Below are 134,417 nucleotides of genomic sequence, written 5' to 3'. Positions count from 1 at the left end.
TTACCAGTTATAACGGAAGTTGACGTCAGGTTGGCTCATCGGTTACCAGAGAAACGAGCAGAGGAGCACGCCTCTCAATGACCTTTTGACAAACTATCATATTGGAGAGAGTTCTGACCTAAAGATTAGAACAACCACTAGCTGGTGCCGGGGGCAAGTATGTAGGCATTTACTGATTAGGCTCTATGATTAAAAGGGAAGGTCAGTCAGATGAATAGGGTGTAGGTAAGGCAGGGACTGCTCCAGCAGGGGATGTAAGGAAAGCAAGAGAACAGCCATCTTGGGTCGCCTGACCATACAGCCCTACAATTGTCCCAGCTTACTTAATTAACATTTCTAGAACACTCTACCCAAAAACAGAAGAAGACATGATCTTTTTAAGCACACATGAAATATTTAGCATAATTGCAGTGACATGGATGGACCTAGAGACTGTCACACTGAGTGAAGTTAAGACAGAGAAAGACAAATATAATATGATGTCACTTATACGTGGAATCTAAAAGAAACGGTACAAATGATCTTATTTACAAAACAGAAGTAGAGTCACAGATGTAGAAAACAAACTTATGGCTACCAAGGGGGAAAGGTGGGGAGGGGGAGGGATAAATTGGGAGATTGGGATTGACATAGACACACTACTATATATAAAATAGATAACTAATAAGAACTTACTATATAGCACAGGGAACTCTACTCAATTCTCTGTAATGGCCTGTATGGGAAAAGAATCTAAGAAAGAGTGGATATATGTATGTGTGTAACTGATTCACTGTGCTGTACAGCAGAAACTATACTCCAATAAAAATTAATTTTAAAAAATAATTACAGATGCTTACAACAGGTATGATATAAATAAACAAGGTACTATAATTTTCACACAAAAAAATATTTAGCGTAATAGACCATACTCCTCCAGGCCATAAAACGAATCTCAATAAATTTAAAAGGACTTAAGTCATAAAGTGTCTTCTTCAACCAAGGAATTTCATTAGTAATTAATAGCAAAAAGATATCTGGACAATCCTCAAATATTTGGAAAGTAAATAACACACTTCTAAGTAACCCATGGTCAAAGAAGAACTCAAAATGAAAGTTAGAAAGGTTTTGAACTGAATGAAAGTACAATATACCAGAATACATAACATGCCACCAAAGCAGTAATTAGAGGGAATTTATAGCAATAAATGCTTATATTAGAAAACAAGAAAGGTCTCAAATCAATGACCTCAGGCTTCTACTTTAAGAAACTGAAAAAGAAGAAAAAAATAAAGCACAAGTAAGCAGAAGAAAGGAAATAATAAAGATCAAACTGAAAACCAGTGAAATAGAAAACAGGAAAACAATAGAGGAAATCAATACACCAAAAGCTTCTTTAAGGTAAATAAAATTGGTAAATCTTTAGCCAGATTGATGAGGGAAAGAGAGAGAACACAAGTTACCAATATCAGGAATGAGACTGGTGACATCACTATAGATTCTACAGATATTAAATGAATAAATAAGGGACTATTATGAACAACTTTATGCCTATAAATTTGAAAGCTTATATAAAATGGAAAAATTCCTTGAAAGACAAGAACTACCAAAGTTTGTTCAAGAAAAAAATATAGGTAACCCGAATTGCCTTATATCTGCAGAAGAAATTGAAATTATAATAAAAACCTTCTCACAAAGAAAACATCAGGCCCAGATAGCATCACAGATGAATGCTACCAAATGCTTAAGGAAGAAAAAATACCTACCAATTCTACCCAAACTCTTCCAGAAAGTTGAAGAGAAGGGAATACTTCCCAAAGCATTCTTTGAGGCCAGCATTAATCTGATACCAAAGCCAGATAAAACATTACAAGAAAAGAGAACTAAAGACGAATATCCTTCATGAACATAGATGGAAAAAATTCTAAACAAAATGTTAGCAAATTGAATCTCACAATATTTAAAATTAAATGGGCTTATTCACATGTAAACAAATGAAACTCACAGTAACAAATATTAACTCAAAATGGACGAGAGATCTAAAAGTAAAGTCTTAAAATATAAAGCATTTAGAAGAAAGCACAGAACATCATCATGACCTTGGATTAGGCAAAGATAACTAGATTTCAAAAGCATGATCCATAATAGAATAAATTGATAAAGTGAACTTTATCAGAATCTAAAATTTCTGTGCTTCAGGAGACAAGATTAAGAGAATGAACAAATAAGCTACAGTCTGGGAAAAATATTTGCAAATTATATATCTGATGAAGAACTCATATCCACAACATATTAAAAACTCTCAAACCTCAGTAATAAGAAAACAATCAAATAAAAAATGAGCAAAATATTTGAGCAGATACTCCACCAAAGAAGGTATATGATTATCAAATAAGTACATGAAAAGATTTCCAACATCATTAGTCATTAGAGAAATGCAAATTTATTTATTTTTAATTGAGGTATAATTGACAAATAAAACTGTATCCATTTAAATTATACAATATATGTATACATTGTGAAATGATTGCCATGATAAAGTTAATTATCATATCCATCACCTCACATAGTTACCTCTTTTTTTTTTTTTTTTTGGTGCAGACACTTAAGATCTACTCTTAGCAAATTTCAATACATAACAATACATAAACTTATTAACTACATACAGTACCATGCTGTATGAGAAATGCAAATTTAAGCCACAATGAAATATCACTCTACTCCTATCAGAATGGATAAAATTTAAAAGACTGACCATACCAAGTGTTGACAAGAATATTGAATTCCAAGGGCTCCCATAACAAAGTACTACAAATTAGGTGGCTTAAACGACAAGATTTATTGTCTCACAGTTCTGGAGGCTAGAAGTCCAAAGTCAAAGTGTCAGAAGGTTGGTCCCTTCTGAGGGCTGTGAAGGAAAGATCTGTTCCATGCCCCTTTCCTAGCTTCTGGTGGTTTTCTGGCATTCTTTGGCATTCCTTAGCTTGTAGATGTATCACCGTAATCTCTGCCTTCATCTTCACATGGTATTTTCCCTGTATGCATGCCTGTCTCTGTGTCCAAATGTCACGATGACCTCATCTTAACTTGATCACCTGTAAAAACCTCATTTCCAAATAAGGTCACAAGTACTGAGGATTAGCACTTTAACATCTTTTGGAAGGACAGAATTCAACCCATAACAGTGAGGAGGATATGGAGGAACTGGAACTCACATACTACTGGTGGGAAGGTAAAATGGTACAAGCACTTTGGAAAACAATTTGGTAGTTTCTTAAAAAGTTAAATACATAACTACTCTGTTATCCAGTTATTCTTCTTGTAGGTATTTACTCAAGAAAAATGAAAGGATGTGTCCACGTGAGGATTTATACATGAATGTTCTTCGCAACTTTATTTATAATAGCACAATACTAGAAACCACCCAAATATCTATCAATAGGTAAATGGATAAACAGATTGTGGTATATCCATACAATGGAATATGACTCAGCAATAAAAAATAATTGAAATTTTAATGCATGCAACAATATGGCTATATTTGCAAATAATTATATTGAGTGAAGAAACCAGACCCCCAAAAAAGCATATACTATATGATTTCATTTATATGAAATTCCGGAAATTTCAAGCTAATCTATATTGACAGAAAGCAGATCTATAGTTGACTGGGGTCTGGGATGGGGAGGAATAGAAGAGAGGGCTTACCAAGCAACACAGTGGAATTAGTAAGGATGATGGATATGTTCACTCTCTTGATTATGGTAACGACTTCATGGGTGTAAAGATATGTCAAAAATTCTTAAATTGTACATTTTACATTTATGTAGTTTATTGTTTGTCAATTTCATCTCACTAAAGGTCTCCTATAATTTTCTAATTCACTGGATTCACTAGGAGTATATTAAAAATGTTATTTAGCCCATCAATCTTAGTTTAAAAGGCTGAGGTTTCTGGCCTTATATTAATAAATTACTTTTTTTCTAGTAATAAAGCCACTATGCAGGAACAAAACTATATGTTGATTTAATACAGGAAAAATTAAGTTATATTCACAAATTCCTGGTCATTTAGCCAATCATATCTTCCCCTTTTACAAAATCCATACATTCGACAACACTATGACTCCTGTTTTAACTTAGAAAAATTGTTAAGGTATGGAAAAGCTAAGCAGCATGCCTTGGAAGATTCTAGAAGCCGAGCAATATAAAACAGGTTTGCCACCTTCTCAGTGCTCTATTCACTTAGCTTTGCAGACCTTCTTCTCAGAAAGCTACACTGGACTTTAATACTTAACTGGTTTAACCTAAGAAGGGCAGGTGAAGACTTTGTCTAGTTCCTTTTCATAGCCCCATGACTAGCTCATGTCTATTTTTTCTTCCACACTGAGCTTTAACATTTTGAATTGTCTTAGAAATAAAACTTGACAAGTCTCCAACCCTCCAAGCACACATGATAAGACAAGTAGGAACACACCATAGACTCTCTGCCCCTGATCCACTGGGATCATTTTCCCTCCTGCAGAATGGCTGTGGGTCCCAGAGTATCTGGGTGGCCCTGCTGGTGCGTGGCATTCGACTCACGTTATTTCTCATTTTACAGCAACCCTGAATGGTAGGTTTTTATTGTAGGTTTTCTTTTTTTTTTCAAAATTGTGATTAGGTATTACCAAATAAAGTAATAAACAACTTTTAACTTAGAGTGCAAAATAAAAGCACATTATTTTAAAGGTGCAAAAGCAAGAAAATACGACATAAACTTACCCATTTTTAAATAGTCGTCTGTGTGATGGGTAAATGCCATTTCAAAACATTTTCAATAGAAAAATGATTCATAAATCAGTTCTCAGAAGATCAAAAAAAATCAATGTTTAATACCAACTTTAACTATAAATAAAAAGAATATTGTCATCTCTCCTGTTTTTGCTTCAACAGTTATATCTTCTGCTCTTTGCCTTTTGGAGAAAATATTGCATTGTAAGGCTGCCGTCTTTTTGGACGAGGACAAGGATCAAGACCTTCTTTAATGTAACCTCTTTCCATACAAGTCTGAGTGGAAGGAAAACCAACTTCCCAGAAATTCTCTGGTGTGTTGGGTGCAATGTAGCGAAATCGGTGTCTTGAGCCGGAAGCCAACTTCTTTTCTCTTTCGTCTGCTGGAAATTTTTATGGTAGGTTTTTTTTATTTATACAGTGAGGAAACTCAGCAAGATTACGTAATTTGACCAGAGGAACACAGCTGAGAAATAATGGAAGAAGAATTTTTAACCCATCACCTCTACCCTGCTCTCTCTTTCTCCTCCTCCTCCCTTTACCTAATCCTTCAACATGTGAACACACCCACAGACTCTGCTTCGATTTCTCAGGGAATCCTTTAGATGAAATCAAAAGGTGCAGCCACCCCTCTATTTTGTTATTGTTTTTATTTAAAAGGCGCATTGGTGATTACAAAAACTACCTTACACACTTTTCTGAATATTAAATGGAATAGGATATCTATATCCTATATCCTAGGATATCTATATCTATATCTATATCTGAATATTAAATGGAATAGAAAATGATTAATAAATGGTAAAATAAATATTGATCCATCACCAGGCTTTCCCATTAAGTTCTGGAAAGTTCTAGCCTGCAGGGTGACAACCAGAGATGCACGGCTGGAGAAGGCTCTTTGGTAGCACAAGTTTCCAAATGGGGCCCCTAGAGTCAGGCAGTCCCATACCCCATGGCAGCCAGGCCAGGTCTCCCGGTCTGCTGTGGGTGCCCACACCTTGCTTCTCCCTCCCTGTGTGATTACAACACAGCCAAGCGGAAACTTTACATCTAAAACTCACCCCTCTCCCTGAACTGAGAGGTTTCTTGTCAGTTTCACTTTTTTTTCAAGTGCCAGACATTATCTCCTGCCCTCATCTATTCAGAATCCAATGCCCTTTCATGGGAGAAAGGAGACGTTCCCCACCCCAGCTGCACCGTTACAATCACTTTGGGAGCTTAAAAAAAAAAGTACTGCTGCCTGGGTCCCACCCCCGACCCCTTGAATCGGAATCACTGGGGGTAGGGGCCTCCGTATTGGTGCTTTTCACAAGTTCTCCGGGGGACTCTGACCACAGTGAGGGCTGAGCACCACTGGGCCGGCTGGGTTTCAGAAAACGTGTGTTGCTGGTGACATGCTCTCCGGAAGGGTCTCCTCTTTCCTCTACAGACGGTGCCCCTTTGCCTGCTACCTCTGCACATCCGCTACGAGGTTACGTGTGAGAGGCAGAAGGAGAGCATGAGTATGCAGAAATTAGGCTGTGTGCTGACAGGGGAGACTTAAGATACCCTATGAAGACCCAGTCAAGACAGAGGCTCAGCTAAAACTTCCAAGTGAGTGGAACTTTCGGGCTAAATACCACACACTGGGAAAGCCGTTAATTGAATTAAATTGATATAAATTGCTGCCTAGACTAAGGTGAAAAACTAGTTCATTAACTCATTATGGAAATTGGCCCTTAGCCCAATGAATTTTTACTTGTTTTTACCCCTTAGTACTCCAGTCACTGTGGGTGTTATTAGTTAAAATACCACAGTACTGCTAAATCACAACGTAAAACAATATTTTGAACACATCCAGAAGTGTTTAATAAATGGCTGGGGGAGAGCTGTTGAAAATACATATTAAATAGGTTGGAAAACTCATGTCTTATGTAAACCAATGTTCTCTTTTATCTACAGTACAGTTTCCTCTTCATGGGATAGCTTATTATGTGAAGTTAATGAGTAGTTCAGGGTAGGGCTTTAACAATAAGTCATTTAAGCTCTCCGTGTCCTCATCAGTATATAATGACTGTAATAATACCTACTTCACAGTGTAACCGTTGTGGGTATTATCTAATAATCGTAGTTACATCTCAGGAGCACTCACTACTTGCCAGGTTTTGGGTGTTTTGCATGTATTATGTTATGGGGTGGGCACTCGTAGTGCTCCCTTTTTACAGAGAGGAAAGAGAGGCTGGGCGAGGCACAGTGATTTGGTGTAGGTCACAGAGCAGACTCCCACCCAGGCAGACTTCCCTCTTCACCACCACGCTGTGGATACAGCAAGCACTCCAGAAATGGCAGCTCCTCGGAAGAAACAAGGTCTATCATACGGCTTTTCTCTCTACCCAGCAAGAGACCAAATCAATCCTCATTCTTTGTTTGCCCTCCAGATATTTTTTTTATGTAAGTAATAACAATAATAAAAACTACCCTTTGCTGAGTGTTTACTCTGCCAGTCACTGTTCTAAGCAGCTTCCAGTTATTTACTCTTTTAATCTCCGTAACAGACCAATGAAATGGCACTATTATTGTTCCAAGTTTGCACATGGGGCAACTAAGGCACCTGGAGGTAAAACCTGCCCTAGTCACACAACTAGCAGATGACAATCCCAGGGTCTGAGACTGGCGGTATGGCCCCAGAGCCCCCTCTGTCTGCCTCTGCTTGCCCACCTGTGATCATGGAGCCACATCCTGTGAGATCCCATCATCATCATCAACTTCTCTCCTGCCAACATCTTCAACTCCCTGTAGGTAATATCCTGATGGGGTGACATCGATCTGGATGAAGCCCAGTGTCCACCTTCTCCCTGCAGGTACCTGGGTTACTGAGCATCATTAAGAAAAAAACATCCACTCTAAAATCGTAGTCCCTGACCACATCTGGGCCCCTGGTTATGCCCAGATTTCTGGCCACATTTCCCCAGCAGCTCTCTCTGAGGACGTCAGAGCCAATCTCACCTCCTCTCCCCAACTCCAGCTCTCCACTCATCCTCGGCAGATGAACGCCCCTGCTACTTCACAGGGAAACTAGAACTTAGCAGAGGAGAGAACTCTCAACTCTACCTTCAGTTTACAGATTTGCCTGTGTCTACAACCATTATTTCCTATATTCCTGCTGTAACGGGAGGCATCACCTTCCTTTCTAAAGTGAATCCTTTCACTTTTTGCTCTGGAAACTTCTTACTTCTCAGGGACCTCACTCTGAATTTTCCAACAGTAAGTATCTTTGAATTCCCCCTGTCTGCTGGATCCTTCCCATCAGCATTTAGATGTGCTCAAGTCTCTCATCTAAAAAATAACCAAGTAACAAAAATAACAGCAACAGGTTCACCTTCATCCCCAACCATATACGCACAGCCTGTACAGCTACATCTCCTGTTCCCTACAGCCACCAGCTACTGGGAAGAGTCATCTACCGTTGCTGTCTTGGCTCCTAGTCATCCCCAAACCACTGATGTGCCTTCTCCTCCAACCATTAGGAGCACTCTCCCCAAGGTCATAATTTCCCTCCTTGTCCCCAAATCCAGTGCACATTTCTGCCCTTAAATCCACTGTTCTCTCCAGAGAATACGGAGCTGTCAATGATTCTCTCCTTGAAACACTCTTCCCCAGCTTCCAGACACCTAACTCCTTCTCAGTCTGTTTCTCTAGCTATCCCCAAATGTTGTTCCCTATGATTCTTTTCAGGCCTCTCCTCTCTTCTCTTGACGTACAACAATCACATCTACTCCCATGGTTTCAATTATCAACAACAGATAACTTCCAAATCTATGCTTTCTGACTTTAATACCCATATATGGAACTGCCCCCTAGACATCTTCACCAGCCTCTCAACATATCCCAGACTGAAACCCTACTCCTTCCCCAAACTTGTTTCTCAGAGGATGAAGCCACTAGGTTGCCATGCCAGAAACGGGACATCATTCTTGATAACTCTCTCTTTCTCCCCAATACACCCGCTCAAACCCTAAGTCTTGTTGATCCTTCCTCTTATACATCTCGCAAGGTGTGTTCACTTTCCCCAGTCTTCTACTGTCTCCTTTCTAGTCCAGACAAGAGCCATCTCTTTATCCAGGATCCTGCCACAGCCTCTTAACCCTTACGAATTGCTCACCCCCCAGTCCATTCTCCATACTATGGCAGGAATGTTTTTTCTAAAATGTAACACATAAATCTGGTCACAATGAAACCCCCTAATGGCTCCCTGCTGGCTCTAGCATAAAGGTTTTTTAACATGATTTAAGACCTAATCTCAGCTTTCCTATTTAGCCCTAATGTTCCTAGAACCTCCCACCTCAATACCCAATCTCCCTGCTGAAAGAACTTCTCAAACACCTCATGTCCACTCTTGCCTCTATTCCCTCTATTCTGGAACATTTTTCTGCTCAGCTAAGTCTCTCCTCTCCCATCAGCCCCCCATTTCCATTCCCAGGCAACCACTCACCTGCTTTTTGTCACATTTTAGTTAACAATTTCCAGAGTTTTATGGAAATTGAATCATAAAGTATGTACTCCTTTTTGCCTAGCTCTTTCACTCAGCATAATTATTTCAAGATGCAGCCATGTTTTTACATGCATCAGCTGTTCATTCCTTTTTATTGCTGAGTAGGATTCCATTGCATGGATATACCTAAATCTATTTATCTAATCATCCGTTGATGGGTATCTGAGTTGTGTCCACTTTTGGGCTATTACAAATAAAGCTGCTATGAACACTCATGTACAAACTTTATATGGACATGTGTTTTCATTTTTCTTGAGTAAACACTTAAGGGTGGAACAGCTGAATCCTATGGTTGTCGTACCGGATTGAATCGTGTCCCCCCAAAACCATGTCCACATGGAACCTCAGAATGTGACTTTATTTGGAAACAGGGTATAGTCAGATGTAATTAGTTACAATCAGGTCATACTGGATCAGAGTGGTCCCTAAATGCAATACTGATGTTTTCATAAGAGAGATATAAAGGGAAGAAATCCATATGATGATGTACTACAAGCCAAGTGATGCTAAAGATTGCCAGCAACCACCAGAAGCTGGTTGAGAGGCATGGAACAGACTGTCCCTCAGACCCTCAAGATGGAACCGATCCTGCCGACACTTTGATTTTGGACTTCTGGCCTACAAAACTGTGAGAGAACTAATTCCTGTTGTTTTAAGCCACCCAGTTTATGGTGTTTTGTCACAGTTGTTCTAGGAAACGAAGTAGTTATATGTGTTTTTTTTAACTTTTGAAAAGACTGTCAAACAATTTTCCAAAGTGTTTGCACCATTTTACATTCCTATCAGCAGTGGGTAAGAGTTCCAATTTCTCCACATCCTTGCTGGCACTTAGTGTGGTCAGTCTTTCTAATTTTAACCATTCTAATAGATGTGTAGAAGTATATCACTGTGGTTTAAATTTGTATTTCCCTAATGTCTAATGGTCTTGGAAATCATTTCATGTATTTATTTGCCATCTGTACATCTTCTTTGGTAAAGTATCTACTCAAATCTTTTGCCCATTTGATATTTGGGGTTTTTTTTTCTTATTATTGAGTTGGAGAGTTCCTTATATATTCCAGATACACGTTCTTTATCAGGTATATGATTTGCAAATATTTTGTCCCAGTTGGTGGCTTTTCCTTTCATTCTCTTGATTCCTTTCATATCTTTTGAAGTTAGCTAGCTATTCAAGGTGCCAATTTGGATGCCACTTTTTCTTGGCATCACTTTCTCTGAGCCTCAAGCTTTGATGAGTGGCCCTTCTAAGTACTTGTCAAGTTTCAGACACATTCTCATATCATGACATGCATTGTAATTGTTATTACATTAGTTTGTTATTGTAATTGCTTGTTTACCTATTTGTTTCTCCCCCAGACTCAGAACTCTGTGAGCACGGTCAAGGACTCATCACACCCTGCTCTCTGTTGCATCCTCCACACCAGTACTGAGATGGGCAGAAGATGCTCACGTTCATAGTCACTGTCTGTCTCTCCAGACTCACCGTCCATAGTTCTCCACCCTGCACTGTGTTCTGGAAAGCTGACTTCTGGGGACTCCTGGACCACTGACTCCCGGCTGGGTCAGCCAATTGGAAGAGATCAGAGGGCAGGAGAAGAAGGGACAGGCTCTTCATTTTCTCAACTTCCTCCCTGACAGGCTCCAGTTTGGTAACAATTGCTCTTCTCCTGTCCTGCCAGATGGCCCCTGTCGCAGAGGTGCAGCTCTCACGAGGCCCCTATAACTGTTCCCTGCCAGGTTCCTTCAGGCCCTGATACAGTCATGACAGCTTCCAGCACTGGCTAGAACCTAGGTCTTTTCCCTTCCTGTTTTGGTTCCCTTCACTCTGCCCATAACTTTGTAAATAGTGTTTCACTATAAATCACTATAAATCAGGGTCTCACCCTTTCTTGCGGAGACTCTGATTCCTACAGTGATCTAAATACATTTGTTAATCTTGACCCTCACCATAACCCACACATTAAGTAAGTTTTAAATCCCTGAATCTTCTTCACCGTTTTCATTCAACATCATTCAGGTTTCTAATATTTTTCTCGAGTTACAAATGACTCCATACACTACATTCCTGTCCACCTCCTTCCTTCCTTCCCTCCTTCATTCACTCACTCAGCAGAGACTTTTGGAGAATTTACTAAGTGCCAGGAACTGTGCTGCCCTGGAGAATCAAAGAGAAGGAAAATGTAGTGGGTTCCTCAAGGAACCTACATTCAGGTGAGAGCTATAAATAAAGAATCCTAATTCAAAATGATGGAAGATGTACAAGGCTTGCAGGTGCAGGTGTTGCAGGCCGCAAAGGGCAGGAGACATCGTTTCAGCAGGACAGAGCCCTGCAGAGCTCGCTCCTGAGCTCCCCTTTGCTCCTTGCTGCCCCGCTTCCTCCCCCTACTCTCACAGCTCCCATGGAAGGACATTGAAAATATGCCAGACTCTGTCCCAAGCACCGCGCAACATTATCTCATTAAATACAGCAGCAAATCGTTCCATCTGCATCTTACACAGAAGGAAACTGAGGCTAAGGAGACTAAGTAACTGGCTGGTAAGTAGCAAAGCACCTACTTTCACCATCACACTACCCTACCTCCCGAATCTGAAACAGACGCAAGACCCGGGTATGGGGAAGGATCATTTTCTTGAAGGTGTAAAATTTTTTGCCACAGATTTCCACCTCAAAGCCACAATACTTCAGGAAGAGATGAAAACGAGCCCTTATTGGAATCTTCTAATCATTGAATAGGAAATTTGGTGTCAGTAGGCCAGGAAGCTGTCATCACCATTCTTCATTACGCTAATTGCTTTGAAGATGAAATATGGCTGGTCTCTCCTCTTTATCCTGCTCATATTCATAGCTCTGCTACTTTGGAATATTATCTGCTCTGGGTCAGAGAAGGCTTTTTCCCCCCATTAGAGAGAGGATACAACTGAAGCCCGTAGCAGGTGGATGTCTCACCAGGATCCCACAGCCAGTGGGAGGTAGTCCAGTGTCCCAGTGACCGACCTCGCTTTCCAGGCTGCCCAGTAGCCAGCCTTTGCTTCAGCCAGGCCCGCCTACTCACTCCCTCCCGTGCAAGTGTTTCCCACTCCAGACTTTGTATTTTCTCTCACGACTTCTTCCCATCCTAGAACAGCCTCTTGCTCCTAAATACCCTTCACCCCATCTGAACACATCTAGCCCTGCGCAATCACTCTAGCCCCTCCTGGCCTCTCCCAGTTTTACGTTCACTGCACTGCACCTCACCAAAGATTAACATCAAGGCTGCACTCTCCTACTTAATTATGCCACTTTGATAGCACTCAGCTGCCTCAATAGATGCCAGCCCACTCAGACAGGGCTGAACCATCTATACTTTGGGGTAATTCCCATAACACATGATGTAGTGCTGAGTCACAGGAGAGATTTATAAATACTTCATGACTGTGGTCTATATAGTCTCATATGCTGAAAGCATCCTTTTTCTGCATGTTTCAGGCAGGGATGCTGACTTCTATATGTAATAATATGCTATTGACTCAGGGCACACTTTGGAACTTTTCACATTCTCTCAGCCACACCTCTTACTCCAGCCACCTCTGCAGCGGCCAGCTCTGCACAGGTTCCCTCTGGGGCAACGTGACAGCACCTCACCTCTGGCCACGCCATGCACCTGTTGCTGCCTGCCGCAGGGCTTTCCAGTGGCCAAGGCATGGGACCAAGCTTGGAGCTTACCACTGCTATGGAAGTGCGCAGAGGAGTTAATAACCCTAGGACCACCTTCACCAGCAGAGACGGTCAGCCTAAGGATAAATGTTTCCCCCTTTCCTCTTCTCCCCAGGACAGACAGTTCTGAGACCTTCCGAGGTTCCTGCAGGACTGAGTGCATGTTGCTACGACAGTGGCTAAGGCAGTAGCTGTCCTTGCTTCCTTATTTCACTCTGATCTTCAATCCCACTCTCTGCCAGAGATCTCAACCCAGGCTCTGCTTTCTGGAGAACCAGGCTAAGACAATTTTATTAGTCTGTTTGGGCCGACTCAACAAAATATCAGAGACAGGGTGGTTTAAACAACAGAAATGTATTTCTCACAGTTTTGGAGGCTGGAAAGTCCAAGATCAAGTTCCTGAAGGTTTTGGTTTTTGATGAGGTCACTCTACCTGCCTTGCAGACGGCTACCTTCTTTCTGCGTCCTCACATGGCCTTTCCCTAGTGCCTGGATGGAGAGATCTCTCTCTTCCTCTTCTTATAAAGCCGAACTTATCTAGGACCCCACATTTAAGACCACATTTAAACTTGATTAACTCCTAAAATTCCTATATCCAAATACAACTACATTTGGGGGGTTAGGACTTCCACATATGACTGGGGAGCTGGTGGGACACAATTCAGTCTAAAGCTGACAGTATTACTCAAAAATATCGGTTTGGTCTTGGCCAACAGGCAGCTGAGAAAGGCAAGGTTCTCCAAGACCCCATCGCCTTCCTTTTATTTTTTTAAAGCTCCCTTTTGCTTTCTTCCCTCCTCTTACGTTTTCATGACTAGCGTCATAAGCAATGTTTTGTTTAATGACTATTTAGGAAAGATCTTACATTAGCCTGTTCTCATAAATATTGAATGTTTCTAGTGTTCCGCTAGTTATTTGAAAGACTACCCTTAGAAAGACTACATTCTAGTCAGGGTTTTCCTAGTTTAGGGAGGAACTTTTGCCAAGTTAGGGAGTAACCTCTTCTTAGAGCAAATCACTTTGCCTTTCTGGACCGGTTTTCTAGGTATAAAGCGGGACAAGGCAGTAACAGCTGTAACACGGGATAACCCAGCTATTTTGCTGGGTTAGGAGGATCCAAGGAGATGGAAGGGGGAGGTAGTTTTTAAATGGGAAAGGAGCTCAACAATGGAAGAACCTTCAGCGTCCTCTGGAGTGAGGAGGGTAGAGACCCCGGTGCACCCCCAGGGATCTCCGGGCTCCACATTCGAGGGGAGAGGAGGTCCAGAGCGCTCCCAGCGCGCCTGGGTCCACGGAGCAGCTCGGTTTACTCTAAGCTGCCTGCTGCCAAACCCGCAGTGTTTACCATAATCCGGGTGGCTTGCAAACCCAGATGTCAGACTTCCCGTCCCAGAAATTCTCAACTCGCTCACCCCCACCTCCTATTTGGCCTCCGCAAGAAGGAGAGAGAAGGCTGGAAGCAGGAGGAGCGTGCACGGGGCAGCCTCACCCCTCCTCTCTCCCCACCCCAAAGGCAGGAATTTCTGGGATGGGCAGATGGTCCACCCCCTCTTCCTCCTCCTGCTCCAAGCCGGAGTGGGTAGGGCGGGGAAAATCTCCTAGACTTTTCCGCCTTCCAGCCCATAACCCCGAGTGCCCGCACACTGTGGCGACAGGGGTGACGGTGACGGAGTGGATCTCCGGGACGCAGGGGTGGCGAGGCCTGGGGGAGGGGTGGAGCGCGGAGGAGGCTGCGGTCCCGCCTCCCCCACCGCAGGGCCGGGCGCAGTGTCCGGCGAGCCCAGTGGTTAGCGATGTCGCTGCTGTCGCTGCTGCCACCGCTGCTGCCGCTGCTGCTGGCGGTGCCGGCGGGCTCCGCCGAGGGCGCGGCGGTGGCACTCACCCCCGAGCGGCTTCTCGAGTGGCAGGGTGAGTGTCCCCCGGCCCAGAGGGACCAGATGGGCACGTCGGGGGCGGGGGTGGGCAAGAGGAGGAAGGGGCGAAGCTGGGGCGGGCGAGGGCGGCCGGGATTATACGGTGGCCCGCGTCTCTGCCGTCCGGAGAAAGCCCTGCGGATGGGCTAGTCCTGCACGGGGACAGGCCCTGCACCCCCTCCCTGCCCCGCTTCCTCCAGGCTTCAGTCGGGGGCGCGGCGTGGGGCGGGGCCTCGGCTCGCAGGCGGTTTGACTCGGCTGCGGTCGGGGACAAGCTGCGCGTCGGAGGGTAGGAGATGTCTCACATGTAAACTTCCTAGAGCAGTGTATTTGGGAGGACCATCTGTGGGATAAATGATGGCAAAAAGATGTCCCATTTTGTCCCCTCCCAAAGCAAGCGCTCTGGTTGTACGCTGCGACCTGCGGAGCGGCCCCACGCCCTGCCCCTTCGGGAGAGAAAACACTCTTCTCGGTTAACGCCTCTCAGACCAGATGGGGAAGAGGAGCCCCTGTGGCCCCAATGAACTTGTGAGCTGGAGCAAGTTACCCTCTTTGCTCTTCAGTTTCTCCCCTTTGAAAAATGGGGCCTGTGACAGACATAGGACCCCTGAGGGTAAAATGTGATCCTTTGCAAGGCACACGGCAGGCCAGTGAGTGGAGCGTTCCTGCGGAGTTACCACTGCCATATACACGTGTACACGGGATCAACTGATCAAACATGTATTGAGCACCTACTGTACATAAGATTCATAAAGGGCTATGGACAGAGGCAGAAAGAGAGATCGCCCGCTTTCGTAAATGACTGTATGGGCTGGCTCTGAGGCAAAGGAGCCAGCGTGCAAAAGTGCAAAGCCCATGTGTGAAGGGAGGAAAGAGGTAGAGAGACGCTAAATAAACCAGGAGAAGCCTCCAGGCAGCCTCCAGACTCTCAGCCTTTGGGGATAAGCTTGGACAGAAGGAGTAGAACATGTCACCAATGTCTGTGTTTATTTTTTTCCCCTCTCAACATATTATGCATACATTTTGGAGGTAATCTTCTCTGGACTGTATTCTCTAGCATTCCTAGGAGGCTTTACCAGGGGCAGGTTGAGCAATTCTTATTCTAAAGTGGCCGAAGGTCAGAGGCCTCTTACCTCCTTCCTCAGTTCAATAAAAATGCTCCTGCAGATGCACCTGCGACCCCATGGGGTGATCCGTCTCCACTGACAGTCGCTGTGCCACGCTTATTTCTTTACATTTTAAAATGTGGGTCTTGCCTGAGCACTAAATGTCTCTCTGGAACAGGGCAGCAGCTGGGAGGACAGAAGCTGGCACCTAACCACACAGAGAGAATGCGCTGGTGATCCTCTGAGCCAGGATTAGCACTGATGGGCTAATCCCTTCTATATGTAGCAGATCCAAATCCCTGCTGAGACAGTTGCTAATCAGTGCCTTCTTTTTAATAGTCAAGGACACTATGAGGTTAGAATCATCCACTACCTCCTGTCCCCTCCAGGTGACAGTTTGCAAATCTGAAGGCATTTGACATAGTTGGCATAGAGATTCTTCAGATGTGAAAATGCTGCTCTTAATTTCTAAAGAGCACAGAGACTGTGTGACGTTGATTGCTCCAATCCTCACACAGGCTCCCCTCCTTGACTACAAGCACTCACATCAGTGGAATTTCAAGTATAATCCAGATGGGTTTAAAATCAGGTTTTTCCTGTTTGTCCAAAGATGGAAACACAAAATCTTAGCGTTAGAAGGGACCTGAGACATTGCCTACTCCAGCCATCCATTTTTCAGATGTAGAAGCTGAAATACAGCAGTGTTTTTTAGCTGTGTTTGGGTGCCTACGTTTGCCACTGTGTTCACTGGACTACATTGACTTACTCTTAGCCATGATTGGCATCCCCAGAGCAACCAGGAGAAGATATGCACCTATGTCAGTTTCATATCCACTAATAAGGGATAGGTAGTAATACAAGGCAGATTATACATATAGTGTTTTTCATCTGAAAATTTCTTTGATATGTGTTACTGATTGATCTCTTATTTATTATAAGCATCCCAGCCTTGAGAGGCAGATGATGGACAGTATGGTGCTGACTTTTCAGTCATTTACCAATAAATTTGTATTTAAAAATCAGTAGATGCAGTGTCATATAGTAGTTAAGTTCATGGGCCCTGGAACCAGGTTGTTGGGTTCAAATCCTGGCTCTACCATTTACCAGCTGTGTGACCTTGGGCAAGTTACTTAAGCTCTCTGTGCCTCAGTCTCCTCATATGTAAAAATGGAACTAATAATAGTACTTACCCAAGTATTGTCCTTTTGTTTCAGTATCACCACGGTGCCCTCTTCCTCTGGCCAGTCCAGACCATTTTGACGTGTTGACAGCCCTGTAACAATTACTTCCCTGTGCACAGCACTGTACTTGGCATGTCTGCAGTCTGTCTCCTACCTCTAGTTGCTATAGCAAGGGACCTCATTGCGGTTCTGAAATCTGAGCCCTTCATTCTAGCAAGTGCTAAAACTTGATAATTTCATTCAAGTACCCCAGATACTGGGAGGGTAGAGGGCAGATCAAAGAAGGGGACAGGGCATCGTGGGGAAAAGTGGGCATAGTCTCTGTGGAGGTTGCTAAAGGAAATGAACGGGGGGCAAGTAAAAGAAGCTTGAAGCGACGTTGAGGGCTGAAAATTATAAATGTGAAATGGCCCCAACCAACATAGTAAGAGAGCTTCCCCTACAGCACTCAGCTTCCCAGCAGCAGGGGGGAGGGAGCCCACGGCTGTGTCAGTGCTCAGAGACGGTCAGGGTAGGCTCTTTTGAATGGCCAGTGACCAAGGGAAGTGAGGGTGAAAGTAAGGAGATGAGAGAGATGGCAGAACAGGAAGGGTAGTGATTATACGATGGAAATAATGAATTTTGGAGATGGGTGCATTCTCAGTAGTGACCAGGTCCAAGGTATGGTTGCAGAAGTGATCACTAAAGCGAGAACAAGTGAAAGAAGGTCCTCGGAGCAGAGTGGGTCAAGGAACCGAGCGTCCAGAGCAGTACAGACATATCCGTCTGAAACAAAAGTTTCATTAAAAAACACCCTTACCTAATATGATGTGCTGCTACTTTTCTACTCTGTTCTACTCTATTTTGCTTTGTAATGTTCCACTCTATTTTGATTTCATGATGCATTAATGGGCCACAGCCTGCACTGAAGAAAACACTGGGCCAGAGTGTTGGGAGTTAAAGGCCTTGGGGTGGGGAGGCCAATGGGGTGTTTGCTGGAGTGACATAGTGAATGTGAGGAAGAGGTCCAGGGCGGTGCGCTCGGTATGGAGCAATGAAGAGAGGGTGCCACGAAGGAGAGGTTTCTGAAAGAGGGTGGTGAGAGCCACCCCCTGGAGGCAGCAGTGGGGAGGAGTCGTGAACCTGAGATTTTCCCCTTAGCTCCCATTTCTAATACAAAGGTCAAAATGCCCCTCACCACAGCCAGCTGGGTGCTATTAATGCATACCCTTCCTTCACAGGTGAAGACAGGTTGAGTAACTTGCACCTACAGGAACTTGTAGAGTAGGGATGTGAACCGGATCCACAAGCACTAATGCGGAGGACCCCTGTACAGCCTTGTGACCTGATAAGAGCTCATTCTTATCCCGCTGTTTGCTGGGAGCATGTGACTTGATTATGTGACATGAGGAACAGGAGGCCAGCCTCTTGCTCTCTTCAACTCCTCCTTTTCTAAACCTGTACTTCCACATGTAGGAGTAAATATTTTCACAGAGCCGAAATGTGCAAAGCCATTGATTTTTTTCTAGGCAATTTTTATATCCCTGGGCAATGAGCCATTCTCCTAATCTGGGGATTTGGAATTTAAGTAAAAGCATGATCAGCTCCTGGTTTAGCTGCCCTGCCTGGCCATCAATCACTCCAACCCTCAGACTCTGTTCCTTCCATCTCTGTTCATCATCTTTCAGAAACTCTTCCACTTTATACTTTTCTCATCCCAGTTTCTCTGACCGGCTTCTTTCCTCATGAGTCTTTGAGAGTCAGCATAGACTTCCAATTTTTCTGGTCCTTTTTACTCTTTCTCATTAGCTCCTAACCTCTTTTCCTATTATGGGTTGTCACAGTAACTGATACTACACCATGTGGGTTCCACACCAATTACCAGAAAGGTTGAGCCATACAGAGTTTCGTTGTCCCCTCAGCTTCCCTTCCTTGAGCTAAGAATTTGCTTATTTATATCAGGATTTCTGAAGAAACAATTCTTTGTTCTGCCTCTTCTGAACTCATCCCTATGTGATGAATCTTCATATGATCTATCAAAGTAATGTATTTGAGACATTTATAGACCCTTGTCTCCATCTTCTTTTAGAAATTATCCTTGAAAGCCTTTTAGGAGATGTTCCAAACCAAAGCTTGGAACATAAATTATATTTTTTCATTGATCAGAGTGAAAAGAAATATTACAGTTCATAAAAGAAACAAACACAAGAACACCTTATAAACACTACAGTAAGTCACTTAGGGTAGAATATTTTATAAAGTCATTCAAGAAAAATGGAGGAATTTTATGAGAATTCCTATAAACTGGGTTCTGTGTTACAGAGCTGAACAAAATAGACAAGAGTTTTCTGCTTTCATGCGGGCCACATGACTTTCTAATTTACTATACTTTCCAGACTACTACAGTTCCAAAGAAATATGCTAATGAAAAAATTTCATTACTTCTGGCTTTTTGCATCATGCTCTTGAGAACTTTCCTTTTCGGTTATGAAAATATAAACAGAAAATTCAAAGTAATCATTTAACTATAAACATTGTTGTCTTATTTTGCTGCTATTTTTCACTACCCATGTCCAAAGTTAAGATTTGTTTTTCTTTTACTAACATTTATAAAGGTGTCGTAGTGACTGAGGTAGTCCTTATCAGGATCCTATGAGGACAGCACTATAATTAATTAAGCCCATTGTGCAGATGGAGAAACTAAGGCAGATACTCTCAACCTCAAGCAGTTCTGCCCTAAAAGAAGTGCTCTGTGGTTTGCCAAGGTCTTTTTTCCACAGTGTTAGCCTTGGTCAGTTAACAGGGCAGTCTTTATGGGCGTGTGACCAGAACTGTCTCGTAGGGCTCCATGCTCAGCAGGGCCTTGCCCTTGGGGTTGAGTGCTCTGTGGTTTGGGGTCTTGGAATTCTTGGTAATTTTTATTTCTGAATTTGTGCTCTGGGTGTGAAATCCTGTGGGACAATGGCGCACAGACCAAGAGATTAAATCTCAGGCCCTCCTCACGTCACCTCCCCACTTTCCTTGGGTGGGTTTTCAGCCTCCCCCTCCATACTCCTGTGCTCCGCCCACCATGGCAACAGGTTGCCTTGGGGCTGGGAAACTGAAGGCCCAGGGCCTGGGGTGGACAGCCAGTGGTATCTGGGGGCAGGACAAGGCTGCTGTCCCCACCTGGTTGGCAGCACCATTGCATGTTCCGTGGGGACTGAGTGGGGACCTATCACCTGTCCCCAGTCCAGGTACTGAGCGTGTTCCCAGAGCTTTCTGCCACGGAGGTTGCAACCCCTCACAGGCCCACGGGAAGTGAAGATTGACTGGACTTCCCTGTCCCCTCCAGGGCCCTACATTTTCGTTTTACTCTGGGCTCTGTGAATTACGTAGCTGAATAAGAAGCATGGGACTGTTATGAGTTGAACTGTGTCCCCCTCAAAATTAAGATGTTGAATTCATAACCCCCCAAATACCTCAGAATGAGGCCTCATTTGGAGATAGGGTCTTTTCAGATGTAATCAAGTTACAATGAGGTGGTTAGGGTGGGCCCTAATTTAATATGACTGATGTCCACCTAAGAAGGGAAAATTTGGACACAGAAATATGCATAGACAGTAGATGATATGAAGAGACACAAGGAGAAGACAGCCATCTACAAGCCAAGGAAAGAGGCCTGGAACAGATCCTTCCCTCACAGGCCTCCAAGGAGCCAACCCAGCCGACACCTTGATTTTTGACGTGTAACCTCCGGATCTGTGAGACAACAAATTTCTGTTTAAGCCACTCAGTTTGTGGTACTTTCTGATGGCAGCCTTAGCAAACAAGTACAAGGACTAACAATATATCTACCATTAAGAGTTGGATTTGGTTGTGTTTTCTTTTTCTTTCTTTCTTTTTTTAAAATATTTATTTATTTATTTGGCTGCACCCGGTCTTAGTTGCGGCATGCTGGATCTTCGTTGCCATGTGCAGGAGTTTCAGTTGCGGCATGCAGGCTCTTAGTTGCGGCATGCAGGCTCTTAGTTGCGGCATGCAGGCTCTTAGTTGCGGCATACGGGATCTAGTTCCCTGATCAGGGATAGAGCCTGGGCGCCCTGCATTGGGAGTGCAGAGTCTTAACCACTGGACCACCAGGGAAGTCCCTTGGTTGTGTTTTCACTTCTGTCTCCCACTTAATACATATTTTTCTTGAGTATATTCTCAAAGCAGACAAGATGGATAGCTCAGTGTGAACACTTCTGCTTTCAATAACGTCACATCATTTCCAGGGTTGTTTGGTTGTTGGCTGAGTTGTTTTCTGCTTTTGTTTGTTTTGGTGACCCAGTCTTTGAATCATATCCCCCAGGGCTTCCACACGAAGACATGTTGAGGGAAGTTTAACAATGTTCTGTCTTATTGTTTCTTGCCATAACATGGTCTTCTGTAGCAAGACTCCCTGGTGACTGAGATGGTATATTTTCAGCACAGTCTATAAGATGTTAACAGAGCCACTGTGAATAATGAGTTTCACACCAGCAATGTCTGAATGTCTGTTAGATACTTTCCAGTTAAATAAAGACAAAAATGATGGAGGAATAGACTAAAAACTAAAAGGAAGAAAAATGTTTTCAACTCAGTTTAAAAATTCACTGGTAAGATACAGAGACACAGCGAAGAACTTTGAAAGAGAGAAGATTTTCTGCAGAGGTCAGAAGATTTACTGCTAAATGTGATGGACGAAGAGGGGGGGCGGGGAGGGAATGAGAGTGGCAGAGTGGCAAGGACAGTCTGGAAGGGTTAATCTACTTCACACAGGGGTTGGTGACAGGCAATTTGAATCCTGACAAAACTGGAGCCCGGTGGAGCAGATTAAGCCAGGTTTCATTTTTCCTGCGTGCGAGAAAGAGTATTGTATGCCTCGTGGAACTTGGAGTGACGATTTGGGGAGATTAGGAAGAAAAGGGAAGAGGACATGTAAAAAGATTTAGCAAGAGGGGTCCCACAGGCCTGTGGAGGTGGTGATTATCCAGGTTCAGAAGGTGCAGGAGAATAAAGAAGGCTCAAAGTCAAGGACAATGCTAGGGCAGGGAAAGAGAAGAAGTTCTGAGACAGGACAAGGGGATATTTTAAAACATACTTAACTTTTTAGTTGATTATAGAAATCAATTGTTAGGAAGCCACGGGCTTTGTTAAGTGCTGTCAGATTGTCAAGAGATAAACACCAAATCTCAGATGATCTGGGATAAAAATGCAAGTATTCATGCAGAGATGGCCAAGGAGGACAGAACACACTTTTCACTTTGTTCTGTCCTTTCAAGTACAATGCACATGCTGCATGCTGCAAACGTCAGAAATTCCTTGCTTATTGGTTTGGAAAGTCATATTAAGAATCCAGCTTCTCTGCATCGTTCAGCCATGAACGGGACTTGATTCAGCCCCACACAGCATCCCTTCCTGCTACAGAGTAATCTAAGTAAGGAAAACAATCAAATCTGAATCTGAGTCACTGGACAGGACAAACCTGAATTTGTGTAGCTGGAAAATGTCAATACATCTCAAGAGAGAAGCTGCTCAACTTTAGATTGGTTTCAGGGCAGAGATGCCCTCCCCATACTTCCTGGACCCTTTCCATGCCGAAACTGAGATACTGTCAGAAGAGCAAGGAACTGGACAGATTCAAGAGATGATCCGGGGAAGGAAATGCTTGAGCCCAGCACCAGCTGTGTGGGTAGATGGAGTAGAAGAGGTTTAAACCCAGGGGAATGGAGTAGGAGATTGAAATTGGAGTGCAGTGGGCAAGCTGTGGGCTTCCTATTAGGAAGCTTGTCTTAAATATTGCACTTGACGTGAACCGTGCATTTGAGCTTTTCCTTCCAGTTCCCATAACATGGAAGGGCCCAGAGGCCGGTTTATACGTCGGTTGGATTAGGTGCCACCGTCATGGTGTTATTTATTAAACACCAGAAAACCCTTTGCTTGCCTAAAGTCCACCATAAAAAGAGGATTTCTTTAGGAATTGTTTCGTTGTTTGTTTCAAGTGTTTTGGTTTTTTTTCAATCAAAAGAACATACATCTCACGGAGGCTTAACATTTCAAATCGTATCTGATTTACGTAACACTTCATACCTCAGCCAGTTCTAAGAGTAGCTGTTTAAAGGATAAGGGGACACTGAAAGGCGGGTGGAAGCAATCAGAAGGGGTGCTGAGCATGAAGTGGAAGGGCCTCAAGAGGAACTTCCTGCAGGGACCCCCAGTTGGCACTCTTCCAACTCTAATCGCAGCCCCAGGCTTTATTCTCCAACTTCATGGTATCATAGGGATTGGCCAGCATCTGACAGTGTATCGGATTCCTGAAGCCAGAAAACAAGTGATTGCAACTACCTTTTCCAGAATCCTCCCATTCTGTCGATCACCAAATCCTGTCATTTCTTCCCTCTTTGAATTCTCTCTCTAGTGACTAGAGTCTAACCATTCCCTTCCTTTCTCATCACCACCAGTTGAACTGACACCTCTGTCTCTCTTACCGGATCAAAGCAATAGTCTTCAGACTGTTCTCCATTCTGCACGTGGGCTGTCTCATCCCAGCTGAGAACTCCTCCAGGACAGGAACTTGGACATTTTTCTCACACCTCTGCTCTCCTAAAACCGTGCTGGGCACACAAAAATGCTCAATAAATGTTTTTATCGAATGATTTACCACCCTGGTTCATCTTCCACACCACAGCCTCAGTCATGCCTTCTCTTGTTCCAAAAATTCCCTTTATCTGAATAACATACAAATTTTTGAATAAAATTTAAGCTCTTCATAAAATGGTCCCAAACCACCTCTTTCCAACTTTGTATTCTACAACCACCAAACACTTTTAGATATTGAGGCTCTTGTCACCCTAGAGCTGATTATTTTCATCACCTCTGAGCTTTGATGATTTTTGCTCTGTCCACAGTGCCCCCGGCCCAACCCTTCACCTCTCCGTCTATACCTCCTGCACTACCTGAACCCTCCCTCTGTAATGTGGACAGGCACCCATGCTGGGCTAGTTCACCCATGTACCTCCATGTGCAACAAATATTAGGTCCCTATCAAATGTCTGTTGAATGAAAGTGTGTGTGTGTGTTCTTGTGAGAGAGTGATTGACTGATTGATTGATTTCTCTGATCTTCTAGGCCAAAGTGACCCCTTCTAACTCCTGCCTTCCACCTTATTGTGCTTATACCTCTTATGTCAATATGTATTTTGGCATTAAGTTATAGTTCTTCCTGTACACTTCATGATGTACCCCCAGGGAGAACATCAGTTCCTCGAGGGCAAACACTATGGCACATATATCCTTCTATCTGCAGGGCTCCTAACACACCACCATATTAGGCACTCAGTTAATGTTTGTTTGAAATTTCAAGTCTCCCACTTCAAATAATTTGGCAACAATCTACAGCAGCTCATTTTCTGCTTTCTAGGTTATAAATGAATGGATGTAAATAGAGTTAGACCTATATGGTTTTCACTAAGTATATCAATATAAAACTTCTAAGAAAAAAATGGATTTGGAAAAAAAAATGTGTAAGAATGATTCAGTTAAATGAGCTTTACAGTCCCATCCGGCGCTGAAGTTCATGGTTCTGGGAGTATGGGTAGGTAGTCTCCTCTGCTATGTCCATGTTCCTTCCGCTGCTGTTCTGCTGTCCCCTCCCCAGAAAATGGGCCAGTACGTGCACACACACACACCCACCCACACACACACACACACACTCTCCACCCAGAAAGGTCTGATGCCACTGAGGTGCCATGTCCACCTCACACATGACATCACTTGAAGATCCAGTCAAGTGTTTTAAATTCTGGTCTATTTTCTTTTTCTTACCTTTCATCACTTGTTTTTAAGGGCTTATTTGAAGTGCAGTTACAATGTTTTCTTTGGAACTGATGGAACTCCCTTCTTTTCCTTAACTAGGAGAATTCCCATGATTCCAGAATGAATAGATATAGTTTTAAAGAACAGATATTTAGATAAATGATTCCTCTATCTCTGGTACCCTACACAGTGCCTTCCACATAGTCAGCACCCAGTGAATGCTTGTTCAATGAATGAATGAATAAATAAATAAATAAATAAATAAATAAATAAATAAATTCACCTTCTATTCCTTAGAAATACATGTCATCTTGAGGGGCCAAAGGGTGGATCTAAAATGATCTCGTCTCAAAAGGCACTCAGAAGTAGAAAGTAGAGCCCCTATCTTCTATGGATTTTATTTTATTTTTTAAGGATGAAAATTAGTTTATAAGTTACTTCTGGTAAACCAATCCTTTTTCTCCTTCTAAACTTATAATTATGAAGGGAAGTATAATAGCATTTTACTGCAAAGAGATTTAGTAATTGTGGCAGTACTTCATTAATCACTTAATCAGTGTTCAAGCAGAACTGATGTCCTTGACATATATAATCAATCTTGATTCCTCCCACATTTGATCTTCATCCTTTTTGAAATCTGTCTACAGACACTAAGGATTGGTGGCTTATTTTCATATTATGTTTTTGTTAGAGATGACTCATATACACATATAATAATAATCCAAATATTGATACCTATATTGGGTCTCCTCATAGTCTATTTGAAAACAGTTGTTTTCTATTCAGTGAATTTATGGAGATTAATGGTGCTAGGACCAGATTCTATTATAGCTTAATGGGAAAATGGGATTGGGCTGTTTTTTAGCTTAGTGTGACATATTATTCTTTTGGAGATGGCATGTTTATTGTTATTGGTAAGCCAGAGCTACTTGTTTATGATACATTCGGAGGAACTTTTCCAAAGCCACATCCTAAAGGTACCTGGGCTTAGAAATATGATAGCACCCTAAAATTGAGCAGTAGGGAATTAAGTTTGTCTAATATCTTCTGCTTTGGAAAGGTGTTTTTATGACCAGTGGTAAAACTACAGAAGCTCTGATTCTACCACTCCTTTTCTCTTAACACTTAATAATTTGGATATTTTAAAACATTATTTATTCACCTCAAATTTTAGTGATTTATAATTTCCATGTCCATTTACTTACAGACCACTCGTTTACCCATGCATAGACTGCTGGTCAACATCAAGCATTTTTGTCTTTCTTGTAAGAGAGCTGCAGTATAGACTTTACAGGTTGACAGCGTGGCAGATGAATAGATGAAGACTCAATTCATAATCACATGTGTATTTGAACAAATGAGACAAAGATTTTGTCCTCTGGTTATCTGAGGAATATTTTTCCTCCATGAAAGGTGATAGCATGGTATTTCTGGATTGTTAACTAAAATGTCTACACCTACTATGTGCTGCAGAATCTAAAGTAAAAATGAGCTTTTGTGCTAATGCTAGAAGTCTTTGGGGGTATGCTCAAATTAGTACTCTACAGGTGTTCAACCAGACCTACGGCTGGATCTGCAGACTAAGAACCAGGAAGCCAGAAAGATGATAATGGCAATAATAACAACAACTCCTGCGTTGTTGGAGTTGTGAATTACAACTCACATTTACTGAGGTCTTCCCGTGCCATGGTAGCGCGTGTTGTGCTTTGCAAGGGTTATTTAATGGAATACCCTTAACATCCCTATGAGGTGACTATCATACATATTCCTAGTTCAAAGAGTAAAGGCAAGGCTCACAGAGATCAAGAAATTTGCCCAAAGTCACAAGTCTGGTCTGTGGCGGATCTGTCTGATTCCAGAGCTCTCAACCACCAGCCAGGTAGTCTACCCACCTATCTTCGGTGTATGAACTGAGGCCCAGAGGGCTATGGTACAGCCAGTGAGTTGCAGAGCTGGATATATTTGAACATATATATTAGATAGAAGCTAAACTACAGAACAATTATAGTAAAATAATTATCCTTTAGTGAAAAATTAATGGGACTCTGGGCTAGCTAGAAAGTAATTAGTAGATTACAACAGAAATTAAGGTTAACATTCTACCCAGGCATGGAAAGGTGAATAGGAGAGCTGGAGAGAAGGTTAATAATTCTCAGAGTCCACACTGCATTGGCGAGAGGTAGATTTGATCTTGAATGACTATTACTAATAACCACACAGACATGGGCTTCATTAGGAAAACAAATTTCCTGATCTAAATGAAATCTCCCTAAAACAGTTCATTCTCTGCCCCCTGCCCCGACTCCTTTCTCTTTTGTTCTGGTGTATGGTGATCAAAGCAATTTTCTGACAACTAATTCAACTCCTCAAATATATGGTTATAAATAAGGTTATCAATTATTACATGAAGTATAGCTTCCATTAATACACTGGCAATCTTTTTTCAACAGTGTCTTAAGTGATTTTGGCTATTGTAAATCAGTTCTTCTTGGCCTGAGCAACTTTAGAAAAACAAAAAGAACTTTTACCTAAATGAAACATTCCAGTGCACGAGGAGGCTCATTCTGCAGTGTTCCCAATCTCTAGAAGGCTCTGCCTGTGTCCACTATGGCCCTGCCACCGCACACACCTGGCCCTAAATCACAGCCGTGTTAAGGGAACCTGATAATGTCCCTTTAGATTTTTGAAGAATGGACAGGAAGTAAGACGTGAGAGCAGAGCCTAGTGAATAGGAGAACAAAAGAGCTCTTGGACCTGACCAGACAGTCTGAGCTGAGTAACCCAGCAACCTTAAGCCTAAGTAAGCAGCAGCTGCCAGCGTGTTTAATCAACATCAAACATTTACTGAACTTCCACGATGTGCTCAGGACACTCTGAACTTGGACAAAAGAAATCAGACATGATTTCCACCTTCAAAAAACCTGTGGGAGGACATGTTCATAACTGTTGTGTAATAGGTGCCTTCCAGGCCAGCGACTTGAGGTAAAGTCAGGTAGTGGGCAGGTAGATACCACTAAGCCCTGGCTGGGCCCTGCCAGCTTTTCCACAGGAAACTCACCCAAATCTCTTCTTCTGGCTCCCAAAGGTTAGAGGCTCAGGGGTATATCACAAAATGTCTACTTCCTCCACATTCCCACGTGGCCTGTGTGGTTTCTATCCTGTCACAGTGCTCTTGCAACCTCTCATGTACCTAGGTGAGGGGCCTCACCTAGTGTCCTGGGCATCTGTCTGCTGTTGCCCAACAAGGATGTTCCCAGGAGGAGGCCATCCCCGTAGCGTATGTCCCCACCCTTCTACTCCTGATGGACCCAGCACAGAAAACAAATGTGGAGAAGCATTTTTTCTCACCAGCATTGCGTCTTGTATCAAGACACAAAGCAGCCCTTAACTTCTATCCTTTAGGTTTTCTACTGAAATTTGATGGTGGAAATTTTCATTTCAGTGGCTCTTGATTCAGCTGCCACATTCCTAACATTCAGGCACTTGTCTGAAGAAAACCAAAGTGTCACCATGCCTCTGGGCACCCAATGTCTCTCCCTTGCAGCGCTGAGTATTATCACCAATCCCCGCTCTCTCTTCAGTTGTGGCAATCTCCTTTTCTATCAGTACCATTCCGGAGTGGATTCACAAGCATCCTTTGTTATTGGAGGGCCAATGCAGTCTTAGACCAGAGGTTTTCCATTAGCTCTAATAAGTCCATGTATGCTTCCCAAGAAACTCCTTTGTTTTGTGCAAATCAAGCCCCCGTGGTGGACCTCACGCATTAAATTCAGATCTTTTTGCGACAGCTGTCAGTGTGACATATCACAGCTCAGACATGCACATTAGGATCCTCCAGACACTGGTTAATTATATATGAAGATTCTATACCATATCTTCTATTTTGCTGTTTCAGATAAAGGAATCTTCATTATCCAAAGTGAGAACCTCGAGAAATGCATTCAAGCTGGCAAATCTACACTGACCCTGGAGAGTTGCAAACCACCCAACAAGTACATGCTGTGGAAGTGGGTTTCAAACCACCGCCTCTTTAACATCGGAGGCAGCGGCTGCCTGGGCCTGAATGTGTCTAATCCAGAGCAGCCGCTGAGCATATACGAGTGTGATTCCACCCACATTTCCTTGAAGTGGCGCTGTAACAGGAAGATGATCACCGGCCCACTCCAGTACATGGTCCAGGTGAAGCACGACAACACGCTTGTGGCCTCCTGGAAATATCATCATAAGTGGGTTTCCTATACGTCAGGCAGTGGAGGCATTTGTGAATATCTGCACAAAGGTAAAAAAGAATTTCAACCAAAGTACACATGAAATGATATGTTTAGCAAGTTTGCCCATAAGTAAAGATTTGTAAAATATATGAAAGAGGTACACAGCACCTAGAACCTCCAGACACTTCTACTAAACACAATTTAGTTGCTTATTCGCTTATTGTAAAAGGATTACTGGAGTCTTGGAATGGGCTTGCTAAATTCTGCTAAAGAAGCAGAACTGTGAATTTAAAGGCACTAGAAGAGAAAACACTTAAATAACTTTGGGAATCAATGGAAAGGAGAAAGAACAGGAGGACGAGGGAGAAAGAAAATAAGAATAGAAGGAAAAGATTTTTTGAAGTTAGACTTTCAGGATGAAAATAAGAGCCTCTCCTGTCAATAATTCTTTTATTGTAGAAACTTTGTCCCATGTATAGAGTGTGTCTGCAGGGCACCTCAGTGCCTCCTAAGGCCTGGCTGCCGTCCGTGTGGTGGTCATGTTACAAGGCATTTATTTTATTTATTTATTTTTTAAAAGATTTTTTGACGTGGACCATTTTTAAAGTCTTTATTGAATTTGTTACAATACCGCTTCTGTTTCATGTTTTGGTTTTTTGGCCCCGAGGCATGTGGGATCTTAGCTCCCCGACCAGGGAGCAAACCCACACCCCCTGCATTGGAAGGCGAAGTCTTAACCACTGGACTGCCAGGGAAGTCCCATGTTACAAGGCATTTAAAGGCAGACTATTGTCAGGGGTTATTTGGTGTGTGCCGGGGAGCAGGAAAGCATGGTTTTGGTGGTGGGTAGGGGGAGGTGTTTTCATTTTCCATAGTTCTGTGATATTTGGTATTTTTAAACAGAGAAAGAAAGCAGCTTAGTTCTGAAATTCTGAAACCTCAAACCTGTTTGTCAGGTATTGTTTTGTAGCTCTCTTCATTCATTCATCCACCCATTCACCGTCCATCACGCATTCATTGAACACTGACTTTCTGTGCGGGGCATCTGATTTACAAAGGCCAACAGGACAGGTGTGGTCCCTGCCCTCGTGGTGCTCTGTAGAATTATGGCTTAATAAGAGCTTCTATTTCTAAGAACTCTAGGAAGCAGAGCAAGGAGCTACCGAGATCTCAAGCAAGACTTTCTCCCGTACCTGCGAGAAATGAGTAAAGAGAGACAGAGCCAAGAGCAAGCCATTTTCAGGACTCACTACAATAAAGCAAGCGCTGCAAACCAGCACTCTGAATAATCTACAGTTCTAAGGAAGAACTTGGCATTTTGTTCCAGGTTAACATTTTAGCCATATGCCCACACTCACAATGCATGCAGAGGAAGACTGAGTAGAAGGCAGAGGATGGAAACAAGAGGATGTGTCCTGGTATACCAGTAGTTCCTAACAGCCTCAACCTCTAGGGCTGATGGTGTGGAGTGAGCTCAGGCAACACCCTTCCCCCACCAGCTGTGGGAGAGGGTGGGAATCTCCACAGCCAGCCCTTTCGCTCCAGGACCTACTGATTTAATTGAGGGTGGCCCTGATCCCCCTCACTATAGAAAGCCCCAGCTGAGTCATGAAAAGTTGTTGTTTCCTGCTTAAGGCCAAGGACGACTGATCATTGAAATACTCTGAGGGAGCAGCCAGCCGGCCACTCAGCAGGGCCATCTTTCTCCTAGACCACTGCAGGGGCCTCCAGCCGGGCATCCACTTTGCCCTCTCTCTGTGTACATTCTGTTTGCCACTGGGCACCCCGTGAGTCTTTAAAAATCGGATCATGTGACTTTCCCATTGAAAACCCACTGATGACTTCCCACCGCCTTCAGGGTAAAGGTGATGTGGCAGAGCCGGCCCTCTGTGAGTTGACGCTCCAGTGCCCTTCCTGGTTCCGCTTCGCACTGGGCCTCCCTCCTCCTCCCCGTCCACCCCGAACGGTTCTTGTCGCAGGTCCCCCGTACTTGCTGCTCCTTATGCCCCAAGAACTCTTTTCCAAAGACTTAAACCTCCCTTCCCCCGGTTCTTATTCAGAGGCCTTCCCTGACCACCTTATCAAAAATAGTACCTCCACCCCTTCCCCCCCCCCCCCACACACACAGTCATTCTGTTCTTACAGTATTTTGTTTTTCTTCATGGTACTTATCACTACCTGAAATTACATGTTTACTTGTACATTTGCTTTCTCTTTTTTTCTCCCCACTAGAACAGAAGCTCCATATGAAAGCCAACTTTTACTCATTTGTTCACTATTACATCATATACCCAGTGCTGGACACATTAAATGCTCAAGAGATGTCTGCTGAATGAATAAATTAATAAATGCCTATGAACCTCGAGATTCAGATGCTGATGGCTGATGTATTTGGGGACTGGAAGATATTTTAAAGTGAAATCTCCAGCTACATACAATATCTTGAAATAACCAATAATGGAAAAGAATCTGACGCTGTATACCTGAAACTAACACAATATTGTAAATCAACTATAGTTAAATAAAAATAATAATAATAAATAGATAAATTTTTTCTTCTCTTCCATTCACAAATATGTATGCTACTGTAGCAGTGCACCATAGTGAATAAACAAGGAGATAAACATACAAACAAACCATTTATCAGCATTTCCCCTGAACACAGCACTCAGTCTTGCACTTTTCCATATACTAGACACTGAGGTCCTGAGGGTTCACTGTGGTAAAGCGAGGGCCTTGCCCAGTGTAGGTTTTCAGTCGATAAAAAATGCATTCACTTTATGACAGTTTCCAAAGATAAAGCTGACATACTACTTATTTGACTTTGTCCTTTTCTTTCTCCTAGATTTGTATACAATCAAAGGGAATGCCCACGGGACACCGTGCATGTTTCCCTTCCAGTATAACCGGCAGTGGCATCATGAATGTACCCGGGAAGGGCGGGAAGACAACTTGCTGTGGTGTGCCACGACCAGCCGATACGAAAGAGATGAGAAGTGGGGATTTTGCCCAGATCCCAGTAAGAATAAAATCTAGTCTTCTCCATATGTCATGAAGGAATCAAGGATGATTAGAAAGTTATTGTATCTAAAGGAAAGCACTGAGATTGATCTACTAAAATCTGAATAAGCTCTTTGATTCCATTTATCCAGACTTTGATTTTGTGTTTGTTTTTGCCTTGAAAAGACAATTCTGATGTATATTCCTTTTTTTCCTTAAGTTCAAAAGATGTTAATTAGCCATTCCTCATTAAGTTCAGTACATAAGGATGCTTTAACCAGAATCAAATTATAATACTCTGTGATCTCATTAATCCCAGCTTCCAGGCAGGATACTTCAAACAAACCTGAATGCATATAAAGCTCAGTTATCCTTCCAATCCACTCCCTCTTATGAGCTGCCTTAACTTCTCCATGTCCTGACTGCTTGCCTTGCCCATTGTCAAGTCCAGGCATCAGCTGGCCCTTGATGATCTTTTTAAAATCGCAGTCGCCCTCGTTATTTCTCGACAATGAGTTCTTGTCTTGATTCCCTTTCCTTGTTACTCGATTTCTAGCTATAACCTCAAAATCTTTTTCTCTTCTTAACCCGATTTTCAAGGTCCAATGACAGCTGCAATGTTCTAAATTTTTTTTTTGTCAGTTAGTACTTTATTATTTTATTGTATTTTCATTTAGCTTAAAGGTTTCCAGTGGTTCTTAAGTATTGGGGGTTATTTATATATACCTTCTACTTTCTATATTCAATTTCCTTCACCTTGGTTTCTGCAAGGCAGAGAATATAGCTTTTATAATCTCTTCATGTTCCATGCCTACATTCCCTCCACATAGTTAACAAAATGCCACAAAGAAATTGAAACAAAAAGAAATTGAAGAGATTAACTCCAAAGAATCTGATTTATAAATTGCCTGTTGAATTGTTTTCTAATCTAAGAGCCAGTACAGCTTAGTGAATAAGAAAGAGTGTAGGTTTTGAAATCGGAAAGACCAAGGTTGGAGTCCTGCTTCTTCCCAACAATGAGATCCTGAGTCTCACCTTCCTCATTACAAAATGGAGATAATAACAGTACCTATTCGGGTTATTGAGAGGATACAATTAGATGACGCATCTAAGCCACTTATCATAGTACCTGGTACTCACCAGGATTACCATCATCATCATCATATCATCATCAGGCCTAACTTATCCTTTCAGCATGTGCTTCTGAATCAATGATCCTACCTCTTTATTATCTGTCAACAGCACTAAGCTAAGCATAGTGTTAGGACTTAGGATCCTCTCTTCAAAGAACTTGACCTCTAGATGGAATACAGGAAAGACAGATTTGCTCCATGCCTGGAAATGCAGACTATATTTGACATGATGCTCTAGAATCACCTGGGGGATAGTTTAAAACATATATCCTTGCCCAGTCCCAGAGATGCAGTGAGCATTTGCATCTTTGACAAGTGGCCGAGGTGATCCTGTGGCAGATAATTCTTCATCAGACAATTCATAATATGCAGGTAGTTCTACGCAACATACATCTATATACAGGGGTGATGTCAAGACATTTAGCAACCAATCTAGTATGAGCTCTTGGTCAATCCAAGTGGAGACCTTAATGTGGAGGTTAGGAGTCCCAGAGGCCCACTGCTGGTATTAACCCCTTATCCGCTGTAATGTGAGGGGATGCTGAGGCAGAAAGGGGCACTTGAGGAGCTCAGGACAGCAGCTTCACCAACCAGCATGAAAGTATTTCATCATTTATTAACTGTCAGATCATCAGCCTTCTCTATCTGAATCTGAATGTCTGTATGGAGGTGTACGTGCATGTAATCCCTACACTCCTTGGATTCTTGAGTCAGATGTCACATTATTTACATCATCTTCTCTTTCCATTTCCATCTCCAGTAGATGTCATTATTAAAAGTAAACAAACCAATACTAATAAGATTAACATGTATTTCACATGGCCCTGATACTATGTTTTAAACTACAGTATTCTCCTTGAGATCCTTTGAAGAGCACTGTCACCATGCTCTGTCACTTTAGCCAGTTATGGTTTCCCAGGTGGAAGCCTGGGTTTAGTTGTGCCCAGGGCTTTTCAGTCCCTGGACTATCTATTTGTTCAGCTTCCTACAGTTCAGAAGCGTCCTCCACTTGACAGCCTGCCAGATTCCAACTCTCCTAACCTTTACCACAACCAGCAGAGAGCATGTTTATTTGTGCAGTGCTAAATTACAGTTCCAGTTTTCTTCCTTTCTTGTTACTTTTGGTTCCTGGTGGCCAACTTAACTCAAAATGATGTGCCAGAGACTGGAATCTGAGCAAGCAGATAGCTCTGTCCATGGGGTCAAAAAGTGGACAGAACAGAGAGGAGTGAGGACATTAAAGCAAAGATTCATACTTTTGTATCTCATCTTTCTTGCACAGAAATTTTTTAGTATCTCAATGTAGAATGATGCCTTTTTTTAAAAACGTTGATTGTAAGTAAGCACAATGTAAATTTAGTGCTAATAAACACATACAAAAACACACTAGCAGGGAGGGATATGATAAAACATCTGTCACTATAGATCTTCTAGAACAAGGATGATATAGAGGAATCTTTCTGGGTTTGCTTAGAGGCAATTCTGTGTCATACTTTGTCCGTCCTGGTTGTGTGTCTTACACAGCTGGAGAGTCAGGCTTAGTTAGTTTGAGATATTTTTAGGGTACCAACCTCTGGGATGATCTGATTGCCCTGGAACCTTATTCACCTGATACAATTTTTATCAGTAACTTGAATGATGTAACAGAGCAGATAGGTACCAATATTGATGTATGAGTGCCAACCTCAGCTTTGTCAGCAGTATTATTACGTGTCTCTTGTCATGCTGCTCTCTCACTCCCGGCAAGGGTCATACAAACCTCTCTACTCTCCCCTGACTTCTAACCCTGCCCTACATTCTCCTTCCCAACTCTTAAGAGATGACCTCAATCCCTACCTCTCAAAGAAAACAGGATCCATCAGAAGGGAAGTTTTGACAACTTCCTGCTCCCAAACCTTTAAGCCTACCTGGGTTTGCACCCATCTCCTTTTTCTCCTTCCTGTGCAATAGTGGTCCTCCTCCTACCTAGGGCAAATCTCGCCATCTGGACTCTGGAGCCTCCCGTCCAATCTTCTCCAACTTGTATCTCAGTGTTTCTCAAAGTGTGGTTCCAGCAGCATCAGCATTCTCTGAGAACTTGCTAGAAATGCAAATTACCAGCCACATCCCAGACACCTATATCAGACATTCTAGAAGTACAGCCCCAGCAATCTGTGTTTTAACAAGCCTTCTAGGTGATTCCAATGCACACTCTTACTCTAACATAGATGAATGATGCATCCTTCTCATTAGCAGTTAAACCTACTCACGTCTTAAAATAACATCTTAAAATAATACAACTCCTTCATCTCCACTTCAGCCTCCTGAAAATACCTATCTCTCTCATCCCCTGCATAGACAGACTTCTCAAAAGAATTGTCTACAACCCTTCACCTTGCTTTCGTTCCTCAGAGCACTGTCTCTTCTTGGCTTCTATGAAGATGTATGCCTGACCTCCATTTCCACAAACCATTCATTCACTCTTTTCCACAAATATGTATTGAACACCTGCTATGCACCAAGCACTCAGATGGGTGCTGTCATTATAACCACAAATGTGAAAGATGAAAGTCATGGTGCCTGCTCTAATGAAGTTCACATTCAGGTGAATGCTGCTGAAGGGCCTGATTTGACAAGGTCTGAAACTAAGTGTTTGTTGGATCTGGCAACATGGAGGTCATTGATGGCCTTGACAAGATATACTCTAGTTACCCGATTGAGTGGGTTAAAGAGTAAATAGAAAAACAGAAGAAGAAGGAAGGAACACTTCCCGATTCATTTTATGAGGCCAGTATTACCATGGTACTGAAACTAAAGACATCACAAGAAAAGAAAACTACAGACTAATATCTCTTATGAACATACATGCAAAAATCCTCAACAAAATACTAGTAAACAGAATCCAACAACATATAAAAAGAATTGTACACCATGACCAACTGGAACTTATCCCAAGAATGTAAGATTGCTTGAAAATCTGAAAATCAATTAATGTAATACCTATATAAATAGGAGAAAGGACACACAATTATCTCAATAGGTGCAGAAAAAACATTTGACAAAACTTTACATCCCTTCATGAAAAAAACAAAACTAAACTAAAAACAGAAGAGAATTTCCTCAACCTGATAAAAGGCATCTCTGAAAAACCCACAGCCAGCATACTTAATGGTAGAAGACTAGATGCTTTCCCATAAGATCAGGAATAAGACAGACTATCCACTCTCAACACCTCTATTCAACGTTGTACTGGAGGTTCTAGCCTGGGCAAGTAGGCAAGAAAATTAAAGTCATCCAGATTGGAAAGGGGGTTGTAAAACTATCTCTATTTGCAGATGACATGATCCTGTATGTATAAAATTTTAAGTAGTCCACTAAAAAAACTACTACAACAAATAGACTCATTCACAGGATACAAGATCAATATACAAAAATCAACTGTACTTCAATACTGTAGCAATGAACAATCCAGAAATTAAATTAAGAAAACAAATCAAAAAAGAGACAAAGAGAAAACAAATCCATTTATTGTAACATCCAAAAGGATAAAATCCTTAGGAAAAATTTAACAAAAGACATGAAAAACTTATCTCTAAAAACTACAAAATATTGTTGAAAGAAATTAAAGAAAATTAAATAAATGGAAAGACATTCCATGTTCATGTGATCGAGGACTTAATATTGCTAAGATGGCACTACTACAGCAATCTTTATCAAAATCCTAACTGACTCCTTTGTGGAAATTGACAGGCTCATCCTAAAATTCACATGGAAATTCAAAGGACCCAGAGAGCCAAAATAATCATGAAAAGGAAGAACAAAGATGGAGGACTTACACTTCTCATTTTCAAAACTTATGCAAAGCAACTGTAATCAAGACAATGTGATACTGTCAAAATGGAATAAAATTGAGAGGCCACACTTATGATTAATTGATTTTTGACAAGGATGCCAAGACAATTCAATGGGGAAACAATAGTCTTTTCAAAAAATGGTGCAGGGAAACTGGATTCCACATTCAAAATAATAAAATTAAACTCCTATCTCTCACCTTATAAAAAGATTAACTCAAAATAGATTTTAAAAATGTACATGGAAGAGATAAAACTATAAAACTCTTACAAGAATACATAGGGGTAAATCTTCATGATCTTGAAAATGCAATGAATTCTTAGATATGACACCAAAATGCAAGCAACAAAAGAAAAAAATAGATAAGTTGAACTTCATCAAAATCAAAAATTTTTGTGTTTCAAAGAACACAGTCAAGAAAGTGAAAAGACAACCCACAGAATGGGGTAAAATATTTGCAAATCAGATATCTAATAAGGGACCTATATCTAGAATATATAAAGAACTCATAACTCAATAATAAAAAGACAAAAATCCCAGTTTAAACATGGGTAAAGTGTCTGAATAGACATTTTTCCAAAAAAAGATTTACAAATGGCCAATAACCACATGAAAAATGCTCAGTATCATTAGCCATCAGGGAAATTCAAACAAAAATCACAGTGAGATACCACTTTACATCCCACAGGATGGCTAAAATCAAAGAGACAGACAATAACAAATGCTGACAAGAGTATAGAGAAATTGGAACTCTCATCCACTGCTGGAAGGATTGTAAAAGGATACAGCTGCTTTGGAAAACAGTCTGTCGGTTCCTTAAAAGGTCAAACATTGGGTTACCATATGACCCCTAATTCTACTCCTAAGTATATATCCAGGAGAAATGAAAACATATACCTACACAAAAACCTTAACACAAATGCTTATAGCAACATTATTTATAATAGCCAAAAAATAGAAACAACCCAAATGTCTACCTATTGATGAATGCATAAATAACATGTAGTATACCCAGTAGTATTTAATGGGATATTATTGGGCAATGTAAAGAAATGAAGTACTGGTACATGCTACAACATGGATGACCCTTGGAAACGTTATGCTAAATGAAAGAAGCCAGTCACAAAAAGATCACACACTGTATAATTCCACTTATATGAAATGTTCAGAATAAGCAAATCTATAGAGACAGACACTAGCTTAGTGGTTGCCTTGGGCTGGAGGTAGGGGTGAGGACTGAGGGAAGAATGGTAAGTGACTGCTAATGGGAATTGGGTTCCCACAAAAATGTTCTAAACTTGATTGTGGTGATAGTTGCACAATGCTTTGAATATACTAAAAACCATTGAACTGTATACTTTAAATGGGTGAGTTATATGGCATGTTAATTATATCTCAGTGAAACTGATTTTTTTAAAGAGTAAATGAGAGATGAGAAATTGGAGACAGCATACGTATAAAAATATGTGATTAATGGGGGTAGAGAAAAGGCAGAGACTACGATGGGGAGGCCAAGGGAGGGAGTTTTTTGTTTCTTGTCTTTTAAGGATGAGAGCTGCTAGGTCATCTTTGAATGCATCTGGAAAGGATCTAACAGAAAGCGGTTGAGGATGCAGGGAAGTGAAACAATTGGTGAAATAAATATGGTCTCTCAGAAGGCAGAAGGAAGTAGGGTCCAGATCAGAGATGGACAGACTGACCTTTTATGGATGTAAAGACAACTTCTCCATGGGAGGGAAGAAGGAGAGGATAGTACAGGTCCAAGAAGGTTGATGGATTAAGTGATGGGGAAAATGAGGAGAAACTAGTCCAGTGGCTGTGGACTTTCTCTGAAGAGGGGGAAGAAAGAGTGAGAGGTTTGGACAACAGGAAAGGTGTGAAATGAACACCGTGGCTGCTGGGAGAGCAAGCTTATTAGGGAAAACCGGTAATGTTTCCAGGAAGTATTGGGGGTGGTTGATAATGAACCCATCAGATGACTTTCCTTGGCAGTGCTCATCTGTTGGATGCAGGCACGGAGAAGGCAGATGATTGGGTTCCTCTGCTGGAACGCACTCCATAAAGTCACTAATGGACTCAGTCCTCATCTTACTGAAAGATTCAACAACGTGTAACAAACTGACACCATCTCTTTCCTTGGGCTTCTGGGACCCATACCTACTAGTTTTCCTCTTTCCTTTGTGGGCACCACTTCTCAGCTTCCTTTGATAGCATAGTCTCCTCTGCCTAACTACCTTTAAATTCTGATGGGCAAGCTTGGGAAATAACATGAAAAAGACGGAACATGGTACCTGCTTTCCTGATACTTAATTTTATCAGGAAAAACAGACAATCAATAAGCAATCCCATAACACGTCATTTAATCTCAACCGTGATCAGGGCTACCAAGGAGCATGTAAGGCATTGGGGAGGAATAGCAGGAAGTCCTGACTTGGTTTGGTATCCCTTTTACATGAGATCTACCAACAAAGCACTTTTCAGGGAGCAGATATTCAATAACTATTTGCTGAGTGTATGAAAGACCAAAGAGAGAGAAAAACAGTAACTTCGTAGTCTGGAGTTGCTTGAATAGTATAAGAGTTCTTTTTTTTAAAAGAATTCAACCATTTTTTAAAGTGGCAGGAAAGATACACCTGGGACAATGACAAAGCTGTATCCTTAGGGATGACAAAAAAGCCATATTAATAGAGAAGGAGAAATGGCTGCACCTTAGTCATAATCTATAATAAAATCGGTGTTGATGTGAATATACTTCAGTTCATTAGAAGAAAGGTGTATTTTGAAAGGGGAAAAAAAATCACTATCATGCAAAAGATTTTGGCAATCTTTCTTCAAACAGTAGGAGATGCAAAGATATATAGGACATAGTTGCTTCCTTCAAGGAGCTCAGAATTTAGCGACAGAAGAGATGACATAAAGACAACCAAAGATGCAAAGAAATATAACAATCTGATGGTATCCCTTAGATTAGAATTTTTCAAGAAAAAGTAAATGTACCAGCCTGTAATTTTCAGTGGCTTAGAAGCAGAAGTTAGTTATGAATAAGCAAGAGGATTAAGAGTAAATACACGCAAATGCCCCAGGCCAGGACGGGACCCTGTGGCAAGGGAGTTCCCGGGGGACAGTCTCCGAGGCCAAGATGAGCATGCAGGAGGCCCCCTGGGGAGGGGTCTCAGGATTGATACGCACGGAAACGAAGGGAAGAGAGCAGGATTTCACAGGACGGTGATGCAGGGCTGGTGACTCCCCACACTGACCCACAAGGAGTTCTCAGGCTGGATTTGCCCCTAGGTGGGGTGAGAGGAGGGGGTCTTATAGCCCTGCACTGACCAGTCATGGTTTGCAGACTGCCCTTAGGAAGGGAGAGTGATATTGGGCAAAGAGCCTCTTCAGCCAAGGCAATCCTTGAAGAAGGCTTCATGTTGAGAGGTGTCTGCTGGCAGCTGGGGAAATAAAGCCTTTGGTCCTGAAGGGAGATCAGAAGAACACATCACAGTGCCCAGGCCCAAGGTGGCACTTTCATTCCACTTGTTACCATGAAATCTTCAAATCAGATCCTTGGAGTCACATGCAGCCCATCTAGAGATGCAAAGAGAGGACTTGTGTCTGACGGCATAGGAATACAAATTCTTATATTTTAGTTAAAACCAAATTTTAATGACAAATGGACTGCCTTGTTAGAAGAATATGGGCACCTTTTGCAAACATTTGACCGGGAGTTTCCTTTTGATTAACCTTAAGAACTGGCACAGATAACACAAAGCCAGGGGAAATCTAACAAAACTGGGCAATGTAATTTGTAGCACAGACAGGATCACCTGCAAGCCTCTCATCTTAACTGTTTAATGTATAGAATTCAGGCAGATTTCTGCAAAAGGCTGTTTTATGTAGCGTAATCCATGTCCTGTTGAAAGGGCAGGACCAACTCTTGGCAAAAATGGGAATGAGATCAACTGAAGTGTCCTCCGAACCTTTTCTTATCATGGCATGGCTTACCATGGAGGCTTATATTTAGGACTTATCATCAAATCTTTACCCAAGGCAGTAGATGAGAGGCAGGTACCCTATATCCAGATCTCTCCCTTTGACATCCTCCTCCTATCTCCCCTTCTGACATCCTACTATCTTCTAGTAGCCAAAGGCTACTCATACCTGCTCTCCTTGGGAAGTGCTTCAGATGATTTCTTTCAAGCCAGGGTTCCCCAGTGTTTGCTTTGTGAACCATTTGCATTAGAATCAGTAATACGTTAGAAAGTCAGCTTTCTGAATCCCAACCCTGACCTTCCAATTCAAAATCTCTGAGACTGAGAACCAGGAACCTGTGGTTTTTTTAAGAAGCTGGCTAAGTGATTTTTATGCACACTGAAATTGTAAACACTCCCCTGTTCCTCTTTCATGGCCTCAGCTCTCACACGGGATGAACAGGGCTAAACTGATGTCTGATAATGCTTAGTGTGCTGTCCATCTCATGGATGGCGTAGCTTTTTAACTGAAGACGGTCTCTAAGGATTCAAACTCAGTGGGGAAATTTCTGCCACCAGGGCAAGATGATTACTGAAGATGTCCTCCTCCCTTTCTCTTCCTCTTCCTACAGTTTTCCTCGGTGATAGACTTGTCTTCTTGGTGATAGGTCCTCCTTCAATCTTGGATCCTTCTATAAATACATGTGTCAGTCAGGAAACTCTGTAGACAACCTTAGATTTATGTAATAACTTCTCCTTAAGTAACTCAGTTCTGGGAAGGCACATTGCAACCAGACATGAAAACAAACTTCCCACATTCCCAAGGGAGCCATCTAACTAAGTATTGTGGGAAAAAGAAAACAAAAAAGATTTCATTGTCAAATAAGTTTGAAGTATATTGAATTAAAATTAAGCTGTTTATTAGAGAACTTCTCAGAGCCTTTAATATGCTGTTGTATATTATGAATTCCCCAGAGGAAGCTACATATGCACTATGTCCCAGCTTTTCTTGGAGAGCTCTTGAAGTTGTAATACTCTGTGGATTGTACTTCGGGAAAAGTTGTTCTAGATTTTAGCAGATTGTCTGACCATCAGTTACACTCGTGCCGTAGCATGGTTCACATTGTCTACATTATGAAATTCTTTGGCTGAGTTTGATTTCAGGTAATTTTTATGGCTGCTTAGGTTCACCTTAGGGTTTGATTTAAAATTTCAGCAAAATCACCCAAAGTAGGTCTTCATTTTCTGTTATTTCAATAAACTTCAGATTCCAGATCCATGTTTCATATTTTATTAAATTTACTTTTAAGCAAACTACACAATCCTTGGCCAATGTTTTGCAAGTGGATTTTGCTTCTCCTCCTTTTGACTGAAAGAATTTTCTTAAACTAAATATCAGTGCTCCTGTTCTCAATGTTTATTTGAAAACTTCTGTTCATTTTAGGGTCATGTTTCTACTGTATCCCTTTTATTCCATCTAGCATTTTGGTATTTGCAGGGAAAAGCTTTTTGAAACAATATTTGCATCTATCTCAAATAAATACTTCAGTTCACACAGCTTTCAGTATAAAGTTCTGACTTTAAAGAATTCAGATGTTATTTTCACAAATATCTATACTCCAATTATATTTCCTTCTCTTAAAAATAGCTGATGTCATTTTCCCAGAAAGGATCAGAGCTTCTTTATTGATAATTTCTTGAATTTCCTTTCAATCTTGAACAAGTTTTACCAATAAAGTGCTTATGGGAAAACAATGCAGATTTCATCATAAAGACCTAATCAAGAATAGATAAGGGCTCTGAAGTTTTAGGAGTTGCAAGCTAGAATCATGCCATTCAAATTCATCTTAGAAATGTATCGCTGTAAAAATAAAATAAGATTATAATGTTTTAATGGATTTTGTTTTCAGCATCTACAGAGGTGGGTTGTGACGCTGTCTGGGAGAAGGATCTCAATTCACACATTTGCTACCAATTCAACCTGCTTTCCTCCCTCTCCTGGAGCGAGGCACACTCTTCATGCCAGATGCAAGGAGGTGCATTATTAAGTATTGCAGATGAGACTGAAGAAAATTTCATAAGGAGTAAGTAGGTGGATGATGCACATTGATGTTGGTACAATTAAAATGATTGGTGTTTACAGTTATGTCCATGTATGCCAAGATACCTTCTGTAAAAAAAAAAGGTCCCTTGGAAAATATTTTTCTGTTATTAACATGGCCCAAACTCACAGCCAGAATTTTGAACTGAACCCTGGGCCATTCCATTTGACACCTGGCCATGCCTCTCTTATTTTCTCCCCCTTGGAAAAGAAAAGTTGAGGCTACAGCAAGGGACCCAGGAGAATTTTCAGCTCCAACAAGTGCATAGGGAGACTTCTGAACTTAAGTCCGAATTTCTGCTTTGCTGGGGAGCTTAGCCATTCCGTTTCCATTTATAAATAATTAAGCTGTTTACTAATTAAACAAAATCTTACCTGTCATCACTGTGTGTAGTAGTAGGGTTTCCAGTGGATGCCAAAGAACTTAAAATTTAATTGGAAAAGCAAAAGCACACACATGTTAACTAACGCTGTAAAGTAATAACATAAACTGTCAAAAGACTGCTAAGGAGCTGGGTCTGATCTATTTCAACTTCTCACCTAAACTCTCTTTTTACTTCTCTTTTATGGATTAAATGTGTTTGTAGACGTGTACATGCAGCATTTAAAAATCTTTCTGAAACATTTGAAAGTGTCACAAAATTAGTCACTTTCATTAAAAAGTTTCTGATGCTTTTTTCCAAATTATATTGCACATGTTTCTTCTAGAATAACAATAATAAAATCATTCTAGGATAATTTTAAAAGTTCAAGTATACAGAAAGAAAACCAAAGGAAAAACCCTCATAGTTCCACAATCCAGAGATAACCATGTTTCTTTTGCAAAAAAACATACAAATGCATGCATAATCCATAGTATCTATGAAAAATGATATTAAATAAAAACATGAGGCAGTTGTTGCACAGAGGTTAGGAACAGGGCAAAGAGCCACCTGCATGGGTTTGAATCCCACCTCCATCACTTACTAGCAGTGCTAAAGAAGTAAATTAACCTCTCTGTGCCTCAACTTCCCCCCTCTATCAAGTGGAAATAATAACAATACCTACTTTTTGGTGGTGAGAATTACATGTTATAGAACAGGTTAAAATTTAGAAAAGTGCCTGGCACACAAAACAAACACTCAGTATGTGTTAAACATTTAACAGCAACTATGCGCACAGTTTAGTTACATGCTTATGTAATTTACCTGCATAGAATGAACATCTGTCCATGTCTATAAATATAGATCTACACCATGGTTTTTAATGGTTACATAGTGATACAGGTTAGAGATAATATATTTAGCTAATCTCCAAATATTAGATAGGGATAGGTAGATTAAATTCTTTATTTTGTTTTTATTTACTTATTTGTTGCTATGGAAAACCATCCCTCACATACCTTTGTGCATAGATCCCCGATTATTTCTCTCTAAGTTTGTAGAAGTGGATTCACTGGGTGGAAGAGGAAGCACATTTTAAGGCTTTTGAAAGTCATTAATAACTTCTAGAAGGATTGTAACAAATGCATGAACAGTATATGTCTGCCCCTTTCCCCACAGACTTGCAAAAGTGGGAAATTATCACTGAAACTGATCTGAGTGAGTCATATTGCGGGAAAACACCCATTTCCAAAATCATTATTAGCCTGTAATGGTATTTATAGAAAATTTTGTGCACCATTTATGAATTACAATTGTTATCTATTTTGACTGCTAGGATCTTTAATAAGAGAGTTTAGACTTATCAGACTTGAATAAAGATTAAAGGAATAAGATATGTCAGAGACTTTGATTTAAATAACACAATTTTATAATTAGATTTCGGGGACTGTTTAGATTGGGAAAACAGAGGAGTATTCATAAAGACAGAAGCTTGTTCTGACCAAGGTATTTTTTAATGTTGAGAATAGTCTACTGTTTCTTGTTAATCGCTGATGAACATTAACTATGGTATAAGGAATTATCTAAACTGCCACAAATGCCAGGAAATAGCCAAAGGAATTTAAGTTTGCATTTACTATTACAGAATTGTGAGCCAATTTACTTGTAAAGCTAAGTAGATTATTTTTGTACTTTTAAACACAGATTAGAAATTATACAATGATTTTTTTATATGTACTGTCAAAACAGTCACACAGAGGGTATTCAAAATAACTCTAAGGTAAGAATAATTAATACTTAAATATTTTAAGTAGATTACTTGAAAGCATCACTTGGTACTTACCCCGATATGAAATGTGGAAATTTCTCCATCTTGTCAATCCATCTTCCATTCTGCCTTCTGTCATGATGACACCAGTTTTGATTTAATCAAATGGTGCTATTGGAAGGACTAACCAAATAGACATTAGGAAGAGACTTGTGTTTATGCCCCAGAAACTTGGAAAGGCAGGGCCCATGAATGTTATGCTGTTTCTGTCCAGTGATTTCAGGGATCTCAAAATTATAAAGCACCTTTTTCTCTTTCCTTAAAGGTTTAGCTTCTTCCAGTTTTCCACTGTTGTTTCGAAATACCCAATCACAGAAGGTGCTGCAGCCTTGTGATGTGAATGCACTAATCTTTACAACCTTGGTGACCATACAATCGATCATCCGAACTGAGACCCTTTGAAGAGTAAAAGGTTCTGCCATCAATACTTATTCTGGAACTACCAGCATAAGCCATGAATTTTCCAGGCAAACTGGGACATACAGTCACCCTATTTATAACTCTTATCTGTCAGGGTCTCAGTCTCAGGCAGGGCCCCTGCATCTGGCTCAGAATAAATTGGGTTCTGAAGCAGATGAATCATAAGGGATCAATGCTCTCCTTTATAGATTAGAAGATTCAGTGGCAACATTTGAAAGTGTCACAAAATTAGTTACTTTCACTAAAGTCTCTGACACTGTTTTTTCCCCAAATATTACAGCACGCGTGGTACATGTTTGTTCCAGAGTAATTTTTTAAAGTTCAGGTGCACAAAAAGGAAAACCAAAGAAAAATTTCCCCTAATTCTACAATTTTGATAAGCATATTTTTCTACACAAGCATGTCAATGCACATGTTTCTACATAGCATTGATAACAAAACTGGAATTGAATTAAAACAGGAGGAGCCGAGGCACAATGGTTAGGAGAAGGGGCCCACAGAAAACTTTCTCCCACACCAAGCTGAAGAAGCATTTGCACTGCTCATGGCCCCAACCTGCTATTTTTTTTTTTAACGTCTTTATTGGAGTATAATTGCTTTACAATGGTGTGTTAGTTTCTGCTTTATAACAAAGTGAATCAGCTATACATATACATATATCCCCATATCTCTTCCCTCTTGTGTCTCCCTCCCTCCTACCCTCCCTATCCCACCCCTCTAGGTGGTCACAAAGCACCGAGCTGATCTCCCTGTGCTATGCGGCTGCTTCCCACTAGCTATCTATTTTACATTTGGTAGTGTATATATGTCCATGCCACTCTCTCACTTTGTCCCAGCTTACCCTTCCACCTCCCTGTGTCCTCAAGTCCATTCTCTAGTAGGTCTGCGTCTTTATTCCCATCCTGCCCCTAGGTTCTTCATGACCATTTTTTTTCTTTTTTTTAGATTCCATATATATGTGTTAGCATACGGTATTTGTTTTTCTCTTTCTGACATACTTCACTCTGTATGACAGACTCTAGGTCTATCCACCTCACTACAAATAACTCAATTTCATTTCTCTTTATGGCTGAGTAATATTCCATTGTATATATGTGCCACATCTTCTTTATCCATTCATCTGTCGATGGACACTTAGGTTGCTTCCATGTCCTGGCTATTATAAATAGAGCTTCAATGAACATTGTGGTACATGACTCTTTTTGAATTATGGTTTTCTCAGGGTATATGCCCAGTAGTGGGATTGCTGGGTCATATGGTAGTTCTATTTTTAGTTTTTTAAAGAAAGAACCTCCATACTGTTCTCCATAGTGGCTGTATCAATTTACATTCCCACCAACAGTGCAAGAGTGTTCCCTTTTCTCCACACTCTCTCCAGCATTTATTGTTTGTAGATTTTTTGATGATGGCCATTCTGACTGGTGTGAGGTGATACCTCAGTGTAGTTTTGATTTGCATTTCTCTAATGATTAGTGATGTTGAGCATTCTTTCATGTGTTTGTTGCCAATCTGTATATCTTCTTTGGAGAAATGTCTATTTAGGTCTTCTGCCCATTTTTGGATTGGCCAACCTGCTGTTGATCCCTCTACATACTCTGGTCCCTTGGATCATGCTCTCCTCTTGGCCGGACAACCCCCATTGGCTCTCCAACTGGACAGCCCTCCCCCCATTTCTTTAGCATACCTTAAATTTGAGGGCTTGCCTCCCGACACTAACAACACTTAATCAGCCTTCCCCTTCCTAGCCAGACCCCTAAGGAAAAGGTCCTCTAAATTGTTCAATTTTTTAACTATGAAATATTTCAAGAGTATTGACAAGTGTAAACATCACGTCTCTGCACACACATACCCATTATAGAGATTTAATAGCATTTCTTCCTATTCCTCTTTCTCAGGGCCTGAGGTAGCCTGAGCTCAGCATACTTGAGTCCTGAGCCTCCAGATTGAGGCCACCAGACACACGTGGCAAAAAAAAAAGGAAGACAGAGGGGCACTTTGTAGGACTGGCCCTGGGCACTTCCTCCTTCCCCCTCTAAAACCCTCAAGTGGGTAAGCTCACACAGGTCAGATGGTCTCAGATTTGTAACCATGAACTCTTGATGGATTGACGACCGTTGAGAGGCAGCATTCCTGTATGCTTAGATTAAGCACTTCACAGTTGCTGTCAGTGAGCCTTTAGGAGACTGCCATGTTTCTCAGGCTGGCTTTTTTTACTCTGAAGCACCAGTGTGGGGTTTAGTAGCACTTAAACCCTTTTCTGTCATTGATGGAGTTAATTTATGACTCCATGCCCCAGGAACAGGAAAACAAGAAAGACGTGTAACGTTGATTTTTTTTTTTGAAGCTCCGTATTTCTCTTATTTCAGAGCACTTTGGCAGTGAAGCAGTGGAAGTATGGATAGGTCTGAATCAGCTAGATGAAAATGCTGGTTGGCAGTGGTCTGATAGAACACCACTCAACTATCTGAACTGGAACCCAGGTACCTGCAGCGTTTTGTTTACCTTCAACAGGTGGCATCGTCCCACAGCCTAAAATAGCAATATTTCCCACATATATATACGACATGTTATTGTGAAAGTGGCTTATAAACATTTTTAAAGCCTGATTGAATTTCTAAAAGGCATGCTTTTCCGAACGAGAAAATGGAAGCCGAGAAGGTAAGCCAAGGTTGCAGGAAGATTTGGGTCAAAACCAAGATTCTAGTCAGTTGTTTTAAAAATAGCAACAGAGATAAGAAATTAAATCTCAGAAGTAGATGTTTATGTACAGATGGTTTTCGTATATTTTTTCCCTCTCTCCTAGTCAATTTCCTCTCTCTTCGGTTAACCTTTGCCCTCCAAAGATATGATCAATTACTGTCTTACATCAGTATGTCTCACACAAAAAAAGGAAAATTGGTTTTTCTTATGGATTCTAAGTCAATTACATTAACTGTGTAATACAACGCACTCACATTCTGTTTAAATGTGTTGTTTAAAAGATTGTTATAGTTGAACCTTGAATAACTAGAAAATATAATAAAGTACGATTGCATTTTGTGAAAAAATAATAACAACAGATTGCAAAGTATCTCTCTACCTTAAAACAATAAAATCAGCTGTTGCTATCTTTGGGAAATCATTTCATTGTCATGCCTGGACTTCAACTGCAAAATCATAAATATAATATCTTATAGGATTTACCGCATATGCCAAAGAGAAGGGCTGTCTCCTTGATGCTAAAACTACATTTCAGTATATATTGAACTAACTGCTTTTGCTTCTAACATTAAGTACACACACATTGTATTTTCAGAAATAAATTTTGAGCCATTTGTTGAATATCACTGTGGAACATTTAATGCATTTATGCCAAATGCCTGGAGAAGTCGGGATTGTGAGTCCACTCTGCCTTACATATGTAAAAAATATCTAAACCATACTGATCACGAAGTAGTTGGTGAGTGTTTTTATTTTAAGCTGTTTTTATGAGTTGCTTACTTGTCCTCTCAATATATTCAAAGTCCTTTATTTTTTGCTAATAATTTATAATTTAAACTTAGCTAAGGCTAGTTTTTATATGAATAAAAATGTGTAACAAGATAAGATCTGTTATTCCAAAGGCACCATGAATTTAATAAACGCATTTAGGTTTTTACTAAAAACTAAAGCAAAATAACCTAAGTATAGAATACATTTTCTCCCTCTCTTTTTAAAAACTTTGCTTTCTTATTCATTCTGTCTTAGAAAAACAAGATATGCTTCATTTTCTATTCTAGTTGAGTTTTATTTATGGTTACCCTAGAAATTAAACATATGAATTAGAAAATAGTTTTATAAAATTCTTTACTTCATTGATCTCCTATCATACTCTATATCTCTTATTAGTAATACTTCCTCCTTGAAATAACAAACAAAACTTTTAGGTGTACCTGAGACTTAAATACCACATAATTACAATCTAGTACCTGAAGCTCAGTTATTTCTATTCTTAAGATCTATTACTTCTTCTTAGTTTCTATGGAATTAATGTCTGAACTCAGGAAGTAGAGATAAAAACACAACCATTTTTAAAGAATCATTACCAGCATAATTAGAAACAACTCTACATTTAAAATAATAATCTGAATTATCTTTCTAAAATATTATCCCTTACAGTTAAGCTTTTTTATTTTATTTTATTTTTTATAGATTTATTTATTTATTTGCTGCGTTGGGTCTTCGTTGCTGTGCGCCGGCTTTCTCAAGTTGCGGCGAGCAGGGGCTACTCTTTGTCGAGGTGCACGGGCTTCTCCTTGCCGTGGCTTCTCTTGTTGTGGAGCACGGGCATGCAGGCTTCAGTAGTTGTGTCTTGCGGGCTCTAGAGCACAGGCTCAGTAGTTGTGGCTCACGGGCTTAGTTGCTCCGCGGCATGTGGGATCTTCCGGGACCAGGGATCGAACCCATGTCCTTTGCATTAGTAGGCAGATTCTTAACCATTGCACCACCAGGGAAGTCCCCAATTAAGCTTTTTTAAATTGAGGTATAGTTAATTTACGATATTGTGTTAGTTTCAGGTGTACAGCAAAGTGATTTTGTTGTATATATATATATATATATATATATATATATATATATATATTCTTTTTCAGATTCTTTTCCATTATAGGTTATGACAAGATACTGAATATAGTTCCCTGTGCTATACAGTAGGTCCTTGCTGTTTATCTATTTTACATATAGTAGTGTGTATCTGTTAATCCCAAACTTCTAATTTATCCCCCCCTTTCTCCTTTGATACCCATAAGTTTGTTTTCAATGTCTGTGAGTCTATTTCTCTTTTATAAATAAGTTCATTTGTATCATTTTTTTAGATTCCACATATAAGTGGTATCATATGATATTTGCCTTTGTCTGACTTACTTCATTTAGTATGATAATCTCTAGGTCCATTCATGTTGCTACAAATGGCATTATCTCATTCTTTTTTATGGCTGAGTAGTACTCCATTGTATATATGTACCACATCTTCATTATCCATTCATGTGTCGATGGACATTTAGGTTGCTTCCATATCTTGGCTACTGTAAATAGTGCTGCTATGAACATTGGGATGCATGTATCTTTTTGAATTAGAGTTTTCATCTTTTCTGGAGTTTTCAGGAGTGGGATTGCAGGATCATATATTAACTCTATTTTCAGCTTTTTAAGGAACCTCCTTACTGTTCTCTATAATGGTTGTACCAATTTACGTTCCTGCCAACAGTGTAGGAGGGTTCCCTTTTCTCCACACCCTCTTACAATTAAGCTTTAACTTTTATTTTCCTTTAAGTAGCTAAGCCTAAAGATATTGTAGAATATGGGGGTGAGAAGAAGCATATCATCATTTTTTTACGTAGAGATTTTTTCATTATGTCAAGAATGTGCTGACATTGCTATCACTGTTATTGTCCTGTCCCTCCCTCTTTTCCTTTCATTTTCCTGCCTCAATTTCTTCTGTCTTCATTGTTTTTTCTTATGCCCTCCTGCACTGCCTCCTGCTATCCTTCTTTTCTTCAATTTTATTTGCTCTCCTGATCTATTAATTGAGGTCAGAAGACCAGAAATGATGGCAGCTAAGCTAACTTTGTTTGGATTATCTGCTGTTGTTTCAAGTCCAACAAATACTTTTGATGATCTAGTCCAGTGTCTTCCAACTGCGCATCCAGGGTCCCCAGGTTCCTTCCTTATCTCCACCCTTGCGTCAATCAGAGAAGTTCCTCCTTTATCTTTTTATCTTACCTCTAGAGTGAAGTTTAGGGTTCATTTTTTAAAGGGGTTCTGTGACTGTGTTTTTAGGTTGATATTATCTATCTATCTAAATGTTTTAACATTCATCCACTGTGATTCTAATAGCTGTCAGAGTCCTAGAAGCAATTTTAAAAGAATGTCTTGTTTCCCAAATTAGCAGTGAAGTTGTTTCTAACTAAGTTAGTGCTTAAGGGAGGCACCCAGTTGTGGTTAATAAAGCAAAGTAAAAATGCTGTCATCAGGCTGGGGGCAAGCTCCTGGAAGAGGAGAGCCAAAGTTGGCATGCACACAGCTGCCTTCCCTGCCAGTGTCAAAGCGTCATGGCATTATTTTGCTGTAAGTCGAACCCAGAGTCCATATGAACCCAGAGGGACATCAGAGGCACTCAGCCTGACCCCCAAAATAAAAGCTATCATCTCTGCTCTAGAGAAAGTGGCCAGAATTTCAGATTCTTTTCAGCTGAGAATAACTATCTACCCCCCCCACTTACTACTGTATATAAAATTCTTTAAAAAGCATTTAAATTGTGTTCCATAATACTCCTTTTTTAGTGTAAAAAGGCTTTTTTAAATGGATAGCTCTAAATGCTAAATTTTATATCTAGCCCTCACTCTCACTTTGGTTGTATGACCTTTATCAAGTCTCCTTAACCTCTTTGTGCCTTAGATAGCTCATCTGGAAAATGAAGCACTGAGATCCATTAGATCCTAGATCCAGATCATAGATGGGATCCTTTTCAAGTCTGAAGGTCTAGAATGCTATGATCTATATCTTATTGTACCATACGCTTCTGTTTTTCAAATTGAAAAAATAATCATATATTAATGGTGATTTATATTGGGGTAATAAGTAATGTTAAAACAATTGTGGAAAATAACTTCGTTTTTTGTTGGTTCAAAAAGAAAACGATGCTTGGAAATATTATGCTACCCACTGTGAGCCTGGCTGGAATCCCCACAATCGTAATTGCTATCAACTTCAGAAAGAAAAAAAGACCTGGAATGAAGCTTTGCATTCTTGCCAGTCCAATAACAGTGCATTAATAGACATAGATTCGTTAGCAGAAGTGGAGTTTCTTGTAACCCTCCTTGGAGATGGTGAGTGCCAAGTGTCTTTGGTTCAAGAAGTATGAAATATAATGTAGTAACTCTCTTTATCAGTGAAGTTGAAAAGAAATTAAGCTATTTAAAATTGATTCTTTATGGCACATGTATCTGAAATTTCAAATAATATCCAGGAGTGAAAATTCACTGAATTTTTACAAAATACATATTCAGAAACTTTGTAACATCTCATAGATTCCAGATATATTAGATGTTTTCATTTTTTGGGTTTTTTTTAAGGGGGAAAGGTCATTTCCTAAAACTTCTAATTTGAAAAACCTGAACCTGTAATTTAGCATAATGAGCACTAGATAGCAGTAATGTGCTGCGACCATGTAATCCAAGCAATCAAGGAAATTCCTTACAAAAATGATTAGATTTAAATAACTTTAGCCAGTGAAAATGGGTAATTTATTTGGTGTGGTGTTTTTCAAGCTGTGTAGCATATTCAGGGGTTCCAAGCTCTGAGGCCTCCACCCTGCTTTACCCACCAGAGCAGATCTGCCCCTACCTATGTCATATATGGACATAGAATTCTGCTGGAAAACATTGAAATCATTGACTGAGATTAAATCTTTTTTTAGTGGAAAAATCCAGCGTCTACTCTATTTCAGTGTTAGGTTTTAGTTTGGAGTGAAAACAAAACTCCTTCTGTCATTGTTCCTCACCCTTCACATTTGGGATTGAAAGAATCCTGTGACTGCCGCTGTGTCAGCAGGGCACTGGAACACTCTCCCAGCCATCGAGGGTCTTTTCGCCCTACCTAGACTGGCAAGCTTTATTTTATTTACTTTTCCAGCAACCCCACTGCTCCTATTCAATGCTTCTAAGAATTTCTGCTCCTTTTTTTTTCCTAGCCAAAAGAAAAAAAAGTAAAGCTAGACATCATCAAAAGTTTTTTTTCTAAGTGCCTTTTCTTAATTCGATTGACCTTCCTATTTTTCCTTTATAGAGGCAGAAGAAAAACCAGACTTTTCAGATCTACTTTCCATACTGTAGCACGAACTAACTAGAGTCCCAGCAATCTGACTTGCTTAAGCTTTGTCCTTGCCCTGGCTTTCACTGACACTCTGCCTCACTTATAAGGCCTATATTGAGCAGATCTGGAGAGATTAAGGGGGGAAAGGTTTAAGCAGGTATTTTATACCAAAACTTAAAAAGGTTTCATTCCAAGAAGAAACAAAGAAGAAATCACATACAAAGTGGTATATATTGGTAATAGCCCCTCTGTGTTATCGCCTTTGCAGATACTATGATTCTTGTAAGTAATTTACGTTTATCTCTTGCAGAAAATGCATCAGAAACATGGATTGGTTTGAGCAACAATAAAATTCCAGTTTCCTTTGAATGGTCTGATGGCTCCTCAGTCATCTTTACTAATTGGCACACACTTGAGCCCCAAATTTTTCCAAATAGAAGCCAGCTATGTGTCTCAGCAGAGCAATCTGTAAGTTGATTCATTTGTTCAATGCTCACTTTGCTGGACTTGTACTGAGGGCCACCTGTGCCAGGGACTTGGGCTGTGGCAGAGACCAAGACAGGCACAGTGCCTGCTCCTCCTGGGGCTTCCACGCTAAGCAGTAAAACATATACACACTAAAAACACATGGTAATTATAGTTGTGATGATAGTTCTGAGGACATAGGTTCAAGATGGTGAGAAACTTGGGTTGGGACAGCTACTTCAGACAAGACAGTCAAGGAGGGCTCTCTGAAGAGGTGACATTTAAGCTGGGACTTGAAGAAAAAAAAAATCTCTTGAAGAGCAGGAGAACATTCCAGGCAGCAGGCAGTTGCCCAAAGGCAGGCCAAGGCTTGCCATGTCTGATAATCAAAAAGGAGACCAGGGTGGTGTGGAGGTATGGACGGTGAAAGGTGGTAGGAGATGGGGCAGGAAGAATGCAAAAATGTGAGGCTTATAGCCCTGGGATAGGACCCACTAAAGGGCTTCCAGGAGACAAAAGCATGATCTGATTTACATTTTAAGAGCAACTGTTGCTGCTACATAGAGAATTGATTGGAGAGAAGAGAGTGGAAGCAGAGAGACCAGTTTTGATATAATTAAGGTGACCTTAGTTTCCTATTGACATTCTCCTTTTTTATTTGACAGACATGGGTATTTCACTTAGCATATTCACAAAGCAGGAGCCAACATTTGGACAGAGAAATTGTTTTTAAGAGAGTGAGGATAGGTATTAATATTATTGGAGGTGTTAGGACAGTGCTGCTGTAAGTGTGGTATTTTGTGGCCCCCTTTTAGCAACTCAGTAGCTCCTTAAATAGTAGATGCATAAAAAGTAACACTTATTCCCCTGAAGTTGAACTCAATATGAATGTAATTATTATAATTAACTAGTTACCTAAACATGGTCGATACCTCAATTTGAATCTGAGAGATTGGTAACTATTCATTCATCTGTCCATCCAATAGTTACTAAGCAACTACAGTGTGCCTGACAATATCCTATAACTGGATGGTTTGCTGGGGACTCCATGGGCATGGGCTACAAGGCTGCTCTTACAGGTGAAGGTGTCAGCCTCCTACATAGTATGTTTCTGAGGGTCATGGAAGAGCTCTCTACTCACCTAAAACCCTGCATGCCTGAGATACCTACATTTTGAATTTGAATTGTGTGAAAATTTAAATTGTGTGGTTTTAGCCTAAAGGTCTGATTTGTGTTAAAATAAAAAATCCTTTGGGAGGATAAAATTTTAATCAGTTAGCAGTTATTGTATTTCATCATTAATGAAGGATATGAGAACAGCCTTCATTAGAACTAGGAGAAGACATGAAGGTATCTGCCTGTCATATAAACAGGAAATGGAGTGGGGCTTTGGAGAATTCGTGATGAAGAAGGGTACTGGGGGTTGAACATGAAGTTCAGCTATGATAATGTTATCTCGGGTGATTCCTGGTGCTTTCCAGGCACTTCCCCAGCATCAGGTTTATACAGCATCAGGCAAGCAGCAAAGCATTCAATTTAACACCTAGAAGTGATCGGAGAGAAGAAGCAGCATTCTCGCTTGTTCAGGGGAATAGTTTCATATAAGTGGTTCTCAGAGTGTGGCCCCCAGACCAGCAGCATTCACATCACCTAAAAACTTGTTAGAAATGCAAATTCTCAGGTCCCACCTGACTTACTGAATGAGACACACGGATCCCAATCAACTGTGTTTTAGTAAGCCCTCCAGGTGATTCCAGTGCACACTAAAGATTGAGAATCACTACCTATCCCATCTTTAAAAAAATATTGAGAGAAGTTTAATGTAAAGCCAGACCTCTCACTCGTATGTAGAGAATCAACCCTTTCTAACAACACAAGATCCTGACACATTACCCCCCCTTGAAACATGCATTATTAATCATATTTTAATTCAGAATTATTGACTTTGACTATCAGCATCAATAATGGAGTGTACTCATTCATCTTGTAATATTTTTCCTCTTAGGAGGGACACTGGAAAGTTAAAAATTGCAAAGAAACACTTTTTTACGTTTGTAAGAAAACAGGCCATGTCCTTTCTGACACTGAATCAGGTTGCCAAAAGGTAAGAGCTGTGAACATTGGAGGGACTTCATAACCAGACTGATTTATCCACCATCAAATTAAAGTGTTATCTCTCTCCCTCTCTTTCCTGCCTTGGCTCCCTCCTCTCTCTCTTTCCCCTCCTTCCCTTCCTTTCTTCTTCCCTTCCCTTCTTTTTTTTCTGAGTGGGCTATTGTAACAAACCAAACAATTATCAGCTAGGGGCACATGAAAGATTTACAGCTCAGCGAAGGATTGTTGTCTTACCATCTACTTCCACCCAAGACTAGTTTTCTTTTGAGATAAGAAATGTAAATGATCCTGTTATACCATCTGTATAAACAATGCCTATCATGTGATACACTGTCTCACACTCGGTTTTCATTGTCTTCCAATGAAGACTGTCAGAGTGAAAGCAAATGCATTCCTTTGAGTCAGAGAGTGACCTTCTGCACCCAGAGTCTTGTTTTCCTTTTCACTTTTCTTAAACTTGAATATTTGAATAAAATACAATAACAAAGAGAAGTGCATGTTTGCAACACATTTATTATTTAGGAAAGGGATAATAAAAATACTTTGTATTTTAAGTAATAAACTATTTTTGGTACTTGAAGTACTATTTTCAGTACTAAAAATAATAAAAAACATATTTACTTTAGGTTTAAACTTTAAAGGTAGAAAATAATCTGTCTTAAATTTCTTAAAATACATTCAATATTCTGCAGTGTTACAAAAAATTTATCTATCAGTGTCCTTAGCACGTGCATTCCCTCTCTCTCTCTCTCTTATCACACACACACCTAAAAATTTTGGATTTAACTACTGGACATTTTTATGCTGTGTGAGTCTCAAAATGTTCACAAATCTGGTTTTTATGCAATTCTCTTTTAATTATTTTCTCTTCTAATCCAGTTACTTATGTTCCAATTAAACGATAACCCCTCTCTTCAGAAACTGCATTTGATTCATTCATCAGTGTGTAAGCATATGTTACTCTTCACACTTTAGCTGAACAATACATGTGCCATAGCTGACATGTGACCAGACGTTTTACCTAATGATTACAATTCCTGAATTAGTTATTACTGATCACTGATCTAATCTCTATCTGATCAGAAATATTGAAAAAAATCCATCCTACAGTGGCTTTCAAGGCAACTCAACATGTTTTATTTGTGTCAAAAGAGTAATTAGCTTCTTACACAGCAGAAACAACTGATGTTCTATCTAAACTTTTGTATACTGCTTCCCTCTTTCTGACCAGCCTTATCAATATTTAAGGATTCTGGGTTCAGAGCCAGTTCTTTACTCTTATGGTGAAATTCCATTAATTTCTTTATGCATCTATGAATATGGTTTCGAAAGTTTCCTTTCTTTTAGCCATCTGCTTCAGTGCAATTCTCTAAACAGTCTGCACAGGCAAAACCAACTTATAAAATAAGTCTGGATAATTTCAAAGCAGAAATTTTTTAAAATTTTATTTCCATCTAAGTCACTTTTGGGGGGCTGGATAATATGAGCAATCGTTTCAGTACTGTCACCATCATGACTTCATGTAAAAAGAAATGGCATCTCATGTACAAAGGATATTCACAAATACAATCAATTATTCTTCCCGCTTTCATTGTGTGGACAAAGGCTTATAGTAGAGTCTTTGTTTTCCAGTTATTACTATGCCACATTCCCCCCCCCCCCCTTTCCTTGAGCCTGTTCAAGTTCTTGGGTTTTTTGTTTTGCTAAGCAGCCTATGATCTAAAAACCACTAATGAAGAAGGAGTACTTTGTCAGAAAGGTCAAATTGTCAGCCTTCCTCCTCCCGTCCTTCCAAATACAAAAGCAGTCTAACCTCCCTGTCCCCTCTGGAGTGACCCACGGAGGGGTTCTGGCTGACACTGTCAATTACTCACACAGATAAGCTTGGGGAGAGAAGTTAAGGGAGTGAATTCAGAGCACATCCTGGCGGGCTGGATGTGGTGCTCCTGTGATCACGCCTCATTTAATAATGTTTTGAACTAAAATAGCTTACTTCTAAAATAAGATTTTTCTCTAATTTACTGCAAGGTTGAGACATTTTCGGAGTAGTATAGCAGAAATCATTTTATATCTGATCAAAATCTGGCAAGTATTGGCATGACACAAAATGAAGTGTATTTTAAAACTGGTGAATACATAAAAATAGACTGATAGAAGTGATATGATTTTATAATATTGGAAGAGAAAGAACTAAAATATCTCAGTTGAAATATAGAAGACTAATGAACCCATGTCTCCTGTACCGTATGATTTTAAAGAATAGAGCTACCCTTCTTTGCTCCCAGGGCTTAGCCATACACGTTTGTCATTTTTTGTCTAGGTGCCAAAGCTTGTTTGCTTTCTCTCTAAAAGGCTAGCCAGTTGACTTAGGAATGATCTTTACCAAAAATATATATATATATATTTTAGCCAGTCTCTATTTGGAAGCTTGATGATCCAGACAAAACCATTCTGGATTGCACCAAAATTAGATTCCAGGCCAGTTTATCCACTAGTCTCTGACTTAGATTATCTAAGTCCCTAATCTCAATGGGATAACAACATGAAATAAGCAGTATGAAAGACCCTTAAAAAAAAAATCAAAACAGTACACTGTTACCTAGATACTTATGTCCTCTTTGCTCATACCGAGTTCCTGGCTCTATTCTATGGTCTCTGCCTGCATTTTCTCCCCTTGATTCTGAGAACAGCCCCATGAATACTATTATTATCCATATTTACAGAGGGGAAAACTAAGACACGGAGCGATTAAATAAGGTCACATGATGGTGGAGCCAGGATTCAAACCCACGCATTCTGTACTTAAAGCCAACACGTTCGATTTTTACCATCCCATAGGAACCATTTACAGTAAATCTTATAAGTCTGAACAGAGAGGGAGAGAGAAGGAGAGAGAGAGAGAGAGAGAGAGAGACAGTGTGTGTGTGTGTGTGTGTGTGTGTGTGTGTGTGTGTGTGTGAGAGAGAGAGAGAGAAAGAGGAAAGGAGAGAAGGAGCGATCTTGAGTGAATGTCCCTTTTTTTTAAATTTGCTTTTAAGGTTTTGGGCTTAAAGATTTTAAATTAGTTAAAACATTTAGGTTTTAAGAATTAATTAAATAAATGTAGAAGTGGCTGTAGCTAATGGCAGGTAGAATAAATATAAATATATCAAGACAAACATTCAAGTTTTGAGTTTTGAGTGGGTCAGAGAAGAAAGTGGTAAATGAGATTACACCAAAAATATATATATTTTACTATTTAACTAAATCAGATTGGGTCCTTAATTTTCATTTTCCTTGTTTAAGGGATGGGAGAGACATGGTGGATTCTGTTACAAAATTGACACAGTCCTTCGAAGCTTTGACCACGCCTCCAGTGGTTACTACTGTCCTCCTGCACTTGTAACCATTACAAACAGGTAAAATAGAAATTTTCTATCAGAAACATGCAGCGCTTTTTTGCCGTGAGGGCTCTTAGAATGATAAAATCTAGCCACAATCAGTAACTAGTGAAAATCTAAAGTGTACTGTACAACAGAGTATTAAGTTATTTAAATTATTGATTTAGATGAATTTAAACCATACAATGTTCATTTTAAATTGATTTTTGAGTAACAAATAGTAAAACTTAAGATGTCTTTTATTTTCCATAAAGATTTCTTAATTATCTAGCTTTGCTAATATATTCAGTTGTAATGATATTTTATCTGAGTCCTTATAATAGAAAAGAAATATGTTATTTAAATATGAAGTGTTTTTTAAATGTAATGTGTATGAGTCATGTGGAGCTTTTTTAGAACAAAAGTAAGTAAAACTAAACTGTGAAGGATTTTCAAATGCTTCCCCATTGCTTCTTAGGTCTAAGTTTGTTTAGATTTAGATTTCTCTATGCACAGGTATCTGTACATACAAACAGAGAAACTGTGCCCTATTTACACTCCATACAATTTGCAACATGTTACAGATGTGTAGCAAGGGGTAAAAGTACCAACATCAGAAGAGACCTCAGTGTCACTATCAATGCCAGGAGGACAGTGAGAGCTGGGAGACAGACTGCTCCAGGCTGAAGACAGAAGCAAGGTAGAACTCTTCAGTGGCTCCGTGGAAAACTATACCCACAAAGCAAGTCGCTTGCCTTTTTACCGAGGTCATTGCCTTTAAAAATATCTGTTGAAGACCAGGAAGCAGGACAACTGGTGCTATGGTTTTATCTAGAGACCCCTTCACATGCAGGTCTAACGTGTAGGAGGAATTCTGTGTGCTTTCTCTGCTCTCCCCACATGGGAAGTCAACGTTCAAAGCCGCCAGTATTTCCTTCCTCCTCTTACCTCTTACCTTCTGTCCCAGTCTTTCCTCCAAACAATGCACAGGAATGCACACACACACACACACACACACACACACACACACACACAGAGGGATAGATTGACCGCATTTGGCAAAATAAATTGCCAGGTGAAATATTTTATGCTCAAGAAACCCTTTCTTCAGGGCACAGCACCACCTCTGATGTATCTCAGTGTTGTTTTTAGTTCTCCTCTCTCCTTCCCAGAATAGCTACCAGCCAGAAGAAAGCCTTTATCCTCAGCCTTGTTCACCCACCCACAAGTTTTCGAGAGTACCTTGGGCTAGAAGTCCTCCAGTCAGTGAGTCAACATTGGACTTTATTCAGGATCTTGACCAATGAAGCTATGCTCTTTCATTAATTATAATGTTTTTCACTGAAGAAAAAGGTCTAATTATTTCACCTGTTTTTACATCTTATTCTTTCTTTTTTTGTGTGTAATATTCATTGAGCGTCTATCACATACCTGGCACTGTGTTAACTACTTTTCATATGTTATCTGACTATGCAAAAATCAATAGTCAAGAGTTTATTAGAGGGACTTCCCTGGTGGTGCAGTGGCTGAGAATACACCTGCCAATGCATGGGACACAGGTTCGAGTCCTGGTCCAGGAAGATCCCACATGCCGCGGAGCAACTAAGCCCGTGTGCCACAACTACTGAGCCTGTGCTCTAGAGCCCACGAGCCACAACTACTGAGCCCACGCACCACAACTACTGAAGCCTGTGCGCTCTAGGGCCCATGCTCCACAACAAGAGAAGCCACCGCAATGAGAAGCCCGCGCACCACAACAAACAGTAGCCCCTGCTCGCTGCAACTAGAGAAAGCCGGTGTGCAGCAACGAAGACCCAAAGCAGCTAAAAAATAAATTAAAAAAAAAAAAAGTTTATTAGAAAATTATTTATTGAATATCTACACTGTGAGAGGCATCATATTAAACACTGGCATGCTGTACAAAAAATAAATAAAAATAAAAGGCACAGTGCAGTTGCCCAGGTGCCACTTGCAGGCCAGCAGCTAAAGAGATAGAACATAAACGCATGAAACAAGTGAAGAAAGTGGAATAACACAATAAATGGATAAACTCAAAGTGACATAACAGATAACTCATAGTGCCAAAGTGACCCAAGTAAGGCAGAAACCTGTTAGAGTTCAAACACTTCATTTTCTAAGAATCCTTTGGGGACCCCATGCAAATGATAGAAAGTGTCTAGAAAAAAACCTACTATGTTTCATTTCCCCCAAAACTGAATACGAGAGTGTGCTGTGAATACTATAAATTTTTTTTTTATGAACGGTATTCAGTAGCCAAAGCTGATGTGTAGTCCAACTCTAAAGCAGATCTATAGCTTGGGTAAATTTGTTTTCATCCCCTCCTCGACCTCCTAGGCCCCCCAGGTGACCTTTCGCTGGCATGCTACTCAGTCACCAGTCAAGCCCCCGAGTACTACACATTAGTCCCAGTGAGGCAGCTCTCCCAGGCAGTTAACATGCATGAACACTGCCTTGCAAACACGTCTGCATCCAGAGCAATGACTCAAAAATGAGACATACAGGCTTCCCTGGTGGCGCAGTGGTTGAGAATCTGCCTGCCAATGCAGGGGACACGGGTTCGAGCCCTGGTCTGGGAGGATCCCACATGCCGCGGAACAACTAGGCCTGTGAGCCACAGCTACTGAGCCTGTGCGTCTGGAGCCTGTGCTCCGCAACAAGAGAGGCCACGATAGTGAGAGGCCCGCACACAGCGATGAAGACTGGCCCCCGCTTGCCACAACTAGAGAAAGCCCTCGCACAGAAACGAAGACCCAACACAGCAATCAATCAATCAATCGATCAATCTTTAAAAAAAAAAAAAATGAGACATACAAGTTGAAGACAGGAAGTGTCCTAAGCTCTTGATTTTTATTCATTCGGACCTTATCAGATAAGAAACAAAGACCCACGGCATACTGTTCTTTGAGTGACAATTCACATTCGAGTATTTTTGAACAGCATCTTTTGTCTGAGAAGGTTGGGCAGTAGATGGACAGTCTCCTCAGATCCAGGAGTATCCACTAGCAGCCTTGCTAATCATTTTCTTCCATTACTGATTTCCTGTTTGATTTAAGACACTCCTGTCACTCACCAGTACCCAAGCTTGTAGTTGCTAATTGATTTTCTACTCTTCTGCACAACTGAGCGACACATTTGATGGGCACAATTAGAACCACCTGCTACAAATTACGTACTTCTTTTGTTATAGGGCAACTGCTCCTGGTCTAGGACTTTTAACACTTTGTGGAAGAGAGAGAGGAAGAAAAACAAACCCTTATTGCCAAATAACAGAATTTTATTTGCTTGCTGTTAGAAAATTTTGTTAGGCCTGGCCACCTGCTTTCAGACAGAGCACGAATGCAAAACTTGAGTTCCAAAGTTACCACGGATAATTGTCTAAATGCATGTATATCTAAACCTTGAATCAATCAGCCTTGGAATATTTGTACAAAATAATCCAAATGACATTCGATTTTGAGAATTTTGCCCAAAATGAGAAATGCTGCAATATCGCATTTTTTCCTAAGTTTAAATGTGCATTATTTGCAAGCATTTTTATAGCTCTGCCGTTTTCTTGCAACCATATCCCCCAAACACTTTTACAGTTAACTTTTTAATATTTTGGCAAAATATAATACATAGCAAAATTATCATTTTAACCATTTTAAGTGTGCAGTCCAGTGGCATTAAGTACATTCATATTATTGTACAACCATCACCACCATCCAGCTCCAAAATATTTTTCATCTTCCCAAACTGAAATTCTGTATCCATTAAACACTAACTCCCAATTTCCCTTGCTCCCAGCTTTTGGCAACCACCATTCTACTTTCTGTGCCTCTGAAGTTGACTACTATAGTTACCTTATAACTAGAATCATACAGTAGTTGTCTATTGTGCCTGGTTTATTTCACTTATCCTGATGTCCTCTAGGTTAATCCATGTTGTAGCATGTGTCAGAATGTCCTTCCTTTTTAAGGCTGAATAATATTCCATAGTATGGATATACTACATTTTGTTTATCCATTCATCTATTGATAGACACAAGATACTTCTGCCTTTTGGATACTGTGAATAATGCTGCTATGAATATGAATATCCAAATATCTTTCAAGTTCCTGCTTTCAATTATTCTGGGCACTAAACCCAGAAGTAGAATTTCTACATCATATAATAATTCTCTTTTTAATTTTTTGAGGAACAACCATACTGGTTTCCATAGGAGCTACAACATTTTACATTCCCACCAGTAGTGCACAAGGGCTCCAATTCCTCCACCTCCTAGCCAACACTTGCTTATTTTCTGTTTTTACATAATAGCCATCCTATGGATGTGACGTGGTATCTCACTGTGGTTTTGATTTGCATTTTCCTAATGATTAGTGATGTTGAGCATCTTTTCATGTGCTTATTGGCATCTTTATATCTCCTTTGGAGAAACGTCTATTCAAGTCTTTTACCCGTTTTTGAACAGAAGTGTTTGTTTTCTGTCATTGAGTTGTAGGAGTCCTTTATATATTCTGGATATTAATTGTTTATCAGATACATAATTTGCAAATACTATCTCCTATTCGTGGTTTGCCTTTCACTCTGTTGATAGTGTCCTTTGATGTGCAAAAGTTTTTAATTTTGATTAAGTCCAATTTATCCTTTTTATTTTTTTGCCAGTGCTTTTGGTGTTTTATCCAAGAAATCACTGCCACATTCAATGCCATGAAAAATTTCCCCTATGTTTTCTTCTAAGAGTGTTACAGTTTTAGCTCATATGTTTAGGTCTTTGATCCACTTTGTGTTAATTTTTGTAAATGGTGTAGGGTAAGAGTCCAGCTGCATTCTTTTGTAGGTGGATACTCACTTTTCACAACGTTATTATTGAAAAGACTGTCCTTTCCTCATTGAATGGTCTTGGCACCCTGTGGAAAATCATTTGACCATATATGCAATGGTTTATTTCTGAGTTCTCTATTCTATTCCATTGGTCTATATGTCTGTCTTTATGCCAGTATCACACTGTTTAGATTACTGTACTTTTTAGTAAGTTTTGAAATCAAGAAGTGTGAGGCCTCCAACTTTGTTCTTGTTTTTCATGCTTGTTTTTGCTATTCAGGATGTCTTGAAATTCCATATGAATTTTAAGATGAATTTTTCTACTTCTGCAAAAAAAAAATCACCGGGATTTTGACAGGGATTGCATTCAATCTGTAGATCACTTTGGGTAGTATGGACATTTTAACAATAAATCTTCCAATCCATGAATATGGGATGTCTTTCCATTTATTTGTGGCTTCTTTAATTTCTTTTTTTTTTTTTAACATCTTTATTGGAGTATAGTTGCTTTACAATGTTGTGTTAGTTTCTGCTGTATAACAAAGTGAATCAGCTGTATGTATACATATATCCCCATATCCCCTCCCTCTTGCGTCTCACTCCCACCATCCCTATCCCACCCCTCTAGGTGGTCACAAAGCACTGAGCTGATCTCCATGTGCTATGCAGCTGCTTCCCACTAGCTATCTATTTTACATTTGGTAGTGTATATATGTCAATGTTACTCTCTCACTTTGTCCCAGCTTACCCTTCCCCCTCCCCGTGTCCTCAAGTCCATTCTCTACATCTGCGTCTTTATTCCTGTCTTGCCCCAGGTTCATCAGAACCTTTTTTTTTTTTTTTAGATTCCATATATATGTGTTAGCATACAGTAATTGTTATTCTCTTTCTGACTTACTTCACTCTGTATGACAGACTCTAAGTCCATCCACCTCACTACAAATAACTCAATTTTGTTTCTTTATATAGCTGAGTAATATTCCATTGTACATATGTGCCATATCTTCTTTATCCATTCATCTGTCGATGGACTATTTGTGTCTTCTTTAATTTCTTTCAGCAATGTTTTCTAGTTTTCAATGTACAAGCCTTTTGCCTCCTTGGTCAAGTTCGTTCCCCAGTACTTTATTATTTTTGATGCTATTGTAAATGGAATTATTTTCCTTTTCAGATTGTTCATTGTTAGTATATAAAAATGCAACTGATTTTTGTGTGTTGACTTTGTATCCTCCACTTGCTGAATTCATTTATTAATTCTAACAGTTTTTATTTTTTTGGTAGAATGCAGTTAACTTTCTTTTTAAAAACACATTTTGGTTACCCTTTTTAAAATTACACAATAGAAACAATAGAAACATTCTCATTGGTATAAATTCAAGCAAGCCAGAAGAATATCAACTAAAAAGTGAAAGTGCCCCCTTACCTTTACTCTTGCCCCCTCCCAGCCAATCTCTCATCCCTCCCCAAAAGTAACTGCCACTAACAGTTTGGATTGCTCTTCCAGGTTTATTTCCTGTGTACATATTAGATGTATTTTGTAATTCTATATTTTTCTTCTAGTCTTTTGAAAGAAACAATATCCAAAAACTTAACATTTCTAGTTCTTGAGGAATACCATCAGAAACTTCTTGCAATAGTGGTCATGACATGTCCCCCATTTGAAAACTACTGATATTCTATTGCCATTCTTTATTTAAAAGAAAGAAATTTATCATTTTAATATTAGTTCAGCAATAGAGTTAGTTATTTGAAAATGGTATCAAAAGTGCTAACAAGTGTTTTATTGGGAGAAATACAATTGCACTTACTCAGCTCAAAGCTGAGTCCCTCCTAACCAAATCATGTATGTGTATATATATATATATATATATACATACATACATACATATACATATTGTTTAATTTGAAATGGCTCTCTAGTGAAGCTACTTCCAATGCATTACATTTTTTCAATCTCTGGTTTTAGGTACCACAAACACAGTCATTAATTACTGATTTCTGCTAACTACTGTATTATTCACAGACAAGAAACATCTTTTTTTTTAAGCTACATATGTCACTGGCTAAACTGATGAAGAAATATAATGTTCAATTAGAAATTTAAGCATAAAATACCTTTTTCAAAGTGTGCATTTTTGAAATATAAAATATTTACTTTGAAATGAAAAAATGTGTCAAGTATGCCAAAAAATATGCATTGCTATCTTCAAATTGCATTTTTTTAATTAAAATTTAATGTTTAGCACCATGAGCAACAGATCCTTCTCAAACTGATACAAGTTCAATATACACTTGTTTTTTTCTTGTTTACATTGAAAATAAAAATTTGATTTCTTGCCTTTTTAAAGGATTGATGGGAAATTTTTTTTCTGATTTTTAAGAAGTATTCACCTACAGACTTTGATTTTATAAGTAGGTTATAAGCAAAATACTTTATCATTTGTTTTTATGAAGAATAACAATTTTTACTTTACTGAATTCCTCAAAAAATATATAAAAATATGTACATATGGTTATTGTTTGTTTCTTAAATCATAATAACATTTGAATTAAACAACATCAGTGAAACCAGACAAAAAATCCAGATATGAAACTCTGGAGTATTCTCAAATGAAGAATTCTAAAACACAGGGCCAGAAAAGACTTTAAAAGGTCATCTGCGCTATTACCGTAAGCCAGAGTTTTCACAACCCTTTAAGTGTTTGAAGCCAAACAGTGAGTGATAAAGAATATAAAAAGATCTCTTGTTTCTTTATCAGTTGGAAACAGACACTCAAGAGATTGCATGCTGTTATCCAGAGTTAATTTCTTAGAGTACATGGTTTAGAAAAAATATATAGTTGCTGAATTTTGTTATTAACAATGCCATCTTCTAAACTGGACCAGGAAAAACTAGAGTCCTATTTTTATCTGAAGGTTATAGGATTTAATGTATTAGTATTATATGTAACTGCTTAAAAGATATACTTGCCAATTCAAAAAGCAGGTTTGTATTGTTTTGAGCAATGATAAATGGTTATAAAATAGCAAATCAGAGTGGACTAAATAAATCTAAAACCAACAGGGGACAAAAGCAAAGTGTTGTCATGAATAATGATACCAGAGGCCAAGCTCACAGACAACGTTATCTCTCCATTATCCAATAAATGCCATAGTACAAGGTAATGGAAGAACCAATGATGGCCCCTGGGTTTAGAACCAGCACAGTGACTAGTGGTCCTGACCGTAGCCTCCATGGTGCAGTGCCTTGCTGGCCTCCTAGCATTGTAGTTTCAGGCACCAGCGATGCATGATAATGATGCTACTCTGCCTCAGAGGGGAGAAGGAAAAACAGATCCTATGTTATAAGAGCATGAACCACTGGAAGTGTAAGGAAACTTACACAGCATCTAGAGAGTATTTACTTTTATATACCTTCTTTTTGAAGCATGTTTATGTAAGGTTCTGCCACTACAATCTGATTAAAAAAGAACTTTTCTAATTTCAAATGTGTGCTATTTAGATTATCAATAGACTATCTGCAGAAAATATTCACTAAAGCATATGCTCTGCAAAGATGAGTATCATGGATGCCTCATATAACTAACTGTTGCTAGTGATGTTCATAAGGCAGTTAAAAAGTTTGCATCTTTGTGTTCTTTTCTCTTTCTCTCCCCTATTTCCTTTGAGACTCCTCTATTCTTGAATGACCCCATTTCTTTTGCTTCCTTTAGCAAGTTAAAGATGCATGGTAATGAAAAAAAATCCAAAATCAGATGAAAAAGTCTGATTTGCTTTCTCCTTAGGTTTCCCGGATAATTTCATCAGGCGTTTCCTTTCTTAATGACTCAGCGGGTCTGGCCAAAAGTTACCACTGTTTGAAAGGTGTTTCTTCAAAACTTTACATGTAATGAAAGTAAATTTTTCAAGATAGTTTCCAACTTAGCTTAAAATTTCAATGCTGGTTAAAGCTTAATACATGTTTCTGTTAGGTATTCATGTGGAAGCATGTATAGAAATTTTCTAGATTCTGCTTTCAATGCATTCATGTTGAAGAGGGAGCATTGCCAGCAGTTAATGAACACTAATTCATTCAGCCGGTTGGGGAATATAGTGGGTGTACTTCTTTGGATTAGTTCCTAGGGTTTTAAATTTATCTTCAGTGAATATGCACATCTGAACACATTTGAATAAGCCAATGACTCCATGTGCCTGTGAACAAACTGATCTGGGAGACATAAAATTGCTACTCCAATTTCTGTTCCATTCTCACCAGGCAAGTGTGGTGGGTGGGCGCATGTGAACCCTGTGTCAGCAGATGCTCATTCAGAAAAGCATAGTGTCCCTACTCCTCCCTCTTCTCCACCTCCCCCACCGCCACCTCCCCACCAAATGCACATTACACCATGTGTGTGCTGTGTGGCCTAATTACACAATAGGGCACATGTTGCACCAAGAAATGTATCGCTAGCTTTCTGGACTTTACTACCTACACTCCGAAACTGGAACCGGACTCTATTCCTTGAAAGAACTGAGCACCACCTTTGAGGATCAAATTTTCCTCACTCATATATTTCTGGGAATTGCACTGACGTTTGGCATTTATTAGTAACGTTCAGGGTCTTTGAGTATTTTTCTGTCCCATGTTCTAAAGAATTCACGAGAAATGTTTACACGGGTGCCATTCTGTGCACCTCATTATGTTTTAACGACATTTCTTTATTGCCCAGAAACTTACTATAATCATTTCTTTTTTCCCTTTTTCAGGTTTGAACAGGCTTTTATTACCAGTTTGATCAGTAGTGTGGTAAAAACGAAGGACACTTATTTTTGGATAGCTCTTCAAGATCAAAATGATACAGGAGAATACACTTGGAAGATGGCAGGGCAGAAGTCAGAGCCGGTGAAGTACACACACTGGAATGCACGTCAGCCCCGTGAGTAGAGGGCACTGTCACACCACTTCTCCCTCCTGTTTTCTTTGCCCCCAAATTCTATGCACCTCATGGTCCACCTCCTCTGATTCTTCCTTAGTGTTTTCTTAATGCATAAATCAACTAAAACAATTACCACCAGTTCTCAGGGGTGATATATGGCTGGCCATTTTTTAAAGTATAATTCATATGAGTCACTTGACAAGTTCAAGGTATAAATTCATTGCTCAAGACCACACATGCCTTTGTTAGCAGAAGTCCAGTTTCTCCCTCCTAAAGTCTTTTCCTCATCCGCCCTCATTGTCCAAGAATCTCAGGGGCTTACTCAGTCCAGAATAGTCTGTCATACTTCAAAGCAGAGTGAATGGGCACATTTGAGCATATCTAATCAGTTCACAGTCACTGCCACGTGACTTTGCTGTGGAATGTCACTTAGGTAACATTCTTGCTACTCCATCTCCTCCATGGACTTCTGTGGTACCTTAGCCAGAATTTCAGAGTTGCAGGTCTATTAATTCACCATCCTGTGCTCAGTTCTGGATCCCAAAGCATAAAACTGTGCCAGAGAAGCTAATGGTTTCAGCCATAATCTACACTAAAACCAGCCCCTGTGGACCAAGCTTTAGGCCCTTGTGTTAATCTTAGGTCACCAACCTAGATCCAACACACCTTTACCTCAGCGTGAACCCTGTTTGGATGCCTTGATCCCTTTCTTTTTTTTTAAAAAATAAATTTATTTATTTTATTTATTTATTTTTGGCTGCATTGGGTATTCGTTGCTGTGCATGGGCTTTTTCTAGTTGCAGCAAGTGGGGGCTACTCTTCATTGTGGCTTGTGGGCTCTGGAGTGCAGGCTCAGTAGTTGTGGTTCACAGGCTTAGTTGCTCTGTGGCATGTGGCATATTCCCGGACCAGGGCTCGAACCCGTGTCCCCTGCATTGGCAGGCAGATTCTTAATCACTGCACTGCCAGGGAAGCCCTTGGTCCCTTTCTTGCCTGGGGATCTCAATCAGGGCTACCCAATAGATAATAGACAATAGGCTACCTTTAAATTTGTATCTAGAGGAAATGGGTTAGAGGCTCAAGCTCTTCCCTGAGGAAAGATAACTATTATTGTAATATTATAATAATTGTTATCATATATCATATATATAACAATAATTAGAGAACTAAACACCAATTAAAAGATATTTTTAGAGTGGTTCAAAAAATAAGACCCAAGTATATGTTGTCTACAAAAACCCCACTTTAAATATAGACACCTATAGATTAAAAGTAAAGGGATAAAGATATCCATGTTAACATTAATCAAAAGAAAGCAGGAATAGCTATATTAATTTGACACAGAGCAGATTTCAGAACAAGAAAAATTTCCAGGGATTAAAAATGGACATTACATAAAGATAAAAAGTCAGCTCTAAAGAAGACATAACAATCCTTAATGTGCATGTACCTAACAACAGAGTATCAAAATATATGAGGGAAAAACTGATAGAACTGCAAGGAGAAATAGATGAATCTACTGTTATAGTTAGAGACTCTTAACACCCCTATGTCAGAAATGGACAGATCCAGCAGACAGAAAATCAGTAAGGACAAAATTGAACTCAACAACACTATCAATCAACTGGATATGATTGACATCTATAGACTACTTCATCCAACAACAGCAACAGCAGATTACACATTCTTCTCAAGCTCATGTGGAACATCCACTGAGATAGACTACATTCTAGGCCATAAAACACACTTAACAAATTTAAAAGAAGTCATACAATGTCTGCTCTCAGATCACATGAAATTAAATAGAAATAAAGAACAGAAAGATAGCTGAGAAAATTCCAAAATACTTGGAGATTAAACAATGCACTTCTAAATAACGCATGGGTCAAAGAAGAAATCTCCAGAGAAAATTTTTTAACATTTTAAATTAAATGAAAATGAAAATACATTTGTGAGATGAAGAGAAAGCAGGGCTTAGAGGAAAATTTATAGCACTGAATGCACATACTAGAAAAGAAGAAATATTTAAAATCAGTAATCTAAGCTTCCACCTTAGGAAACTAGAAAAATAAGAGCATATTAAATCCAAAGTAAGTAGAAGAAAAGAAATAATAAGAATTAGAGCAGAAATCAATGAAATTGAAGACAGGAAATCAATAAAGAAAATCAATGAAACTAAAAGCTGGCTCTTTGAAAATATCAATGAAATTGATAAGCCTCTAGCCAGGCTCACTAAGAAAAAAGAGAGGAGACACAAGTTACTAATATCATAAATGAAAAAAAGGGACATCACTACAGATCCAATGGACATTAAAAGGATAAAAAAGGAATATTATGAGCAACTCTATATCCATAAATTTGACAACCTAGGTAAAATCGACCAATTCTTTGAAAGACACAATCTGCCAAAACTCACACAAGAAGAAACAGACTCTCTGAATAAGCCTATATCTATTAAGAAATTGAATCAGTAATTCATAACTTTCCAAAACAGAAAGCAGCAGGCTCATATGGGTTCAACTGGTGAATTCTACCAAACATCTAAGGAAGAAATTATACCAGCTCTCTACAACCTCTTCCAGAAGTTAGAAGCAGAGGGAATACTTTGTAACTCATTCTATGAGGGCAACATTACCCTAATACCAAAGTCAGACAAGGACATTACAAGAAAAGAAAACTACAGACCAATATCTCTCATGAACATAGGAACAAAAATCTTTAACAAAATATTAACAAATTGAATCCAACAATGTATAAAGAGAGTTACACACCTCAATCAAGTGGAATTTACCCCAGGTATGCAAGGCTGGTTCAACATTTGAAAACTTATTAATGTTATCCATGACATCAACAGGCTAAAAAAGCAAAATCACATGATTGTATCAATAGATGCAGAAAAAAGCATCTGACAAAATTCAACACCCATTCATGTTAAAAACTGTTAGCAAACAAGGAATAGAGGGGAACTTCCTCAACTTGATAAAGAACGTCTAAAGAAAACCCACAGATATCATACTTAATGGTGAAAAACTAGAAGCTTCCCCACTAAGATCAGGAACAAGGAAAGGATGTCCCTTTTCAACACTCTTTTAAACATTGTACTAGAAGTCCTAGCTAATGCAACAAGACAAGAAAAGCAATTAAAAGGTACAGATTGGAAGAAAAGAGATAAAACTTTGTTCACAGATGACATGATTGTTTATGTAGAAAATTAGAAAGAATCAAAAAAAATTCCTGGAACTAATAAGCAATTATAGCAAGATTGCAGGATACAAGATCAATGCTCAAAAGTCAATTGCTTTTCTGTATACCAGCATTGAAAAGGGGAACTTTAAATTAAAAACATATTACATTAACACCCCTCAAAATGAAATTTTTAGATATAAATCTAACAATATATATAAGATCTATAGAGGAAAACTATAACCTTTAATGGCAGAAATCAAGAAGAACTAAATAAATAGAGATTCCATGTTCATAGATAGACTCAGTATTGTCAAGATGTCAGTTCTACACAAATTGACCTATAGACTCAATGCTATCCCAGTCAAATCACCAGCAAGTTATTTTGTGGATATTGACAAATTGGTTCTAAAGCTTATAATGAGAAGCAAAAGACCCAGGATAACCAACTCAGTACTGAAGGAGAAGAACAAAGTCAGAGGATTGATACTACCTGACTTCAAGAGTTATTATAAATCTACAGTAATTAAGACAATATGGTTTTGGCAAAAAAAAAAAAAAAAAAAAAGACAAATAAATCAATAAAAAAGTATAAAGAGCCTAGAAATAGACTGACACAAAAATAGTCAGCTGATCACTGAAAAAGAAGCAAAAACAATACAATAGAAAAAACTTTTTGACCAATGGTGCTTGGGCAATTGGACATCCACATGCCAAAAAAAACAAAAAACAAAAAAAAATAGACACAGAGTTTACACCCTTAACAAAATTAACTCAAAATGGATCATAGACCTAAATGTAAAACACAAAGCTTTGACATTCCCAGAAGATAACATAATAGAAAACCTACATGACCTTGGATATGGTGATGACTTTTTAGATACAACACCAAAAGCAAAATCCATGAAATAAATAATTGATGAGCTAGATTTCATTAAAACTAAAACTTCATTAAAACTTGTGCTCTGAGAAAGATAATGTCAAGAGAATGAGAAGACAAGCCACAGAATGGGAGAAAATATTTGTAAAAATCATATCTGATAAAGGACTGTTATACCAAATATACAAGGAACTCTTAAAACTCAACAAAAAACCCAATCTAAAAATGGACAGAAGATCTTAAAGAAGATATATAGATGAAAAGTAAGCATATGAAAATATGTCCAACATCATATGTCATTAGGAAATTGCAAATTAAAACAACGAGATACTGCCACACACTTATTAGAATGACCAAAATCCAAACCATTGACAACACCAAATGCTGACAAGGATTTGGAGCAACAGGCGTGCTCATACATTGCTGGCAGGAATGCAAAATGGTATAGCCACTTTCAAAGACAGGTTGGCAGTTGCTTACAAAAGTAAACATACTCTTACCATACAATCCAACACTTGCACTCCCTGGTGTTTACCCAAATGAATTGAAAACATGTCCACACAAAGACATGCATATGGATTTTTTTTTTATAGAAGCTTTATTCATAGTTGCCAAAACTTACAAGCAATCAAGATGTCCTTTAGTAGATGAGTGAATAAACTCTGTTACAGGGGCTTCCCTGGTGGCGCAGTGGTTGAGAATCTGCCTGCTAATGCAGGGGACGCGGGTTCGAGCCCTGGTATGGGAAGATCCCACATGCCACGGAGCAACTGGGCCCGTGAGCCACAACTACTGAGCCTGCGTGTCTGGAGCCTGTGCTCCGCAACGAGAGAGGCCGCGACAGTGAGAGGCCCGCGCACCGCGATGAGGAGTGGCCCCCACTCGCCGCAACTAGAGAAAGCCCTCGCACAGAAACGAAGACCCAACACAGCTAAATAAATAAATAAATTTTTAAAAAAACAAAAAAAAACAAACAAAACTATGTTACATGCAGACAATGGAATATTATTCAGTGCTAAAAAGAAATGAGCTGTCAAGTCATGAAAAGACATGGAGGAAACTTAAATGCGTATTACTAGGTGAAAGAAGCCAATCTGAAAAGGCTGCATACTGTGTAATTCCAACCATATGACATTCTGGAAAAGGCAAAACTATGGAAACAGTAAAAAGATTAGTGGTTTCCAAGGGCTGGGGGAGGGAGGAGTTTATAGGCAGAGCACAGAGAATTTGGGGGGCGGTGAAACCATTCTATATGATACCACAATGGTGGATATATGTCATTATACATTTGTCCAAACCCATAGAATGTACAACATCAAGAGCGGCCCCTAATGTAAACCATGGGCTTGGGGTGATAATGATGTGTCAATATAGGTTTTAACAAATGTACCATTCTGGTATGGGATGTCAGTAGTAAGGCACGTGGGGCACAGGGTATAAGGGAAGTCTGTACCTTCTGCTAAATTTTTCTGTGAACCTAAAATGCTCTAAAATATATTGGTTATTTATTTATTTTTTTAAAAAACTATACTTTTAAAGGATGCATGCAAGGTGAAGTAAGACAAATTAGATTCTTTGTGTATAACCATTGGTTTAGGAAATTTGTATATAAACTGGTGACTGCATAGCTCTAAACAAGAAACATCACAATTCACTCAATAAACAACCTTCTCATTCTACAAATTTATGAATGTTATTAAAATGCAGAGAATAGTAAAGTTCCATGTCACACTATTACTGGAAAAAAATCCCCAGGTATCATTTCTAATATACTTTGTAATTTTGTTAGGAGTGTCTATACCTGTCAAAATAAATTAATACATTTTGACTAGACAAAATTCTTAGTTTTTAATGTTATCTTCCTTGGGGCATATTTGGATGTCTAAAATTTGGAATTGAAGCAGAACTCCTTGTCATTCATAAGTTTCTGCTGTAATTTATTTGAGTGGCACTACTCTTTTTCTCTTTTCCCTGAAGCAAAAATAATATCGTGATGCTCAGTTTGGCTGCTCAGGCTGATTGACACTGAGTAAATTGTCTCTGAAAATGTAAATCTTTTTTTGAAGAAAATAGCAATATAAAAACCCCTGTGTTTCCTTTTTCCTTTAAAATTGCAGTTTGCAGAAACACCATCCTAAATGACATTTTTTTTCCTGCCTGTCACAAAAGAATCCATTAGCTTGGTCCCCATGTCAGAACCTTAATCCAGCCCAGACTGACTACATAAATTGACCACTGAACAGGAAGCCTGAAGCTTTTTATAAACTCAGTGAAGACTCTGTCCTTATGTCATATCATCAAAATATTCAATCTGTGGTGGAATCATAGTTCTGCCATTTTTTCAACCTTGTATTATGTTCACCAAATAGCATAATGAACCACCATATATACCCATCACCCAGTGTCATCAATTATCAACCCATGGTCAATCTTGTTTCATCTATACTCCCACCCACTCCTCCCATTTCCCATATTTTTTCATAGAAAATCCCAGATATCATATCATTTCATACATAAATATTTCAGTATTATCTCTAAAAGATAAAGACTCCTTTTTAGAAACATGACTATAATACAATTATCACAACTAAAAGTAATTAACTATAATTCCATAGCATCATAAATCTTCAGTTAATGCTCAAATTTCTAAATGATTCATAACTATTATATAATGTATTTTAGAGTTCTTCATTTGAATCAAGATCAAGAAAAGGTGCATGCACTGTAATTGGTTGGTATATCTCCTGAAGTCTGTTTTAATCTCTGTGTTTTCCTCTTCCTTGCCCACTGTCATTTTTTTAAAATTTTATTTGTTGATGCAAATGTGTTTGTCCTGCAGAGCTTCCTTCAGTCTAGGTTTTTTTATTGTATTCCCACAACACATTAAAAATGTGTTACTCTTCTGGAAGAGGCCCGCCTGGTATTCTAGGAAGTAACAGTTCACTAAAGAGTATATACTGTTTGTTGAGTTGGAAGAATAACAATATACTACCTTTGGTATAAAAAGCAAACATTTGAGTATTCTTTGCACTGAGTGTCACAGTGCTAATAAATGGAAGTCTTTAATATAAAAAAAAGTTACTCTATTCTTTTTATTTTTCATAAAATTGACATTTTTAAAATGACATTTTTAAAAAGTTAGAATCAGAGACCTGATCTAAATCAGATACTCTTATTTTTTTGGAAAGACCATTTCATAGATAGTTGTATGCTCCATATGGAGGCATATAATGTCCAGTTCTCTTACTATTTGCAATGTTAGAAGCCATTAATGATCGATGCCTAGATCCATGGATTCATTAGGGATTTCTTCATAGCTTCATAGCTGGGATATTTCTATACAGAGATAATTTCCTGCTATCCTTACTAAAACAACAACAAAGAGACTATGGTACTTGGTATTTTAAGAGAAGTAACTATTCAGGTAAAACAGGAAAAACAGTTTTGATCCATACTAACTAGTGCCACTGATTAAAGGGAAAGAAGACAAGTAGGGCCTTTCTCATTTAGGGAGAAGCTAATGCATTAGAAACCTAAATGTACTTTGTACTTAGATTAAGGATTCAATATAAATGGAGGCTGCTCTATGGCGAAAGAAAACAGGTTAGTCCATCCTTTAAGACATTCAAAAAAACTTTTCCGGGCTTCCGTGGTGGCGCGGTGGTTGAGAGTCTGCCTGCCAGTGCAGGGGACGCGGGTTCGAGCCCTGGTCTGGGAGGATCCCACATGCCGCGGGGCGGCTGGGCCCGTGAGCCACAATTACTCAGTCTGCGCGTCTGGAGCCTGTGCTCCGCAACAAGAGAGGCCGCGATAATGGGGGGCCCGCGCACCGCGATGAGGAGTGGCCCCCACTTGCCGCAATTAGAGAAAGCCCTCTCACAGAAACGAAGACCCAACACAGCCATGAATAAATAAATAAATAAATAAACCCAAAGTTTAAAAAAAAAAAAAAAAACTTTTCCAAGTTATATTAGAGTTTCACAGTTATTTCATAGAGAAAATTTTGCATCCATCCATAACTCAGGCTCTGTGACAAAAGGTTTGTGTTTCTAGATCTAGATAGCACAGTGAAAAAGGTATGTTTCACTCATGGGATAACTCCAGAGTATTTACCCTAATTGTCTCAAGTCAATGGAAATCTTGTCAGTGACAAGGAAAATGGGATTGCTTAGAGCCAGTCAGATATGTTTTCTTGAAACTGCCCTACACATGGCAAGGAGAACCCTGTCTAGCCAGCAGATAGTTATCCATTTTGTCTCATCAGAGTACTGAAATGCACCAACACACAAATGAGGACAAACAGCCTCATTTCTGAGCACCCTTTTGGTATTTCCATATCTTTTTATAAATATATAGGTAACTGTCATACACACTAAAAATGTGATAGTAGATCTTCAAGGAAATGCTACGGTCTCACAAAGGAGAGAAGCATAATTAGAGGGGAAGATTCAAGCATTCATTCAACAGCTATTTATTGAATGTCCACCTCCTCTGTACCTTGACATTGTCTCATGGTAGACTCAGTTAAATATGGTTTCAAATTCCAGATCAAACCCTCAAGAACTACATGGCCCTAAGGCAAGTTACTACACCTCTGTGCCTTGGTTTATCCATTAGTGAACTGTAGATGCTAATATCCACCTCAAAGAGGTTTTGAAGTTAAATAGGAAAAAGACCATATAAAATGCCTAACATGGTATCAGGCAGATAAGCAGAGCTCCATGAAAGCTCACCTTCCCTGACCCAAAGCTTCACTTTTCTCCACGGAGAAGCAGAGGAGAGAGATGGAAGGTGGCTGGGGCAGAGGGCCTGAGATTAAGGATGTGAAAGTTGTTGCAGGGAAAGGGAAATGAGTAGACGGGCTCAAGTAAAATAATTGTCTAAAGGCCCGGTTATGATTCCCTCCTGCCCTGAGGCCACAAATAGATATTGTTTGTTTGTTTTCAGGTATATGGCCAGAGAAGTGAAAGATGGAGGCTTTCCCAGGTTGGTTCAATTTACTATAAGGCTAGATAGCTTTGCCAAATTGAAGAGACTAGACTAGTGAATTGGAATTTCTTAATTGACCGAAAGTGTTCGCATTCGTGTTTGATGGAGAGAGTAAAGGGGTGGGGATAGAGGGAGGCTAAGGCAGGTGAGGAGAATCAGTTCAAATGTGAGATTCACCGCTAAGGGATATGACGACAGTTGTTCTTTTCCAGTGAGAAATGAGTTAATCAAATTGGAGAACAATTTCTCTGGGAGAAGAAACACCTCTGCTCTTTTCCACACCCTACCCTTATTATTTGGCTTTACAAGCATCCCCACAACATAAGATTATAAATTTGGTTTATATCTCCCTTAGCCCAGTCTCCCTTTATTATACCACTTTACTGCTTCTTTGAGGCTGAGACTCTAAAATTTAGGTCAAATGTTCCATTAAGTTAACCATTTTCGAATACCAATAACACTACTGCACACTTTTTATCTTCATAGCAGTTCACAAACATCTCCTTCTTCACTAATGAAGATGAGTTGAATATCTAGTGTCTAAAACCAAAGCTATTTAATCATTGTCTGATGTGGGAAAGTAAGACAAAATGCAAGACCAACAAAAAAGTATATTGCATTTTAAACTTGCTGATTTGAGCTTTTTAAAAATCCTTTGAACATGCAGGCAGAACTTGTGCCACAAAATCCCAGCTTTTGTAATGAAAACAGTCAAAACAAGAATAGAAGCAACATCTTAGTGATGGTTTTAGCCCTTCATATCTTTCAGGGAGCTTTTTAATATATTATTTTATCAGATCTTCATGAAAATCCATAAGAAGAAAAGGAATTATTGCCCCTATGTTTTAGACAAGGCTTTTTGTGATTTATGAACCTTGAGTTTCAAGTTACTAAATATTTGTGCTGGGACTAGAACCCCAGGCTTCAGGCCCCAAGTCAAAGGCTGCTGGGAAGGAAAGATGGAAGAGTCAGGTGGGAGTGTGTGTTTTCTCCTGCTCTTTCAACTAGAGCAATTCCATCCATATACATATTAGGTTTTCGGCTTCCACATGGATTTCCACAGTTCAGTTTCATTCGAATTTCATTACACAGAGCGGGCAGCATCTCCTCTGTTGTTCATGACTCAGCTAGATTGTGAGCTGCGTTCCACAATTACACTCAGCAGACCTGCAATGCTCCATTCACAGCAGGGGCAGTGGCATGCTATACTATCTCCCCTGCTTGGCCCCCCAGACTCCACCTTGAACACTAACTAGCTCTTCTGGCCAGTGGAGCCAAATGATGGCCTTTGCGTGGACCAACTCTCTCTATTGACTTCCCGTTTCTTCTGCATGTCACACAATCGTGTTTTCTTGTTTACCGCTGGTCATTTTCATCTTCGTGGGTCTCTTTGACCATCAGCGTGCACACACGTTGAGCTTCCTGCAGGTGTCTAACACGGGGTGTGCATCCAGGATTGTTGAAGACACAAACACTCGTGTTGTAGCTTCATTATTCTTTCTCCTTCTTCAGAAACTCTTTTCCATTCCTTTAGGAGGAATGTAAATCTTTGTACATCTTCCTCTGTCTTCTTCCTTCTCATTCCACTCCTCATTATCTCTCTCTTTAGTCTTTCTATCAGCATAAAACAACCAAAACATGGCTGGCAAGGATAATGTCAATTACCCTGTATCTACAGAAATTGAAGCCATTACTTCTGAAGGGAAATTAAGCAAGACAAATATCTAGTACCAAGTGACTACATTTTTTAAAGTGCCTTTAGATCCAGAATCGTCACAAGTCTTTAGATGCTTCATCTATAATCACTTGCTTTTTTAAAAGCACCCCTTGAAAACTTCTTTCCCCTTTTCATCCTTCAAAATTCAGCTCAAATGTGATTTCCTGCAAATCCTTTACTGACATCCTGAGGAGACTCCATCACTCCTTCTGAAGTCTCCCCACAGAAATTTTAACACACTGTTACTATAGCACTTAATCCATCATGTTTGCTGCCATTAATCATTTATTTTTTTGTGTCTCACACTAAACTAAATGTTTTTTGTCCTTCTGTCTCAAGCAGCTAATAATATAAAGCCTAGCCTGGTACGTAGATACAGATGCATAATTTTATTGTTGTTGTTGTTGAATGTTGATTTAGTTAACTGAATGATCACTCTGGATTGATGAAAAAAGAAGCTCATTTTTACTCAATTTTTATTCTATTTTTGGAATGGGATTGTTTTCTACTAGTCACTGAAATTTGAAGTGCATTTTTTAGCTGTCTTATGAGTTGTATACATTTGATGACAAACTTGAGAATCTTAACATAGAAATTGCTTCTATGGAAAAATATGTTTCATTTTCCAAAATGTTCAAACATATGCAAAAGAATAAAATGGAATTTGTCCATAACTAAATGGTCTTTCCCTTTTCCCTGATGTCTGCCCCTATCCCTGCCCCCAGAATTTCACCCCATTTAGAATATACCTCATTCTCTCCACTCTTCCATGGTGTACAGTTTGGTTTTCTGTTGTGTACCTTGCAGTCTGCTTTACTCCATCATTTATGTATTTTTTCCTGTTGAATCTATTTCTCAAAGAATCAGCACTATACATTTTTCATTGTTAATTTTTCACAGTAGGGTTTCAAAGCACAGTGTACAGGGTAGGTATTCAATAAATGGTGAATTAAATTTTCCTCTGCACAGTTAAAAAGCTCAATAATTCAAAGTATATTGGCATTTGATGAGATATGGGGGATATTTCAGTCCCAAGTTGGAACAGCACCTAATTTCCCATCATTTGCCATCTGAGCTCAAAATGCCCAAATTTTAGGCTTCATAGTCTCTCTTCTCTCACTTTGCCATCTACTATTCTCTTCTCCAGAGATGAAGAGAAATGAGATGATCATGCCAATAAAGCATCCTTTTTCATCTTTATTGTTCTTGTCTGGATGCTTCATTATGAGATGTCAACTATTCAACACTCTAATGAGCTGTCTTCCAAGCACAAAATGTTCTAGTCATCTGGTATTAAAGTGTTGTTTTCTGCTTTTAGGCTACAGTGGTGGCTGTGTTGTCATTCGAGGAAGGAGTCCCCCTGGTCGCTGGGAAGTGAAGGACTGTAGACACTTTAAGGCAATGTCCTTGTGCAAGCAACCAGTGGAACATCAGGAGAAACCTGAGCAAGAAGAGAGATGGCCCTTTTCCCCCTGCTATTTGGATTGGGAGTCAGAGCCTGGCCTGGCCAGTTGCTTCAAGGTAATACTAAGGTTACATGGGCATTCTCAGTGGGACCAACATTATTCCAGCTTTGTCCATGTATCCCAAACTCCTTTATTCCAGGATAGTGCCTGGCACACAGCAGGTACTCAGTTAATATTTGTTGGCTGTCTCCATCCTTTCAGTTATATTCCAAAATAATTTTTAAGTCAAAATATTGACAGATCCCTGGTGACATTGAGGCCTCCTCATGAGGACCGATATCAAGGCCCTGATCAATATTGTTCTTACTGCATATACAAATGAACAAGGCAGACACGCGCTGGATATTGAAATGGTACAATTCCATATTGTTTGTAAGCAAATGAATAATGTCCTTCTTCTGGAATAATACCATTCTCCTGCCAAGAATAGCTTTCGCAGCTTTTGATGATCAAAAGTTTATATAGAGAGACAGAGATATAGAGAGAGATATAGATACAGATTTACAGAGAGGTAGATATAGATAGAGATATATAGATGTAGAGAGAGATATAGATATATACACATATGTGTGTGCGTGTTAGAAATGTCTTTTTGCAAATCATCTTTAGATCCTAGGTTTAAATCAGTATCTACAATCTTCTCAGAAATACATTTTTGAAATATGATGTATTTGTTTGGTGGTTTTGTCTTTGGTTCATTGTACAAATAGAGATTTCCAAAATCCTGGGAGAAAGTTCTTCTCCGGCACCTGGGCACATGAAGAGCAGAATGGAGACAGCCTTTATCTCTAGAAATATTGCAGTCTCATAGATGGCCTGAAACACCTGTAATACACTAAATTTAAATGTACACATGTATAATCCTACATTAAATTCATGGAATAATAGGCCCAGAAGTGACCACACAGAGCAATAAGTTAAACCTTAGAAATGAGTAAACTGCGGCATGAAGTGAGATGAAGTGATTTGCCCAAGATCACAATTATTTATTGACAGAGTTGGAATAAATTGCGGTTTTGGAACTCCCAGTCCAGTGCTTTTTCTACTACACATCACCCTGATATGTCAACAAATATATGGTGTGTTTGATGGGCATAGCAGTAGGACTTATGAATTTAAAGTGATTCGAGAAAAGGTTCCCAGAGGAGGTGGGTTTTGACATATAATTTAAAAGATGGAAATGCTGTGCTGTGGTCCATGGGACTGGGAAGGTTATTCATCCTGGTTTCAGCAAATCAGAGCCTGGTGAAGCCTGGCCGCAGGGTGCCTGCCTGGCATTAGAGACTCAAGCATAGTGTCAGGCAGTTAAAAATGAGAAGGGTGCGGAGGCCCAGAATCTGAAGCTCCAGGTCTTCAGTTCCTCACCCTTGACCTTAAATAAAGTCAAAAGTATGCCCGCCATTTGACTGACTTCTTCCTGCTACCGTGAGGACAGCTGAGAAACAGGAGAGAATTTAGTCACAGCTAAAACCCAAAGACCCTAGAAATATACCTGCCCTAGGTCCCAGGTCTCATTTCTCATTTCTTCGCCTGGGTGAGCCAGATTCATTCAGCTATGGAATACGAGGTCTAATTCTAGCTCTGCTAGTTTGTGGCTGTGTGACCTGAAATTTGTAACCTCTTTTATCCTGACTGTCCTCATCTCTTGACAAACATTTTATTAAGGGACAAGCATATGTCAGTCACAGGAAATTTAGGAGGGGAAAAAAAAAAGAGATTTCAAGGAGGAAAAGGGTCCTCATCTGTTAAACTGAGCCTATCATATCCTCTGCATGACTTTGTCATGAGAATAAAATGAGATAATGGTATTACAACAACTAGACACACTTTAGTTCAATAAATGTTATTTCTCCCTACTCGGTCAAGCTTTTAAAGTAGAATAATGACAACAATTATATTATTGTCATCTTCTTGTCCAGAATTAAACAGCCTCACCTTATTCATGACCGTGTCAACTTTTTTTTCCTTTTACTACACAGGTATTTCATAGTGAAAAAGTTCTGACGAAAAGAACATGGAGAGAAGCTGAAGAATTTTGTGAAGAATTTGGAGCTCATCTTGCAAGCTTTGCCCATATCGAGGAAGAGAATTTTGTGAATGAGCTTTTACATTCAAAATTTAATCGGTAAATACTTGTTAATTTAAAAAATTTCAGTCACATATTTCGTCTCCAGGTAATGGCTTCTTAGGCATGAGTATCCCAAATATTGGGGGTATTTGGGATATTCAAAATCTCAAGTATTTAAGTCTAAAACCAACTAAACACTAGTTGTGAAAGAAAAATACATACTTACAGTTTTATATTTATATTGCACCAACTACTCATTCCATAAAACAAAGAACAAAGTGACGATTGTTTTGATATTTGAAATCTTTTCTGTGTACCTCAAATCAGAATTTTAGAGCTTTCCTGCCAAGTTCAGAAATTATCTAGCCCAGTGGTTTTCAAAGTGCTGTCTGAGGGTCCGGAGGGTCCTGAGCCCCCAGAGCAGGAGAGACCAAGTGGGCAGAGCTCCTGGTTCCTTGCTCACTGACTCAGCAGGTCCAGCCAACTCCACTTCTAGTTGTTTTGTATACAACAGGAGTCCATGTGAGATTTGGTTTGAAAAAAAGAAAGTCCCACTAATTTTTTTTAAAAATTCCAATCCAACCTTCTAATTTTACCTCTGAGGAAACAGGCATTCACTTGTCTGCATCTGTTTTGCAAGTTTACATAATCTTGAATTTAACGAAGTTGGAAAATCAATCAAATTTAAATTTGAAGAAACATAGGAGGTCTTGTGCTACCTCTGACCCAATGCGGGAATTTCTTCTACTACATTCCCGTGGTCATCTACTGTCTACATCAGGGGTCCCCAACCTCCGGGCCGCAGACCAATACCGGTCCGCGGTGTATTAGGAACTGGGCCGCACAGCAGGAAGTGAGCAGCGGAAGAGCGAGCTAAGCTTCATCTGCTGCTTCCCATTGCTGGCATTACCGCCTGAACCGTCCCGCCAACCCCCCCACCCCCGGCAGTGGAAAAATTGTCTTCCACGAAACCAATCCCTGGTGCGAAAATGCTGGGGACCACTGGTCTACATAATTCCTTTCAGTTTCAAAGTGCTCTTTACTTGGCATAAAACCCATTCCATTGTTGGAGGCTAGTTTCAAAGATCAACTTTCTAGTAAGCCAGAGCAATACAGATCAAGTCTACTCTATTTTCAAATATTTGAAAATAGCCATCATGTTCTCTTTTAGCAAGTCTTCTCATCCCTTGGCTTCTTTCTCTAGAATGTTCTTGTCAGTTAGCATGTATTTGGGGAATATCTTCTATGGAAGGGACCCTATTATATGCATGGGTGGCTGGAGAATGCAATAGACATGACAGACAAAATCCTGCCCCTGAGGATGCCGTGGTCTGGGGGTGGGGGCATGCCTCCATATATTTAACACAAATATAATACCAGGTACTCTGTTCCAAGCTCTGGAAATCTGAAGTCTCAATGAAACACTTACCTGAATCTCAGAGAAAATCCAGAACTACTTTTTGAGGAAAATCCTGGCCTTCCCCACAAGTTTCCTTTAGGATCCTCCCCTAAGAAGGTTAATATGTAACATCTATCAAATTATTCATCTCCAGCATCTACAAAAATGACCTCAAAGGTGGGAATATCTCCCAGTGTGTGTCTCATGAAGTACTCCAGGGGAAATAGGGGGATTTTGTGGTCAAATATGTTTGCAAAACAAGGCACAATCTTGGAAATTTGCCATATACCTTAGCATTGTAAAGGCTTCTAGAAGGAAGCAATTTCTTTGAGTGTAAAACGCTTTTTTTTTTTTTTTTTTTTTTTGAGACCATTTACCAACATCCCATGGAACTGCTGGTCCCTGCAGGAAATGCTGGCCTGAGACCATGGTTCCCGATCTGGCTGATTCTCACGCTCACTTGGGAGACTTTTTCACACAGTGCCCTCTGGTCTCACGCCAGAGCTGCTGAGTCAGATTCTCTGAGGCTGAAGAAAAGTTCAAGAAGCTTTCTTGTTGATTGGTTTGCTAGTCTGGTGTGGGGCCTCAGATCCAAGGGAGATGTGACCATCTCCACTGTTCTAAGTTGTAACTTGGCTTCATGACTTCAGCCCCTTGCAAAACATCCTTTCATACTTGCATATTGTGAGGTTTGCTATATGAAACAACACATGCAAACTGCTTCCAAGTTTGCTGTAACATCAAATTTCATTATAACACTTGTATTTATATAAATTCTCACACTTGGAATGTCTCATAGAATTTAGTGTCAAGTATCTATCAAATTATTGATCTTCGGCACTTAATCACAAAAGCTATATAACGTATGTTTTACTTTTTGTCCAGACTGCCAGGGAGTTCAGCCAAATCTCATGCTTAATTATACCAAATAAACCAATTCTCATAGTTAGCATACATGCTTCTTCTCCTTCTTATGGCACTGCTTTTCTATTTTATTATATTCATATTATATTATATTAGTTAAAGTTACATAACTTTAGGAAAATGATGAAGAGAAAATAAATAGCAGTTCATCGTTTAGGAGCCAATATATAGCAGGAAAAATGTAAAATTCTGAATTCAGTGAGGAAAGGAATAAAACGCTCTCAACGCAGGGAGAGTGACGTGAGTTTTCAGCCAGGCCATTAAGATTAATATGCCTGGTTTAACCTTAAGGTAGCATTCTCACCTTCCCACAACCTTAAATGTAAGTTATTATCATGGCAGTGACCAATGCGCCTCAGTGATTCTGACCTTTTCTAAGTCACATTTTACTTTCATTTGTATCGTTCAGGCAAAGGAGCTCAAATATCTGAGAAGGGGATGCTTCAGAATAGGCTTGCTTCTGTGCACTAAGGAAAATAAAGCATCTGTCATGACTTCTGAATCTTTTAAATCTTTAATTCTTCAAAATTATTCTCAGAAAATTATCTTAGTCAGATGATTCGTTGTACAATTAGGCTTTATTGCTTGATTTATTGAGTGCTCTCTGGTTTGATGCATTCGTCCTCAGCCTAATAGGAGGGAAGATGGTTCTCTGTGGGGCTTCTCACCAAGTCTAACCAGTGGTGATGGCTGAAGTTAATCTACCGTGCCTCAGACTGGTTTGCTGTGGAATTATTTACATTGGGACATTAAAAAGAAACCAAAAAAACAAATCTGCTGTGTACCTTTTATTAAATGGGGTGGTGGTGATTAACCTTCAGAGAATACATGAACATTTGACAAAAGAACAACAAATTAAAAGAGTAAAGTAGTATAAATAGTATAGTCAATTAGCAAATAAATAGTCCTCTAGGGAAAAGATGTTCCAAAATTTCTTACCAACTTGCTTTCATGTGTTCTTGTCTTAATTGAAAGACATTGCCCTTCCTAATGAACATGTGAAAGCCATGTTCTCAGTACGAGCTGACGGTTCCCCCAACTGCGCATCAACAATGAGCACACCATACAAACCAAGAGAAATGGGAAGTGAGATTAATCTTCTCTCAGTTCATTTTATAGTTCAGGTTTTGCTTACAGGAAATGTTCCATAAATGCTTGCTGACTTGACCAGTTCTGCCAGTAGCGTTAGCTGTTCCCTACACAACTAAACACTTTAAAATATTTCTTGAACATTGTACATAATGTTGTTAAGTCAACGGGAAGAGCCAAGTTTTTGTTTCCTCTCTTCATAGGACAGAAGAAAGGCAGTTCTGGATTGGATTTAACAAAAGAAACCCACTGAATGCTGGCTCTTGGGAGTGGTCTGATGGAACTCCTGTAAGTCTTTCCAAGCTGGAGAAAAGAAAATGAATTCAAAGCAGGCGGCCCTGGAACCACTTGGTAAACCAACCAAGAGAACCTGGAGAGAATGACCATCTTCCCCGTGACCCAAACCTAAATCAAAAACTGCACCAGACCTTGGTACCAAAAGAGTTATTTCAGCAAGGTCTTGAGAAACCTTTGCTAGCCAGATAGTTCTAAAGCCAGCTATAAGATCTCATCCCAAAAAGGAATCAAATTCTCTGAAAAAGCCCCCAAAACCATCTCCCATGTGAAGACTCTCCAGCAGAGAAGCAACTATTCTCTAAAATAATACCAGGCTTCCTTTGCACCCCCCGCCCCTGCTGCATAGCACCTGATTGTGTAAGTGTGGGACCGTTGTCTGTGTCGCAGTGAAAAGAAACATTTTCAGTTTCTCTCACTCTGAAAGAACAGAAACGCCAGCCTTAGACACAGCTCCCCCTTCTCAGACAAAGCAAGTTATTTGGAAGGAAGAAAAAGACATGCTTTTCATTCAGCCTCACGTGTAAAAAAACCTCTGTGAGGGGAAGAGGGAACTCACAATTACGTTTTGGTTTTTTTTTTTTCAGGTACAATGAGGATTTCTCAGATTTTCCTCATAATAGGGAAAAAACAGTAGCACTATCCCAGATTAAAATGAGATCCATCTGAAGGCACATGCAGAATCAGGTTATTCAGTTTCACCTGTGAACTGGGGGGTAGCAACAGCCTGCAGTGAGCATTTAATGCAGCTCCTGTTCCTTGAGCCCTAATTATGTTCTGAGCACTGAGCTGAGTGCACTCCTGCATGATCTCATCTCATCCTTGCAGTGATTCAATATAGTGGGTATTAAAATGATTAAGTAGTTTGCCTAAAATAATACATAAGAGAGACAGTATTTGTACACAGGTTGTCTGCCTCCAAAGCCACAATATCGTAATGTCTCCTCGTTGGCAAAACAGCAGCAGCCAAACTTTGATGAAACAGTAAAGATCAATAGAGAAAAGGGATCTATCTCTAGGCCTGCTACATAGATGGTGTTCAAATCTGTAGCAAGGAAGGGGTTTGCGGAAAAGCTACGTGCTTATAGTGGGAACAAAAATAGTAAGAGTGTGCTAGTTTAAAAAAAATAACGATTCTACCCCAGTACTGCTTCTTTGAAAAGGGCATCAGGACCAGAGAACAGGAAGAGATCTTAGAGATCACCCAGCCCCACCCAACTGTTTTGCTGATGAAGAAACCAAGGCCCAGAGAGTGGAAGGGGCATAGCAGGGTCGACCTACCCCATAAATGGCAGCTACCACATGGCACAGTTGGGTGGTTAACATTAACACGGCACTTGGAGAATAAAATGTGGTACATAGAGGTTGAGAATGCGTTTTAGTAAAACAAACAAACAGAAACTCATCAGTAATAGGAGAGGAATAGACAATTTGGTTCAGAATCAATGAGATTAAGCGACGAAGCAGTGGACTGAGTCCCTTGCCACTTCCCTCTGGACAAAATAAATATCAAACTCATGCCATTCTCTGAATCTGAGCTTATATATATTTAAGTTAGATGAATTGTTGCATGACTGTGTAGATGTTTGAGGAGGAGCATAAATGGTTTCAAAACCCTCTTTTTTTCAAATTTTTTACCTCAGTTTTACTCATGGTCCATCCACTCTTCTGTCAAGTAGTCATCAAATCATTGAGAAGGTTGACTCTCTAGTCAATACCCTGTTATGTGATCATTCCTGGAAAACATTGGATAGTTTCCTGATTAAAGCTAGGGTTGACTTAGAAGTTAGTGATTAGAGACTAAAAGCCTAGTATTTATGCAAAAGAATCTACATCAAAGGTGAGACTCGATTCTGAAAGATCCTTGAGCCTCTAAACAGTTTACCCAGGATCCCAGGGCTAGCCTAATCTTGCCAGTGAGAAAACAGTGCAAGTTCATCTGACTTGTTCCTTCTGGAGAAAAGAGTAGAATGCCTCTTAAAGAAAGAAAAAAAAAAAGGCATCTTCAAGAAAAAAGTGATAAAGCTTTGATTAGCTTGCTTATCACAAATGTGGAACAACCTTTAAGTGGCATCATAACCATACTTCCTCCAGAAGTCTATTGTGATTTATTTACAGGGATGCCTTTTTGATCTTTTGAAACTTTTTGCGGGGATCATTATTAAGGAATAATGAACTTCATCTGCTGCAGGTTGTCTCTTCATTTCTAGACAATAATTATTTTGGAGAAGATGCAAGAAACTGTGCTGTTTATAAGGCGAATAAAACGTTGCTACCCTCATACTGTGGTTCCAAACGTGAATGGATATGCAAAATTCCAAGAGGTAAAAATATTAATAAGATCTTTACTATTTGTTTGCTTTCTAATAATCTATAGCATTTTCCCAAGTGAGCAGTTACAGAGGTCTAAAATTTAAGCACCCTGGAGCACAGTACCAACAGCCTTCATGATGAACCAAATTGTACTCTTTTAGCAAATAATGTATCATGGGGGAATGAGAAAAGATGACACCAGTGCAGTACGCTAACTTAGTAGGAAATGAAAGTAACTGCCGATGTTGTGGAATACTGTATTTTGCAAGTACAGCCTGGAAGAAATGTCACTGTGACATTACAAGCAAACAAAATTACTTATCAAATGAGTAAGTGAAAGCACCTGGCACAGTGTGTGACACACAGTGGGCTCTCAACAAGTATTCACATCCTTTTCTCTTTAACCAGAGATCTCTCTGGAACTTCCTCTTCAAGCATGAGAACTTACCACTTTCCAAACAACACCTGGTTCTTAAATGATCTTTTAAAAAGCAAAGTCCAAAATATTGTGTTTAGACCTAAAGTAATTCAGAGATAGTACACCTGTAAATAAAGTTCACTCAAACTGGTTTGCTTTCACTTTGCAGATGTGAGACCCAAGATTCCACCCTGGTACCAGTATGGTAAGGACTATCCTGGCAGTTCTTGAATTTCTAATTATGTGCTATTTTGTAGCATTACTGTGTTATTACATAGCTCCAATCGAGTTTCTCTTTTCTTGTGTCAATTGAGAACTAATTTTTTCAAATTAACAAATTCATCATTAATAAATAATCAAACTAATAAATGTCACTAAATATTACTGAAGACTAATATCATAGCTTAACTCCACGTTCATGACACATGATTTTAAAATATGTATCTATCCCAGACTTTTGAATATACGTGAATGTTTCTTATATGAAATAGACCAAGGAAAATAAGTAAATTGTATACTTATTTATGTGTGGTAGTGGGTGTATACACACACATTTTCTTAATGCTGAGTGACCAAATTACACATTTGGGGTCAATCATAGCATACCCTATTTAAGTCTGTATTACATTGCTCAATAATTGTTGCCTCACCTGTGTTGCTTATTTTTCCTTCAGATGCACCCTGGCTCTTTTATCAGGATGCAGAGTACCTTTTTCATACCTCTGCCTCGGAATGGTCCTCCTTTGAGTTTGTCTGTGGCTGGCTGCGCAGTGATATTCTCACTATTCATTCTGCACGTGAACAAGAATTCATCCACGGCAAAATAAGAGCGGTACTTAAATATGATTAACTATGAGAAACTCAGAGCTTAACTCCTTCTTCTGTCCTTGAGGGATTTTGTTTTTATATTACTTCAGATATTTATTTGTTTCATTAAAAGTCTTAGATTTTTAAGAACTGTTTTTCTTCCTGTTATAGAGATTTAGAGCAAATAATGGAAACACAGGTTTACAATGCTGGTCAGTCATTTCACTTCTCCTCATGATTTTTTAGTAAAAAAGGATGAGTAAATAGCATTTTATTGTTTTTGTGAGGTTCATTCCATCATTCAATGCATATTTATTGAGTCTACTCTTCTAGGGGCTGAGGCTCTATCAGTGATTAAAATAGACCAAAATTCCTGCCCACCTGGAGTTTTTAGTCTAGTCTGGGAAGGAAGACTGTAATCAATATAAATAGAATTACATAATATTTTAGAAAAAGATAAATGGATAAATGCCATGGAGGAAAATAAAGCACAAATGAGGGACAAAGAGTACTGGGAGGTGCATGGCTATTTTAATGTTTCAAATTTGACTTATGAGAGTACAATATTTTTTTAGACTCTATGCAGAAAATGGTAAGGAGTGGTTCTCCATTTCAACTTCAGATAGAGAAATCCTTTGAGAAGCTAGGCTTGTTAGAAAGCAGCATGCAAAATCCGTTAAACAATGAATAAGATTGCCAAGGAATAGTGTTGGTTTTCAGTGTATTTCTTCAGCAAGCATTTATTGAGCATTAGGTATGTCTCAGACACTGTGGTATTTGTCAAGGACACAAAAATGTCAAGGACATAAAAATGAAATACAGTCAGTGTCTTTAAAAAGCTGGAAATAACACGATGTAATAAGAGAAAAGGGAGCAGCATGTACAAATTACCAAGGGGGCACCAGGGAGGAAAAGCCTCATTCCCAATTTTCCCGAGGAAATTGTTGAAGGTAAGAAAGAGCCTTTTTTCTTTTCCCATAATTTAACATTAGTTCATGGTCTGCAGGAATCCTTGGTTGCTCTATCATCTTTTCCTATGTTTGTTAAGTTGACTGTTAAAATGAAGCTCTGGATTAAAGCCTCCTTGACTTGTAAGAGAAATGTCTCCCCTCACACCTCACTGGGCTTTCCTGTTTCTATAATTCTGTTTGATACACATACAGCCTGTGAGGTGCATGCAGGTTGGGACTACTACTGCATTTTGATGGAAAAGTCAAGAACCAGAGGAGTTAGGTGACAACTGCACGGCCTCACAGAGACTCAGTGGCAGACCACCCACGAGAACTGGATGTTCCCCAGTATTGGTTCATGCATTGTTTTACTACTCTCCATCTCCTACAAATGGAACACTCAAGCCAAAACTGTAATATTAAGTATCAACAAATTACATATCATGACCTCGGAAAATACATTTGTTTCTTTAGCTAGACAGCAGACTCCTTACCCCTGGCGGCAATAACAAGAGATCAGGTGAATGGCTAAAAACTAATCCCTGGACATGCAAAGTGCACGTCCCAAAAGGAGCTGATACTTGGCCAATGCTTATTGTAACAGTGTCAAGCACGGCTAAGTACTAACGTTTAATGGCATTTAATCTTTCTAAGAACTCTCTGTGGGAAGTTCTATCGCCAGCACAATTTACAAATGAAGAAGCTAAGACTCCAAAGAGGTGAAGCAACTTTGTTACACAGCAGCTAAGTAGTGGAATTTGGAAGTGATCCCAGGTCATCTGACTTACAAGGTCATTTTAAAAAATGGCCGCAGGCAGCAGAACAGCATATTCATTACATTAAAGGGCTAGTTCTAAAATCCATCCAAAAAAAGGAAACCCTTGTGCATTGTTGATGGGAATGTAAGCTGGTGCAACCTCTATAGAAAATAGTATGGAGGTTCCTCAAAGAACTAAATCCAGCAATTCCACTCCTGGGTATATATCTGAAAAAAAATGAAACCACTAATTCGAAAAGATACATGCACCCCAATGTTCATTGCAGCACTATTTACAGTAGCCAGGACATGGAAGCAACCTAAATGCCCATCAACAGAGGAATGGATAAAGAAGATGTGGCACATATATACAATGGAATATTAGTCATAAAAAAGAATGAAATTTTGCCATTTGCAACACGTATATGGACCTAGAGGGTATCGTGCTTCATGAAATGTCAGACAGAGAAAGAGAAATACCGTACGTTATCATTTATATGTGGAAGCTAAAAAACAAAACAAATGATTAATATAACGGAACAGAAACAAACTCACTGATACAGAAAACAAACTAGTGGTTATCAGTGGGGAGAGAGAAGGGGGACAAGATAGGGGTAGAGGATTAAGAGGTATAACCTACTATGTATAAAATAAATAAGCTACAAGGATATACTGTACAGCATAGGGAAATATAGCCATTATTTTATAATAACTTTAAATGGGGTATAATCTATAAAACTTTTGAATCACTATGTTGTATAGCTGAAACTAATAGAATATTATAAAACAACTATACCTCAACTTTTTTTAATTAATAAATAAAATAAAATAAAATCCCTCCCCAAAAGATGGCTGTCAGCTCTGTCTCAGACATGCACAGTAAAGGGCTTCTTTGATCGTTCCAGCAGAGCTTAGCTCTTTTAGGAACCTCTGCAGGTCTTCTCTCTTAACCTTTCCCTTAATTCACTCTCCCAGCCTTCGGTTGTTGGGAAGCCAGTGGAAATGGCAGAGTTAATACCTCCCATTGAAGGGAATAGTAAAACCCCACAGGCTTAGACATTTGAGAAGGCATAGCCAGTGCCATGATCTAGTTGAGGACTAGATCTAGTGATCTCAAACCAGACAAACCTTGTAGTGTCTTATACAGCAAAATTATTAACAAGCCTATGACCATGTTAATAAAGAATGCCCTGTCAGTATTATGGGTGAGTGGCTGACTGATCTAACACTGCGCTGTGCCACAGAAGAAAATCATCATAGGGAATGTGCAGACCAAGAATGGAGCAAGAAAGCCAAATGGGAAGGGTATCAATTTAGAAAAAAGAATGCTGTACATTTCTAAAGCAGTTCTTCCTCCTGCTTAGTTTATAGCAGTTAGGCAATTTTTGTTGGTGGTAGCGGTGGTATATACGGTGACCATTTACATTTCTTAACTAAGAAATCCCATATCTAAGAACGTCTTGCTAGAATGAGTCAGTCCAGAAGTTCTGGATGAGGAACTAAACATGTAGAGGTCATACCACTCATTCTTGTGGCATGCCCATCCTATAATTGCAGGAAGAATAAGAATTAAATAATTAAATATTTTTAAAGTTACATATGCATTGTATAGCTCCTCTAAGAAGAGTAGTAACTCAGAAATGTGAAAGACAAAGATAACATTCAGTTGGGAGTAGAAGAACTAATTATTGAAAAAGAAAGCTGGATGCATTTTTTAAAAATCTGAAGCAGAATTTTTTTAACAGAATATTTCCGTCTTGGAAAAGTGATGAGTCAGAATTTCCTCTTTGACTAACAGAAAGCATGATGCGAGGGAATTTTTGAGTACTAGTTTTTTGAGCCATCTTGTTGGTCAGATTAATGCCAAAATAGTAAAAAAACATGAGCACTTTAGGAGTTGTTTGACATGAACTAACATTTTTATTCTGTGTTGTACAATATTTGCATTTCAAAATTGCAATTTACTCTTACTTTTAGATTTTTATTTCAAAATATTTCTAACAAAAATATATCAAATCTATTAGTCATTCTCAAAAATCTGGTGTTTTAAATCCTTAAAATAACTTGGTTTTGCTATTTTTATGGAAACATTTTAAGAGATGACAGGTTGTTCTTCCTTATACTGCTTAGTAGATTAATATATTGGCTATTGCTGTGGGTTATTTCTTTTTGGTGTGTTCTTCCATACGATGCTATCTATAATGACTGCTCTTCTGTAACAAAACATAATTGATACTATGAGGTACATGGTTGTATCACGTTTTTTATACAAAAGAATACTAATGTATTCTATTGTTGCGGTTTCATACCTAAACAGAAATTTACAACATCTATTTTTCACATTGGATTTTTCACTTTGGGTGTCTTCTATCTTGTCCTATGAATTTCTGTTCCATATCACAACAGGTTGTGATGTGCCCTGTGGAGGATTACCGTGCTATAATCGAGGTAGTAATAAATATGCCACTTAAGATGCAGTAGTTACACTTCCCCTTTAGAGGTCCTTAATTGTGGCAGTGAACAATCAGGCCATGATTTCCACTATTGTTGCACATGAGACCTCTTTAGATTGAATGAAATTGTTGTGGTTCTTCCACTGAGTTCACAGCCAGTCTCCATGGACCCATTCCAAAATCTGACAATAGGAGTCTAAATTCAGCATGTAAGAACACGTCCATGAAACAACAACTCAGGGATCCAAAATTATAGTTGCTCCATCTTGCATTATTCTTAAATTGCTGATATGGCAGACAGCCACACTGATTAAGGAGTAAAAATACCTGTGTATAAATTACAATGTTAGAGAACTATTAGGTTCTGTTGTATGATGACCTGAAATTCACATGGAAAAATATTTATATATCTTAAAACGCATTCCCAAGTCTTTACAGAAGAAATGAAAGTGTAAATTTAAATGACAATGCCTTCAAATTAACAGGTTTTTAGCATAAAAAATTAAGTTACATTTCACACACAGCACACACACAATAAAGAATATTGATTTAAAGACCTTAGAGAAATCCTTAATGCCTGTTCTTCTTTTATAGTTAAAGAGGGAATTTCAATTTCCTGGGTCATAAGTCCAGTATTACATCTGCTCTAATGTGTGTATGCATGTGCATGCCTATGGTGTTTCAAGTTTATTCTTTATTGTACTGGGATCTATGTGATAAATAATGGTGTAAATTCATAAAATATATAAAGGATAATTTTCTAGTTGTCAAACATTGGAAATACTGTAGTATTATTTTGTCCTATAATGTGATTTCCATTTGAATGGGGAGGGTGCTAATACTTAGTTTAAAAACTTACCAATCAGACTAATGCCTAAAATACAAATTATTTTTAATATTGAGGTCTTTGTGCCTCGAATTGTTTTTCAAGTAGGTGGCATATATAGTAAACTTCTATAAATCACTGAGAGCATAAACCACTAAATTTTTAGTCAAAAAAGGAATCCACATTCTATTTTGCTTTACAATATTACTTTTTAAATCCCTATTATGAGAGTTAGAAAATTTACTTTTAAATATATAGGAAACATTGTAACAAAGTTATGGCATGTTGTATGAAACCAAAATTATTTTCAATATTTGATTCCAATTTTCTTACATAATGAGGAGGGAGTAGTTTAGAATAATGAAGTTTCAGGTCTTCTCAAGATGCTAGGCCTTAGTGTACTCTTCTTTAGATAACTGGGTAAAATACTGAAGAATAGAAAGCTATTAACAGCGACCCCATTAATCTTAATAGTGAAAAGGGAAAAAAAGTAGGATAAATGCTGAACATTCTCTCTCTCTTTTTTAAATAGCTATCGAAGTATGGTGTAAACTGGTGGATTGGACTTCGAGAAGAAAGAGCCAATGATGAATTTCGGTATGGACCTAGATTAATTTGCATTTAACTTTGTTTAACGGGTTTTTATTTGCAGAATGATTAGACTAGATCTTAGTGGTTAACTTGTTGAATAGGAGATTGGTTTAAGATGGTGGAGTAGAAGGACGTGCTCTCACTCCCTCTTGTGAGAGCACCGGAATCACAACTAACTGCTGAACAATCATCAGCAGGAGGACACTGGAACTCACCAAAAAAGATACCTTACATCCAAAGACAAAGGAGAAGCCACAATGAGACGCTAGGAGGGGCGCAATCACAATAAAATCAAATCCCATAACTGCTGGGTGGGTGACTCACAGACTGGAGAACACTTATACCACATAGTCCACCCACTGGAGTGAAGGTTCTGAGCCCCACGTCAGGCTTCCAAACCTGGGGGTCCGGCAACGGGAGGAGGAATTCCTAGGGAATCAGACTTTGAAGCCTAGCGGGATTTGATTGCAGGACTCCAACAGGACTGGGGGAAACAGAGATTCCACTCTTGGAGGGCACACACAAACTAGTGTGTGCATTGGGACCCAGGGAAAGGAGCAGTGACCCCATAGGAGACTGAACCAGACCTACCTGCTAGTGCTGGAGGGTCTCCTGCAGAGGCGGGGGGTGGCTATGCCTCACTGTGAGGACAAGGACACTGGCAGCAGAAGTTCTGGGAAATACTCCTTGGCATGAGGCCTCCCAGAGTCCACCATTAGTCCCACCAAAGAGTCCAGGTAGGCTCCAGTGTTGGGTCAACTCAGGCCAAACAACCAACAGGGAGGGAACCTAGCCCCACCCATCAGCAGACAAGCAGATTAAAGTTTTACTGAGCTCTGCCCACCAGAGCAACAGCCAGCTCTACCCACCACTAGTCCCTCCCATCAGGAAACTTGCACAAGCCTCTTAGATAGCTTCATCCACCAGAGGGCAGAAAGCAGAAGCTAGAAGAACTACAATCCTGCAGCCTGTGGAACAAAAACCACATTCACAGAAAGATACACAAGATGAAAAGGCAGAGGGCTATGTACCAGATGAAGGAACAAGATAAAACCCCAGAAAAACAACTAAATGAAGTGGAGATAGGCAACTTTCCAGAAAAAGAATTCAGAATAATGATAGTGAAGATGATCCAGGACCTCGGAAAAAGAATGGAGGCAAAGACTGAGAAAATGCAAGAAATGTTTAACAAAGATTTAGAAGAATTAAAGAACAAACAAACACAGATGAACAATACAATAACTGAAATGAAAACTACACTAGAAGGAATCAATAGAAGAATAACTGAGGCAGAAGAACAGATAAGTGACCTGGAAGACAGAATGGTGGAATTCACTGCTGCGGAACACAATAAAGAATAAAGAATGAAAAGAAATGAAGACAGCCTAAGAGACCTCTGGGACAACATTAAATGCAACAACATTTGCATTATACGGGTCGCAGAAGGAGAAGAGAAAGAGAAAGGACCAGAGAAAATATTTGAAGAGATTATAGTCAAAAACTTCCCTAACATGGGAAAGGAAATAGCCACCCAAGTCCAGGAAGCGCAGAGAGTCCCATACAGGATAAACCCAAGGAGAAACATGCGAGACACATAGTAATCAAATTGGCAAAAATTAAAGACAAAGAAAAATTATTGAAAGCAACAAGGGAAAAACGACAAATAACATACAAGGGAACTCCCATAAGGTTAACAGCTGATTTCTCAGCAGAAACTCTACAAGCCAGAAGGGAGTGGCATGATATACTTAAAGTGAGGAAAGGGAAAAACCTACAACCAAGATTATTCTACCCAGAAAGGATCTCATTCAGATTCCATGGAGAAATCAAAAGCTTTACAGACAAGCAAAAGCTAAGAGAATTCAGCACCACCAAACCAGCTCTACAACAAATGCTAAAGGAACTTCTCTAAGTGGGAAACACAAGAGAGGAAAAGGACCTACAAAAATAAACCCAAAACAATTAAGAAAATGGTCATAGGAACATATATATCGATAATTACCTTAAACATGAATGGATTAAATGCTCCAACCAAAAGACACAGGCTTGCTGAATGGATACAAAAACGAGACCCATATATATGCCGTCTACAAGAGACCCATTTGAGACCTAGGGACACATACAGACTGAAAGTGAGGGGATGGAAAAAGATATTCCATGCAAATGGAAATCAAAAGAAAGCTGGAGTAGCAATACTCATATCAGATAAAATAGACTTTAAAATAAAGAATGTTACAAGAGACAAGGAAGGACACTACATAATGATCAAGGGATCAATCCAGGAAGAAGATATAACAATTATAAATATATATGCACCCAACATAGGAGCACCTCAATACATAAGGCAACTGCTTACAGAGATAAAAGAGGAAATCGACAGTAACACAATAATAGTGGGGGACCTTAACACCTCACTTAAACCAATGGACAGATCATCCAAACAGAAAATTAATAAGGAAACACAAGCTTTGAATGACACAATAGACCAGATAGATTTAATTGATATTTATGTCACATTCCATCCAAAACCAGCAGATTACACTTTCTTCTCAAGTGCACACAGAACGTTCTCCAGGATAGATCACATCTTGGGTCACAAATCAAGCCTCAGTAAATTTAAGAAAAAATCATATCAAGCATCTTTTCTGACCACAATGCTATGAGATTAGAAATCAATTACAGGGGAAAAAATGAAAAAAACACAAACACATGGAGGCTAAACAATACGTTACTAAATAACCAAGAGATCACTGAAGAAATCAAAGAGGAAATCAAAAAATACCTAGAGACAAATGACAATGAAAACATGACGATCCAAAACCTATGGGATGCAGCAAAAGCAGTTCTAAGAGGGAAGTATATAGCTATACAAGCCTACCTCAAGAAACAAGAAAAATCTCAAATAAACAATCTAACTTTACACCTAAAGGAACTAGAGAAAGAAGAGCAAACAAAACCCAAAGTTGGTAGAAGGAAAGAAATCATAAATATCAGAGAGGAAATAAATGAAATAGAAACAAAGAAAACAATAGCAAAGATCAATAAAACTAAAAGCTGTTTCTTTGAGAGGATAAACAAAATTGATAAGCCATTAGCCAGACTCATCAAGAAAAAGAGGGAGAGGACTCAAATCAATAAAATTAGAAATGAAAAAGGAGTTAGAACAGACACCACAGAAATACAAAGCATCCTAAGAGACTATTACAAGCAACTTTATGCCAATAAAATGGACAACCTGGAAGAAATGGACAAATTCTTAGAAAGGTATAACCTCCCAAGACTGAACCGGGAAGAAATAGAAAATATGAACAGACCAATCACAAGCAATGAAATTGAAACTGTGATTAAAAATCTTCCAACAAACAAAAGTCCAGGACCAGATGGCTTCACAGGTGAATTCTATCAAACATTTAGAGAAGAGCTAACACCCATCCTTCTCAAACGCTTCCAACAAATTGAATAGGAAGGAAAACTCCCAAACTCATTCTATGAGGCCACTATCACCCTGATACCAACACCAGGCAAAGATACTACAAAAGAAGAAAATTACAGACCAATATCACTAATGAATATAGATGCAATAATCCTCAACAAAATACTAGCAAACAGAATCCAACAACACATTAAAAGGATCATACACCACGATCAAGTGGGATTTATCCCAGAGATGCAAGGGTTCCTCAATATACGCAAATCAATCAATGTGATACACCATATTAACAAATTGAAGAATAAAAACCATATGATCATCTCAATAGATGCAGAAAAAGCTTTTGACAAAATTCAACACCCATTTATGATAAAAACTCTCCAGAAGGTGGGCATAGAGGGAACCTACTTCAACATAATAAAGGCCATATACGACAAACCCACAGCAAACATCATTCTCAATGGTGAAAACTGAAAGCATTTCCTCTAAGATCAGGAACAAGACAAGGATGTCCAGTCTCACCACTATTATTCAACACAGTTTTAGAAGTCCTCGCCACGGCAATCAGAGAAGAAAAAGAAATAAAAGGAATACAAATTGGAAAAGAAAAAGTAAAACTGTCACTGTTTGCAGATGACATGATACTATACATAGAGAATCCTAAAGATGCCACCAGAAAACTACTAGATCTAATCAATGAATTTGGTAAAGTTGCAGGATACAAAATTAATGCATAGAAATCTCTTGCATTCCTATACACTAATGATGAAAAACCTGAAAGAGAAATTAAGGAAACACTCCCATTTACCATTGCAACAAAAAGAATAAAATACCTAGGAATAAACCTACCTAGGGAGACAACAGACCTGTATGCAGAAAACTATAAGACACTGATGAAAGAAATTAAAAATGATACCAACAGATGGAGAGATATACCATGTTCTTGGATAGGGAGAACCAACATTGTGAAAATGACTATACTACCCAAAGCAATCTACAGATTCAATGCAATCCCTATCAAATTACCAATGGCATTTTTTATGGAACTAGAACAAAAAATCTTAAAATTTGTATGGAGACACAAAAGACCCCGAATAGCCAAAGCAGTCTTGAGGGAAAAAAATGGAGCTGGAGGAATCAGACTCCCTTACTTCAGACTATACTACAAAGCCACAGTAATCAAGACAATATGATACTGGTAGAAAAACTGAAATATAGATCAATGGAACAGGATAGAAAGCCCAGAGATAAACCCACACACCTATGGTCAACTAATCTATGACAAAGGAGGCAAGGATATACAATGGAGAAAAGACAGTCTCTTCAGTAGGTGGTGCTGGGAAAACTGGACAGCTACATGTAAAAGAATGAAATTAGAACAGTCCCTAACACCATCTACAAAAATAAACTCAAAATGGATTAGAGACCTAAATGTAAGACTGGACACTATAAAACTCTTAGAGGAAACATAGGAAGAACACTCTTTGACATAAATCACAGCAAGATATTTTTTGATCCACCTCCTAGAGTAATGGAAATAAAAACAAAAATAAACAAATGGGACCTAATGAAACTTAAAATGTTTTGCACAGCAAAGGAAACCATAAACAAGACGAAAAGACAACCCTCAGAATGGGAGAAAATATTTGCAAACGAATCAACAGACAAAGGATTAATCTCCAAAATATATAAACAGCTCATGCAGCTCAATATTAAAAAAACAAACAACCCAATGCAAAAATGGGCAGAAGACCTAAATAGACATTTCTCCAAAGAAGACATACAGGTGGCCAAGAAGCACATGAAAAGATGCTCAACATCACTAATTATTAGAGAAATGCAAATCAAAACTACAATGAGGTATCACCTCACACCAGTTAGAATGGGCATCAACAGAAAATCTACAAACAACAAATACTGGAGAGGGTGTGGAGAAAAGAGAACCCTCTTGCACTGTTGGTGGGAATGTAAATTGATACAGCCACTATGGAGAATAGTTGGAGGTTCCTTAAAAAACTAAAAATAGAATTACCATATGACCCAGCTATCCCACTACTGGGCATATACCCTGAGAAAGCCATAATTCAGAAATACACATGCACCCCAATGTTCATTGCAACACTATTTACAATAGCCAGGTCATGGAATCAACCTAAATGTCCATCGACAGACGAATGGATAAAGGAGATGTGGTACATATATACAATGGAATATTACTCAGCCATAAAAAGGAACGAAATTGGGTCATTTGTAGAGACATGGATGTATCTAGAGACTGTCATATAGAGTGAAGTAAGTCAGAAAGAGAAAAACAAATATCGTATATTAATGCATATATATGGAACCTAGAAAATGGTACAGGTGAACCGGTTTCCAGGGCAGAAATAAAGACACAGATGTAGAGAATAAACATACGGACACCAAGGTGGGAAAGCAGTGGGGGATGGTGGTGGTGGTGTGATGAATTGGGAGATTGGGATTGACATGTATACACTGATGTGTATAAAATGGATGACTAATAAGAACCTGCTGTATAAAAATAAAATTAAATTAAATTTAAAAAAATTTGTTGAATAGCCTTCAAACATTAACTTATAAATTTTCATTTCCCTAACCACAGACATGAATTTTTTTTTAATTTAATAAAATATTATGCCTTCAATCCATATCCTAGAACTCCAAAAATGGTGTTGGAGATTGAACATGCAGAATGAGAGAAGACCTTTAATTTTTTAATTTTCCTGCAGCTGGAGAGATGGATCACCAGTAATATACCAGAACTGGGACAATGGAAAAGAAGAATCCATGATTAATCAGAGCCAGAGATGTGGCTTCATTTCATCCATAACAGGTTATTTTGTTCATCCACTTTTGGGTTTATAATACAAACATAATTTTCAGAAGACTTGAAGTCTCCTTTTCATTGCATTAGTTCAGTGAGAAGGTTTTGTTTGGTTACTTTGCTTTTCAACTGAGTGTGTTTAATTTTATAAGTCTTAAGTCTTAAGGATGACCATTCCTACAGTTTATTCCATGCATTCATGTTCTTGAAAATAATTTATATCCAGATAAGTCCTTCCTCTTGAACCAAAACTACCAAAAATGAGCCCACTGAAATGGGTTAAAAATTGCCTGACAAATACTATTCTCTATGAAATTTCAACATGGGCCCATTTTAAAAAATCTCTTTGTAGTATCCAGTTTATAATTGGTCAGAACTTTAAACTCTGAAATTTACTTCCATTTTCCCATTTAAGAAAAATTTTCATTGAATTCAGTATTCTTTTTTTTAACACCAGGCATTAATTGCTGCCTGCCTTAGAACACCAACTCTTTGCCTGTTGGATTTAGAAGTACATGTACATTTAAGATGGGTTTTTAAATTCTATTCATCAATACAGTGTTATTGGGGTTGATTGTCCACTCATATTCATCCCACTGTTTCTATCCAATAAAAGGTAATGATGTCCCTGACTCTAACAGATTCTCCCAAGTCAGGAGAGGGATAAACATGGAAAGCAATCTCTGATGCAAGGGCAGCTGCAGAGAAAGTTAAGAGATGAAAAAGCATGTTGTTAATCAGCTCGCTTTTGCCAGCAGGTGTCACAACAGCCTACAGAAAGGCTATTTGTGATTCTGGAAGAATAGCAGCTAATCGGCATTGAAAATAGCATTCCGGCCCCTCCTTCAGAATGCCAATATCTTTTTGGCTCATACCCCTCACACTAGAAAACCGAATCTGCCCTTGCAATTTACATGCATACTTGCCCTATTCTGGAATTTATAACTTGAATGCTAATGAAATGCATTCTATAACCTTTACTCTGAAAATACAGCTCTTCTAATTAAAAGAACATTTTCCAAGAGACTGAGGACTTTGGGATAATATTCCTGAGGGCATGTCTCTAAGTGTGTGTGTTTTGTTTAGGGGTCAGGGTTCAGAAGTGCTTCTTCCTTAGAAGTTCCTGAGTTATTTTTCTAAATTATTATATTTTTAATAATTATAAAGTAGAAATGATCATCTATTGTTTTAGAATTTTTTTACCTTGAGGTTGAATACTTTAAGTCAAAAATATTACTCTACAAAGTATTCTTTGGCTAACCAAGTAAAATATTCTTAAAACTTTCATCAGTTTTGTGATTGCAATTGCAGTATTTGTTTAGATTTTTTTTTTTTTTGCATTTGCAAAATTTCTGTATTCTTAAATTAGAATTACTGATTTGGCACCTTGCCCAGTTAGCTCTTGTCACTAGAGAACTCTATGATTAGTAGTTAAATTTAGTTCAATTTCTAGATTTAACAAAGTCTGGTAAACAACAGCAGTCATAAAAAAACAGTGACCAATAGAGAATGCCTACAAAGAGTCACCATTGTTTCCGGTCATTTCTAACCATTTTCTCTTCCAGGACTCTGGGCTAGTGAAGAGTGTTCAGTTTCTATGCCTAGCATCTGTAAGCGAAAAAAGTTTTGGATCATAGAGAAAGAGAAAGATACACCAAAAAAACATGGAACATGTCCCAAAGGATGGTTATATTTTGACTATAAGGTAAACTTGTTTCCAAAAAGTTGCTTTTGTTTCTCTTTTGTAGGTTTTAATTTTAGAAAGTAATCAAAAAGCAGGTGTGGCTTTGAAAAACTATGAGTTGTCCATTGGACCTGGAATTTTTTTGTCACAATTTTCAAGAGATTTGAGAAGTTTTCTATTTAGGGACAGATCTCTTGAAATTAAAAGGTTTTGTCAAAAACAGCCTTGACACCACCCTTCATATGTGTACTCAGTTTTTGTTACTGACATTGTCATTCATTGCGCTGTATGACTGTTTCGGTAGGTGGGATGTGGGTGTGTGCACATGTGTGTGGGCATGTGTGTGCGTGTGTGCATGTGTATCTAGGCCCTGTTCCCAAATGAGCTGTCAGCTCCAGAGGGCCCAGACTGTGTCTTCTTCTTTTGTGTCTTCCCTGCCTGGAGCCCTCATAGAGCTCTACCCGCCTTGTCAATTGCCTGACTAATAATGTAGCTCCGTCAACTTTGTCTTGAGCCTCATATAGCTGGCACTTCCATGCAGAATTGAATTTTTTTCCTAAATGGCCAGTGGGGATACTGTAAACTAGATTTATTATTTCTGATACTGTCTCCAATTAAGGCTGAGACTTCCCCTCCACTCCTTATGTTTTAAAATAACTTTATAAGCCTTAGGTGGAAGTAATTAAAATGCATCTCAAATTATAAATGTTTAACTCTTTGATAATTAAAAACTCAAACTGTGTCATAATTTCATATGCTAGTAAGAAATTGCTCCTCCATCATGGACAATTTTCAGTCTATGTGTTTAGTTACATTGGCAGGGCATTGCCTCCCTTGCGATCTTCCTCTCATTGTTAATTTGTGAAATGGGGCCATTTGGACTTAATACACATTTATTGAGCACCCACTACATATTTGGCACTGATATTTTTAATTGTGGTAATATTCACATAATATAGAATTTACCATCTTGACCATTTTTAAATGTATAGTGCAGTAGTGTTAAGTATAATCACACTGCTGTGCAATGACTCTGCAAACCTTTTTCATCTTGTAAAACTGAAACTCTAAACCCATTTAACAACAACCCCTCATTCTCCCTCCCCACAGCCCCTGGCAACCACTATTCTACTTTGTCTCTATTAATTTGACTATTTCGGACACCGCATGTAAGTGGAATCATACAGTACTTGTCCTTTTGTAACTGGCTTATTTCACTTAGCACAGTGTCCTCCAGGCTCACCCATGTTGTAGCATGTGTCAGAATTTTCTTCCTTTTTAAGACTGAATAATATTCCATTATATGTACATAACACATTTTGTTTTTCCATTTATCCATTGATGGACATTTGGGTTTCTTCTACCATATAGCTGTTTCTGCTGGCAATTTCATATATATATATGAATATATATATATATATATATATGTATGAATATATATATATATTTCTTGTTTTATTGAATTTTTAAAATACACAGAATTGTTATCCCATCTTACCTATGAGAAGACTGAGTCTAATAAAATTGTGTGGTTTTTCTGAAACTTACAGCGAATAAGTGTCAGGCTGAGAATCAACCTTAAGTTTTTTGACCCTGAGTCTTGTCCCTTTCCTACAGCTGCCACTTCATATAAGAACTTAAGAATTACCAGTCACCTTAGCCCTATGACACAATCAGTCCGGGGGCACTGTGAAATATTTTCTAAAATAATATAGTCATTCTCTAAAATGTTATATAGTATTGAGACACACTATTTTTAATAGTTGATACCTTCAGTCTGCTTCTTATTTTCTCAAACCATAAACTCTTTCTACCAGTTGTAAATTATTTATACATTTCAATATGACAAACATAGCAAATATTCATTAGAACTTGAGTATAACTAAGGTTTTTATTAAAACCTTTGACAATTAGCTTTTTATTGTGGTAAAATATGTATAACATAAAATATGCCATTTAAACCATTTTCAAGTGTACAATTCAGTGGCATTAATTACATTCACAATGTTATTCAACTATCACTTCTATTTCCAAAACTTATCATCATCCCAGATAGAAACTCTGTAATTGGTTAAGCAATAGCTCTCTATTCCCCATCCCCTCTAGCCCACGGTAAGCTCTAATCTATTTTCCATCTCTATGAATTTGCCTATTCTAGATAATTCATATAAATGAACTCATACAATATTTTCCTTTTGTGGCTGGCTTATGTCACTTAGCATAATGTTTTCAAGGTTTACCCATGTTATAGCATGTATCAGAACTTCCTTTTTATGACTGAATAATATTCCATGCCACATTTTGTTTATCCATTCATCTGCTGATGGACTTTGGTTATTTCCACTTTTTAGCTATTGTGAATAAATCAGCTATGAACATTGGCATACAAGTATCTGTTGGAGTCCCTGCTTTCACTTCTTTGGTGTATATACCTAGGAGTGGAATTGCTATATCATATGCTAATTCTATGTTTAACTTTTTGAAGAATGAGCAAACCGTTTTCCACAGTGGCTGAACGATTTTACAATCCTGCCAAAAGTGTATGCTAGCAATTTTTCCTCATCCTTGACAACACTTGTTATTTTTTTTTTTTTGACAACACTTGTTATTACCTGTCTTTTTGATTACTGCCAACACTAGAGTCTAGCATTATCTCACTGTGGTTTTGATTTGCATTTCCCTAATGACTAATGATGTTGAGCATCTTCTCATGTGCTTATTGACCATTTGTATATTGTCTTTGGAAAAATGTTTATTCGACTCCTTTGCCCACTTTTTTATTTGGGTTATTTGTCTTTTTGTTATTGAGTTGTAGGAGTTCTTTATATAATCCAGATATAAAACCCTTATCAGATATATGTTTTGTAGGTATTTTCTCTCATTCTTTAGGTTGTCTTTTTACTTTATTGATAATGTCCTTTGATGCACAAAAGTTTTTAATTTTAATGAAGTTCAATTTCTCTAATTTTTCTTCTGTTGCTCATGCTTTTGGTGTCATATCTAAGAATATGTTGCTAAATCCAAGTTCACAAATATTTACCTCATGTTTTCTTCTAAGAGCTTTATGGTTTTAGCTCTTATATTTAGGTTTTGATCCATTTTTAGTTAATTCTTGTATCTGATAGTTTTTCACAACTATTAAAACAAGTACATCCCATGTATAAAAAAGAATATTTTAAGGAAATTCATGACAAGTCATATCCTTGGCATTAGAGAAATTATTCTTAGAAACTTACAATGGTTGTTTTTGGTTTACCCTTGGCCATTGTCCTTTCCTTAAACTTTCTTATCTACACAGCTTAGCTCTATTCCATGTTTCCTCCTGTGTAAACATGGAGAGTACGTACACATATGGGCATGGTAACGGTGATGGTGCAGCAGACCCAGGGCAAAAGAGCAAGTGAATGCTTCCTTTGAAAGAATAAGAAGGGGCATGAGTAAAGCACAGACACACACATGAGAGGAGAAGGGCTTTCTGAGGCTAACTATGGAGCAGGATTAAAACACCCTCATGTAGCTCAGAGGGTATTTTAAATTTTTATTGGTAACTAGTAGCTAGATTAGTGGTTCACAGCCCTGATCAAATATTTAGAATCACCAGGTGAGCTTTCTAAAAATATCAAGGTGCAGGTGACATCCTAAAGATTCTGATTTAATTGATCCGCATGGGATCCAGGCATCAGTATTTTTTAAGAGCTCCCTCGGTTATTCTAATGCGCAGCCAATAATTGCCCAGCAATGCAACAGTTACACAACTTAGTCTTCTAATCAATCATTCAGAGGATTTGATTACTAAGGATAGGGTCACAGCAGGCTTCATGGGAGGGTGACCTGTTACAGAGTGAGATTTCAGGGTCCCCAAGTGTGTCTCCCCACCCACAGTGCTCTCCCCTGCATATTAATGGCTAAAATCCCACCACTGGAGTCTCATTCCTTTGCCTTAACACTTTCCATTAAGTTTTTTAAGGGAAATATTTCTGAGATGGCCTCATCTGTCACCTACACTTTGGGATAAGTGGGTTTATCAGATCATTAGAAAAGGTGGGAATAGGAGGGTTAATAGTTGAGAGGAGTGGAAAGCCCAGTGGGGATAGTTCTGACTAACAAAAAAAAGCTACAGAAGGAAAACTGGGAGATAGCAACGACAGACATTACTCACTTCACAATTATGAATAAGCGTCAATGTATTATGTTCCACTAAACTTTGCTTCTTGTTTGTCAACTTCCTAGGACAAATTTTCATTGGTTATTTCTCAGAAAAAAATCCCACTTGGTTGACTCTTCGCCTTTAAGAGTTTCAAAACTGAGATAACAGAAGTTAAGTGTCTTTTCTCATTTCTCATAAATTATTTTCCCCATGTTTGATGATGTAAAAGAGGCTTGACCAGGGATTCCCCCAGGAAGAGTGAGTCATCTAAGATACTTGTCACAGCAGAGTTGTATGTAAGAGGAAGAAATTCTGCGTGTATATTAGATTAACTCTTGTGCTTCCACTTATACATTTTTATTCAGGGACCTGGATTTAGCGCTGATGGCTGCTTTGCACCATCTAATTTTGGATTAGCCAATATTTGGTTTCATGCACGACATAGTTTTTCCTTAAAAAAAAAAAACAAAAAACACTCTCTCCTCTTTTAAATTATTCAAATTCTTAGTACTTTATTCATTCATTGCATTTAACTATGCTGGATATTGGCGACTCAATGGTGACAAAAACAAATATAATCCCTTCTCTTTGGGACCTTACAGACTAGAGGGAGAGAAAACATTAGCAAATCAATCAGGAAAATAACTCTAATTTACAGCTGTGACACAAGCGATGGAGAGTTACACAGTTCCATAAAAGTATATAACAGGAGGACCTGACTGAGGTGGTCAGAAGGACATGAAGCATTAAAAGTAGGGGAAACTACATGTACTAAGGACCTGTGGTGAGAAGGCATGTGACATACTGAAGAAAGTAAAAGAAGCATAGAGAACTAGAATGTAGAAAGTGAGACAAAAGAAGTAGGCAAGGGTGATTATTGTGTTAGAGTTTCTGGTTTTTATCCTAAGAGCAATAGGAAACCCTGAAGTGTTTTAACTAAAGAGAGACATGATCATTGGGATTGAGTTTTGAAAAGAATCATTCAGGCTGCAGTACCAAAGATAGATTGGAGGAAGGCGAGGTTGAGGAAAGTAAGAGCTGTTAGAAAGATATTGCAATAGTCCAAGCAAGAGATAAGTCCTTTGGGCTAAGATGATGGTGGCAGAGACTGTGGGGTGGTGGGAATAGAGAGAGTGGTGAAGGTCTCAGAAATGGGATGTCCAAATGGTAGGACTGAAGGGGTGATGAAGGTGACTGAAAGGTGAGAAGACGCTCAGGTTTCAGATTTAGGTAAATGCATGCCTGACTATGCCATTCAACGTCAGTAAGAACACTGAAAAAGGACAAATTTGGGAGGAAGATCATGAGTTCCATTTTCAAGTATTGAACTGGAAATGACTTTGAGACAAAAGAGTTTTATATTCAAAACTCGTTTGGAATACAGTAAGGTATCCTTAATTCACAGTAATAATCAGAGATGCATTAAACTTGATCACATTTTGCAAATCAGTAAGTAAATAAACAATTTAAAATTGAGGGTGTTGTACTCCATCTTGCTACTCTGCTTTAATTATTGACACAATTTCAAAGTGTGTTAGTAAACATGTTATATTTTTAGAAACAATGAAGTTGTGGCAATGGGGGTCTACACTCCCATACTCAAGCTGGTAAATCCTGGCTGAGGCAAACAGGGTGGGGGGTGGGGCTGGGTGGGAAGCGGGGGGTATGTGTGTGTGTTTTCTGGAGAGATTTATTGAGCTAAATGAAACAGTGAGGTTCATTGGTATTTATGAACGGTTCATTAGTGCAACTATCTGAACACAAGGTGAATTCGCATTAAATGATAAGACTTCCTAATAATTAGTATGCGCCACTCTTTGGAATTTGTAATTAGAGGAAAGAGGCAGAATGAAAGGACATTGATAAAAGGATAGTTGTTATAAAATTAAAACCCTTTAAAGCCAATTCCATTTCTTTGTGAAGCAAATAAGGTAAAGGGGATCAGAAGAAGAGAAAATGTACTTCCTCTCTTAGTTGGCAACTCAAATTCAGGCTGGATTAGAGTTTCTGGTTTTTATCCTAAGAACAGTGGAAAATCCCTGAAGGGTGACATGCTCCGGATTGGGTTCTGAAAAGAATTACCTGAGCAGTATTGACATTAGGGGCTGGATAATTCCTTGTTGTGAGGGACTGACCGGTGCATTATAGATTGTTTAGCAGCAGCCCTGGTCTCAACTCACTAGCTGCCAATAGCAGTCACTACCCCCTCCCCCCTTGAACTGTGACAACCAAAATGTCTCTAGACATTATGAAGATATCACCTGAGGAGCAAAATGGCCTTGTTTGAGAACCACTGGACTAAATCTAGAATCCTGAGAACGTCATTTGACAATCATTTCAGGGTCTATTGGCTTTTACTTTGTTGCATAAATATTTATTGGGGACCTTGTTTGTTTTGCTGTTCAAAGAGGAGCAACACTTAGTCCCTCTGCTTTGTAAGGAGTCTATGACGGTAGGGAAGGGATGGGGGACTGGTAAACTTAGAAATTAAAGAAGGGTACAGAAGGATGCGCTCTCACGTGGCATGGAGGTTGTCACATTAGCCTAGAATAATCTAGTAGCTGGGATTTTCTCAGTGGCAGATCTCAAGATCAGACCTATCAATGAGCAGGGTTGGCTATGTTCATTAATGAGAGAATAATCCACATGGAATATTTTTTGCATAAAGTCTCTCCTGACTTCTCTGGAACTTTGCCTGATCTGTTACAGCCTTTCTCTTCTATCTTTCCCTCTCCCCTGACTCCATATAGCCCAACTAACATGGTTAAATTTCACTGAGCTTGGTGAGGGGGTTATTTTCTTCAACTGGCCTGATCTGCCTAGCAGTTACCATTCCATATTTCTCATCCCATAATGAGTAACCCCTGCCATGCCATAGACATGATTCTCTCTTGAGTGAAAATCAACTCTCACTGCCAAACCCCACAGCCTTCTTTCTGAGTTCCTTTTGACATTGTTGGCACCCCTCCCCTTTGTTTCTCCTTCCTAGGTTTCCTTGGTCCTGCCCTTGCTTTTCTTCCCACTGGGCTCATTTTTTTCTTTTCTGCTTCTTCCTCATTGACTTTTGGACCACGTGGCTGACTCCAAGTATTTAGTGAATTTAAATACCTGATGTGGTTTGATTCCCCAGTATTCCTCTCTCACTTAAAGTGAGGAAGTGTATTTGTAAATAAAATTGAACGAATCTATTAACTGCCACTGAAAGAAATTTTTTAAAGATTAAATCCTCCACTGTAAACTTTGCAGTCAGACTGGCTCCTTTTTAGAAGGAATGCTATTTTTCATTGAGCCGAAGACATCGTTCTGACGTCCTGCATGACAAAACACATCCTTGCCTCTGTTCCCGCCTGATGCAAATGCACAAAAGGCACTGACTCACCCTGAAAGCTGGTCCTCTTTGCTTTTCTTTCACACCTTTGGAGCAGCTGGGGGAAAAAAAAAAAAAAGAGTCATTTCTGTGCAAGAAAATTATAAAAAATTTTCAAAGCTGGTCCTCAGTATCTTTAGGAAAGTTTTAATTCATTTAGAAAAATATGGAAATGAATGCTTTTTTGGACATTTTTATAGTGCCTTTTGATGAAAATCCCCAAAGACCCAAGCGATTGGAAGAACTGGACATCTGCTCAAGATTTTTGCGTTGAAGAAGGGGGGACACTTGTCGCCATTGAAAATGAGGTGGAACAAGGTAGAGTACTCAATGTTCAATCAGGCAAAAATCACCATTTTTATTCAAGCGTCTGTTAAAATATTCCTCCAAAATACTAACATTTCCAAATCAACATTTTAAGTATTATATTGCTGGTGACACATAAGTTTTCAGTGTGACCTATAAGGTTTATATCATGACATCTGTAAAAGTTAGTACACTCCATTGTTTACAAACTGCTGATTTTTTGGAGCCTTTTGTCTCACCAGGCGTAGTGGAAAGAATAAGGATATATTTATGATCGGCATTTCAAAATGGCTAAAATAGTCTGAGGTATAGTCTATTATAATTGCATGGTATAATTTTTTAGATCCCTTTAGAGTTACCTACACACTTTCATTTGCTATTTAGGCAATAATCATATACTTTAGTTAAGTATAATGGATAAACCCTCTTTTGTTTAGAAAGGCATTGAATGAACACTGGAAATTGTTTTGCTAATGATATGATGAAATCCCAGGCTTAGCCAGCTAATTTCTGTCAATTTAAACTGAGCAAAAGTGACAGAGACTGCATCATCTTAATAAGGAGAAAGTAACAAATTCCTACAATTGATTCGTAATTAAGTTTTGCTACCATTTAAATAAAATCATAGCTATAAACAGAATTTGATGATTACCCAAATGGTTTATATGGTATTAAATTTGATAATGTATTCTTATTTTTCAGCTTTCATTACTATGAATCTTTTTGGCCATACCACTAATGTGTGGATAGGGTTACAAAATGATGATTATGAAAAATGGCTAAATGGAAGGCCTGTGTCATATTCTAATTGGTCCCCATTTGATATAGTAAATGTAAGTTTTAAGATTTATTTTTTAGAAATCATTTTAGCAAGAGATCCTATTTGAGACTTGTTTACTGAAGTTTTTCTTTTTTTACTTCCTATATTTTGTAGGCATAAATTTTTATTAGTTGGTTGTTAATATATTAATTTTTAATAATGTAATTTCATATAATATTCATGTGTTCCATGAATATAATCTCTTTACTCATCACAATAATTATTTATTTTGTGGGTTATGAACTGATTTGTGAACAGGTTTATTAAATGCAAATAAAGGAATAATAGTGTTTGAATTTTTAAAATTATGTCCTTAATAAAAATATCAATGTTATGATAACGTTATATGTTACCATTTTTTAAAAACGTGTATTCTTTTGAAGATTCCAAGTCATAACACCACCGAAGTTCAAAAACGCATTCCTCTCTGTGCCTTGCTGTCAAATAATCCTAATTTTCATTTCACTGGAAAATGGTATTTTGAAGACTGTAGAGAAGAAGGTTATGGGTTTGTTTGTGAAAAAATGCAGGGTAAGAAATATTTGTTTTTTTATTCCTTTCATTTCCATGGCCCACTCTTCTCTTCCACATTTGCTTTACACATTATATAAATGATAGTTTCATAGCTAAGTGCCAGCACTTATTCTTTAAGCTTTACATACATATGGTCACTTAATCTCCACTACTTCAGGGTTGTGCCCCCTAGTGGGGTTCTAAGGACTCCAGAGACCACTTGAGTGATGACCAAGTTTATGCATCCATTTTGGTCATATTAAAAGGCTTTATGCTTGTTCTAGGATTATGTGTCTGTTCAGATATTTTAAAAGACACTGAAAAAATGTTGGAAGAGAGTCAAGGACATAAACCAACTCAATACTTACTCCTTTCTTGGAACCCTAAAATGGTCTTTGTGGCTAAATATGGCAAACAGCACATTTCTAGATCTGATGATCAGAACCCCCAATGACTTCTGGTATGACATACCAAAGCTATAGTATTACAGGTAGCCAGTGGGGACATGAACATTGTGAATGCACTGTAAGTGACCTTGAGTAACAAAAATAAAAACAACAACAACAATAGCTCACATCTCATGCTTTTACTGAGTCCCAGGCTTCCCTAGAAGGCCATAATTTGTGTCTGGAGCTGTGTGGAATTCTAGGCAGCCTAGGATACATATGCTTACTTGGAATATGAATTATAACTCTCAGTGTTGCATACATGTGAACTCTTTGATGATACTAAGTATCAACCCATCCTCAGAAAAGCAGTTCCAGAGAAATCCTCTTTCCTAGTTCACAGTTATCACTTTAGCATGGTAGTGGTCAGGAACTGAAAGATACCAGATCAGCTATAGCGAGAGTATTATGAGAAGAGCAGAGTCTCATCAGAAAAGAAATAATATCAATACATCATTACTTGTACACTTATGATGCACCTGGCACTGTGCCTTGCTTTTTATAAGTATTGTGCCATAAAATCCTCCCGACACTTCTATGAAGTAGGTAAAAGTCTCCACATTTTACAGATGAGGAACTTGAGGCTTAGGAAAAATAAGTAACATATTCAAGTTCTCTCAAATACAATGATTCTATTCTAGGACCTTGATGTTGATCTCTTCTTGAAATGTACTCTCTGACCACTTTCTCTCTTTGATATTTTTGGGACTAACAGTGTTTATGTTCTTTTGGAGATAGTATAGAGCAGTGGTGGTGGAGTTCAAATCCCACATGGGTTCCTATTCCACCTCTATAAATAAACTGTCAGTCAAGTTTCTTATCTTCTCTGAACCTTGATTTCTGCATCTGTAAAATGGAATAATAACTATCTCACAGACTCTACATATATACAATGCTTAGCAAGTTCCTAGCATGTGTTTAACAAACAATTGTTGCTTTTGTTATTATTGTTTCTATTATATTATTATTCAACTACACAAGTTCTTGTAGTCTACAATGAATATCCAAATTCTGACTCCTCTTCTTTGTGTGCCATGTGAGTATGTGTTTACATTGGGTTTCGAACCTAAAGTCTTTGATCTGCCTGAAAGAATAAAGATATCTGAATAAAAAGAGAGACAAGGGCAAAGTCAAGACCCCCAATTTTGAACTTGGTTTCCAATGGATCTTTCTCAGGGCAGCAGATGGCAAAATCATAGTGCTCAAAATCACTTATGTTTTGAAACTGGATGAAATCAATAACATAGGGAGAAATTCATATGTGTGAAAATACAGGTGCACGACTTAGTGGGGACAACCAGTTAAATTGGTATTTGGGTCACACATACAAAGAATTTCAGTTACTTTAATTTTAATAATTGTTATCATTTTTAAATGGCTACTTTGGTATTATGCTGGTTTTGTATAAATAACATTTAGTCTTGGTACATCAGCTGGCAAACAGAGTTCTACAAAGAAAAACAGATGATGAAAGTGTGGTCCATCAGAATTTAATTGGTGAATAGATTAATTTCACTTTGGTTTTACAATATGTACTACTGCTATATTGAGGTAACAGTTTCAGGAAAAGTCAGATCCTCACTCAGCCATTTTTATTTGGGAGAGTGTGACAAGAAGAGGAGAGGAGAGCAAGAAGCAGCATTTACTGAGTGCCTGCTGTGGTCCACATCCTATAGTAAGTGCTCTACGTGAATATCTCCTTGAATTTTACCCACACGCCTCTAACGAAGGCCTTAGTAATCTCTTACAGACCAGAAATTTAAAGTTTAGAGAGATTAGCTGATTTGGCCATTTAGGGTCAGGACTGGGACTGAGTCCCAGGTCTTCAGACCTATCCACCATGCTCCTTTTCAACCCCAAACGTGATAAAAACCAGTATACAGAGAGAAATCCCAGCCACTTTGGATCAGACAGTTGAGAAATTCTTACCTTTTTTGTGTGTTTTAGGATGCCTAAACTCAGCCTAAAGATAGTACAGAACAAAAAGGCAAATGCACATAGTAAAGAAGAAACATCTGTATGTAACACATGAGCTTGGTTCTCACTTGATCACAGCCACTCATTTATACAAAGCACCAATGATCACGTGTGGGAAAACCTTGTCTTTTAATTTATAAATCTTGACTCTGCTAGGTGGCATATTAATAGTAATGGTTTATAAGAACTGTATGTATTTCTAAGCATTAACTTATTTCTTAACTTCTCTTTAGAAATTATACATGTTAGCATTAAACATGATAGCAACTATCATACAGTCTCAAAAGTTTAATAAAGTGTTATATTTGAGAATATGCACTTGTAAATTGTGTTTGCAAAGCAGTGTTTGACTACATTATATATGTTAATATTCTCTTAGTAAGTATTAAGTTCTGCCAGAGGCATGTGTTAGGCTGAGTATACCTAGTAGAAGTAAACTTGCCTAAGGAGATCCTATCAGTTCCACCAAAAAGTGGTCAGTTTGACAAGGGATTGTCAAAAATGGGAAATCTAGAAATGATTCAATATATGTTTATATATATATTTAAAACTCATTCATTAAATTTCCTAAGTGTTTTCATTCTTTAGTATCACCTATGCTTACAGGTACTGTCTTCATTTTGAAATAGTCAATTCTGGGAAGAAAAACTCTGATGTTAACAAGAGCATGGTTCATTGTACAGGGATCCATGCTAAGCTTTGCCTCCCCCTTTCTCATCCAGGTTCTACAAATAATTTTTGTTGTTCTTTTTCTAGATACTCCTGGACACAGTATAAATACATCTGATATGTATCCAATCCCCAATACCTTAGAATATGGAAACAGAACTTACAAAATAATTAATGCAAATATGACTTGGTATACAGCACTAAAAACCTGCCTGATGCACGGAGCAGAACTGGTCAGCATTACAGACCAGTACCACCAGTCTTTCCTCACTGTTATCCTCAACCGGCTAGGACATGCCCACTGGATTGGACTGTTCACTGAAGATGTAGGTGTCCTAAAATCCTTGGACAATCCTTGCATAATTAAGTTCCATATCTACCTCCTTAGTGATATAGCCACTGAAATTAGCACAGGGAAAAAAAAGCCATGAAATAAGAGTAAATGTAACATTTAGGTAATTGGATTATACAATAACTACTGACCAACCTCATGAGCAGCATATAACTACAAAAGGTGTCCCTTTTTAGAGTAAACATCTACTTGCCTAATTTCTGGAAATTCATGCCCTTCAAAGTTTCTCTGAAGATGTCTGAAAAATTTCAGGATACTGACTTATAGGTGCACTGGAATACATACTGAACTCAAGCACCTGCATTTGGGTAATTTGTTGCATTTAAAGAATCCCCAAGAAAAATGAATCATGCTTCCTGCATAGAAATTTGGTTATTAATTAATTCAGTACCCCTTGGAATTTAACATGTGCGTTATTTTCCCCCTCTAGGGAAATGGTTTGGAAAGTAGTATTTTTAAATTTTTTAAAATAAAAGTATTACACACTCAAATAGTGAAAAGTAAATCTATTCTATCCTGACCTCTAGTTCTACTCCTCAAAGTTAATCACTGTAAACAGTTTCTTGTGTGTCATTTAGAAATTTTCTGTGTATGCATATATATACACATGTAATGGATTAGTATGTATATTTTTTAAAAATATAAATGAGCTCATACTATATATACTGTCCTTAAGCTTGCTTTTAATTTAATATACGTTGTTCAGCTTTCTATGTCAGCTCATAAAATCTAATACATTCTTTGAGACAGCAGCATATATGGATATACCACAATTTATTAAACCATTCTCATGTGAATGGACATTTGGGTTCTTCCCAGTTCTCACAATTCCAAACAATGCACAACAAATATCCTTGTACAAGTAGGATAAATCCCCAGGAATGAAGTTGCTAAGTACCCTTTATAAATTTTAACAAGTGATGGTGCCATATTGCCCTCTAAAATTTTGTGCCAATTTACATGCTAACAACAGTGTATGATAACATCTAGTTTTTTCACATCCTTGCCAACACTGGGTATGTCAAAATTTTAATCCTTGCCAGTAGGATAGGTGAAAGGATGGTATTTCATGGTTGTTTATTGTATTTTTATATTACAGAATTTTTAACTTTATGTAGTCAATTTTGCTTTATGGCCTCTGGATTTTTTTTATCAGACTCGGAAAGATTTTTCCCATATCAAGAGTATAAAATATTTAGCCAAGTTTTCTTTAGCACTTTTATGTTTTCAATTATATGTATGAATCTTTGATCAATCTTAAATTTATTTTGGTGTAAAGAACAAGATATTGATTCAACTTCACTCTGATTGCTTACCAGGAAATTATGGTGAGAGGGAACCAAGGATTCCCAAAAACTAAAAAAGATATTGTTTATGGCAGATAGTTCTTTTTGTCAGGCCATATCCACAAGCTGTCCTAGACTTCCTGAAATATAAGTCTAGATGTAGAAATATAAATCTATGCATGAAGTGAGAGCTGCTCAGACAGCATTGGGTGGTGTTGCCAGCATTCATGGCAAGGAAATGATGGCTCAATTTCCCTCCACAGAATGGTCTTAATTTTGACTGGTCAGATGGCACCAAATCCTCCTTCACTTTTTGGAAAGACGATGAGTCATCCTTCCTGGGTGACTGTGTTTTTGCCGACACCAGTGGACACTGGAGTAGCACAGCCTGTGAGTCATATCTGCAAGGAGCCATTTGTCATGTGCCCACAGGTAGGTTCAATTCTATTCAACTCAAGAAATACATACTGTGAACCTACTGTATGCAAGGCACTGTGCTAAGCAAGAGCTATGAGGGAAAGTAGTAAGAATTATCTGCTCTCATGAAGCACTTGGTCTGGTAGGTGATGTACAAGTAAGTGTTACACGAGGCAGGGCTACCAAATGATATAAGAGCCATAGCAAGTGCTGTGGGGGGATAGCAAGAAAATAGACACATCAGATCCACTTGGGGAAAAGCAAAAAGCCTTCTTGAAGGACATGACTGTGAAGATTGGTCTTGAAGAATGGGTGTGATCAGGAAATGATGGGACATGGAGAAGCATTCTGAGCAGAAAAGCTTGGGCAGACATGGGAGGAAAAAAGGACTGGGCATGTAGCTGAGCAAAGCTGGTGTTGAGATTTTCCTGCATGGCAGGTTTTTGGTAAGAGAGAGGTAGGAAATCAGGCTAGAAACATAGGTTAGGAGCATGTGTGGCAGACCTTGAATACCACTGAAGATTTATGTTTAAGTCAAAGACTAATAGGATTCTAGAGCCATCATCATCCTCATCATCATCATCATCATCATGGTAATAATATTTATATTTATATTATATATGTATATATAAAACATGACAGTAATGATAATAATATCTCATTACACTGAATGTTCACCTCGCCCAACCAGATGAACATTATTTTAAAGATGAAACTTAAACTCAGAACATTAAATAGCTTCCTGAAGATCTCACAGATGTCTGTCAACAGCACCAGGAGCAGAAGCCAAGTTTCCTTGATTTCTGATGTCGTGTTTATCCCATTAAATCAGGTCCCCTTTCCTTTGATTGCTATGGTGTACAAAAAGAAATTTCCTTAACACTAACTGGTTTCCTTTTAAATCTCTCATTTAGTAAGTGTGCATGTATTTACTTACTCTCTGGATACTATAAGTCAAATAGCACACATATTACAAAACTTCAGCTCAAAACAGTCCAGGACAAAAATGTAAATGATAGCCATATGTATTGGGAAAGCTAATTCTCCTTCTAAAACACCATGAAGTTATCCTTCTTTTTTCAATAACGCTACATTTATTGAGTGCTTAAGTGACAGGCACTAGCTCACCTAAACTTCTTAAGTTGTAAGAAAGATGTTATTGTTAGCTCTCTTTTACGTGTGTGGGAGTGTGGGGAAGATAGGTAACATACCCACAGCCATGCACCTAGGATCTCAGTGTGGGTGCGTCTGACTCTCATGCTTGCCCTCTGAAACAAAGACTTCCCTAAATTCCCCTTAGTTATGTGTTGTGTTATGTCATGTCATGATATATGTTATGTTATGATATGTTACATTATGTTATGTTATACTATGTTATGTTATGCTATGATATGTTATACTAATGTTATGTTATGATATGTTATGTTATGTCATGATATATGTTATGTTACATTATGTTATGATATATTATGTTATACTATGTTATGTTATGTTATGATATGTTACTTTATTGAATGCTTTATTTTCTCTAAGTTGACTAGCAGGTAAGGATTTACTAAATCTTCAGCACTGAATGGAACACATTCTGTACATTTGGAAGTGTCTTTTACCAACTTCATTCAGCTGCCAGTATTTCTCTGAATCACATCCCCCAGTTTTTCCAATCTTTAGGACACTAATTGTAAATATTAAAGATAACACCCAAACTAAGCCTATGAAGCTATGCATTAATATACCCTGTTATGTGTAGGTAAAGATTATTTCTGCCAGACATGCTATAAGCCATTCCAGTTTTGTAATCATTTACATTAAACCCACTCTTTCAGAGTATTATCATGAAAATCTCATTACATATATTTATCGTGGTCTTTCATATAATGTAATGCAATGTTTATCTCAATAAGTGAACCCAGTCACCACCCTGAAATTATAACTGATTTTGTTCATAGAAACAAGACCATTTGGATACCCAGAGTTGTGCTCAGAAACATCTATTCCCTGGATAAAATTCAAAAGTAACTGCTACAGTTTTTCTACAGTCTTAGACAGTACGAATTTTGAGGCTGCTCATGAATTTTGCAAAAAGGAAGGTAATTCTTTTGTTGTGGTAAAATGCTTTCAATGTGTTCCTTCTTGACATTTCAGTAAACAATGTAGTTTTCTTCATTTGTCTGATTATTTAGTGATTTCAGAAGCAACAAAAACAATTGCAAAAGTAAATATTATTGAATTTGCTTGTTTGGGGGATGGCTAATATGTTCAATGTTCGGTATACAATTAAAAACCCAAGACGATGTCTCAGGATACTGCACTTTCCCAAAAAAGTGTTCCCTTTGAATGAATTTGAATTATGAATCTTTAATGTTCCTGAAAATTAATATTCTATTCTTTAAGTACAAGCTTGTATCTTTTAATAAATGTCATACTACTTTTAAAATTCTAATCAAAAATTACTTACTAACAATAGAAACTTTCACTTTTCAAAGCCTGAGCTTTTAAATTTTTTATTGAAGTATAGTTGATTTACAATGTGTTAGTTTCTGGTGTACAGCAAATTGATTCAGATATGGATAGATAGATAGTTAGAAATATAGATATATATTCTTTTTCAGATTCTTTTCCATTATAGGTTATTATAAGATATTGAATATAGTTCCCTGCGCAACACAGAAGGACCTTGTTGTTTATCTATTTTATACATAGTAGTATGTATCTGTTAATCCCAAGCTCCTATCTTATACCTCCCCCAACTTTCCCCTTGGTAACCATAAGTATGTTTTCTATGTCTGTGAATCTGTTTCTGCTTTGTAAATAAGTTCATTTATTTCATTTTTTTAGATTCCACATATAAGTGATATCATATGATATTTGTCTTTCTCTGTCTGCCTTACTTCATTTAGTATGATAATCTCTAGGTCCATCCATGTTGCTGAAAATGGCATTATTTCATTCTTCTTTATGGCCAATATTCTATTGTGTATATATACCATATCTTCTTTATCCATTCATCTGTCGATGGACACTTTAGGTTGCTTCCATGTCTTGGCTATTGTAAATAGTGCTGCTATGAACGTTGGGGTGCCTGTATCTTTTCAAATTAAGAGTTTTCATCTTTTCTGGATATATGTCCAGGAATGGAATTGCAGGATCATATGGTAACTCTATTTTTCATTTTTTAAGGAACCTCCATACTGTTCTCCATAGTGGCTGCACCAACTCACATTCCCACCAACAGTGTAGGAGGGTTCCCTTTTCTCCACACCCTCTCCAGCATTTACTATTTTTAGACTTTTTGATGATGGCAATTCTGACTGGATAGCATCTCAATATTATTGAGATGATATCTCAGTATAGTTTTGATTTGCATTTCTCTAATAATTAGCAATGTTGAGCATCTTTTCATGTGCCTGTTGGTCATCTGTATGTCTTCTTTGGAGAAATGTCTAATTAGGTCTTCCATCTATTTTTTTATTGGGTTGTGTTTTTTTGGATATTGAGCTATATGAGCTGTTTGTATATTTTGAAAACCAAGCCCTTGCTGGTCGCGCTGTTTCCAAATATTTTCTCCCATTCCATAGGTTGTCTTTTCGTTTTGTTTATGCAAAATTTATAAGTTTAAATAGGTCTCATTTGTTTATTTTTGCTTTTGTCTCTTTTGCTTTGGGAGACTGACCTAAGAAGACATTGCTATGATTTATGTCAGAGAATATTTTGCCTACATTCTCTTCTGGGAGTTTTATGGTGTCATGTCTTATATTAAATCTTTAAACCATTTTGAGCTTATTTTTGTGTATGGTGTGTGAAGGAGTGTTCTAACTTCATTGATTTACATGCATCAAAGCCTGAGCATTATGAATTATGGTACAGAAGAAATTATTTTAATTGTATTTACATGTAAACACAAATAGGTATTCATTTGCTGTTTGTCTCTTTTATAGGATCTAATCTTTTAACAATCAAAGATGAAGCTGAAAATTCATTTCTCCTAGACCAGCTTTTAGCTTTCAGTTCTTCTGTCCAGATGGTTTGGCTGAATGCTCAGTTTGATGGTGACAGTAAGTGACTGGGTAGAGAGAGGGCATAAATAAATACACAGTGGTCAAGGTTGATGGAAATGGCATCTGCAAACCAGAAAACTTCCCTTGGATACCTTCCTGTTTAAAAAAATATCATAAATCCTAAAGCCATTTCTTCCAAAGACATCATTGCTAACCCCTTTTTATACCCTCTTGCCCTTTGAAATAATCCCAGAAAACCAAAAATGAAAACAAACAAGTTTATCTTATACTTAATCTTGCATTATGAAGATGCTTGGCTGGAACTTTGTGTTCACAGACTTAGTCATAGACACCAAACCATATTTACTTGAAAATACCCCAGGTTTCTAAATGTTATGAGAGCACAGTAGAGTTATGGAAATGTTTCAGTGTTAAATAGTGCTAGTAGAATTGTTATTTGCTACTCATAAAAACCAGAGTTTGTAATCAGATGAGAGCATGCTATTCTTTTCTTTATGTAACTGATGGTTGTTCAAAGTACTTGTAAAGAAAATTACTTTAACTGGTATAGAGAACTTGTTACAGTGGTGTACCAAGGTGGAGGATGGGTCCATGCTGGCAAGGAAGAGTATTTCAATCACCGACATTGCTTAAAATTTCTAGCACAGGGTGATAATAAAAAGCTGACTGACTTATGCTTAGTTTTATTGTTTGTTTTAAATCCTTTTCAGACAAGGCACTCCCTTATCACCTACACATGGATGGATTCTACCACTGCCCCCACCCCTTGGTATACCACTGGCTTGCTTTTTAAAGAAGCTCACTGTACTCTGTGCTCATAAAGGACTGTTTGCAACTACTTGATTTCTAAGATATTCAATATACTGAAGTAATGAAGTTATTTTTTCTTTAAGCTTTTAAGTTCAACCTACAATTTTATTATTCTATCTATAAATCTAATAAATTTTAAGGGGTACTTTACAAAAAAAAGAAGCTGACTGTAAAATTCTTTTAGAAAGTGATCTACTTTGTAATGATATAGCTGTTAAGACTTTAAATGATTTCTTTAAATTGTTTGTAATGATAGGGACTATTTCAAATTCAAACTGTACATTAAGAAACATGATATCTTGAATGAACTAAATTAGAACAATATACCTAAAATAAAGAGAGTTGTTCACCAGGCAATTTTACTTATACCTACATTTTGATGTTGAGTTCATGATTTTACCTACTGAGTTGAATGCATCAGATAAGGAGAGAGTCTCATTAAATTTAGGGGCTGCTTTTTAAGGTTCATTCCAGACTTAGTATGTTTGATAACCATGCACATAATTCATGTTAGCATTTTTTCCACAGATGAAACCATAAAGTGGTTTGATGGAACTCCCGCAGACCAGTCAAACTGGGGTATTAGGAAGCCAGAGATGGACCACGTCAAACCCCATCTGTGTGTTGCCCTGAGGATTCCTGAAGGAGTGTGGCAGTTATCGTCATGTCAAGACAAAAAAGGATTTATATGTAAAATGGAAGCAGGTGGGTAAAGTTAGAAGGTAAATCTTCATTTTGCTTCTACCTTGACTAAAGTTGACCCACCTCTTTAGCACTTAAAGCTTTTAAAATCTAAGTATTCAGATAGTATTCAGGTAGATTCTAACATTATCGTCTTGTTTTACATCAAACAAGTCGGAGAACATTTCAGCTCCTTCCTCTGATATGAAGAAAACAAATAATTATAAATCAAATCAAAGACTACGACTTTCTTGTGTCACCCTAGCTGTTAACTTAATGGGCAAAAAAAGAAGTTTACCTCAAGCAAATAGAGCTGGGAATGTAAACCAGCAGCCCTCATTCTGGCAGCTGCTACTCAGAATTTTAAGCTCCATCTTTGGTCCCAGGAAATATAATTCAGGTCTAGGTATCCTTGTTGTGGATAAGTAGATGTGATTCTCTATTGCAAGCCATAATATATTATAAAAATCATATAACTTCATCTTGAGCTATATACTTAGTTTGTGGTGATTATAAATAATTTTAGAAATATAAGCCAGAAAATTCTAGTCAGTTGCAAATAATAGAGCTTTCTAAGAGAAGGCGTTAACAAGGATCATTAACAGTGGGAAGGTGTTTATAGTAATCACAACAGTTTCTAGATGCAGGTATTAATAAAGAAGGAGGGATTGATATGGCCTGGGCTCCTGAAGAAAACTTCATAGAGGGGATGAGTCTTTGGAATCGCAAAAGATAATGAGAATAGAGGAGGGAAGGAATATTGGATAAAAGGTCCAGAATGACTAAAGGCAGAAACTGAGGATGAGCTTAGACTGGACCACGTTAGGTGGTGTTGGGAATAAAACCGTATTACTGTAGGATCCATCCACAGAAAGTGCTGGGCTAAAGAGCTGAACTCCATGGTGAAGGACACAGGGAACCCCTACATGCTCTAGAGACACCAACAGTGGAGTCACACCCATCTGATGTAAAGGGAGACGGTCGTAATTTGAGTGATAGAACTGGGAACAAAAAAGGGAAGGCGGACATGGGAAAAGAGAATCATCAGGCTTTGGTGACTGATTAGATATTGGGAATTAAAGAGCAAAAACTGGTAGGTGTGGGAACCAAACTTTGAAGCTCCGAAAGTATGGATATCAACTCTGTTTGGAAACCATGACTAACCTATTAGTGTGCCCAAGCAACCACTAGCATTCAACTATCAAGAACAAATCAGAAACACCTCATGTCTGTTCAGGACTTTAAAGCTTCCTGTACTACATAGGACACCTCTTTTATCCTACACAGCAACTTTCCAAGGCAGTGAAGCAGATACAGTATTCCCATGTTACAATGAGAAAAGTCCTTGTCCAAACTGAGGCTACATGGAGAACTACACGCCACATTTTCTGATTCCATATGCCCCTTCTATACCTGCCCGCTGCCTCCATCCTGAGAATGAATACTCGTTCAACAGTCTTTCTTTAAAATGTATCTTTACACATACACAATACTACATGTTTTCAATAATATTATGCAAAATTATACAATATTATTTTAAAATTGCAAAATCGAGGTTTTTTTTTTTTAAAGTGTATTTTTGCCATTGGTAATGTTGACATTTCTTTTAAGAGTGAATGGGCATAAGTAGTGCACTAAGGCACTTCCTCCACTCACAAATCCTTTACTGCTCTGCCTCTGGGTCATTCCCTACATATTTCTCTGGATCTTTGCTTAAATCAAAAATAGCAGAGTTCAAACTTTGATATAGAGTCTACTTGGAAAAGATACATTCTTACAGTAGAAAATCCTCAAACAGGAACCCTCTAACTTTTTGAATGGGGGAGCTATTATTCATTTCCCAAGATTCTTGAGATTTAAAAGGTGAGAAGGTGCTGATTTTTTTAATCTTTGCAAAAAGCCAGGGAGGTTACCGTTGCTGGACCAACTCCACATCAGATCCCAACAAAACTGAGTTCCTTGCAGGCAGGGACTATATTTTACTCATATTTTGAATGCAGCACAGTGCTGAAACTGGATGGGGATTCTTCAGCTTAAAAAAAAAGCAGTGTATGTGTTTGTGAGCACTAATAATGATTATTATAAATCAGGGGTCAGCAAACTTTTCTTTAAAGGACCAAATAGTAAATATTTCAGGCTGTAGGAGCCATATGGTTTCTGTCACACTGCCTTTGTAGCACAAAAGCAGCCATAGACAATAGAAACATTATTAGTGTGGCTGAGTTCTAATAAAACATCATTTGTAGAAACAGGTGCCCAGATTTGATCCATGGACCATTATTTGCTGAGCCCTGCTATAAGCAATGACATGACTTTGCTGATCAAAAGGAAATTTTCATCTCAGTATTTTTTGTATTTGATTTTAGATATTCACACAGTAAAGGAGGATCCAGGAAAATGTAGGTTTCAACATTAGAGAAAGTTTTGATTTTTCATAGAAATAATAAAATAGAAAGTAACTATGTGACAGTATCTATCTTACTACTTGTCATTGACGTTTTCTTTTTTTCATCTTCTTTCAGGACCAAGTCACAGCATTATACCCCTTGCAGTAGCAGTGACACTGACAGTAATTCTGGCAATTTCCACACTTTCCTTCTGCATATACAAGCACAATAGTGGTATCTTCAGAAGACTTGCACAGTTTGGAAATCCTTACTATCCTGCAACCAACTTTAGTACAGTACATTTAGAAGAAGATATTCTCATTTCTGATCTTGAGAAGAATGACCAATAATAATGAAGTGAAAGGATGCCACGGCCATGAGAATGAGTAAAGAAGAGTACTTTCCTTTACAGACCAGATGCCGCTCTAATGTGAATCGTGTCACCATTTTAATTATTCTTAAAATGATTACTGGTTTTGAATTGTAACCAAATCAGATAGGTGTTCATTTATTCATTTCCTCGAACTGTGATCTATTCTTTAAAAGGGGAGATTTTACAATGGCTATTCTTCAGAAAACAAAAACTATTAAAAGAAACTCCCAAATGAAAACTCTCAAACCAATGTGAGTAATAGTTTTTGCATTAATATGCTTCTACTAAAAATTTTTGGGAATTTTAAAACTAATCTGATATCTATTCAGACGTTTACCAATACTCATTCCATTAAAAGAGAGAGACAGAGAAAAGCAAGACAAATTTTAAACTCCTACACTTGTATAAGAGAGGAAAAAAGAAAAGGCTTTTGAGAGGTTTCTTGTTTGTTTTTTAGTTTGATCAGATTAACAGCAGGGTTTGGAAAACACTAATTTCTAAGCTTAAAACTCACAGGTTCTGGGCTCTATACTAGTATTTAGGGTGACATTCATTTCATTAGTTCTGACTTCTCAAACTAAAGGAGAAGAAAAATAACCTTTCTTTAAATAGTAAAAATCTTGGTTAGCAGCACAATTTCATAAGCAACCATGCAATGTGGCCTATAATCATCAATTACTAAATGATGATAAAGTTGGATAGTTAAAAAGATCTTACAGATAAGCTCAGAGGAACTTATTGTCATCCTAATACTGTTAAAATTCACGAGCTTTATCAAAGACTAAAGGTATAAAATGTATACCACTCCTAACAACCAAAAGATATAAAATGTAACTTGAATTTAAAGGGGAAAAATGAAAGATGTGAATTACAGTTTCAGTAGAACAAGACAAGTACTAAATAAATTACTCTCCAGTAGTAATCTAGATACATTTGCTCTATAAAGGAGTTTATTTGGGGAGTTCTATTGAGTAAACTAGGGTTTGGGGGAACCAACTCCATTTGCATTGGGCTAGTTCATGCAGTCAGTAAAAAATGATTAAAAGTATGGTACTATCCATAAATTAAAACTCACAGATTTGATCTTCCTTCATTAATTTCTTATAAAGAAAAAAGACTTCATAATCAATGTTCAAAAGTTTACTCATTGTGTAAATGTTTATTGAGTTCCTGTTAAGAACCAAGAGCCATTCTAGAAATTGGAGGTATTGTGGCGAGCACTTATTTTCGAATGAAGGAAAACCAACAGTAAACCAGTAAAGAAATGCATAAGAAGAAAATATCAGGTGGTCATGAAAATTAAGTAAGGTCCTGTGATAGAGAGAAACTGGGGGAGTCTCCGTAGAGTGTGAATTTTAGTTATTACAACCAGCTGCCTCAAAACTGGTGGCAAGTAGTCACAAGATGGAGCTTGGGAGAAAGTATGAATAAGTTTCTAAGTGGAAAACTATCATCATTAGAAACACAATTTGAAGAACGTGTCCTAAGAATGAAGTCCTTGCGGCCTGAAACAGTTAATACAGCTTCCAAAAGCAGCTCTTTGCTACTGCTGTGCAGTTTACACACTGAGACAATCTACTTCCACAATTTTGTTTGTTTGGGGACTTTATTTTTTTCTAAGATATTACATTATGTGACAGTTGTATATTTATGACTCAAAAGAAAAATTGGCTTGGACTAACCAGATGTTATAAAAGCTCAATTTAATCATCTGTCAAGTGAAATTAAAGTTCTGTTCTTTTTAGTGGACTTGGTAAAAACTGCTAATCAATTATCCTTCCAGTCAAGGTATATTGAAGTTGAATAGTCAGTCGCACATAAAAATTTGACAAAGTATGTCATTAGTAAAGTGGTTTTGCAGGGAAAAAAACTGTACTGCTTGTCAGTGCTCTGTACTTTGACATTTAGTATTGAACCACATCCTAATGCACAGATCATGCGCTGCTTCCCATTACTGAAATTTCAGAAATAGGAATTACTGAAATACTCTGTTTTATTCATATACGTTCACTTTTAAAAACTTTCTTCCACAACAGTTTTTAATCTGAGCTAGATTTCATGCTATACATGAAAAGAAAAAAGTAGCAGGGTCACAAACTCATTCACACATAATTAATGTGCCCCCTCCAAAAACAGTCAATTATTTTCTATAACTCTGAGTAATAGAAACTCTTGGATTTTTCCAATTGAAGTTATATTGGGCTCTTCCAATTCCAACAGTCTTCTTTCAGATTAAATGTTTCTTCTATTGAAAGTTCCACTCCCCATCAAGGGTGCATTACATGGTCTCATTAGATAAACATTCAGTCTTCCGGAGTTTCCATTCCCTCCTCAAAATGGTGGTTGGATGTATGAGAACTTGTTGTGTCCTTGTGGTACGGGGGGGAGTAGGTGATAACTGACTGTGGCTGTGTTATCTGGTGTCCACTGATGGTAGTTGTCTGGCCCACACCTGGGAATTCTACTGGCGTCTCTATGAAGTCTGTATCTGGTGTAACCTGTAGTCTAGTCTCTTTGGACTGGCCCCATCCTGGCTTTCCCTGGCATTGCCTTATCCCTGGCTGTGACTCCCATTCAATTCCCTACCTGGACATTACAGTTCTTGGCAATAAGGCCATGTCACCTCTGCAGCACTATCAGTTACTCCCTTGGTCAGGGGAGGCTTAATATGGGACCAAACAATCCCAAAATCTCATTGGCTTAACACAGCAAAGGTTTATTTTTCATCCACACCAACATGGGCTTGCAGGAAGACTTTGCTCTATTCAGTTATTCATGGGTCCAGGCTCCTCCTAAATAGTAGGTCCTCCATCTCCTAAGGCCTTGGTTTCCTCAGTGGGTCCCCTACCTCTGCCTGACAGAAGAAGTTAGAGATCTATCTTCGATTAATTATGTAGCTTCCATGGGCTATTGAAATACATTCTCTAAGTTAGCAGTCTTTAAATTGATAATATGCACCCTGTGGATACATAAAGACTTCCAAGGGATACAGGGGCATGGATATTTTTAAGGAGCTCAGTTTCCAGACTCATTAACCTTTATATATATTCTTTCTTAGAATTGACTTGCCTGAGATCAAGGTGTCATGCTGGTTCTTCTTTCCCACCTCTTTTGGTAGAAATGTCCTTTTCTACCTCAAAAAAAAAAAAAGACATGTCTTTTACTCCAAATATTATGATGATGCCTTCTCTTGGTAAAATCCTCCATGGCACCAGACAAAGACAAAATTTCAAAATAATAATGTCAGTGAAACTTCTTTTAACAAAGGAATTTATAAACACATGTAAATTCTCATGTCTTCCTCTGTTTTCATACATTTTTCTGTTAAGGATGAAGTGGTGAATTAGAAAAAGGTTATTTTGCCCCATGTTAGGATAGTCTAAATTAATATGCATTGTGTGTGTATATATATATATATAAACAGCAGGAAAGATAACTGCCTTCCTTTGAAACTTTATCTCATCCAGCCCCTGTCTATTATGAAAGACTATTTCTGGAGAGAAAATCTAGGGAAAGCAAAGTAAAAACAGTGCAACTATTGATAAGACCCTGATGTGTTACTTTATGTGGGCTAAGAGCTCATGGCAAGACTTCGTGCTTTATTTATCTTAGATTTTTAACTGAGCTTTGGGGATGAGTATTATCATGCTTATTTGAATTGAAAAATGAAATCAGACTTTTTTGAACATTGTCTTATTTGGATGATTTCTTTGACAATGAAGATTGGCTTTACCAATTAAGTTTTATGATGAACATTTTCATTAAACTGGATGAACTATATGTGCAACTCCAGTGTTCTGATTAAAACATGTATTAATATAAAGACATTTTAATAGAAAAGTAGTATCAACAAAAGTATGATAAAATTAACAATGTTTTATTTTTCCAAACCTTACTTTGTATGCCAGGTAAAGCAAGGTGCCCGTAAGTGAAAGAGTAACAGGCAAAATTGATAGTCACTTTAAAAAGGAGTAGAGAACTCAAGTTTCTGGGTCTAGAAACAAAACATGGCACTTCCACTCACATGTCATTGGCCAGAGTTAGTCACAGGGTCCATCCTAACTGCAAGGAAGTCTGGGAGGTCTCCCGGTGTGCTCAGGAAGGAGAGGATAATGGACTACAGTGAGCCCCAGCAATCTCTGCCACATTTTCTCAGCACATATAGCTACAAAAGAAAGGGAGTGGGGGAATGGAATTCATGCTGAATCCTGGCTCATTCTAGCAATTTTTAATTAATATTAATTAATTTTTCTATGATACATCCATTTCATTAAGAGATGCATTACCTATAACATTTTAGTTTTATATATACTGATTATTTATTAACCATTGTAATATATTCATGTTGGTCTGATCAACTGTGTGCTGATAGTAATTGAAATGGCAACTCAATACAGAAGAAAATGTATAACACTGCCTACGTTCACAGGGAAATTTTTAAAAATAATTTTAACTTATATACATATTTTACTACAGGCAAATATGGCAAGGAAATGAAAAAAATAGTTTCAAGAATAAAGATATTAGGATAAAATTCCGTGTGGAGATTAGAATGGAAAAACAAGACTAAACAGAAAAAGAAACAAGAATCTCTGACTGCTAAGAGCTTGTTTCTGTGTGTTTCTATCTTTAAATAGACTGTGATCAAATTCAAATTATCATGGTATCACCAATCAAAAGAAATAGGTCTCCTTGGTGAAGTGGTTGATTCCAGGTCTGGGGCAGGAAAAATACAAGATGAAACTGAAATATCTTGTGATGCTAGAAAGTAAGGAAATGCTTACAAAAAGATGGGGTCATGTCCAAAGGACATAGGACTAACCTGAAGGAGTTCCCAATGGCCAAATTTGGAACACTTTGAGAAACAAAATAAAAATAGTATTGGATTTTAAGCATAGAATAAATATCTATGAATCCATATTAATGTAAATAAATAAATGAATGAATGAATAAGTAAATCGGAGAGGAGCAACAGTTCTTTTCTACAGAAGAATCCCAATTAAAAATGCAGAAGGAGGGGCTTCCCTGGTGGCGCAGTGGTTAAGAATCTGCCTGCCAATGCAGGGGACACGGGTTCGAGCCCTGGTCTGGGAAGATCCCACATGCCGCGGAGCAACTAAACCCGTGAGCCACAACTACTGAGCCTGCGCGTCTGGAGCCTGTGCTCCGCAACGGGAGAGGCTGCGACGGTGAGAGTCTCGCGCACCGCGATGAAGAGTGGCCCCCGCTCGCCACAGCTGGAGAAAGCCCTCGCACAGAAACGAAGACCCAACACAGCCAAAAATAAATAAATTAATTAATTTTTTAAAAAATGTAGAAGGAATGAGAGAAAAATCACCATTAGGAAAACACAACAGTAATAATTGTTACAGGCAAGATCCACCAGTGGGTGCTAAAATTCGTGGATGAACATTTAAGGAGAAATGGGAAATTTTCATAGCTTTAAAATACTGCCTCCAAAATAGTCATTAATTACAACCGGAAAGTACTAACTTTACAATGGAGAAAACTCTTTAATCATGTAATCAAGGTTAACTTAAGCAGTAATAAGCCACATCAGCATCATGTATCCTCTAGTATGATGCCCTGAGAAGGGCACATGACTTTTTTGGTATCCACCCCAAAATAATGTATAATCCCAATTTAACAATAAAAAATATCAGACAAATCTGAATTGACGAACATTACACAAAATAATTGATGACTTCAAAAGTGTCCAGGTCATGAAAGATAAGGAAAGATTGAGGAAATGTCACAGATTGGAGGAGAATAAGGAGACATGACAACTAAATGCAAAGTAGAATCCTGGATTGGATCCTGGAATGGAAAATGCACGTTATGGAAAAATATGAAATTAAAATCTATAGTTAGTAGTACTGTATCAGTATTAATTTCTTAGCTTTAATGATTGTACTATGTTTACATATGTACCATTAGAGGAAGTTGGGTGAATGGTGTATAGGAATTCTCTGTACTGTGTTGGCAAATTTTCTGTAAATCTAAAATTATTTCAAAATAAAAAGTTAAAAATCTGCTATGATATTAGATTCCACTGGATATATTGAAAGGGTGACATGATGTGTTTACTTTTAAATGTCATTATAATTTGATGAAAATTGCATCCTAATTATAAAAAATTTTAGATGTCAAATTAGAAATGTAGGAAGCGATATACATTTTTTTCAAAATTCTTTTAGGAAGTATGCAAGCAAAAATGTTTGAGGACTACTGCTGTATGACATTCTTTTCTCCTGTCCCAAATGAGAAGGAAGAAAAACCCAACTTTTCTTCAATCTGCCTATAACAGCTCACCCGCTGGAGGATTTGGACAAACATACGTCTTGCTGTCTGCCACGGTTACTTCTATTTGCTTTCTGGCCTCTATGTTCTTCTTTTATTTCGCCTCCTTAGTGTCTTATCAGCACTTCTAATGCTCTCACTCCTGCTTATCCACTACAACCTAATTGCTTAGTCTTCATGGTAGACAAAGTACAGAAGGGGAAAAAAACAAAACTTGCTAAGTTTCCTCTTTGTTCTTCGGGAACAAGCATTGGGAGATATTTCAAAATGTTACATCCATCAAAATTCTTATTGCCAACATTTATAAGAAACTTTGTGGTGATTATTACTATACATGGTTGGAATCTTTATTCCCTCTTCCTCCACCCCTCAAAACAACGATAAAGAGCAGCAATTGGCAGGGCTAAATCCAGCCTGCTGCCTGTTTTTGTAAGTAAAGTTATTGGAACACAGCCATCCTCATTCATTCACTCATTGTGTAGGATCACTTCCAGGCTACAACAGCAGAGTTGAGTGGTTACAACACAGACTGAATGGCCTGCAATCCTATGGTATTTACCTCTTGCCCTTTACAGGAGAAGTTTGCTGATCCCTGATTTAAAGAAGAAACACCTAGATGGGAAGTCTAACATCCTTTGGCATGTCTGACAAGCACTATTATATACATGGGCAGCACTTCAGTGTATTGATAAGCAATTCTGATCAGTAAACATTTATTGAGAGTCTACAGTGGCCCAGAGAGGGCCCTAGGTTCTGGAGCTGGCAGTATGAACAAAACCCCATCTCTGTGCTCATGACGTCTTAGAGGAAGAGGAATATGTAAATAATAAGTGTAATATAATGCAATACAAATATTAACAAGATGAAAAGAATCAGAAAAAAAGGGTACTGATTAATTCTGTCAGGTAGAGAAAGAAGCTTGACAGAGAGAGCAGTGCCTATTAAATAGTAGAAAATTTTAGATAAAACAGATTTCTTTGATATCTTTTTGAGTCAGAAAGAAAGTTTTTAGTTTTGGGCCAATAATGAAGAAAAGATGTACCTAATTTACATACACTTAACTTCTGAATCCTCAGAAAAAAGACAATCACAAGAATGGCATACATTATTACCTTTGTACTAGGGCTAAATC

At 38.5% G+C, this 134,417-nt stretch overlaps 1 protein-coding gene across 1 annotated transcript; it reads left to right on the top strand.

Annotated features, from left to right (window-relative positions):
- The first annotated feature begins 14,496 nt into the window (after positions 1-14,496).
- PLA2R1 (phospholipase A2 receptor 1) lies at positions 14,497-128,680 on the top strand. The gene is made up of 29 exons (XM_059927961.1): positions 14,497-14,887; positions 28,871-29,254; positions 32,032-32,205; positions 43,023-43,196; positions 48,190-48,303; positions 49,119-49,262; positions 52,474-52,668; positions 53,964-54,121; positions 56,124-56,222; positions 59,519-59,631; positions 69,166-69,335; positions 81,423-81,625; positions 83,550-83,695; positions 87,254-87,338; positions 89,536-89,668; positions 90,245-90,280; positions 90,750-90,907; positions 96,401-96,465; positions 102,637-102,740; positions 104,297-104,436; positions 112,130-112,247; positions 112,938-113,068; positions 113,439-113,586; positions 116,748-116,986; positions 118,562-118,730; positions 120,665-120,805; positions 122,654-122,770; positions 124,073-124,249; positions 126,748-128,680. Exons 1-29 carry the CDS (start codon positions 14,773-14,775, stop codon positions 126,960-126,962), a joined length of 4,365 nt encoding a protein of 1,454 aa, XP_059783944.1. The 5' UTR covers positions 14,497-14,772; the 3' UTR covers positions 126,963-128,680.
- Positions 128,681-134,417: the final 5,737 nt, after the last annotated feature.

This window comes from Balaenoptera ricei, chromosome 7 (genome assembly GCF_028023285.1).
Source record: "Balaenoptera ricei isolate mBalRic1 chromosome 7, mBalRic1.hap2, whole genome shotgun sequence".
NCBI classification, from domain to species: domain Eukaryota; kingdom Metazoa; phylum Chordata; class Mammalia; order Artiodactyla; family Balaenopteridae; genus Balaenoptera; species Balaenoptera ricei.
This window is presented reverse-complemented; position numbering and strand designations above follow the sequence as displayed.

What these genes read in the sequence shown, in the direction of transcription:
- PLA2R1 (XM_059927961.1), top strand. Translation starts at nt 14,773, where the DNA reads ATGTCGCTGCTGTCGCTGCTGCCACCGCTGCTGCCGCTGCTGCTGGCG. An exon ending in GGGATTTTGCCCAGATCCCA is followed by an intron (nt 32,206 to 43,022) that starts GTAAGAATAAAA and finishes TTTTGTTTTCAG; the next exon opens with CATCTACAGAGGTGGGTTGT. An exon ending in CTTCATTTCATCCATAACAG is followed by an intron (nt 102,741 to 104,296) that starts GTTATTTTGTTC and finishes TTTCTCTTCCAG; the next exon opens with GACTCTGGGCTAGTGAAGAG.